At 57.1% G+C, this 121,896-nt stretch overlaps 8 protein-coding genes across 22 annotated transcripts; 3 read left to right on the forward strand and 5 right to left on the reverse strand.

Annotated features, from left to right (window-relative positions):
- The first annotated feature begins 23,606 nt into the window (after window positions 1-23,606).
- LOC138807283 (uncharacterized) lies at window positions 23,607-39,233 on the forward strand. Of its 2 annotated transcripts, XM_069992879.1 has the most exons (8): window positions 23,607-23,649; window positions 25,825-25,898; window positions 34,691-34,774; window positions 35,312-35,400; window positions 35,882-36,067; window positions 37,011-37,148; window positions 37,316-37,508; window positions 37,939-39,233. In XM_069992879.1, the coding sequence occupies exons 2-8, from the start codon at window positions 25,826-25,828 to the stop codon at window positions 38,220-38,222; spliced, it is 1,047 nt and encodes a 348-aa protein (XP_069848980.1). In that variant the 5' UTR covers window positions 23,607-23,649; window position 25,825; the 3' UTR covers window positions 38,223-39,233. The 2 variants fall into 2 exon arrangements, with proteins under 2 accessions (XP_069848980.1, XP_069848979.1); XM_069992878.1 differs by lacking the exons at window positions 23,607-23,649; window positions 25,825-25,898 and adding an exon at window positions 32,746-33,103.
- A 6,304-nt stretch (window positions 39,234-45,537) lies between these two features.
- On the reverse strand, window positions 45,538-50,173 carry Birc5 (baculoviral IAP repeat containing 5). Of its 2 annotated transcripts, none has more exons than XM_069993267.1 (4): window positions 50,008-50,173; window positions 49,668-49,777; window positions 47,638-47,755; window positions 45,538-46,048 (listed from the first exon to the last, which is right to left on the reverse strand). In XM_069993267.1, the coding sequence occupies exons 1-4, from the start codon at window positions 50,116-50,118 to the stop codon at window positions 45,959-45,961; spliced, it is 429 nt and encodes a 142-aa protein (XP_069849368.1). In that variant the 5' UTR covers window positions 50,119-50,173; the 3' UTR covers window positions 45,538-45,958. The 2 variants fall into 2 exon arrangements, with proteins under 2 accessions (XP_069849368.1, XP_069849367.1); XM_069993266.1 differs by having other exon boundaries at window positions 49,975-50,173.
- A 123-nt stretch (window positions 50,174-50,296) lies between these two features.
- On the forward strand, window positions 50,297-74,252 carry Tk1 (thymidine kinase 1). Of its 3 annotated transcripts, XM_069992883.1 has the most exons (8): window positions 50,297-50,558; window positions 51,845-51,973; window positions 66,279-66,310; window positions 66,823-66,933; window positions 70,397-70,490; window positions 72,395-72,484; window positions 73,352-73,471; window positions 73,560-74,252. In XM_069992883.1, exons 3-8 carry the CDS (start codon window positions 66,294-66,296, stop codon window positions 73,749-73,751), a joined length of 624 nt encoding a protein of 207 aa, XP_069848984.1. In that variant the 5' UTR covers window positions 50,297-50,558; window positions 51,845-51,973; window positions 66,279-66,293; the 3' UTR covers window positions 73,752-74,252. The 3 variants fall into 3 exon arrangements, with proteins under 3 accessions (XP_069848984.1, XP_069848983.1, XP_069848986.1); XM_069992882.1 differs by lacking the exons at window positions 50,297-50,558; window positions 51,845-51,973 and adding an exon at window positions 66,131-66,201; XM_069992885.1 differs by lacking the exons at window positions 50,297-50,558; window positions 51,845-51,973; window positions 73,352-73,471 and adding an exon at window positions 66,131-66,201.
- On the reverse strand, window positions 54,005-65,923 carry Afmid (arylformamidase). 2 transcript variants are annotated; one of them, XM_069992880.1, is made up of 11 exons: window positions 65,840-65,923; window positions 65,422-65,512; window positions 60,177-60,281; window positions 60,047-60,095; window positions 58,058-58,143; window positions 57,886-57,958; window positions 57,639-57,736; window positions 57,379-57,457; window positions 57,153-57,294; window positions 56,888-56,992; window positions 54,005-55,900 (listed from the first exon to the last, which is right to left on the reverse strand). In XM_069992880.1, exons 1-11 carry the CDS (start codon window positions 65,870-65,872, stop codon window positions 55,820-55,822), a joined length of 942 nt encoding a protein of 313 aa, XP_069848981.1. In that variant the 5' UTR covers window positions 65,873-65,923; the 3' UTR covers window positions 54,005-55,819. The 2 variants fall into 2 exon arrangements, with proteins under 2 accessions (XP_069848981.1, XP_069848982.1); XM_069992881.1 differs by lacking the exons at window positions 57,379-57,457; window positions 57,639-57,736.
- Window positions 74,253-75,746: 1,494 nt separating the features above from the next.
- Syngr2 (synaptogyrin 2) lies at window positions 75,747-80,471 on the reverse strand. 3 transcript variants are annotated; one of them, XM_069992887.1, is made up of 4 exons: window positions 80,336-80,469; window positions 77,327-77,564; window positions 76,862-77,042; window positions 75,747-76,781 (listed from the first exon to the last, which is right to left on the reverse strand). In XM_069992887.1, exons 1-4 carry the CDS (start codon window positions 80,432-80,434, stop codon window positions 76,364-76,366), a joined length of 936 nt encoding a protein of 311 aa, XP_069848988.1. In that variant the 5' UTR covers window positions 80,435-80,469; the 3' UTR covers window positions 75,747-76,363. The 3 variants fall into 3 exon arrangements, with proteins under 3 accessions (XP_069848988.1, XP_069848989.1, XP_069848987.1); XM_069992886.1 differs by having other exon boundaries at window positions 76,354-76,730; window positions 76,903-77,042; window positions 80,336-80,464; XM_069992888.1 differs by lacking the exon at window positions 76,862-77,042 and having other exon boundaries at window positions 75,747-76,730; window positions 80,336-80,471.
- A 575-nt stretch (window positions 80,472-81,046) lies between these two features.
- CUNH17orf99 (chromosome unknown C17orf99 homolog) lies at window positions 81,047-90,986 on the reverse strand. 3 transcript variants are annotated; one of them, XR_011366165.1, is made up of 6 exons: window positions 90,862-90,986; window positions 90,542-90,574; window positions 86,151-86,450; window positions 84,016-84,495; window positions 82,792-83,034; window positions 81,047-81,102 (listed from the first exon to the last, which is right to left on the reverse strand). XR_011366165.1 is itself a non-coding variant. In XM_069993269.1 (6 exons), the coding sequence occupies exons 1-6, from the start codon at window positions 90,896-90,898 to the stop codon at window positions 83,010-83,012; spliced, it is 753 nt and encodes a 250-aa protein (XP_069849370.1). In that variant the 5' UTR covers window positions 90,899-90,986; the 3' UTR covers window positions 82,518-83,009. The 3 variants fall into 3 exon arrangements, 2 of the variants coding, with proteins under 2 accessions (XP_069849370.1, XP_069849369.1); XM_069993269.1 differs by lacking the exon at window positions 81,047-81,102 and having other exon boundaries at window positions 82,518-83,034; window positions 84,016-84,103; window positions 84,226-84,495; XM_069993268.1 differs by lacking the exon at window positions 81,047-81,102 and having other exon boundaries at window positions 82,518-83,034.
- Window positions 90,987-94,488: 3,502 nt separating this feature from the next.
- Window positions 94,489-105,265, reverse strand: Tmc8 (transmembrane channel like 8). Of its 2 annotated transcripts, none has more exons than XM_069992894.1 (16): window positions 104,633-105,265; window positions 104,153-104,363; window positions 103,919-104,067; window positions 103,348-103,497; window positions 102,941-103,023; window positions 101,596-101,732; window positions 101,286-101,433; window positions 99,951-100,121; window positions 99,640-99,779; window positions 98,616-98,739; window positions 98,259-98,356; window positions 97,936-98,119; window positions 97,502-97,632; window positions 96,139-96,297; window positions 95,384-95,462; window positions 94,489-94,813 (listed from the first exon to the last, which is right to left on the reverse strand). In XM_069992894.1, exons 2-16 carry the CDS (start codon window positions 104,311-104,313, stop codon window positions 94,565-94,567), a joined length of 2,163 nt encoding a protein of 720 aa, XP_069848995.1. In that variant the 5' UTR covers window positions 104,314-104,363; window positions 104,633-105,265; the 3' UTR covers window positions 94,489-94,564. The 2 variants fall into 2 exon arrangements, with proteins under 2 accessions (XP_069848995.1, XP_069848994.1); XM_069992893.1 differs by having other exon boundaries at window positions 102,941-103,026.
- Window positions 105,266-105,399: 134 nt separating this feature from the next.
- Window positions 105,400-119,888, forward strand: Tmc6 (transmembrane channel like 6). Of its 5 annotated transcripts, none has more exons than XR_011366113.1 (20): window positions 105,400-105,513; window positions 106,507-106,645; window positions 106,801-106,931; window positions 107,059-107,154; window positions 107,511-107,669; window positions 109,042-109,147; window positions 109,264-109,354; window positions 109,478-109,744; window positions 109,921-110,111; window positions 111,568-111,712; window positions 112,376-112,531; window positions 113,472-113,623; window positions 113,730-113,909; window positions 115,159-115,254; window positions 115,378-115,453; window positions 116,035-116,168; window positions 116,295-116,364; window positions 116,555-116,633; window positions 118,888-118,955; window positions 119,643-119,665. XR_011366113.1 is itself a non-coding variant. In XM_069992889.1 (20 exons), exons 2-20 carry the CDS (start codon window positions 106,590-106,592, stop codon window positions 119,785-119,787), a joined length of 2,505 nt encoding a protein of 834 aa, XP_069848990.1. In that variant the 5' UTR covers window positions 105,411-105,513; window positions 106,507-106,589; the 3' UTR covers window positions 119,788-119,888. The 5 variants fall into 5 exon arrangements, 4 of the variants coding, with proteins under 4 accessions (XP_069848990.1, XP_069848993.1, XP_069848992.1 ...); XM_069992889.1 differs by having other exon boundaries at window positions 105,411-105,513; window positions 116,295-116,471; window positions 119,643-119,888; XM_069992891.1 differs by lacking the exon at window positions 105,400-105,513 and adding an exon at window positions 106,031-106,170 and having other exon boundaries at window positions 116,295-116,471; window positions 119,643-119,888.
- Window positions 119,889-121,896: the final 2,008 nt, after the last annotated feature.

Raw genomic sequence — 121,896 nt, forward strand, 5'->3', positions numbered from 1 at the left:
TGTGTGTGTATGTGTGCTGTGTGTATATATGGAATCTCTCTGTGTGTGTATGTGTGTGTGGTGTATGGTATGTGGTGTGTGTGCCGTATGTATATATGGAATCTCTGTGTGTGTGTGTGTGTGTGTGTGTGTGTGTGTATGGAATCTCTGTGTGTGTATGTGTGTGTATGGTATGTGGTGTGTGTGCCGTATGTATATATGGAATCTCTGTGTGTGTGTGTGTGTGTGTGTGTGTGTGGTGTATGGTATGTGCTGTGTGTGCTGTGTGTATATATGGAATCTGTGTGTGTGTGTGTGTGTGTGTGATGTATGGTATGTGCTGTGTGTATATATGGAATCTCTGTGTGTGTGTGTGTGGAGTATGGTATGTGCTGTGTGTATATATGGAATCTGTGTGTGTGTGTATGTGTGCTGTGTGTATAAATGGAATCTGTGTGTGTGTGTGTGTGGTGTATGGTATGTGCTGTGTGTATATATGGAATCTGTGTGTGTGTGTGTGTGTGTGTGTGTGTGTGATGTATGGTATGTGCTGTGTGTATATATGGAATCTCTGTGTGTGTGTGTGTGGTGTATGGTATGTGGTATGTGTGCTGTGTGTATATATGGAATCTGTGTGTGTGTGTGTGTGTGTGATGTATGGTATGTGCTGTGTGTGCTGTATGTACATATGGAATCTGTGTGTGTGTGTGTGTGTGTGTGTGATGTATGGTATGTGCTGTGTGTATTGTATATATGGAATCTCTGTGTGTGGGGAGGGTATTTGTATTGGGGCTTGAACTCAGGACCTAGGTGTTGTCCCTTAGCTTCTTTGCTCAAGGCTAGCACTCTACCACTTGAGTCACAGCTGTGTTTTCAGCTTTTTGCCGGTGACTTGGAGATGAGTCTCATGGACTTTCCCGCCCAGGCTGGCTTGAATCCAAGATCCTCAGATCTCAGCCTCCTGAGTAGGTAGGATGGCAGGCGTTAAAGGGCAGCTCCCGGCTTGGGTTGCTTTGCTAAGACAGGTCCGGGACCGTTCTCCTCCACCAGATTCAGAGGGGGAAATGATTGAGAATGTCATGCTTCTCACATCCGAAGCCTTCCAGTAAGGAAGGTGGGCAGGAAGGAGAATTAGCACCAGGGCGGAGTGGGGTGCAGGAAATGTCAGAGAGGGTGAGCACACTAACCCCAGTCAGGAGAAGCCTGGGGAAGCTTTGGGGGAGGCTCCCGAGGGGACACAGGGTGTCCACGGAGGACAGAGCAGTGACCAGAGCAGCATGAACTCAAGGCAGAGGAGAAGCCAAGGGCTGTGGCTCACACCTGTAATCCCAGCTACTCAAGAGACCAAGATCTGAGGATCAAGATCCCAAGCCAGCCCGGGGAAGAAAAGTCTATGTGATTCTTATCTCCAAGGAACCCCAAAAAGCCAGAAGTGGAGCTGTGACTCAAATGGTAATATGCAAGCTTAAGGGACAGCACTGGAGCCCGAGTTCGAGCCCCAGCCCCAGTATTGGCACCCAAAAGAGAAGAAGAAAGAAAGAAAAAGAAATGGGAGAAGGGGATGGATGGGAGGCGTGCAGATCCCTGCCTTGAGATGTCAGCGGTGACAAACACAACGGAGACTTTCATTGGAAAGACCAGGATGGTTGAAGAGCCCAAAAGATCCCAGAGGTTAGGGTGCTTTCAGACCACCGATTTCGGGTTGCAGGATGGCTTTTGCTGAGCTCCGTGGATGAACTGAAAGTCCCCCAACTTTGTACCTGTGCCCTTTGGCCCGAATTACTTTGTGCTGTAGTCCCTTTGCAAACAGTTTGGCTCCAGTGGGAGAAGAGAGGCGGTCAGATAACATCTTGTGTGGAAGGCGTAATTACCCCTCCAACCGGTGACAAGGCCTCCTTATCATCTTAAAGGAAACAGCTGAAAACTCAGGAGAGGATCCCACCAGGCCATATCTGGCTCTCAATCGGTTCCGGTAATGGAGTGATAACCTCTCTGAAATCCCTCCAGAGATAAAGCCAGACCTGTGACACAAAACCGGTTCACCTTTCCCACTCCCTGCCCCCAGTCCTCCTGAGTTAACCCAAAGCCCGCGCCTGTCCTGGTGGAGATCCACGGGAGAAGGGTCTTCCTGGGCAATACTGCTCCTTTCTCTGTCCCCCACCATGGCTGGACATCCAGCACGGGCGGCCGGAACGAACCCATGTTACACTCTTAGACTTTGGGCCTAGAATGGGGTGGGGAGGGGCTTCTGACAACTCAGTTTCAGGGTGACCAGCCATTCTGGTTTGTCCAGGATTTTCTTGCTTTGAGGACTGGAAGTCCTCAATCTGGGGAAATCAAATTCAGACTTCTGTTCTTCACGGGCGCAAAGCAGCTGCACTAACACAAGAGGCAATGACGCGGAAAACAACACTGAACAAGCGAAAACAACCCAGAATTCTTTTTTTTTTTTTTGAACTTCTAAGAAGTCCTCTGAAGACTGGGTTCTGTGATGATCTCAGAGAAGAGGGGTGGTTGGAGACCTGGCTCGGGTCCATTTCACCTCTTCCCCGGGCAGGGCTCTGTCTGGGCAGGCTGGGCTGCCAGGGCTCAGCTGGCTGCAGAGGCCGCAGGGCAGGGGTGAGCATACCTGCTCTGAGTCCCAGCTCTGCCCACTGAGTCCTCTGAAATGGGGAGAGAGCCTCCAGCCTCCCTTGCAGAAGGCCTGGGAAGAAAAGCAGAGGGCACAGCATTGGCAAAGACAAAACAGGACAAACAAGAAAGACAAACAAAATCCGTGCCATGCATACAGATTTCAGCTCGACTCCCAAGACACCAGCTTGCCTGGTGCCTCAGTTCCATCCAGGGCTAGGTGCCACAAGGTGAGACCACGTAGCCACACTGGTGGTTTACCATACGCTCCTGGCCAGGCGCCGATGGCGCCTAGCTTCCTTCAACCCCTGCTACTCAGGAGGCTGAGCTCTGAGGATCACAGTTTGAAACCAGCAAGGACAGGAAAGTATGTGAGACTCTTACCTCTATTAACTAGCAAAAAGCCAGAAGTAAAACAGCGGCTCAAGTGGTAGAGCACCAGCCTTGAGTGAAAAAGCTAAGGGACAGCATGCAGGCTGAGTTCAAGCCCCGGTACTGGTAAATGTACATACACACGCACGCACGCGCGCATGCACACATGCACGCTGCTCTTGGTTTAGCAGAGGTTCATGCCTGTAAACTGCAAAAACTGCAGTTTGTGGTCACCCTGGGTGTGCAAGTTTGAGAGACCCCCCCCTCAGGATCTGGGGGTAGTGGTGCAGGCTGGTCATCTCCAACAACAGGAGACGTAACATAGAGGGACCACAGCACAGGCTAAGCCAGGCATTAAGCGAGACCTGACCTCAAAAATAACCAGTGCGGATGGGGGCTGGCCAGTGTGACTAAGTGGCAGAGCCTCTGTCTCACCAGTGTGAGTCCCTGCACTCACTGTCCACTACGACCTTTGGGAACAGAAAGGGAACTAAGGCAGGGGCTCAGCATGCAGAGCAGAGGCTGCATGTGGGTCAGGTGGCGGGATGGGGCCTGGTAAAGGTGGGGCAGGATGGGGGTCAGGACAGAGGGGATCCAGCCAGCGGTTAGGATGGAATTGTCCCCTGGACAGGGACCTGGGTGGCAGGAGGAGAAGGCAGAGAGACGGGCTTTCACCAGCAGGCCGTGCTGGTTGAGCCACGGCTGACTCTGCTTTGGCAATGTTGCTCCATACCAAATGCAGCAAGGATTTTTTTTTTTAAGTCTTTCAATGGAAGCCCAACTTGCCTCTGGGGGGCGTGACCCAAGTCACCCCACTTGTACAGCATGCAGGAGGCGTGGCTCGCTCCCCAGGATCCGGGGCCCAGTGCTGAAATCCTACGTATGCAGCCCGGCCAGTTTCCAAACTTACTGTAAGGGTACAGCCCACACCCAGGTACAGACCAGCCTCCTGCACCCTGGGACCCCCCTAGTGACCTCCGAGAGGAGTCAGCAGCCCCGGCCCTGGCTCCCCACGCCGCCACGGACAGGCTTTCCGGCCTGTCTAGTACCCTCCCTCTTGTGCCTGGCCTCCTCTAGGAGGATTATGTGCTGCATGTAGGCAGCTGTGACTTGCTCTTACTTCCCAAGGCCTTTCTCATGAACATTGGGGTTTTCTTTCTTCCTTTCTTTCTTTCTTTCTTTCTTTTTTTTTTTTTTGCCGGTGGTAAGGCTTGAACTCTGGGCCTGGGCACTGTCCCTCAGCTCTTCAGCTCAAGGCTAGTGCTCTACCACTTGAGCCACAGCACCATTTCCAGTTTCCTGGTGGTTTATTGGAGATAAAGAGTCTCACAGACTTTCCTGCCTGGGCTGGCTTTGAACCTTTCTTGCCCCAGCTGACTTTGAATCATGATCCTCAGATCTCACCATCCTGAGTAGCTAGGATTACAGGCGTGAGCCACCAGTGTCCGGCTCACATTGGGGTTTTCATGTATGGGTAACACTGGGAATTGAACTCACAGCCTTGCACTTGCTTAGACAGGCCTTCTACCACGTGAGCTACATCAGAGTCTCTCTGCTTTTTAGTTTTTTCTTTCTTTGTTTCCCCCATGGGCTTGAACTCATGGCCAGGGCACTGTCTCTAAGGTTTCTGCTCAAGGCTAGCCTACCACTTGATCCACAGCGCCACTTCTGACTTTTTGGTGGTTAATTGGAGATAGGAGTCTCATGGATGAGCACAGGCTGGTTTCAAATCATGATCCTCGAATCTCAGCCTCCTGAGTAGCTAGGGTTACAGACGTGAGCCACCAGCACCCCTTTTACAAATAGGGTCTCTTACTAACTTCTCTTAGAGCATGATCCTTTAACCTCTGCCATCCCCCCCCCACCCCGAGTAGCTGGGATTATACACGCATACCGTCCAGCCAGCCATTTCCACGTAGGGCTGTTACTGATGGTGATGCAGTCACCACTTTAGCACAGATGTGTTGGTGATTATGTGCAGTTTCCACATGGTGCGAACCTAGGAATGGAATCTCGACACTGCGGACTGTGAATAGCATTCACTTTAGGAGTTACTCTGGCCCAGAGCGGGTGTTCGGTTCCTCCATCTCCTCACCAATGCTAGGTTTTTTTTGCTTGTGTTTTTCTGCCCTTTCAGTTTAGCTATCCTGGTGGCCGAAAGCTGTGCTCCCCTGTGGTTTTAATTGAACTGCACTCATGTGTTCCTCTGTGCTTCCCGGCCGTGGACCTCCTCTGCTGGGAAGGACTGAGGCAAGCCTTTGTACTTTTTTTGTTTTTGGTCAGTTGTGGGGCTTGAATCAGGGACTGGGCTGAACTCTTTCACTCAAGGCTAGCACCGTATCACTTTGAGTCACAGCTCCACATCCAGATTTCATGTGCTTACTTGGAGATAGGAGTCTCGTGGACTTTCCTGCCTGGGCTGGCTTTGAACCATGATCTCCATATCTCAGCCTCCTGAGTAGCTAGGATGACAGTCGTGAGCCACCAGTGCCCAGCTCATCTTTGGTACTTTTGTTTTTGAATCCTCTGCCTGACTCCCTGCTATTGATAGGTTTGGTGAATGTTCTAGTTCTGGATTCTTCCCCAACCATGCCGTCCACCCAGTGACTTTCCTCTCCTCTCTTACCAGCTGGGTGCAATGCCACAGCATGAATGGTCCCAAGGACCTCATCACCTCTCCCAAATGCCCACCAGGTGTTCCCAAGGGTCACTTGCTAAGTCTGCCACCTGTGTGCTGGGCCAGCGGTGGACGACAGGTCCCCAGCTGTGTCAGTGTGTCTCAAGGAGAAGCGGGGGGGGGGGTGGCGGCTCGGGCTCTGGGCCTCCCCAGTGAGGGGCAGCATCCTAAGGCTGGGGTGCCAGCGCCGTAGCCACTGAACTCAGCCACGTGTGCACGTTTTGAACTGAGTGCTCTCTGTGCATGCGCATGCGACCTACATACCCAGAGACCCTGCAGTTCTGCTTCTCTAGAGAACTCCCTCTAATGCAGACTTGCTTCCCTGTAAGCAATACAAAAAGCAATACCTAGCTATGGGACGATAATCTAGAAGACAGCAGGGCTGACACACAGCATCCTGAACAGTCTACTCTGGGAGGCTTGGGGCGGGCAAGGGGAGACGGGGTGGTGGAAGCACTGTAGGGAGGATGGAGAGAGAGGAAAAGACTGGGGAGGGGCTCACCTTCCACAGGATCACTTTCGGTAATGTTTCCATTACAACACAAAGGAAGAGGGCTGGGAAGGTGGCTCCGTGGTAGAGCGCTTACCTTGCATGCATGAGGCCTTGGGTTCAATTCCTCAGCACCACATAAGCAGAAAAAGCCGGAAGTGGTGCCGTGGCTCAAGTGTTAGAGCCCTAGCCTTGAGCTGAAGAGCTGAGGGACAGTGCCCAGGCCCAGAGTTCAGGGCCTATGCTGAAGGAAGGAAGGAAGGAAGGAAGGAAGGAAGGGAGGGAGGGAGAAGGAAGAGAGGGAGGGAGGGAGGGAGGGAGGATAGAAAGAAGGAAGGAAAGAAGGAATGAGGGTTGCTAGGCACTGGTGGCTCATGCCTATAATCCTAGCTACTCAGGAGGTTGAGATGAGGACCACAGTTCAAAGCCAGCCCCAGCAGACAAGTCCAAGAGACTTATCTCCAATTAACCACCAGAAAACCGGAACTGGACCTGTGGCTTAAAGTAATAGGATGCTTGTCTTGAGCAAAAGAGCTCAAGGACAGCACTCAGGCCTTGAGTTCAAGTCCCAGGATCAACAAAAAATAGAGAACACCGTTTCTTTTCAAAATGGAAAATGAACACAACAATGGCTTTCTGGCTGTCAGGAAGTCATAGATTCGACAGGAACACCCAACTTGTGGCCCTTTGCCGTAGGCCTCTGAGGGCTAGTGTCTGGGGACTGGCCACAGGTCCTGCAGCCAGCCAGGGTCCCCCGGACATCTCCTGAGGCAGGGGATGGGGACTGTGGTTGGGTGAGGCGGATGGCGTCAGGTGGGTCTCTGTGGGTGGCAGATGGAGAGGAGGCTGGGCCATCCCAGCTTCTGTGAGATTTACAGAGAACGAATGCGTTGCTCTTGGTTCTGAAGGCCAAGGCCAAGTCCAAGATACAGGCGTGGGCAGGCTCCTTGTTAGACGATGCCTTCTGTGGCCTTGCCCGGCTCAGGGGGAGCTCAGGCTCCTTCTTGGTGCGTCTCTTTCTCTTAAACTGTGGGCTTACCTCCAGACAGCGACAGCCTGGACAGCACCACAGCATGCTGTATGTGTGTGTGTGTGTGTGTGTGTGCGTGTGTGTGTGTGCGTGCGTGCGTGTGTGTGTGCGTGTGTGTGTGCGTGTATGTGTGTGTGTGTGCGTGTGTGTGTGAAGGGGACACCACATTCAGACCATAGCAGGTAAAAAGCCACAAAGGCAGGCACGGGACGCCACTCCCCCCAGCAGACATCTTGCCGTCTGAATTCCTAGCACCTGCTCCCAGGTGCTTTGTTTGCCGAGCAAATGGATTGGGGCTGTGTTGGAGGCATTTAGATCTGCCCCCACCCCTTCCCAACAAACCAGTGGGAAGCCGTGCTGATGGCTCACACCTGTAATCCCAGCTACTGAGGAGATCGGAGGACTGAAGTTTGGAGCCAGCCCAGGGAGAAAGGTCCATGAAACCTCTTATCTCCAATTTACCAGCAAAACATTGTAAGTAGAGGTGTGGCTCAAGTGATAGAGTGCCAACCTTGAGCAGAAAAAGCCAAGGGAGGCCAGGAGGCCCTGAGTTCAAACCTCAGTACCACCAAACACACACACACACACACACACACACACACACACACACACACACACACACACACACACACACACACACACACACACACACACACACACAGAGCCAGTGGGAGCTTTAGAGAGAATTCCCACCTCCGTGGGACCCGAGTGTGCCTTGAAGAGGCTCTGGCTCCAGCCCCCCTCTGGCCAGGACACAGGCTGTTCCCAGAACATTGCCTGCCCCAGAGGCCATTCACCCTGGCTGGGCACACTGGGTCTGACCAGGAGCCAGGAGCCAAGGATGAAAGATGCCAGCTGAAGGTCATGTGTCCCCCGCTCGGGCCGACTGCAGAGCAGATGCTGCAGGCACAACCCTCTGCTGGCCCAGCCAGCTGTCCCTGTGTGGCGCTGGGGACCGAGGCTTCTTCCCCATCGCGGGGGGCGCACGGGGAGTGCGGGCTGGCCAGCCTGGGTGAGGCCCCCATCTTGAGGGTCTGCTAGCCAGCAGATAGGGCTCAGACCCCACCCCAGGGGTCTTCTGCCTTCAGCGCCTGGGTGGGCATCTGTGGCGAGAAGACCCTGCTCATTTGCCTCCACCTCCCGCTGTTCCTCTGCTCCTTCCTCCCTGGGGGCCATGGCACTGGAGGGGATGAGATGGGGGGGCAGGGGCAGAAGTTGTACAGTACCCACTGTAGTGGGCGCCCAGGCAAAGTGGACGATAAAAATGCCAGGCTCCTTGGGCACAAGGACTGAGAATGTTGGGAGGCCGGGCCCAACGGCACACATGGATAATCCTAGCTACTTGGGAGACAGAGACTCAGGAGAATTAACAGTTCCAAGGCCAGCCCGTGCAAAACACTCCAGAGACCCCATCTTAGCCAATAAAAGCTGGGGCATGGTGGTATACATCTGTCACTGCAGCTATGCAGGAAAAGTAAGTAGAGGGATCTTGTTCCAGGTCAGCATGAGCAAAAAGTGAAACCGTTCAAAACAAAATACCCAGTGTGCACCAGTGGCTCACACCTGTAATCCTAACTACTCAAGAGGCTGAGACCTGAGGACCAACGTTTGAGACCAGTCTGCAAGTAAAAACCAGCCAAATGTTGGAAGTGGAGATGTGGTTCAAGTGGCAGAATGCCAGCCTTGAAAGTCCAAATGAGAGTCCCAGGTCCTGAGGTCTGTACACACACACACAAATAACGGAGTTACTCAGGAGGCTGAGATCTGAGGATCACAGTTGGAAGCCAGCCCAGGGAAGAGAAGTCCATTAAACTCTTATCTCCAACAAACTACTCAGAAAAAGCCAGAAGTGGTGTTGTGGCTCAAGGGGTAGAACATCAGCCTTGAGCAAAAGAAGCTCAGGGATAGCGCCCAGGCCTTGAGTTCAAGCCGCAGGACTAGCTAAAAACAAAACAAAGCAGAAACAAACAAGCAGAAACCCTAAAGGCAGAGGGCTGAGACGTGACTGGAGTAGTGGACCACCTGTTCAAGGAAGTGGAAGGCCCCGAGTTCTAATTCCATATTGTAAAAGCAAACAAAAAGCCTCAACACGGTGATAAGCAAGCAGTAGAGCCGGCAGAAAGTCCTGCTGAGCGTGGGATGCACGCACTGGGGCCACCGCACCTGCAGCTGGCCCTGCAGCAGGGGAAAAAGCAGAGAGAAGTGTGTGGGACAGGACCACCAACTCGGTGAAACCGAGCACAGGACGCGAGGAAGCCCCCCTCACTCCGACCTGAGGAGCCACTGGGCAGTATGTGTTGGGGCAGCGTGACTACCCATGAACACCCCTGCCCCGGTAGGACATGGGTGTGCTCCTGTGCGCGCACACACACACATACACACACACACACACACACACTCCCTCAGCTGTGGTGCCAGACTGTGTGCAAAGGCTTCAGCCCAGTGCGTGGCCGGGCTGCCAAGGTCTCCCTCTAGTGGCCCAGGGGCAGAGCAGCTCCTGGGCCGGGCTGGCTTACACGGGGGCGGGGAGCCAAGTTTGTCCTTCCCTGGGCTGCCCGGGAACCGACACCTGCCCCCTGCAGCCCAAGCCAGAGTCCCGCATTGTAGAAAAGATGCACAAGGCTCCAGGGCACCCCAGGCCGGGCACATGGAACACAGCCACCCTCACGTTCACAGCACTTCACCTTCTGCAGCCTGGATGTCTGGGCAGATAGGACAAGAAAGGCTGGGCGGGGGGGGGGGGGGGGGGAGTGGGGGGAGGTGGAAGGTGGTATTCTGGAAGGTGTTGGAGCTTTCAGAACCTGCAGGGGAGGGGTGGCTAGGCTGGGTGATTGCCATCTGCAAAGAGTGAGAGAATGAGTCAGTGGATACATGAATGAATGAATGAGTGAGCAAGTGAGTGAACGAGTAAATGAATGAGCCAGTCAGTGAATGAATGAGTGAACACGTGAATATCGGGGACAGCTGAGTGACTGCATGACTCAGTGAATGAATGAGTGACTGAATGACTGAATGGGTGAGTGATGACCGGCAGAGCAGACCAGCAAACGGATGGCAGGAGTACCCCGACATTTCTTCTCAGGCCCTGACTGAGTAGGGAGAAGCCGCAAGGCCGGGTGCCGGCCCCCGCTCCACAGTGTGGTACCCAGAGGAAGAGACTCAGGGGAACCTCAGGGACACCGACACAGGCCCTAGAGACCTCTGTCCACTCTGCACATCTGGGGGTGTCAGACGTCCACTCAGAGAGGACACGGCTGACCCCAGTTGGTTCTGAGCAGGTGACACTCTAGCCCTTCCCTACCATGTCCTCCCCTACCCCCCCCCCCGCAGCCCGCCCCTTCCCGGCCCACGTCACCACCAGACCTGTAAAGTCCACAGGCTCCCTGTGAGATGCTTTCCTTACAAAGAAAATGCATAAAATACACCTAACATTTCAGTCAGGTGCCGGTGGCTCACGCCTGTCATCCCAGCTACACGGGAGGCTGACATCTGAAGATCACAGTTCAAAGCCAGCCTGGGCAGAGAGGCCATGAGATTCTTATCTTCAATAAATCACCAGAAAACTGGAAGTGGCGCTGTGGCTCAAGTGGTAGAGCGCTCGCCTTGAGCTGAAGAGCTAAGGGACAGTGCTCAGGCCCAGAGTTCAAGCCCCATGAACAACCCCCCCCCCCCGCCAAAAAAAGCTAAAAGTGGCACTGTGGCTCAAGTAGTAGAGCGCTGACCTTGAGCAAAAGAAGCTTAGGGACAGTGCCCAGGCCCTGAGTTCAAGCTCTAGGACTGGCACAAACACAAAGCAAACCAAACGTGCCATTTTAACCACTAGTAAGGATCTCGAGAGAAGTCACTAAGTACAATCACACTTCTGCAGTCACCACCACCGTCTCCGGAGCTGACCCCTTCCCAAGCAGAAACTCCATCCCTGCACCCACTAACTCCCACCTCCTCCTCTCCCATCCCCTCGCATCCCGCATTCTGCTCTCTGTCCTCGAAATGGAAGCCTATAGTGCTCATCCTTCTTCACCGTGCACACTGTCCAGAGTGTTTTGTAGCAGAATTTCCTTCTCTTAGGTTTATTTATTTATTTTTTTTGGTCAGTCATGGGGCTTGAACTCTGGGCCTGGGCGCTGTCCCTCAGCTCTTCAGCTCAAGGCAAGTGCTCTACCGCTTGAGCCACAGTACCACTTCTGGTTCTCTGATGCTTTATTGGAGATAAGCATTTCACGGACTTTCCTGCCCAGGCTGGCTTTGAACCAGGATCCTCAGATCTCAGCCTCCTGAGTAGCTAGGATTCAGGTGGGAGCCACTGGTGCCCGCTATTTTTTTTCCTGTTCCTGGGGCTTGAACTCTGGGCCCAAGCACTGTCCCTGGGCTTTTGTGCTCAAGACTTATGCTCTACCACTTGAGCCACAGCTCTACTTCCAAATTTCCTTCTTTTTTACGGCTGCATAATATTCCATTGTATGGCTAGATCAACTCTATCCACACAAGCATTGATGAATATTTGGTTGTTGTTATTTTTTTTTGTAGTGCTGGGGATGGAACCCAGAGCTTTGTACATGCTAAGCAGCTATGCTACGCCACTGAGCTACATCTCCAGACCTTGCTTTTTTAAGACAGAGGTTTTGTGTGTGTGTGTGTGTGTGTGTGTGTGTGTGTGTGTGTGTGTGTGTGTGTGTGTGTGTGTGTGTGTTTGCCGGTCATGGGGCCTGAACTCTGGGCCTGGGCGCTGTCCTTCAGCTCTTCAGCTCAAGGCTAGTGCTCTACCACTTGAGGCACGGCACCACTTCTGGCTTTTTCTGCTTATGTAGTGCTAAGGAATCAGACACAGGGCCTTGTGCATGCAAGGTAAGCACTCTACCACTGAGCCACCTTCCCAGCCCAAGACAGAGTTTTTGCATGCAAATTAAGCTGAGCTTGAACTTGCTATGTAACCTGAGCTGGCCATAAACTCACAATCCTCCTGACTCTGCTCCCCATGTGTCTGGGATCTCAATCGTGAGCCATCACACCTGGCTTATTTGTGGAGATGGGGTGGTTTCAAACCTTAGTCCTCTGATCTGCCTCCCGAGTAGCTAGAATTACCATGCCCAAAACCAGTCCCTGCCAGAGACTTGCACCCGTATTTCCACCAACAGCCTGTCAGGCACTGAACAAAGGAGAGACAAAGCTCCTTGTGAGCACCTTCTAGGAGTGCATCTGGGGCTTCTCAACTCTTCCACTTCACTTCCCACCTGCTGCTGCTGCTGCTGCTAATGATGGTGATGATGATGGTGATGATGGTGATGGTATCACAGTGGCTGAACTGCCTGCCTTGAAAAGAGATACCATCCAGAACTTGTGAGAGAAAAAGGGCTGTTGGTGATGTAATTAAGCATTTTAAAATGAGAGCGTATGCTGGATTAAGATAAGCATAAATCCTTGGGGCTGGGAAGATGGCTCAGTGGTAGAGCGCTTGCCTTGCATGCCTCTGAGGCCCTGGGTTCAATTCCTCAGCACCACATAAGCAAAAAGAAAAAAGCCAGAAGAGGCACTGTGGCTCAAGTAGGGACAGCGCCCGGGGCCCAGAGTTCGGGCCCCACGACCGGACCCAAAAAAAAAAAAAAAAAAAAGATAAGCATAAATCCACTAAGTTAATACAATAAATTGGGCTAGGAAGGTGGCTTAGCAGTAGAGTGCTTGCCTAGCATGCATGAAGCCCTGGGTTTCACTCCTCCGTACCACATATACAGAAAAAGACAGAAGTGGTGCTGTGGCTCAAGTGGTAGAGCACTTGCCTTGAGCTGAAGAGCTGAGTGACAGCGCCCAGGTCCAGAGTTCAGGCTGGCCCTATGACCAAAAAAAAAAGAAAGAAGAAGAAGAAGAAGAAGCCCAAGTCCAGTGTTTAAGCCACAGGAACTAGCAAAACAAACAGACAAAAACAAACAAACAATAAATTCCCTTTAAGAGTCAGAAGTGTCGGGAGCCTGTGGTTCACGCCTGTCATCCTAGCTACTCAGGAGGCTGAGATCTGAGGATCCAGGTTCAAAGCCAGCCTGGGCAGGAAAGTCTGTGAGACTCTTATCTCCCATTAACCAGGCTTGAACTCTGGGCCTGAGCAATGTCCCTGCATTCTTCAGCTCAAGGCAAGTGCTCTACTGCTTGAGCCACAGTGCCACTTCTGGTTTTCTGGTGGGTTATTGGAGATAAGAGTCTCACGGACTTTCTAGCCCTGGCTGGCTTTGAACCGTGATCCTCCAATCTCAGCCTCCTGAGTAGCTAGGCTAACAGGCGTGAGCCACCGGCGCCCAGCTCAGTTCCATTGTTTTACACCCCAGCCCCGCTCTGCCCTACCCAGGTTTGTGGTCCTCTGTAACTACAATCAGGGAGCTGGACCCCAGGCTGTCCCCAAGGGCCCACCACCCGACACTTTTTTCTTTCTAGTACCCAGAACCAGCCTTCCACTCGGGGTCCCTGTGTTCCCCTTCCCAGACTGCAGACGCTCTGAAGTGTGAGTCCTGCGTTTTCTTTCCTTTGAAGCGTGGTGGGGCCGGGAGGGGGGGGGGGAGGGCGCGCTGGGAACCTCAAGGGTCAGGCCAGCCCCGTTCCCCCACCCATGACACCCATCAAGATGGAAACAGAGGGAGCTCACTTTTTCCAAGAAGGATGTTTCATGGTTTACAGGCATTGCGTTATGATGCGTATGATTTACCGTCAGAGTCCGGGACAGACATTCAGCTGCATTGTTGGAAGTAAATTTTATTTCCATGGCTTTACAAAAGACACACAAACAAAAAATAATAATCCCATTAGTAGCTGAACATTGTTATAATTCTGTAGAATACAAATATTATGGCAACAATAGCTGTGAAGTAGCAAGAACCCACGGCAGCAGATCTGCTGGCTGTGACTGCCAGGTCTCCGTCTGCCGTGGGACCCCTCCACACACACACTGGGGACAAAGCCCGGGAAGCCAGGTGCTGGTGGCTCACGCCTATAATCCTCGCTACTCAGGAGGCCGAGATCGGAGGATCACGGTTCAAAGTCAGCCCGGGCAGGAAAGTCCGTGAGACTCTTATCTCCAATGAACCACCAGAAAACCAGAAGTGGAGCTTTGGCTCAAGGGGTAGAGTGCTCACTTTGAGCTGAAGAGCTGAGGGACAGCAACAAGGCCCAGAGTTCAAGATCCACCACTGACAAAAATAAAAGTAAGCCCAAGCACTTTAAGAATAAGGGCTTGTTTTCTTGGGGGTGAAAAATCTCCAAATCTTGATCCTCCACGTATTCACTGGGACAAGTAGCAAATGACTTTCCACTGTTCCCCAAAAATCTACCTCCAGATCTGGGGCCCTTTCCTCCACCTGAAGCCAGATATGGACTAGAGAGTGTAGTCCTAGCTACATGAGGCTGTGATCTGAGGACTGAGATTCAAATCCGGCTCAGGCAGGAGAGTCATGAGATCTCTCTCCAATAAACTTCCAAAAAAAAAAAAGAGCCAAAGTGGTGCTGTGGCTGAAGTCATCGAGTGCTAGCCTTGAGCAAAAGTAGCTCAGGGATAGCACCAGGTCCTGAGTTCAAGCGCCAGGACTGATGCACACGCATGCACATGCATGCACGCACACACATGTGTGAATTCTAGGAAGCGGTTTGACCCCCAGGGGATCAAGGAGCCCAGGGAGATCAGAGACACAGCTTGGTCTGCATCCCAGCAGAGGGCTTCAGCCTGTGGAGCTTGGAAGGGCAAAGCCTGCACCCCAGCCGGGGGTCGGGGTGGGTGGGTGGGGGAGGGTCATGAATGACAGGCCTGCAGGCCTGTGCCCCAGCTGATAGCCTTTGGGGGGCCAGGTTGGGGGGGGCAGACTTTGGGGACAGGGGTGGGGGCCTCAGGCCGCCATCCCTCTTCCTAAGCAGGGAGAGCTCCCCTGCAGGCCCCAGGAACTTGCTCAGCCCAGCCCTGCTCCTGGGAGGGGGACAGGGCCCCGCCCTCAGCACCGCACCGAGTCCTCCACCCACCAGGCGGGGGAAGTCAGAGGAGGGGGCAGGAGGGGCGCCCTCCCCTCACAGTGCAGGGCAGAGGCCCAGAGCTGGGTCACAGGTGCGGGAGAAGGAAAATAAATGTGTCCCCCCTTTCCACCAGCAGGGCCCCGGCCTCACCCTGCTGCACCTTCCTGGCTTTGCTGGGGGGGGGAGCAGGTGGGAGCTGGCGGTGCGGGCTCCGTGTGCACTGGGGGTGCAGGGCTGGCTGCAGGCAGAGCTGGCACCTGGGGACACGCCCCTCCCCCCCCCCCCCCCCCCCCCCCCGTCATTACTGGAAGCCAGGAAACCTCCTGGGGTCTCACAGAGCTGTCTGCTGGTAAGTCCCATCCCCAGCGGGCCCTTCACAGCTCCCACAGCCCCAGCCGTGCCCCACCTCCAGCCTGGCCCCCCCCGGCAGTGGGCAGGGGGCCACCCGTGCCAGCTGGCTTCCTGGAGGAGGGTGGCTGCTGCCACCAGCTCCACACCAGCAGGCAGGAGGAAGGCCACGTCCCCCCATCCCTCTGCCAGGGGACAGGGGGCCATGTGCTGGTGCCACCGCCGCCCTTTCTCCACCCCTAACCAACTGGGCCCAGCCCCAGAGCCATTCAGGTCGTGGGGGACCCTCCTCACACCAGCCTCTCCCAGTCCTGGGCCGAGGGAAGGGAAGCCCTTCCAGGCAGTGCCCGGTGGCAGTCACGTGAGGGGCTCTGGAGCAGCCCCTCGTGCCCGGCCCTGCAGGGGGGCCGCAGGGGCAGGCAGTAAAGAGCTGGACGCGGCACAGGCCTCCAGCACGGCGCGGTTGGCTCAAGCCCAGCGGGGCCCTGGCATCCAGGGCTGGACGGCAGGGCGTCCCCCAGAGCCCTGTGTGACTCCGAGCACTGGGAGAGGGGAGCCGAGGACAAGCTGGGCGGCCCCAGGCGACGCGGCTGGGGATTGAGGTTTAGGAAGTGGGCAGCGTCTTCTGGAGCTGACAGCTCTGTGCCCGCGTGCGAGGAGGCACAGGGCCACCACGGGGACTTGGCGTTAGGGCCAGGCCCTGGGGGAGGAGGGGAGCGGATGGGGGAGCCACACGGTCCCCAGGAAAACAGCCTCACTTCCCACTTGACCCCATCAAGCCTCAAGTGGAGGCGCCAGGGCCCCGACTACAGCGGAGGACTTACTGACAGACAGACAGACACGCACACAGCAGATTATTTATTTATTTTTGGTGCCAGGACTAGGCCTTGAACTCAGGGCAAACTGCTCTTGCTCAGCTTTTTCACTCAAGGCTGGCTCTCTACCCTTTGAGCCACAGCTCCACCTCCAGCTTGTGTGTGTGTGTGTGTGTGTGTGTGTGTGTGTGTGTGTGTGTGTGTGTGTGTGTGTGTGTGTGTGTGTGTGTGTGTGTGTGTGTGTGTGTGTGCTGATTAATTGGAGATCCTATGGCTTTTTCTGTCTTGGCCGGCTTCAAATTGCCATCCTCCCATCTCAGCCTCCGGAGTAGCTAGGATTACAAGTGTTAAGTATGGCTGGGGAGATGGCCCAGGGCTCTCTGGGTGGGCATGGTGCGGTCCCGGGGGTCCTCAGAGAAGGATGCACAAAGGCAGGAGTCAGGCACAGGGGATGGGAGGAAGCTCCAGGGCTGGCCCAGAAGTCGCAGGAGGAGACCCCGAGCACTGCAGGCAGATCAGAGACTAGAAGAGGCCAGGGAGGACAGAATGGCCTCCCCTGGAGTCCTCGAGGGAGCTGGTCCTGCGGACGCCTTGATTCTCATTCAGGGAGAGACCCTGCTGGATTCTGGATCTCCGGAAGCCTAGGTAGTAAAGGTGTGTGGTGTCAATCCGTGCCTGCGACAGCGCGTTCCAGCAATACAGGACACAAAGGCTGAACCCATGCACTTTTGGCCAGTCCCCCTTCACCCATCCCTAGCGAGCAGACTTCCCAGGACACCCCCTTCCATGGATTCACTGCTATGTCCTGCACTCCCAGACTACACCCTGCGGAAACAATAGGAAGGAAGGGGCTGCTAACCTAGGGGCCCGGGCAGGGCCCTGTTCATCCAATCTGCCTAAGGAAGCCTGAACTCCAACAGAACTTCCAATCATCACCTCAGGGACACAGACCTCCTCAGGGAAAGCAGGGGTGCTTCTGTCTCAACTGAAGAGCTGCCAAAGGTCTAGGTTTCAGGGCAAGAAATATGGACTGGGAGACCAGAAATTTAGCAAGATAGAAAAGCCAGCTCTGATCAAATCTGAGTAGCTCCAGGACCAAGGTCAAAGGGCCTTTGTCCTCTAACTCTCCAGGGCCAGGATACCCACGATGTGGCCTGCAAGGGCTGTGACAGGGTCACTCGGCCACCGCTAACACAGGCACTGGAACTTCAAGCCCACCTCAGCTCATCTCGTACTTAGAGGACACCTTGTGATCATTAGGCAGAAACTCCTCTCCAGATGGACAAGTTCTGGGTTAGTCAGTGTTCTGTCACCATAATAAAATACCTGAAATGATCAATTTATAAAAACAATCAATTGGGCTGGGAAGGTGGCTCAGTGGTAGAATGCTTGCCTTGCAAGCATGAGGCCCTGGGTTCAATTCCTCAGCACCACATAAACAGAAAAAGCCGGAAGTGGCGCTGTGGCTCCAGTGGTAGAGCACTAGCCTTGAGCTGAAGAGCTGAGGGACAGCGCCCAGACCCAGAGTTCAGGCCCCATGACTGGCAAAAAACAAAAAACAAATAAAAACAATCAATTAGCCGGGCACCCGTGGCTCACACCTGGAATCCTAGCTACTCAGGAGGCTGAGATCTGAGGATTACAGTTCAAAGCCAGCCTGGGTAGGAAAGCCCATGAGACTCTTATCCCCAAAGAACCACCAGAAAACTGGAAGTGGCGCTGTGGCTCCAGTGGTAGAGCGCTCGCCTTGAGCTGAAGAGCTGAGGGACAGCACCCAGGCCCAGAGTTCAAGCCCCATAACAGAGAGAGAGGGAGAGGAAGAGGGCGAGAGAGAGAGAGAGAGAGAGAGAGAGAGGGGGGGGGGGGGAGGGAGAGGGAGAGGAAGAGGGGGAGAGAGAGAGAGGAGAGAGAGGGAGAGGGAGAGGGAGAGGGAGAGGAAGAGGAAGAGAGAGAGAGAGAGAGAGAGGGAGAGAGGGAGAGAGGGAGAGGAAGAGGGAGAGGGAAAGGGAGAGAGAGATCTAAGGTCCTCTCTCCACACACCAAGGGTCCGCTTGGGTCCCCTTAGCAGGCCAGGCACTCAGGACTCCCACAAGTCCCCTCCGCCTCTCTGGAACCTCCTGAGCTTGGGAGAAGGTGAAGCACGCCATGAAACCCATCGTCTCCTCAATGACAGAGCACAGAGGGGCAAGGCCATCCCCTAGGGACCCTGAGTGCCAGACCCTCTGCCACCAGGGTGACCCTAGATTAAACTCCCCCGATGCAGTGTGAGGGAAAGGCCCCTCCGGCCTCCCTGGGGTCCTCTCGCCTTCAGCAGGGCTGCGGTGGTGACCCGAGGAGCCGCCTGGGACCCTCCAGGGAGGGGACCGAGAGCCCCACTGGGCTGACCCCCCCCATGCTTCTCAGGAGCCACAGCTTCGACCGTGGGATCTGAAGCTAGGGCGGCTGAACCTGCCCTCAGCCATGCCAGTTCCAAGAAACAGAAACCCAGCTCAAAGACCAAAGTGGGAAGGCGACGCCATGCAAATCAAAACCACAGCCCAGGGCCTCGCCTGTGAGGACAGCCAGCAGCACAAAGCAAAACAACAAGCAGGGGTGAGGCTGTGGAGGGGCCCTGGGGAAACGGAGCCTGAGGGCTGGCCCCCGGTGGAGATGCGCCCTGTGGGCTGAGCACTGGGGTGCAGCCCCTATGGAAGGCAGGAGCGGAGCAGATCCTCAGAAAAACCATGACCACGTCACCCAGAAATGCCCCTGCAGGGGTAGCGGGACTGAGACAGAAGTGTAGATACATGCTCACAGCAGCCTTGTTCACGGGGCCCGGGGGTGGGGTGGGGGGACACACAAGTGTCCATCAAGGAGTCCATCCTTACATAGGAAGCCAGGCTCAGTAGCTCATGTCTATAATCCTAGCTACTCAAGAGGCAGAGATTAGGAAGAGGAGTTGGAAGCCCATCTGGGACAAAAACAAAGTTGAACAAGCCTTCATCTCAACCATGTCTACTGTCTCAGCTACACAGGAAGCATAAATAGGAAGCTGTCGATCCAAGCTAGCCCAGGCAAGAAGCAAGACCATATTTGAAAAATAAGCAAAAGTGGGTTGGGAAGGTGGCTCAGTGGTAGAGCGCTTGCCTTGCATGCATGAGGCCCTGGGTTCAATTCCTTAGCAGCACATAAGCAGAAAAAGCGGGAAGTGACGTTGTAGTTCAAGTGGTAGAGCGCTAGCCTTGAGCTTTTGAAGAGCTGAGGGATAGCACCCAGGCCCAGAGTTCAGGCCCCACGACCGACAAAAAAGAAAAAAGAAAATAAGCAAAAGCAAAGAGGGCCCAGGTAGTGGCTCAGGTGGAAGAGTATCTGTGTAGCAAGCACAAGGTCTTGAGTTCAAACCCCAGTACTACACAAAGAAAAGAGAGGAAAAAAAAAAAAAAAAAGGAAAGAAACACCAACACACCCAGCATAACATGGAAAACTTATTCTGCCAACATCAGCCAGCGGCTATAGGACGGATTCTGTGCGATGCCGCTTCTAAGGGTCAAAGAGATGGACAGCAGCAGGAGAGCCACTGGGAGTGGAGAATTCTAATAGGGACACGGCTACACTTGGGGAAGATGGAAAAAGTCGAGGAGACACAGGGTGGTTGTTGCACAATGCCAGTTACTCAACGCCCCTGGGTTGTCAACTTACGCTCGGTTAATATGGCAGATTTGTTATGCATGTTTTGCCACAATGGAAAGTTTTGAAAGTATGGGGATTAAAAAGGACAGACTAGACAAATACGGGAAGGCATTAATAATTGTGGGGTCCGGGCGATGTCCCGCAGGGATTCCTCACGCTCTTGCTCTGCCTGTTGAAAAGCGTTTTCCTAATGAAAATTAAAAACCAAAAAGAGAGGCTGGGATCCTATCCTGCCTCTTCACTCTCTTGTAGGATAATTACACATCCCAACTCTTGCCTTTTGAGCAGAGCTTTGACCAAGTGCTGGGCTTGGAATCTGCTTCGTGCAATGAGCTGGCTTCCTCACGCTCCTCAAACAGCTCCTGAAGGACGATTCACTTGTCAGAAAGCATAGCCGTCCAAGAAGGATGGGAGATTTGTGGCACAAACCCGTGCCCAGCTTCTAACCTAGAGCCAAGCCAGCATGGCAGACCCACAGGTATGGGAACAGAAAATAAATACCTCCTGTTGAATGTCACTGAGATGACTGAGCTGCTTGTTATGCAGCCTAAAGACAGGAACCACTGACTGATACAGAGAGTGGAACTGAAGGGAAGTCGCCCATCAGCACTTGCAAATGACAGAGGCTCTATCTAGTAAACTGAGGCAGAGGAAATACTTTCGTGGGTACTGACCAGCATGAACGTCACAGGTGGACTCTTGTCTGACCTCAGAACAGTCCCAAATGACTGAGCTAGTCTTTGTTTTGGTGCTAGAGACTGGACCCAGGGCCCTACATATGCTAAGTATGTGCTACTGAACTGCACCTCCAGTCCCTAAATTATTCTCCATCCTCCACAGTCTATGATTCAGAGTTAAGTAGAAGCATCTGATGAGTCTCTCTGGTCATGTGTTCCCACAAGCCCCGTCTCCCAGCTATCTGGGTCCCTTCTTCTGTGTGTCCCGGTGGGGTACGTGGGGACATACAATGTAAACCTGGGGCCCGAGTGCTGTCCCTGAGCTTTTTGGCTCAAGGATGGTGCTCTATCACTTGAGCCACAGCTCCACTTTCCACATATTGCCAGTGAATTGGAGATCAGAGACCCATGGGCTTTCCTACGTGGGATGGCTTCTAATGGCAGATCTCGGCCTCCAGAGTTGCTAGCTAAGATTCCAGGCGTGAGCCATGGGTGCCCAGCTCTGGGTCCCTTCCAAGTAGAGAGGCTATATGGACACGCTAAGCATCCTGAAGGACAAGTGACCACTGTGGATGAGAACAAAGAGATCTACAGGGCCAGAGGCCTCAGCTCTGTCCTGTGTGCAGGGCCAGATTCCTCCTTTCCTCCTGTCCAGTGCTTTTGGCACGGATGCCCGGGTACTACCGTCTGGAGGGAGATGACTTCCTCCACTCTACTCCTCATTTCTGAAGCCAGTCAGAAGACCAAGGAGGAAGTGCCAGTCTGTTCCCATCCCTGCGGCTGTCACCGGTCAGCTGGAGGAAGCAGTTCCCAGAAGTGAGAGAAAGCAGGGGGCAGACAAGCATCTTTCTGCTTCAATGTGGGTTCAAGTCTTTCCTTTGACATTGACCAACAATTGGTGGCTCAAGGCTGGTGCTCCACCACTTGAGCCACAGCTCCACTTTTGGCTTTTTCTCTGGCTCATTGGGAATGAGTCTCTTGGGCGTTTCCTGGCTTGGGACTGGATGGATCCTCAGCTCTCAGCCTCCTGAGGAGCTAACATTACAGGTGTGAGCCATTAGCGCCCGATACCCGGTGCCAACTCATGTCTGCTCCTTCATCCCCAGACCTGCCAGTCACTCGGTTCCACTGTCTCCGCCCTCCCTATATCTCCGAACAGTCCCACGCTCCACCGCCGGTTCATAGGTCTCAGCGCAGCCCCTGTCTGAGCTCATTCTATACCAATGGTCCCCAAGTAGCTTCCCTGCACCCACACCTGTTCCAGGTCTCTGTGTCAGTTGGTGCCTGTCCTGATTCATGGCTAGCACCACACACACACACACACACACACACACACAAACACACACACACACACACAGCTAGAGAGGTCCCCACCTCCCAGTACTCCTGCACTCCTGTGTGGCTGTCTGCACCCTACCCTGCCTCTTCCATAATTGCTGTTCTGGGGGTATCCCTGGACTCCCCACCTTCACTCCTTCATTCATGCCAGGTGCTGCCCCAGGCTCTGCAGCCTCGGGAACATTCCCGCACACCCCTGGTGGTGTGAAGAGGGTCTGTATGGGGTCAGTGGAAGTTTAGAACTGGGGGGGGACCTAGATAGGAGAGTTCCCAGCACCCATCCATCACGGCAGCGTTTCCAGCCACGCCCGCCAGCCCTGTCCACGCCCTGCTCAGCCCCAGATGCAGGGATGTTTACTCGGCTGACCTCCTCCTGGAGGGCAGACACAAAAGCTTGCTTCTTTTCCTGTCACTCCCAAGTTCCCGAAAGTGGCCAGGCTGTGACTAGGCTGGATTGATGGAGCCCAGGCCCCGCCCAGCAGCTCCCCCCACCCCCACCCCATTGTGAGGGTGCCTCTCCCCGGGGCCGAGGGCTCTGCACAGAGTTTGCCCTCTGCGCTCCAGCCTCACCTTGGCAGTGGAAGCTCCGTCCTGCCTTTGGGAAGATGGATGGCACTGAGAGGTGTTCTCTGTCCATTCCAGAAGTCAGGGTGTCAGGGTGGGGTTTAAGGGGGCCAGATCCCAGGCCAAGGCTGGGCCCCAGCGATTGGCGGAGTGGAGTGTGAATGAAATGCCCAGGTTGCCCCAGCTGGGTCCTGCGCAAGCGGCCGGCCTTCCTTCATCATTTGTAGCGAGCATTTACAGTCAATAAGCAGCCTAATTAATTCTCTTCAAAGACCTCTCAATTATTCATCCGGGCTACAGAGAGACAATTAGAGCTCATACCACCACCCCCTCCGGCTCAGCGCTCCCTGGAAGTGAGGCCTGCGGGGCTGTGCGGCTGAGCCACCACCCTGGAGCCCAGCGCCTGGCCTCTCCTGAGCCCCCCAGCTTCCCAGGAGGCCTGCTCCCTGGGGCCTGAACTCTTCCCTAGACTTGGAGAGTGGCTGGGACCACCACCCCCACTTCGCGTGAGGGACAGCAGTGGTTTCTGGGGCCCAGAAGCCACCAGGGCAGCTAGGTAGTTGCAAGGCGCCAGGCTCCTGGCCGGGGAGCCCTCTCCGCCTCCAGCCAAGGGTTAATGCCCAGCCAGGCAGGGGCTGTTCCTCAGGCCAAGCTGGCAGAGCCTCCTGCCCCACTAACTGCAGCTGGCCTTGCTCCTGGAGGCTGCAGCCGGGTCCCAGGGGCCCCAGCAAGGCCTCCTCAGAGGCCCAGGAGTGGGAGGCTAAATCAGAGCCAGCCTCGCTTCCAAACTCAACTTCCTGGAGTCGCTCAAGTCCGTCACTGGTCCGGGGCCTTGAGGGATGGGACAGGCAGCTCTCGCCCGGGGGTCCCCCATCTCCCTTGATCTGCCCAGAGTCCCCCGCTGCGGACTCCTGCTCCACCCGCCCCCCCCACGGTGTCCCCTGAACTGTAGCCCCCGGCATGCACAGGGTTAACCCGCAGCCGCTCCCAGGCGCGCAGATGGGGGTGGGGGCCGGGGGCGGGCCTGTCGGGAAGTATGGATTTCTGCAGTGGTTTTACTGGAAAAGCTGTAGCTGAAGGTAGGAGGGGGGGTCACCATGGCAACTTCTGGCTGTGGGAACAGGTTGGCCGGTGGGAACCGATTCTTCCAGGGGCCCCGGGCACCCGGGGGGGTGTCCCTGTGGTCCCGGGTCCTCCGCGACTGGGGGGCGACATCTGGGGCTCTCCCCCCTCCCCCCCCACCCCACCTGGCTCCCCGGCTCCCCGCCTCCCTGCGGTGAGCTCTCCCCGGCCGGGCCCCGCCGGGGCCGCCCCGCCCCCGGCCCCGCCCCGCCCCCGCCCCGAGCTGTGAGCCGCGGAGCCGGTTTCCAGGTGGCCGCGCGCGCGCGCGAGGGCCGCGGCGGAGATCAAGGCCTGGAGGAGTTGGGTTGAGCTTGGGGCCCGGGGCGAGGCGGAGGGGACCCCCTGCCAGGGCCCCGGGAGGAAGACTCCGGCCCCAGCGGGGCGGCCGAGTACTCGCCGCGCGCGCGCGCGCCCGGCCGGCGCGCGGGGCCCCCGGAGCGCCCGCGGGAGTCGTGCGGCGGGCGGGAGGGGGCGGAGCCTCAGGTGCGGCTCAGGTCCGCCGCCCCGGCCGACCCCTGCCCCCGGGGGCGCGACCCTGCGCAGCGCCCCCACCCCGGCCGCCCGCCGCGGCGCGCAGAGCCGAGCGCACTGGGGCGGGGAGGGGACGGGGCCCCCAGGGGGACCGTGGAGCCCCCCGCGGGCCCTGCCGGCGAGGCCAGGGGTTCCGGGGGGTGGGGAGGGCGCGTGTGGGGAGGGGACCCCAGGGCGCTTCCAGAACTCTGCCAAACTGGCACTGCCCAAACTGGGGGACCTGGGGGGAGGCCGGGAAGGGACGTCCCGCCCGGAACGCAGGGGCGGGAGGCGCCGATCCCCGCGCTGCTGGAGGTCCCTGGGCCTGTAACGCCCCCAGCCTCAGTTTCCCCATCTGTAACATGGGTGCGGGAAGGCCCCTCCCGACTCCACGGAGTGGTGAGCCCGGCCTGGGAACCCGGCCCCTCCCAAGGCCTCCCGGGTCCCCGCTGACCCGCGAGGCTCCCGGCCCCGGCCCGGCCCCGCCAGGCGCGGGCTGCGGCGCCCCCCGCGGGCCGGGCCCCCGCAGGCCCAGGAGGCGGCTCCAGGTGAACCTGCCGTCGGGTGGGTCGCCACCGGATGCCAGAACCGCTGCCCGCCGACGGGAGCCCTCCGGTCCCCGGCCGCCCGGGACCCCCGCGCCCGGCTCCCCGCCCTGGGATCCACCGAATCTCGATAAGACATTCGGGGCAGATAAGTGCTGCCTATAAATAATTAAGACCGCTTGCACAGTCGCCAACAATAAAAAAAAAGTTTAACCCCCATTCCGGGAACCGCCTGCTGCCGAGCCCACCCCACGGGGCGCCGCGGCCCGGGCGCTGCCCTCCGCAGCGGGCTGGTCCCCGTGAACAGTCATCCGATTCGTGGAGCAATGAGCGCCAGGTTGCAAAGGAGTGTTTGTCCTGAGCGCTGGCCTGGCCAGGGCGCACAGCCCCTGCCGCGGGGGAAGGCTGAAGCTTCTGGGGTGGTCCTCCCTCCCTGGAAGGGCCAGCCTGGGCCTGGCTCGGCAAAGCCAGACTGGGTCTGCCACACCCCTGCCCAAGGACCTGCCAGGGCTCTGTGCTGACAGTCTTTGCTAGAGCTGTCCCCTGAGTTCAAGTCCCAGCCAGTACTGGCACACACACACACACAGATCCAGCCCTCCACACACACACACACACCCCACAGGTAAACAGCAGGTGTAGACGTGGAAGGGCAGTTTATCTCAGGAGTGAGGTCATCATGGAGGCTCCCAGGAGAAAGAGATTGGAAGACAGACTGGACCAGTGCAGAAGAGGAGGAAGGCTGGACAGAGCCTCCTGTCACACACGGCGGGCAAGCACGACTGGTGGGGACAGGGAGGGGGACGCAGAGACCTTGAGGCAGGGGCTTCGACCTGGCGGTGCTACTGGCGAGTTATTGCACCTTCTTTCCTGTCCTACTTCCTCACCTGAGATACGAGGCCCCCCACGTGCAGCGCCTCTGGCTGTGGATGGAGTAGAGGCCCAATCTGCATGGGAGACAGAGCACCCAGGCACACTCCACGGCCAGTCTGAAGCACCCCCTCCCCACCCCAGCCGTTGGATCTGCATCCACATCCAGGAGCAAGCTGGATGCCTAACATGTCCCTTCCATCTCTCCAGGATGGCCATGGAAAGAGAATGCCGTCCTGGCTGTGGATGGAGAAGAGGACAGGAACAGGCCCTGGGGGTACAAGGTAACAGAAGAGTTGTGGGGAGAGGTCCTTCTAGAACAGAACTTCCTCCGCAGGGTGTGGAATGTGGATGCTGATCAGCCTTAGGTAAGCAAGGTTTGCATCTTGGCTTGGAAAATGATGGAGTGGAGAGCTGGCAGCTTAGGCCCCATGACCGACAAAAAAAAAAAAAATACATAGGAAGTATTCGGTGCATGGGAGGTACTTGACACATAGTAGGAATGCGGCACACACTTAAGTGTTAGCACATGGGCAGTGTCTAGTACACAGTAGGTATGACGCACGTTAGAGGTGTTCAAGGCACAATAGGTCTTCAACACCCAGTAGGAGAGTAGCATACAGTAGGTGTTCAGCACATAGAAAGTGTTCAGTGAATAACAAGTATGTAGCACACAGTAGGTGATCCGCACACAGTGGGTACTGGCTTATGATAGGTGATCGGTGCACAGCGGGTATCAGCATACAGCAGGTGTTTGGCACTGAGCAGCCATCACGAATGCTACTTGATGCCCAGTAGGTTACAGTAAGCACCATGAACTGAAAACAAAGTGAAGCATGCCCTTAATCCAGGACAGTGCATCTAGAGGGAGCTGGTTGGGAGCCACTTCCCTTCACGTCCCTTCAGGGCTGACCACAGCCCGCCATCTTGGGAGAACACTGGGTTACATGTCACCAGTCTAGGCAAAGATCAGCCACAGAGTGCTGTTTCTATTGTGTGCACGTCGCTTTCTCACCAGTATAAACCAGCCAGAGTGGAGCGGGCCATCATGTAAATCAGGATCATCTGATTGCAGGATATGCCTGTCCAGAGACGGCAGGCCTTCTGGGGGTGGCGGCCATTCCTGCCCACGACCCCCGTGCCTCTGAGATGCCAAGATTCTGCAGGAAGAGTTGGGGAGACCCACGTGGGGTGGCCAGGGTGGACAAGTCCTGGAACTCTGCTTCTCCAGGACCCAAAGCCATGGCTTCTGTCCCTGGCACCCCCAGACCTTCCTGTCCTTTCCTGAGGGTGGGTCTCCATCATCTCTCAGCACACAGGCGGGGTGAAGGCTAGACCCTGAGCTCCGGGGCAGGGGGTATAGAGTCTGCCTATGCTTGGGTCGCATCATCTGTACAGACAGACCCACCCCAGGTGGCCATGGTGACCCCTCCGTCCTCCTGCCTGGCCGGCCACGGAAGCAGGACAGGGGCCCCACAATGGCTGACCCTGGTGCCTCAGTCCAAGCCCAGTAACAGGAAGTGAGCGGCCTATTGCCGGTAAACGCGATCTGAGAGATTAGAGGTCTTGCTGCCTAATCAGAAGCCTCCTGAAGTTAGAGAAGTTACTGGAAGGAGGAGGAAGCTGCAGCGGTAAATTATGTCAGAGACTAACCCGTGCAGCTGTCGGCCTGGGCTGGAGCAGGTGAGGGGAAGGGTACAAAGGCCTAGCTGGGTCACTTGAGAAGCAGGGGGCGGGGGGGGGGGGGGAGCAGGCCTGAGGCACAGCTGGCAAGGGAAGGCAGGGAGGGGGGGTCTCGAGCTCTGCAGGGGACCCCTAGGACTCAAGTCCCCTGTACCCCAGCGCCCATGCATGGCTCCAGGTCTCCTAGGGAGGCCCTTGAAGTGGGGCGCCGGCCCTGTGTGTCCTCCTGTTCCCACTGGCAGTGCTGGGGTTCCTGGAAGGCTGGCTGCTTCCCGCTTGCCCACCTCCAGGAGCCCTGGGGCAGCTGTCCCCAGGGGTCCTGGGACTCCAGTGGCATGGCCAGCCCTACTCTGAAACACATGGACCCAGAAAGACTCCACAGTTAACCTCCCAAACCCCCAAGTTTCCTGGGAAGCCCTTAGCGCCTGTGTCCCCCACCACACTGAACCCCAAAATGTGGGTGTCCAGTGAAGCACCTCCAACACCCCTCCCCCACATGGAAGCTCGGCTTGCACAGCCCGGGGAGGGGCTTCCAGACAGTCCAACCCAGCCAGAGGGTGAGGGGGGCGAGGGGAGGGTCTGTTACATCCCAGGCTTCGTGAAACCCGGGGCACAAGGCTCACAGGCTGGCCCAAGGCTGCCTCTGATTCCCTTGGGCTGGCATGGCATCCTGGGGACCCTCAGCCCCCCCATCCACCCCCTTGAAGCCCCCCTCACCTGCTGTTTCTTCAAGATCTGCCACCTTCAAGTCCCAGCCTGACCCTGCAGGGGAATTGAGTGGAGGTTCCCTGGGGAGAGACCCCCCCCCGCTGTGCTGCCCAAGTCCTCTAAAGCCAGGCAGGCATAGGGAAATGGCAAACACACGCACACACTTAAACGCACAGGGCACAGTTCTCCCTCGGAGACAGGTGCCATTGGACTAAAGAAGTGGAGGACCTCCGTCCATCATAAGACTGGACAAGTGAAAAGACACATCACGGGCGGAGGGGGCTCTGATTCCAGCACATATAAACAAATTTCAGAGCCAGCTGGCCACCGGTGGCTCACGCCCATCATCCTAGCAACTCAGGAGGCTGAGATCTGAGGATCACAGTTTGAAGCCGGTCCAGGGAAGAAAAATCTCATGAGCCTCTTAGTTCCAGTGAATCAGCAAAAAGCCAGAAGTAGAGCTGTGGCTCAAGTGGTAGAGCATTAGCCTTGAGAAAAAAAAAAAGCTAAGGGACAGCACCCAGTCCCTGAGTTCAAGCCCCAGTACTGCACAAAAAATAAAATAAAAGCCTTCAGTCTGGTTGGTCAACAAGAAAAGACACAGACAGGCTCTTGATCAAAGAAAAATCCAAATGTAAGAAAGGCCTGGTGGTTGGAAACGATATTTCATGCCTGCTGGAGGCAGGAACTAAAATCTCAGGATGAAAGAGTGGAGGAGCCGGGTGCTGCTGGCTCACGCCTGTCATCCTAGCTACTCAGGAGGCTGAGATCCGAGGATCACAGTTCAAAGCCAGCCCGGGCAGGAAAGTCTGTGAGACTCTTATCTCCAATAAACCACTGTTTAGCACTGTGGCTCAAGGGGTAGAGCACTCTCCTTGAGCTGAAGAGCTGAGGGACAGTGCCCAGGCCTAGAGTTCAAGTCCCACAACCGACCAAAAAAAAAAGCCAGCAAGCCCAGGGCTGGGGACATAGCTCAGCTGTACAGAACTTGCTCAGCATCCCTAAAGCCTTGAGTTCCATTACCCAGCACTGAAACAAAAAGAAAATGGCTTGGGATCCAGCCATGCACAACTCTCCCCCTGTCCAGTCCCAGGACGTCCACCGTGAGCCACCACCATGTCGATGGGTGCTTTCAGCAGGGCAGCCCCTGCAGCCCCCAGAACTGGAAGCGCACTGTGGCCGGTCAGCCCAGCCCCCTGCTCCTCACCTGCCCGAGGGAGTGTGGCCCATTGGCCTTCACTCTCCCCTCCCCCATTCTCTCCCCTTCTCCCCTGGGACACCCACTCTGGGTTTCACGAGCTGTTTCAGAAGTGGCCTTGAGTTGGGGGGTGATTCCCACCTGGGCCCGTGCACGTCCACTGCCATGCCCAGCCCGGCCCCCAGGCCCTGCCCCTTCCCTTTTACTGCCAGGCTGGGAATGATCATGATGGTACACACAGCTGTCTCCTGATGCCCAGGGCTCAGGCCAGCGGATGGGATGGGAAAGACCCCCTCCCCCCCCCCCCCCCCGTGTTTACTGAGACCCACCGCTATCTGCAGCTGCGATCTGCTGAGTCCCTTTCTCTGGCAGGGCCAGCGCGGGTTTCCAGCAACTGCTTACCCGCTACTCACTTCCTGCCAGCAGCCCGGCCTTACAGGAATGTGCACACTGAACTCACCCAGCACGCGAGTGTGTGTGTGTGTGTGTGTGTACCCACCGCCCAGAACCCACGCCTGCCTGGGCAGGTGACAGGGAGCCAGCGAGAGTGAAACAACCCACTCATGCTCCTATCCTGAGACTCCAGCCTGCACAGTCCCTCCCCACTGCCCAGGGCTCGCCAAGTTAAAGAGGGGCAGCCTGAGGACCCCGGACCGTCCTCCGAGGCAGGGCCAACACCTGTTCTCCATCCGTGCTACTGAGGAGACTTGAGGTCATAGCATGGTGCACCATGGAGCCTTCTTGGAATGTGCTAGGCCATTCAGGAGGTATTTATGAGCCCCGGGCCAGGCGCTGCGAGCCGGGCAGAAGGACCGGACCCAAGGAATGAATGAGGCAGAAACTGTATGGAAAGACCTAGCCAGGGTGGCCAGAGCATCAAGGGCTGAGGCCAGTACAGTGGACTGTTGTGAGCAGGGCGGCACCAGAGGTCAGGAACCAGCCAAGCCAGGCAGGAGCCCAAAGAGCCGGGTCAGAACACCAGCTATGATGAAAAAACCAGAATGTGCTGGTGGCTCACGCCTGTCATCCTAGCTACTACTCAGAAGGCGGAGATCTGAGGCTCAAGGTTCAAAGCCAGCCCAGGCAGGAAAGTCCATGAGACTCTTGTCTCCAATAAACCAGCAGAAAACTGGAAGTGGTGCTGTGGCTCAAGTGGTAGAGTGCTAGCCCTGAACTGAAGAGCTGAGGGACAGCGCCCAGGCCCAGAGTTCAAGCCCCATGACTGACAAAAAAGAAAAACCCAAGAGGCAGGCAGGAGGTGTAGCACCTCACACTCCCTCAGTGGAGAACGCAGGGACAGATCAGCTCTGGGATCAGGGCGGGGCTGGCTCCATGGAAGGATTCTCACCCCAGCTCAGGAGCTCCGGCTTGTCCCCAGCATAGCTGGGAACATACACAACACATGGGTACCACCCTATACATGTGATCACACAGATGGTGTAATACACACATATATGAGCATCATACATGTGACATATCTCATATCTATATACATAGCCACCCACTCAAACACATCTGTGCAGTGGATGTAATCTATACTTCGTGCTTGTGTGTACACACAGCTTCAACCAGATACACATACGCACAGATGTGCATGTACATACACAGGGGGTCCAGACAACCTCCCAGAGGCTGGGTCTTGGTTGGCTTCCTCCAGACATACCTCACTACGCTCACAGGTACCACCTTCTTTCAACCAGCCCCCTTGCTCCTACCCCCTCCCTGCTGCCAGGCCATGCCACGCCATGCCAGGGCAGGGCTGGCACAAGTGCTGTAGGGACCGGGCAAGAGCATCCATCTGATGGACACTGTCTGTGCCCACTGCCCCCAGGGAGAGACTATCTCTCTGGGGAGACAGGTCTGCTTTGGAAGGACAAAGGCCCAGTGGATGATGGGTGGGCAGTGTGGCCTGGTTGGGGGTTCCTAGACTCTAACCTCTCCCATTGCCCTGGGTCCCTGCCAACTGGGAAGAGCCTGGAAACCTGGGAAGTGGGGGGGGGCGGCATTCTGTGGTTCTGCCATGACTGGGAGGTGCCCAGGATCTGCTCTTTTGTCCCCCCTGCCCTCTGCTCCCCTGTGAGTTCCTGGAGGCTCCCAGCCTATTCATCTCCCTTCCTTCCCAGAGCCTCCACTCCTCTCCCCCCCACTCCCGCCCCCCACTTCCCAGCAGCAGGGCTGGAGCCAGACAATGAGATAAGGGACTTGTTTTCTAAGGACTGGGGATTCAGGAATTTGGTGGCACTTAGGGGTCAGGGCCAGAGGCCCTGCTTTTGGGGAGGTCAATAAACCTTTCCATCAGAAGGGGAGTCCTTGGGGGCCACAGATCTATAGGGACTTGTGATCGTCCTTCTGTCTGGATGGGCCTGCCAGGTGCAAGGGGGGAAGGGGAAAGGCATGCGAGCTAGCCCTGACCCTGGGGTGGAGTTTGAGCTCCATCACTGTGCGAATCTCTTTCCCAGCCACACTGGAGTCCCTTCAAGGCCTCAGCCTCAACCACAGCTGCCTAGCTAAGCTGCCACCCACTCTGTCCCCTGCTCTAGACGCTCTCCCTCTGGGTTTGGCTGATCAGCACGGTGCCACAGCCTCTCCTGACTGGTACTCCTCCATCCTGGCAACCTGGACGGGTGGGTCGGCTGATACAGGGGAGGTACAGCCAGCATCTGATCTGAGGGTCTTGGAGCCCCCAGCGGTAACCCATAGCAACAATGACAGAAACACCTCACAGACATGCAAAGAGCTGACCAGCAAGCAGCAGGTACTAGAATCAGCACTAAACCCATACCGTGTCTCGTCCTCACCACAGCGCATTTTTTTCAGTGGAAGAAACAGAGGCATGACTTGTCTTAGGGCCACACAGGAGTAGGGCAGATACTTTTTAATGTCTTTTTTTTTTTAATGGAACTGGGAACCAAACCCAGGGTCACACATGCTAAGCAAGCGCTCTGAGCTGAGCTCCCCCGCCAGGCCAGGCCTAAGTGGAAGATTTGGACTTTGAGGGCATCAAGGCAGCAGCCGTGCCTCCACCAACGTCCCCACCCTGCCAAGGGCTCTCTAGGCACCTCTTTCTTTTTGTCCCCATTATGTCCTCTACGGCTGCATAGTTGGTCCCCGCTGCAGCTACCCTTGTGTCCTCCTGCTCCCTCCCAAGACTGGCACCTAACAGGACAGTGCCTGGTGACAATAGATGTTCCGTTAAAACTATATTAGGAAAAAGTAACCAATGAACGGATACGTTCATCATATGCCCCTTTAAGGGCAACATAGCACCATGGTTCGGAGCTGGACTCCCTGTTGAGGCAGCTGACTGCGGCCCAATTTCTACTCAAGTGACCTTAGCAACATTTATTAGCGCTGGACTCTTTGCTTAACTGGACTAAATTTGTCATATCTGTTTGCTCCATAAAAGCCTGGTGGGCCCCAGTTTCCCCTTCAGAATCCCATGCTGGGGCAGTGTGGACTACATCTCCCAGCATGCTGTGCTGCCCGCCGGGACTCTCAAGTGACAGATCTTGGACTACAACTCCTAGCATGCCATACTGACCCGCCCAAGCGACCCAGGGCGGACTACAGTTCCCAGTGTGCCACGGGCCCCGCCCTGCCCAGGTCCTGCTGGAGACCCCGAGTCGGGGAAGGGTGGCTGCCAGGGCCGCGCGCTCCGAGCCGCGCTCGCGGGAAGCAGGCTCCGCCGGCCCTCCGCCATGTTCCGCGGGCCGGGCCGGGCCGTGGGCCCGGTCCTCCAGGCGTGCTGGGCGCGGGGGTCCGGGAGCCGGGCGGGGGTCCCGGCCCGCGTGGTGGACCTGCGCAGCGACACGGTGACCAGGCCCGGGCCCGCCATGAGGCGCGCCATGGCCGAGGCGGCCGTGGGGGACGACGACTACGGCGAGGACCCCTCCGTCCGCGGTGAGCCCGGCGAGCGGGCCGCGCGGGCCCCGGCGCGGCGACCCCCGGGCGCTGTCCGTGGTGCTGGCGGGAGGGCGGCCGGGCGGGGGGGGGGGGGGTGTGTCCGGGCCGGGTCGGGCCCTGCGGCCGGGCGGGGGGGGGTGTCCGGGCCGGGTCGGGCCCTGCGGCCGGGCGGGGGGGGGTGTCCGGGCCGGGTCGGGCCCTGCGGCCGGGCGGGGGGGGGGGGGATGTCTGGGCCGGGCCAGGCCCTGCGGCCGGGCGGGGCGGTGTCCGGGCCGGGCCGGGGGCCCTGCGGCCGGGGCGGGCAGTGTTCGGGCCAGGCCCAGCGGCCGAGCCGGCTGTGCTGACCGCGCGTTTGCTGCCCCTCTCACCCGTTGTTAACGCGGAGTTTCGGGTCCCACCCTGGGCCGGCTGAGCCAGAGCCCGCGAGTTAACAGGATCACCCCGGGTCCCCGGGCAGCCTCGCCCAGCCGCCCCGAGGTCCGGGATGCTGGCCAGTCCCCTAGACCAGTAGATGGCAGAAAAACAGGGTTGGAACCCAGATCGTCTAACTCCAAAACCTGTAACTACCCTCTGCTTTCCACCAGGAAGATGAAAGTAATAAGAATTAGAACCATCTAGAAGCGGGGCTCCCCAGGAGTGGGTTGTGGTATTCTACAGACATTTAAAGAGACTGCGACCCACAGCTTACCACAGTTTGAGCCAGTGCTGTAGGGAACCACCGGTACCGCTGAGGCTGCGCGGCCCTCCTGTGAGGCAGAGATGAGCTGTGGGGCCACCAAAGTGCCCAGGGCCAGGGTAGATTAAGGCTGTGCATTGAGTGATGAACCTCAGAGACACAGTCTCTGCTCAGCAGGCATCTGATGGGTACCAGGCGGCATGTGGGACAGGGAATTGTACCTGTGTGGACTGGAGTCTGCAGAGGGTTTGTTGAGACCTAGGGACCTGGGGAGGGGGCCTCTCAGAGGAACTCCCCACCAAAGGATGAGTGTGGGGGGAGGAGGGGACAGGGAGAATGTGGAGTCACCTAGCAGGGCAGCTCCAGAAGCATAAGGCTTCAGGACAGCAGTGGGGAGCGTGGCTGGAGTGTTGGGTTCAGAAGGGCCCCTCTGTCGTGGGTGACAGAGGCCAGATCATGTCAGCCTTGAATGTTACGTCAGGACTTTCCATTCGGTGCCACACAGATGGAGACACTGTGGACCTAAAGCAGGAGTCCCACCCACCGTCCAGGGCCTCAGCACTGGGGCTGCTGGGAAAGGAAGTAAAACAGGTGTGAGGTCCAGGCAGGACAGGAGATTCCAACCACAAGAGAAGTTTGGTGGCCTGGGGATGGACATGGTCTGGGAGGTAGGCTCAGAGTTGACCAAGGTGCCTCCGGGCTTGGACCTGCCATCACCCTGACCACAGACAGGCTCCAGCCTCCCGTCCTCCCCCCCTCCCCCCGGACTTCTAGGCTTCTCAGCAGAGTCCCAGGGCAAGGGGCTGCCATTGAACAAATGAACTTTGTGCCCTGTGAAAGGCTGGCACGCAGAGGCTCTAAGTGCATTTGCTGATAAAGCCTTTCCTGCCCCACCTCCTCCTCCTCAGAGCTGCAGGAAAAGACTGCAGAGCTGCTTGGGGTGGAGCGGACTCTGTTTGTGCCCACGAACACCATGGCCAACCTCATCTCTGGTGAGTTTGCCCCCCTGCCCCCAGCACCTCAGTGGGCACTCCCCTCTCCTCTGTTGAGTGTGATCATAGGTGTCCTGCAAGATTGGGCCAAGGGAAGTGAGATCAGCAAGAATCTCTTCCTCCCAGGGCCTTGGCTCTGGGCTCCCTGTACATCTCACCACTGGAGCAGTCCTGAGACTTGCCCCTGCTTGCTCCTCCTCTACACTGTGCTTCATTAAACACCCTCACTGGGTTCCTCCCGCCAGGCCTGACAGTGGCTGGCACTGTGGGGACAGCCCTGTGGCCCTTCCATGGGGGACCCTGTGCTGGGGCCTGCAGGGTCCTAGGGTACAGGCTGTGTGGCCCGGCATTCCCAGCGTAGATGTCCCACCATTGTGGGTTTCACGCGACCGATTTCTGTCACATAGCAGGAAGGGGTACCATTTTCTAATTGGCGTAGATACTGGCAGGCTCTCTGGCTCAGCCTGGCAAGCTGAGCAGGGGCAGAGGCCCCCCTGAACTCAGTGCCAAGTCCTCCCCTCCTCCCATCTGTCTCAGTGATGGGTCACTGCCGGCGCCGGGGCTCCCAGCTCCTCCTTGGGCAGGAAAGCCACCTCCACGTCTATGAGCAGGGCCTAGTGGCTCAGGTAAGGCCGAGGCCTAGCTGTGCTGGGGCCCTGGGCATCTTCCAGCCAGCCAGCCTCAAGCGGAAGGGAGTATCCCCCACCCCCCCCAGCTGGAACCTACAGAGGGAGAGAGAGAGCCACAGAGACTCTGGCAGGGGAGGTGGCTTTGCCACAAGGGGGCAGTATTGGGCAGCCTCGGGGAGGGGGGCATCCCCCACCAACATCAGGTGGCCGACTTCTTGGTGTCTTGCTGCCCCCTAATGGGCACTTGCAACATTGGCACTCAGAAGGAAGCCAGGCCTCTCAGCCGAACACCAGCAAGGGCCTGCTCCTGCCCCATCCTAGAGGAGATGCGGCTGTGCACCGGCTCAGGGAAAGGCCCCAGGCCCAGAGCTGAGGAGGGGCTGGCTGGGGATCTGGGAATCTGGTTCCTCCCCCTGCCGCCAGGGCATGCTGCTGGACCCCCAGCACCTACCTGGCCCTGTGCCCTCCCCACCCACAGATTGCTGGGGTGCATTCCCACCCCCTCCCTGACCTGCCCCATGGCACCCTGGACCTGGACAAGCTGGAGTGGGCCATCACCCGTGGCCTGGGGAGCCCATACCACCCCGTCTGTGAGCTCGTGTGCCTGGAGAACACGCACAACAGCGCAGGGGGCCGGGTCCTCCCCATCGACCACCTCCGCCAGGTAGGCCCGCCCCCGCACCCCTTCCACCAGCCCCTGAACTACCCGCTTCCTGGACTCAGGCTTCTGATGTATGCCAGGGGCCCTCTGTGGCTACCCTGTCATGGCAGGCTATGAGGCCCTAACACGATGATGACAAGGGAGATGGCCACCCCAGAGCCGGGCTGCAGCCCCCACCAGCCCCGGAACTGGTGTCCTGTGCACACACCCTCCTTGCTCAGAGTCAGCACTGGGCACTGGCCTGGCCTCAGGCAAGGCTGGGGAAGAGTGTGTGCTGAGTGAGCGGCTCAGCTCCAGCTCCCCTGCTTCTCAACCCTCACATGCACGGTGAGAGGCCACTGTGCTGAGAGAGAGCTCAGCCTGAGCCTGGGCTCCAGACCTCGTTCCCCTCAGCTCTGCAGGAGCAGGGGCCCCTCACAGAGCCACCGTGCAGCTGAAAGGACATGAAGCATTTACCCTCAGCCCGCAGCCATGCTGCGCGGTGGTGCTCAATAAGGAAGTGAGGAGTCTGTCGCTCAGTGGAAGAGCGCCTGCTAGCATGACGGCACCGGCTACACACACACACACACACACACACACACGCACACACACGCATACACACACACGCACACGCGCGCACACACACGCACACGCACACACACGCACACACACACACGGTTGTGTGTTAGACACACACACGGTTGTGTGTTAGACACACACACATGCACACACACACACACACGGTTGTGTGTTAGACACACACACACACACACACACACACGGTTGTGTGTTAGTATGGTTGCCATCAGCCTCTTCGCCACAGCAGAGCCAAGGCTTACTTAGCACACTGTGCATATCCAGAACCAGCCAGGCTGCTGACACCAGACCTCTCATCCTTCGAGGAGCCACACCCAGGAGCCTCCCTCCAGCCTGGCCCCTGTGACCTCTGCCTGCCTCTTGTCCCCAGGTACACCGCCTGGCCCGGACGCATGGGGCCCGGGTCCACTTGGATGGCGCCCGGCTGATGAACGCAGCCGTGGCCCTGCGTGTGCCCCCTGCCTGCATCGTGGAGCACTGCGACTCTGTGTCCTTCTGCTTCTCCAAGGTAAGGAAGCTCCCGGCTGGCCTGGCACAGGCAGGGGTGGCAGCGCCACGGAAGGCCGAGCTGGGCCCAGAGCCGCTGGCCCTGCAGCCGGCCCCAGGCTGCGTCTGCCTCCCCCAGCCAGAGGACAGGCGTGCACAGATGGATGCCGGGAGCCTCTCTTTCCCCAGGGCCTGGGTGCACCGGTGGGGGCTGTGCTGGGGGGGCCCAAGGACTTCATTGAAGAAGCCTGGCGACTCCGGAAGACCTTGGGCGGGGGCATGCACCAGACTGGGGTGCTGGCTGCGGCCGCCCTGGCAGGCCTGGCCGGCGTGGAGGAGGTGCTGCGGAGGGACCACAGCAATGCCCAGAGATTCGCCCAAGGTGCCTGCCCTGCCCCTCCCCACCCCTTTGCTTCTTTCCACCTGGGCCCTGCATGGCTCTGGGATGCTGAGGGTTAGCTGCTGAACCTCGGGGCGGGGGGCGGGGGGGAGGTCTGCTCCCCTCCCCAGTACCTGGTGCACTCTGCAGAACACTCCAGAGAACCTCCAACATGGTTCTTTCACCCATTAATTGAATCCTCACCACCCAACGATGCCCCCACTTCACAGGTGAAACTGAGGCCAGAGAGGTCAGCTGATTTGTCCTACAGTTAAAGTAGCAGAGTCGAAGTCTGCGTGGCCCCGAAGGCCATGTGGGAATGCAGGCTCCTCTCCTCCCACGACAGCGGCCCCCTCCCTGCCGTCCTGGGCATGCTCCTTGGTGCTGGGGGGGGAGGGGCTGGGCTCTCTGCTCACCATCTTACCTGGCTCAGGACTCCAGGAACTGGCATCGCCCATTTGCTCTGTGGACCCTGCTGCTGTGGAGACGAACATCGTGCTGGTGAGAGTGGACGGGCTGCGGCCCGACGACCTGTGCCAGCGCCTGGAGAATGTGAGTGCTGAGGAGGTGGCCCAGACCGGCCAGGCCGTGCGCGTGCTGCTGTTTCCCTGGACGGAACGGGCCGTGCGCGCCGTGTGGCACCGCGACGTCTCCACACAGGACACTGATCTGGCGCTGCGGAAGTGGGAGTTTGTGCTGCGGCAGGTGGGGTCCTGAGGTCAGGACCAGGAAGCCGGTGCCCTGGCTGGGACGGAGTGGGGGTGGAGGCCCTGGCCTAGTGACCTGCCAGGGGTAAAGCTAAGCTGGTGCTTCCTAGGGAGAGTGTGTATGCAATGTCCCCCCCCCCATTCAGCCAGAAGGGGGATGGGACAAGAGGTTACCAGGTTGGATGCTGGTGGCTCACACCCGTAATCCTAGCTACTCAGGAGTTTGAGATCTAAGGATCATGGTTCAAAGCCAGGCCAGCCCAGGCAGGAAAGTCCGTAAGACTCTTATCTCCAATTAACCATCAAAAAACCTGAAGTGGAGCTGTGACTCAATGTTAGAGTGCTAGCCTTCCTTAAGGGAAAACTTAGCAACAGTGCCTAGGCACTGAGTATAAGCCCAGGACCGACACACAAAAAAAGAACAAAAAAGGAACAGTTCCAAAGATGGTCATGATTGTGGATTTATTAGACACGGACTTTAAAGTATTTAAGGAATTACAAGGTAATATCAAAATTTGACCAAGACCCTGAAATTATAAGGATCACATGTTTTTTTTTTTGGGGTCCAGTCATGGAGCCTGAACTCTGAGTCTGGGCACTGTCCCTCAGCTCTTCAGCTCAAGGCTAGCGCTCTACCTCTTGAGCCACAGCGCCACTTCCGGCTTTTTTCTTTTTGCTTATGTGGTGCTGAGGAATCGAACCCAGGGCCTCAGGCATGCAAGGCAAGCGCTCTACCACTGAGCCACCTTCCCAGCCCTCACATGGAGATTCTGAAACTGAAAATGAACTAAGAACTTAGTGATCTGATTGATGAGACACTGCTTAAGAGAGAATTGGTGAAGAAGAAGGTGAGTCAGGAAAATGTCTGTCTAGAGACCCAAAGGTGATTCCATAAAGAGTAAGAAATAAACTCCTGGTGGACTGATTAAGAAACTACAGTTAGTTTCTGGTAATACCAAGAGAATAAAATTAAAAGTGCCTCCTCTGTATATATCACCCAATAATCACCAGTTTGTGTATATTCCTTTCTGGATGTGTCCATGTATGCGTCTGATTCCATATGTGTGTCAGCTCTCCATCACTGTAACAGTTCCCTGAGTAATGAAGACCAGGGTGCCTTTAGTCTGCTTTGGGCCTGTGTTGAGGCAGTGCGTTGTGGTGGGAGCGTAACCACAGGGGTCTTCAGGGCACATGATAGCCAGACAGTAGCAATGTGAAGTACGTGACAGTGGCCCAGGGAAGCTGGGGAAAGCGACGTCTGCAGCCTGGCGCTCGGATGCCTAAGGCCCTGGTGAGGGAGTTGGGAAGGGAGCAAGTCTGCAGTGCGAGAACTGTGGCCTGGCTGAGGTGCGCCCTGGGGACACTGGTGGCATCTGAGGGTGTGACCAGAGGCAGCATCGGGAGGGCGGGAGCTGGCATTACCAGCAGGGCTTTGCTGTTGCTGCTGCTGCTGCTGCTGCTGCTGCTGCTGCTGCTGCGAGCTGTGTGGGGGTGGGGCCTCCTCCACAGCACCCGCAGGAACAAGGGGTGGGCTGAGGTGCTCCCCCAGATTTGCTGTCAGTCTGGCACTGGGTGAGCCTAATGTCTGTCCTCAAGCCTGAACTGCACTGTCTCCTTCTGGCAGCATGTCTCCCTTTAACCTTTAAGATGAAACTTGAGCTGTACAGAGGGTGAGGTGTCACTGTGTGGCTAATCTCTCTCACACGCACGCACGCACGCACGCACGTGCACCAGCCACCAAAGTGCTGGCCCAGAGCCCAAGGCCATCTGCAGTCAGATCTGGGATTAAACCCACCGCTCAACTTCCCAGCAACCCCAGAACCTGGCAGACACTAGGCTGAGGACAGAGAAAGACCTGAATCCTTCCTCCCGGGAGACAACCCAGACCTGGCTGGAAGCCCAGGACCACTCGGCCCCTGTCCAGTGAAGGGGCAGGCTTGTGTCTGCAGAGGACATCAGTGGACGCCACACACAGGACGTGTGTGAAGCACATGAGTGTGTGAGTGGGCACACGCACATGATGGATAGTCACATGCACGCAGGGTACCTGTGACAGGTACACACATTTGGTAACACACACTTGGCTACTTTGGACATGGGTATGTGCTGCCTGTTTTGGAAAATTCTACATCAGGTGTGGGGCATGGGTTTGTCATCCCGACCGTCATGAGTTCCAGGCCAGCCTGGGCTGTATACAGCCAGACCCTGTACTGCTACTCCTCAAAAACAAAATGAGGGCTGGGATGTAGCTCAGTGGCAAAGCGCTTGCCTAGCAAGTGCAACGTCCTGGGTTCGATCCCCAGTACCAAAAAAGAAAAGAAAAAATATACAGTTAAAAAAAAAATGAAAATGGAAAAAGGCTAACGGGACTCACAAGTCGATTTACATGAAAAAGCAGAGGTGAAAACTGCAGTAGGCCGAAGTCCCCAAGTGCCCTGCCCACACCCTGCCAAGCCCCTGGGTCCCCGGAACCTCCTACAACTGCAGCAAGGGCACCTGGGAGGCGGGAGACTCGCCATCTAAGATCCCTGCATGGAGAAGAGCAGCTTCATAGCTCCAGCTACACAGCTGCCCCAGTCTGTGTGGCTCAACACCACTCTGGTGCGGGCCGCCACCCGGTTCTTACGTGAGCCTTGGGCCAGCAGCCTGTCTGAACTAAGCGAACCTGAACCCGGCTGGGCTCCTGCCCTGTTCTGCAGATAGAACTCCCCCTGGCCCCCTGCCCCTCTGGCTTCCATGTCCCTCCATCCAGGCCACCGTGGAGAAAGCCAGGTGTGACCCTGACCGGCCTCCCATGTCATGGGACCCACCCCCTCCAGCCCTTCTGGGGCATCCACACCTACCACCCAGGCTGTCCCCAGGACTCTGGGAGTCTCAGGCTCCCCCAGGTTGCTACAGAGGTGAAGGTCAAAGCGTGCAGAGGACTGGACAGGACAAAGGCCCAGGGGCATACACACCACCTTGCTCAAAAACCTTCCCCCCAAGCCAGGCACCAGTGGGTCACACCTATAATCCAAGCTACCCAGGAGGCTGAGATCTGAAGACTGCAGTTTAAAGCCAGCCTGGGCAGGAAAGTGAGACTTATCTCCAGTTAACCACTCAAAACCCAGAAGTGGAACTGTGCAGCTCAAGTGGGAGAGTGCTAGCCATGAGCACAGAAAGTTCAGAAACAGCGCCCAGGCCCAGCCTGCGTTCAAGACCCAGGGCCCTCTGCAAAAATCCTCCAATACTCCCTCCTCTCCAGGACTCAGAGGTGGTGTTGCACAGAGGTGGGCAATCCTCTCTGGAGAAGGGGTTGATCAGGGGTGAGGGTGGGTGCAGCTATGCTCCCTGGAGAGCTAAGTGCAAAGTAAGCACCGAGCACTCTGGGTGCCCAGTGGGCAGACTGGCCAGACACACCACGGCCTCAGCCTTGGGGCTTTTCTCTGCCAGACCCCCCTCTGAATCGGGGCCGGAGCTCCAAATGAGTCTCAGGCGGAGACCTTTCACTTGGCTTGTTCTCATGGACATTTCATAAGGTGATTTACGTCTCACTCTCTAGGCACCAGTGGCTCACATCTGTAATCAGGAGGCTGAGATCTGAAGATCACAGTTCAAAACCAGCCCAGGCCGTCAAGTCCCTGAGACTCTCACCTCCAATTAACCTAACCACAAAAAAACTGGAAGTGACGCTATGGCTCATGTAGTAGAGCACCAGCCTTGAGCAAAATAGCTAAAGGCATAGCTCAAGTGGTAGAGCACTTAAGGAAAATAATCAAAGCAATAACACCCCCCACCCCCACCCCCACAAAAAACCAACTAATATTGGCCATTAAAAAAAGAATGAACATTGCTCCATTTGGGTGCAAGCCTCCTTGGGCGTAAGATGTGCGTTGACTTTTTTTGGCGGGGGGGGGGGGGGGGGGAGGGGGAGGGTCTGGTCGTAAGGCCTGAACTCTGGGCGCTGTCCCTCAGCTCTTCAGCTCAAGGCTAGCACTCTACCACTTGAGCCACAGTGCCCCTTCCGGCTTTTTTCTTATGTGTTGCTGAGGAATCAAACCCAGGGTCTCGAGCATGCAAGGCAAGTGCTCTACCACTGAGCCACCTTCCCAGCCCGTGCGTTGACTTTTTGAGGAGCTAGAAGCTGCTTCTTCTCAGTGCGACATCTTTAGCTCTCACTACACCTAAAGCAGCTATCAGGGTCAGTGACAGGCCCATCCCAGGCCAGTGCTACCTGAGGGAGGCTTAGCAAAGAACACCTGTTCTCTTCGCGCTGCAGGGCTGGGAGATGGCGGTGCGGCTCTGCCTTCAAGCCTGGGCTGTGTTCAAAGACCAGATAGTCACAGAGGGATTTGGGCTGAATTCTGATGCATTCTGGCAGTGTACTTCCCTTGAGATGGACCCAAATTACTCTGTAGCCCATCTGAAGAGGTACTGCTTTAGAATGACCCATTACTCTTCATTATTCATCCTCTTTTCATCAGCTTGTAGCCCGGCCTGGGCAGATACAAAGCCTATCTCCCGGCTGTCAGGAGCTCTTCAAAGCCGGCCTCAGAAGACCACTGGTGAAATCAAAGCCTGGAGTGGTCTCTCTAAGGGACATTGCAATCTGCAGTGACAAAAAACAAGGCTGCATCTAAGCCTGTCCTCTTACGAGCCCCTGTGTAAGTAGCCTCTGTCAGCGGCTGGAGGACAGCATGGCTGGCCCCGGCTCGGGCACACGAGCCTCCTGCTTCAGGCTGATGACATGAGACTCCACTGTCAACCAAAACTGGGGAAGCAGCTCAAACTGTTGGCTTAATTACCCTCCGAGCAGCTTGGCAGCCGCTAGCCAACAGCTAATTTCCCTGTACTTGGCCAGCATCCTCCGACAACAGAAAATAAACCACACATCTGCTCAGTACATTGTGAAGCTGGCTTGAGGCGCCGTTCTAGTCAAACCCAACATTCTAAAGCTTTCTGAAATGGTGGCCGTCCTAGTTTGGGAACTTTTTTATCCTGAGATGCGGCTGGGACCAGGAAGCAATCAAGTCTCATTCCCACGTGAACTCACAGGCCTGCCCAGCAAAGCTGCTACCTGCCAGGGTTCACAGGGAAGCCGGTGGAAGCCCTTGGCCCCGTGCCCCCCCCCCCCAGCTGGAGTGCAGCAGTAATGCCTGGCACACACGCCGCTCCTGCCATGCATCCGTCCCACCCCATCCTTCTGGCCATCTTGCTGGGGCTTGGACAGGGCTCTGAGATTCTGTCGGCTGCCACTGAGGCAGTGAACTGTCCTTTCCTCTGTGCTCCTGCCCGTACCACCTAGCTGGGCACTGCTGCTGCTCATTCAGACAAGGAGAGACCCTGTGGGCTGCGTTGCAGGAGGCAGTGCTCTGAGTTCCAGTTCCTGTGGACAGCAGCGGGGCTTCAGTGGGTGCTCCGATAAATAGGCAGCACCACTTTGGGGGTCAGAGAAAAACAACCCTGAGGCCCCGGCCATTTGGTCCCATCTGGCTGAAATCACCAAGTCCTGTTATGCGGAGCCCAGAGGCAGAAAACCTGTGTCACAGCTGGCGCTCAGCTTTGTCCAGTTGGGACAGGAAGTCCTTTGTGGGGGCTGCCCAGCTGCTCGTCCTCTTCTCATTTGGACTTTAGATCTGATGATTTCTCTAAGTAGGAACAACCTGCAGGACAGCCAGCAGCCAGGATGCCACATGCAGGCGACAGGAGCTCCCGCACCATACTTCCCGTGTCAGCCCACCCCAGCCAGGCCAGGGCTGCACTCCTCACCACACCCTATGGCCTCCAGTCACTGGAGATGGCAGAGGGCTGAATCCTAGGCTAGCCCGTGGGGCTGTGACCAGCTGTTAGAATCTACCACCAGTCCACATCAGCCTTCCCGGCCACAGCCCACTGACACCCCTTTCCCCTTTGAAATTAAAACAAGACATCCTGAGGTTAGGGTCTTCCTTTCTTCCCTTCCTTCCCTAGACAAGGTCTCAACACGTAGGCCAAGCTGGCTTCAAACTCATGATCCTCTTGCCTGACCTTCCTGCTGCTAAGATTACACATGTGCACCACCATCCTTGGCTCGAGGCTTGATTAACTGCTGTCAATTAAGCCCTCAGATATTGTGGCCTAACAGAGGGAGTGTGGTGGTCAGATGGCCAGCTGCAACTCACCGGGATGGATGGAAGCAGAGACTGACATTGCTGACCACGAGCAAAGGAACGGGTTCCACAAAGCATTCCTCAGGACCAGTTATTAGATCATCCTTATGGAAAACAAGCAGCTCGGGGGAGGGCTGAGCTAGGAGTGCTTTTTTCTTGCGAACAAAAATCCCTGTATTACCGGGCACAGGTGGCTTACGCCTGTAACCCTAGCTATTTAGGAGGCTGAGATCTGAGGATCGTGGTTCAAAGCCAGCTCGGGCAGGCAGGAAAGTCCATGAGACTCTTATCTCCAATAAAAACCACCAGAAAACTGGAAGTGGGGCTATGGCTCAAGTAGTAGAGTGCTGGCCTTGAGCTAAAGAGCTGAGGGAGAGCGCCCAGGCCCAGTGCCCCAGGACCAACAACAACAACAAAAAATCCCTGTATTGTTCAGCACACATCCCTGCGTCCCTGACTGAGACAGCACTGGGCGTGGAGGGCTGGGCTGGGCTCAAGTAACTATTAGGGAAGGTAGGGCTGCCTGGGCCTGGAGAAGCAGCTGAACAAGCTTTACTGCCAGGGCAGCCAGCTAGGCCTGAGCTCTAAACTGGGCCTCTACCCTTTGTCTCTGGCAGGAACCACAGGGATCACCCTAGGGCTTGCTCAGCCAGGAAGGAATGCAGCTGTTTGGGAACAAGCTCCTCTGGATATCTCCTGTTGCCTGACCTCTCTGGAGCCACATGAAGAAACCCCACTAGCTTACTACTCCCGGTAGCTTAGGATGAAATTACACTTATTTCCCACAGCACCTGGTACCGTACTGAAAAACAGCACGCAAACAAGAAAACCACACTGAAAGCCATTCGGAAAAAAATGAAGGCTTTGTCTAGATGCCCTACCTTGGCAGACAAATCCACGTACCTATCAAAAGAAGAAAAAAAATACACAAGGATGTGGGGGTAGACAAGGAGACAGTGGTTCTGGATGCCCGGCCACGCCATAGGCAAGCATCCTGATGAGGGGGAGGGGGCTCCAAGCCAAGAGCGGGGGTCCCAAGCAGCCTTTTTATGACTGTCTAAGCCCCACTTACTCTGTGCTGGGGCTGAAGCGAAAACTCACTGGATTCATGACCTTGTAAAACGGCAGAAAATAGAAACAAGTTATTTAAAAAAACAAACGAAACCAATTTCCTCAAAAGAGAAAGGGTTTCCAGGCCACTTTTTAAAGATTAATTTATTCCGTTGCCCTCCTTAGGAAAATTCACATTAGAAAGTCAAGTGAGTGAGCGGCTAACCCCACCACCCAGGCTCACAGAAGAACAGGTGTATTGGAAACAAATGCTAAGACCTTCTATGGGCACCCCTCCCCCTGCCTCCAGCCACAGAACACTGCCCTCTTCCTCACCTGCTAACCCAGCACCCAGCAAAGCCACAGGGCACAAGGGAAGTGGACAGGGCAGCCAAGAGCCTGGCTTCCGGGCAGAGGCGCTGGCACCACTTCCCAGCAAAAGCAAAACTAAAGAGATAATGTCCAGTTTCATAATGCTGCCATTCTCCTGGCCTTCGGTGTCACGGAAAAGGAATAGGCCTGGACATGGCGTGTCGCTCTGTGTGGGGTCAGGTGGCGTGGCAGGCACTCACTCCAAGGCATTCATCTGCTCAATGGCGTTGCGGACTTTCTCCGCAGCTTCTCCAAATTCTTTTAGCTTGCTATTAGCTTCCTTGGCCTGAAAATAATGAGGAGTCTTTCAGGCCCAGAGTGGGGCTCTCAGAAGGAGGGCTCTTGTTTAGCAGTGGGACCCCTTGGGTCTGCCCAAGAATTGGCAATCAAAATATTCACATGAAAGAAGCAAGCACCCTGAGCGTACGAGCAGAAAACGGGTTCCTTGAGTACCTAAGAGCTAGTGCACTGTGCCGGAGGAATGCACGGCCACAGGGAGCGAGTCCTGTCATTAAACTGCTTGCTAAGAATGGAAGGATGGAAAAAGCACAGAAGGCTTCCCTCTCCCCTCCCCTGAGCTGCTGCTGCTGCTCTCACCCTGCCTCACTGCAGGAGACTTGGCTTTAATGATATGTACAGATGATCGTGGCCACACAGGTGTAGGCCCACACCTATTAACCCAGCACTCAGGAGGCCGAGGCAGGAGGACCATGAATTTGAGGCCAGCCTGGGTTTCCTTGAGAGACACTGTCTCCAAAACAGAAGGCAAGCCAGGCGCTGGTGGCTCACACCTGTAATCCTAGCTACTCAGGAGGCTGAGATCTGAGGATCGAGGTTCAAAGCCAGCCCGGGCAGGAGAGACAGTGAGACTCCTATCTCCAATAAACCACCAGAAAACCGGAAGTGGCGCTGTAGCTCAAGTGGTAGAGCGCTCGCCTTGAGCTGAAGAGCTGAGGGACAGCGCCCAGGCCCAGAGTTCAAGCCCCACGACCGACCAAAAAAAAAAAAAAATGAAAAAAAAACAAAAACAGAAGGCAATACTTCACTGCTGGTAACACTCAGGCCTGCCGGTCTCTGGCACTTTACGCAATCTTCCTCACAAGTTTCACAAACCGTTCAGGAAAAAGGTTCTGTGTATCTTCACATTAAGCTCATTCCCTAAGCTCATCTGCATTCCAATTGACTCTCGTTCTATTTTGTTGCTTCAAAAACATGGAAGCAGGACCTGAATCAGAGCTAGGGCATGCTCTGTCTCCAGCCTCCCCAAGAGCCATGGGGCTATCTTAGCATTTACAAATACAGAGTCTGCCCCATTAGATGTGAACTTCAGACAAATAATTAATTTTTTGGTAATGCTCACACAAAATGTAAACTATGCTTCCACTCACAAATTACTCCTCTTCTTCTCACACATGCTTCTTGGGGCCACCTCTCTGTGACTCAGAGTTACTTCCTTCTCCCAACCCACAGTGGATAAGGGGCAAAGCAGAGCTGCAGAAGTCCTCCGGGTCTGGCTGGACCTCTGCTTCTCCTTCCCTTCTCAACATGGTGCTTCTTCTATATGGCCCCAAACACTCTGTCTGTTCCAATACCCCCACATAAGCACAGTCACATCAAGTCACTGAGGAAGAGGAGGGTGACCAAATGACAGCCGTTTCTCCACCAGCCCAGGAGCACATACTGAACACCTTTCCCAAGAGCTTGGGTCTTTCTACAGCCAAACCCAAGACCATGCCAGGACAGCTGTGTCTCTGTCCTTTGGTCCCATGCACCCGCCCTCGCCCTCGCCCTCCCCCTCCTCCCCCTGGGGCTTTGAGAACAAGTCCTCTGCACAGTCCTTCTAGTGGATAGGGTTTGTATCCCAAGGATACGTACAATTTTGTTCTTGGCTCTTTCTCTGTCCAGCTTCAAAAATTCACCCAGGGTTAATTCTTCAAACTGCTTCTTGACAGAAAGGAATGCACACCCAGATGAATGCTTCTTATGCTCTTCTCTAGAAAAACCAATACACACATATGTCAGCAAAACAGCAAGGGCAGCCGGGCACTGGTGGCTCATGCCTGTCATCCTAACGACTCAGGAGGCTGAGATCTGAGGATCGAGGTTCAAAGCTAGCCCGGGTAGGAAAATCTGTGAGACTCTTATTGCCAATAAACCACTCGAAAACCAGAAGTGGCACTGTGGCTCAAGCAGCAGAGCACTTGCTTTGAGCTGAAGAGTGCAGGGACAGCACACATGCCCAGAGTTCAAGCCCTGCGACCGACCAAAAACAAAAAAACAAAAAAAACAGCAAGGGCTCATGACCAGATCCATTCCCATCACCCTCAGCCATCTCAGGGGCCCATCCAGCCTGCTTGAAGACTAAGGTGTCAGGCACAGCCCCCACACTCTGTTCTGTATGTGCTTCCTCAAACCCGGCAGCTAGACTATTCTATCTAGAGTCTCTTAGCAAGTCAGAAAAGTATCGTATGGTTCAAAACACAGAAGAATTATGACTTGAAACCTTCTAAAGTTCTCAAGGAACCATTGGAAATAACTTCACAGGGATGCTCCCATTGTGCACTGGCTCAGAGCAACGCTGAATTTAGCAGGTCCCCCGAGGGTTTCCTCTCCTTCTTACCCCCTTCTCTGCAAAAGGAACAGCCCTTGATAGCAGACATCACTGTAACCAGCTCAGAACTAGAAAGTAAAGGCAGCCACACAAGGTACAAAAGAACAGGCAACGTAACTACAGTGGAAAAATGTCATGATGCTTGGAAACAATACTGATGTTTCCCACTGATTTCTGGTGTAACCACCTGGCCATCTCATTCAATACCTGGTCACAATAGGGGAGAAACAACATTTCTGACAAGAGAAACAACTGGGGAATTCCTCTGGTGTGTGTAGGGGGGAATTAATGCTGTGGAAGCAATCAATTTTGACAGAAAAAAGTTGAGAAAAGAATATAGAAAGAGAAACCAGTGCCAGGCACCAGTGGCTCATGCCTGTAATCCTAGCTACTCAGGAGGCCGAGATATGAGGATCACAGTCCAAGGCCAGCCTGGGCAGGAAAGTCTGTGAGACACCTTACCTGCAATTAACCACCAGAAAACTGGAAGCGGCGCTGTGGTTCAAAGTGCTTAGGGACAGCACAGAGAGTTCAAGCCCCACAACCAAAAAGGGGGGAGGACGGGGGTGGGGGGAAGGAGCCAGCCCATGCAGAAAACTCTGAGAGGCTCCAGTTAACTAGAAAAATGCCAGCTTGGAGATGTGGCTCAAGTGGCAGAGTGCTAGCCCTGAGCAGAAATTGCTGAAAGTCCAAGAACTTGAGTTCAAGCCCTCGTACCAGCACAAAAAATAAGTCAATGAGAAAGTAAATTAATAAAAGTTCCAGAGCTGGGTGCTGGTAATCCTACTACTGTAATCCTACTACTCAGAAAGCTGAGATCTGAGGATTAAGGTTTGACACCACCCAGGCTAGAAAGTCCATGAGACTCTTATCTCCAATTAAGCACCAAAAAAGCTGGAAGTGAAGCTGTGGCTCAAGTGGAATGCTACTCTTGAGCAAAACAGCCCAGTGACTGTGCCTAGGCCCTGAGTTCAACCCGCAGGACCAGCACACACACACACACAGTAATAAGTAAAAATCCAAGTTGCAAAAGGCACCAGCAGATTCCTGGGAACCCACAGGCTGGAGTTTCAAATGGCGCCAAACACTCTATAGGGATGGGCCTTTAACATTGAAATCAGATCTGGCTAGGTGCATGAAGATGAAGCTATCCCCAACAGCTGGCTAAGGTGTAGGTAAGGTTAGGCAGAATCACCCGAGAAACTCAAACCCCACGCCCAGTTCACACGAAAGGCTTCCGGTGGGAGCCAGGGTCCCCAGGCGGCCCCACCGAGGCTGGTCCGGGAGGACTCACATGGGGTTGTCATCGGGCTCCCAGCCTTCCAGCTCCTTTAAACAAAAGAAACACTGAGCCAAGTCAGGCTCGTTCTCGGTGGGGCAGTGGATGAAGCCGGCCTCGGCCATCTGCAAGAAACAGCAGTTAGAACGGGAGTGGCGGCCACCGCGGGGCGGGCAGCCCCCGACGAGGGGCCCCGGGAAGGCCGGCCGGGGTCGGGGTGGGGCCGGGGTGCGGCCGGGGCCGGGGCCGGGAGGGGTCCCGGGAAGGCCGGGGCCGGGCCGGGAGGGGCGTGGCGCCTCGGCCGGGCCGCGGCGGGGCGGACCTGGGGGGAGAACGGGAGGCCGGGCCGGCTCACCCGCTCCGGGGTACAGGAGCAGCCCTCCAGGAAGGGCCAGTTCTTGAACGTGGAGAGGCGGTGGTCCTTGAGGTACAGCTGCCAGGCCGGAGGCAACGACGGAGCTCCCATGGCGCCGCCGCCGACCAGCCGCGACGTTCAAATCCGGCGGGCGGCGGCGCGGCGCGGGGCCTGCCGGGAGCGCCCCGCCCCGAGGGCCCGCCCGCGGCCTGCTGGGAGTGCCCGGCGCGGGGCCTGCCGGGAGCGCCCCGCCCCCGTCCCCGGCCTCCGCGCTTGGGCTTGTGGGAATAGCCGTGCGGTTCGGGCGGCGGCTCTCGGTCTCCCTCCGTCCTCAGGACCGGCGCGCCGGGCTCGGGAGCCGCCCGCGGTGCCGCCGTCCCCCCGGCGCCTCGCGGGGGCTGGCGGGCGCGCGCCGGCCGGGGGATCCCCCGCTTCCCCACACCGGAAGTGCTCGGCCGAGGTGCCGGGCCCGGCGGAGGCCCAGCCCGCTCCCGCGCGCCGGAGGGCCTGTGCGGACGCCCGCGCCCTGGTGAGGGCCGCACCTCCCGCAGGTTGGTCCCCCGCCAGCGGGCCTGTGGGAGGTGGTCAGGCCGCCCTGGGAGCGGCCGGGGCCTGCGTGCTGCTGGCCCGGAGCCCTTCTGCTCAAGGCCGTAGCGCTCTGCCCCAGCCACAGCCCCACCTCAGCCTCTTGATGGGTAGTTGTAGGTAAGCCTCCTGGTCAAGCCGGGCGCTGCTGGCTACTCAGGAGGCCGAGCATCGTGGGTCAAAGCCAGACCGGGCTTTGAACCACCCCAAGCCGGAAGTGGAGCAGTGGCTCAACGTGGTAGAATGTCCACAAAAGCTCAGGGACAGCAACCAGGCCCTGAGTCCAAGCCCCAGGACCGGTTAAAAACCACACAAGAAAAGGCCTCGTGATCTTTCCTGCTCGGGCTGGCTTACCTGAGCTTCGATCCTAAGATCTCAGCCTCCTAAGTAGCTAGGATTAGAAGCATGAGCCATCTTTGCCCACCTTGACACAGGGAGCTTTTTCTTTTAACGGGTTCAGGGCAGTGCTAGTTTACCAAAGGGTATGAAATCATCCTGATAGGGAAACAGTTGTGTGTAGTGGTGTCCTGACCCAAGTCGTCGGGCCAGTGTCACAAGTGGTGAGCAGTGTCTTGCTTTTCCTACACCATGATTGACAGCAGCTGGAAAACAGCACATTAGATTCATGCTTATTCTAAACATTGCCCCCTCCCCTGTAACTTTTTTGTGTATGTACTTATATAAGCTAGAGAGTTAAACAGCAAAAGATCTTTGTTTTGGGCCTGTTTGATATATATGTGAAACCATGTTGTCCAAAAATAAACGGAATTTTATTTTGCTGAGTTCTAACAGCAACAAAAATGTCCTGTTTTATAAGAGTAAAGCACATAAACAGTGAAGAAGAAGAAAAAAGTTCTAATGAAAAGCCAAGCATGGTGATACACAGCTATAATCCAAACTCTGAGAGGTGGAGACAGGACGATGAAGAATTCAGACCCAGCTGGGTACTGGTGACTCACACTGACCAGGACAGGAAAGTTTGTAAGACTCTTGCATCTCCAGTTAACTACCAAAAAGCCAAAAGTGGAGCTGTGGCTCCAGTGGTAAAGCTCCAGCCTTAAGTGAAAAAGCTGAGTTCAAGCCCAGTACTGGCACAAAAAGAAAAAAAAGGAATCTGAGGCTAGCCTGAGCATCATAATGAGTTCCTGGCTAGTCTGGGTTGCATAGGAAAGGCAGAAATGTGTTACTCAGAACCTCTAGCTCATCTTCAAAGGCTTTTCAGCAACTTTTTTTTTTTTTTTTTTTTTTGTAGCGACATTGGGGCTTGAACAAGGAACTTGGGACAGTTCTCATTTGTCTTTTTGGATCGTGGCTGGTACTAAACCACTTGAGACATATCTGTAGTCCTGTAGTCCAGCTTCTTTTTCCCTGGCGATTGAAGGTAAGTCTCACACTTTTCTGCCCTGGCAGGTTTCTACCTTGGTCCTTATCTCAGCTTCCTAAGTAGCTAGAATTACAGGAATGAGTCCCTGGCATCTGACTTCAGCAACTTATATGTCCTTACAGATACTTGTACATGAGTAGGGATATACTCTATGCTCTTATTTGGTACCTTGCCTACTCAGGTAGCAGGAAATCACAGAGAACTCAAACTCTGACATGCCTACTGACCTTAACCCATTTTCCTCCAGCTCCCTTTACTATGGGACTTGAACAGCAGGAGATAAGCATATGCAAATGTGCAACTCTGAGTAGGATACACTTTGTTGGAGAGATGGCTAGAAAATGCATGTACTCCTTTTCAAAGTGTTTGTGCACAGTTAATCTGTCCACCAAAGAGATTGTGTAAACTACACCCATCTCAGCCATAATCAGGGAACATGGCTTGCTCTGCCTTGTCCCTACGGGTGCTGACCCTGCCTCTTTCCTCCCTAGCACCCACCAATACTGACATTTATTGCAAAAAAGTTACCATCCAGAATCAACTCCCATCAAGCAAATGGATTCTTGTCATCATTTCCTGTTTGACACAAGTAAATTCCAGTTTTTTCATCTTTCACTGAAAACTTGAGTTGCTTAGATCTTTTACTTTAAATTAAAAAGTTTTATTGTTACTTCTATACAACAGTAATATTTAACATTGGTAAAATGTTTACCAAAATGTCTTGCTAGGTGCTGTTAGCTTACTCCTGTAATCCTAGCCACTCAGGAGGCCACGATCTAAGGATTGTGGTTCAAAGTCAGCCTAGGCAGGAAATGCCATGAAACGTAGTCACTTAACCATCAGAAAAGACAGAAGTGGAGCTGTAGCTCCAGTGTTGGAGTACTAGCCTTGAGCAAAAGATGCTCAGGGACAGCACCCAGGCCCTGAGTCCAGGCCTCAGGACCAGCAAAAAATAAAAACTTAGAAACACCTGAGGCTTGTATCAAGTTTAGCAGACATTACTATGCAGCTTTAGCTGTTACCAAATTTTGTTTTTGTTCATCTGCCAACAGCATGAATTTGATAAGCTGGTAGCTTGGGTTTATTTTTCAGATTAACAAGAACATTGTCAATTTTGTGAACCTCTCACTGGATTTAGGTCCGTGGATCCCAGCCAGAAAGTTCTTGGTCTTGTTCAAGAATTTAAGGACACAGAGGAGGACTCTGCTCTCTCTGGAGAGGACAGTGAACAGGCTTAGGAAGGAGCTCAGCTGGAGGTCCCAAGACCTCAGGCTTCTGTTGGAGTCTGAGGACATGGAGGTAGTCAGCACTGGGGAACCAGCTATGTATCACTCACTTCCAGAGTGACATATATGTCATCAACTCCTCCCACTTACTGGTGGGGGAAAATCTGAGCCTTACATGCTCAGAGACTATCAAAGACCACGGGGTGGAGTGGGGGGCTAGCATAAGGTTGTGCTACTTTGATTGCCTATTGTCGTGCAGAAAGGTCAAGACTATTTGATGTTCCCAGAGGTCTTGTTTACCCACAGCACTGAATAACAGCATCCATTTTGATCTTTGCCCACCAGAGTACACAATAGCTTGTTTTCATTGGTCTGTCTGATGGAAGTAGAGCACCTCTTGGGGTCAGTGATTTCTTGCCTGGGATTTGTCCAAGCCTGCTAGTCCTGTGCTGTCCTTCCTGGTGGCTTCCTTTTGGTTGGGAAGGGTCTTAGATTTGAGGCACCCAGCTTCACAGGCACACACACTCATTGTTGTCTTTTGACTTCTGGCATGTTTTTTTGTCCAGAAAAAGATTGAGGGTTGTTTTTTGGTGCCAGTCCTCGGGCTTTAATTCAGGGTCTGGATGCTATCTGGAGGCTTGTTTTTGCTCAAGACTAGCACTCTATCACAGTGCCATTTTTGGTTTTTTGGTAGTGAATTGGGGATCAAGAATTCATGGACTTTCCTGCCTGGGTTAGCTTAGAACCATAATCCTCAGATCTCAGCTAAGATTACAGGCATAAGCCACCAACACATGGCAAGTTTGAGATTTTTACAGTCATATTTATTTCCTTTCTGACCTCAAGTTTTTGTGTACTCTGAAAAGCTTTTTACACTCTAAGGTGATTTACAAAGATATTCCTAAAAGATTTGGGTTTTTTCCATGGTCTGGGTTTTTATACTGAAGTCTTGGCCCCCTGGGGAAGAAAGTCAACGAGGAAGAGCTGTGGAAAGGGTTCAGATTTATGTTTTCCAAGGTCTAGCCAGTTACTCCCATGTTGTTTATTTAATAAATTTCTTTACGTGGTTGGACCTATGTCGACATGCTGGATTCTGTCTGTTGAGATACCTGCCAGGGGATTTGATAGCTGAACAGATGAAGGCCCAAAGCCTTAGGAGGAAACCTGGAAGGCACAGAAGTCAGGGTGCCGTCCAGTGTTAGGAACAATCCAGGGGTGGGGTGGGTTCAGGATGCTGGGCAGCCAAAGAATTTCCAGCAGGCCATAGGATGTCCTGCTACAGCTAGAAAGCAGTTTGATTTGCATAAAAGCAAAAATGAAAATATAAATACAATTTGTAATTATGGAAGGAGAGCGGAGACGCAGCTGACACCACTGCATGCTGAGGCCTGGGTCTCCAGGAGAGCCCCTTCTGCACCCAGAAGACGGGGGCCAGGCCACCGCCATGGCAAGCTCACAGGAGAGTGAGGGGAAGACCTGCCAGTTGTGACAGGAAAGCCTTGAATAGAAAAAAAAAAAGAAGAAAAGGGGGGCTGGGAAGGTGGCTCAGTGGTAGAACACATGCCTTGCATGCATGAGGCCCTGGGTTCGATTCCTTAGCACCACATAAGGAGAAAAAAAGCTGGAAGTGGTGCTGTGACTCAAGTGGTAGGGTTCTAGCCTTTAGCTGAAGAGCTGGAGGACAGTGCTCAGGCCCCACGACTGGAAAAAAAGGAAGAATCCACACCAGCTATTGCTGGCACAGATTTGAACTCAGGGCCTTACAATCACTTGTCTGTCACTCTACCACTTAAGCCTCATTTCTAGCCCAGCTTATTGCTGGTTATTTTAGGAGTTCCTCAGATTTTCCTGTCGGGCTGGACTTGAGCCATCATCCACTAAATATCAGTCTGCTGAGTAGCTAGGATTAGGTATGAACCACTAGTACTTGACTCACACCAGCTGTTGGGAAACAACGACTGTTTGCAGAGCTCATCACAGAGGTTGGCTGGGTCTGGTGGAGAAAACATGTCACACAAGTGCTGGTGCATGCTACTTGTCTGGAATGCTTTTGACTCAAGGACTTCATGGCAGTAGTTTAGAGGCACACAGGCGTGAAGGCTCCTTTTTTTCCTGGGGCTTGGGCAGAAGTTCACAGCTAGTGCTCTGCCACTTGAGCCACAGTTCTACTTCTGCCTTTCTGGTGCTTAATTGGAGATAATCATCTCATAGGCTTTCCTACCTAGGCTGGTTTCAAACCATGATCCTCAAATCTCAGACTCCTCAGTAGCTAGGATCAAGGTATCAGCAACCAGTTCCTAGTTTAAAACTCCTTATTCACTCCCCCCCCCACACACACACACATATGCTGAGCAAACACTCATCCTCTTCCTGGCCTGGCCCCAGCAGCTCCGTTTTTGGTATTCATAGCTTCCACAAGTCACTCCAGAGAGAAGTCATTTTGTCACACCCTGTCAACAGGCAGAAGGGCCAGACATGGCCAAGTGGTGGCTTCAGGCATCTCAGCTTGAACTGTGGATATCGCCTGAAGCTTCTTCAAGGCTGGGGCCAGGGGAACGTGGAAGAACATTAGCCAGATTCACAGCAGGGAGCAGAACCTCAGAGCCAGGTGGGCAGGTCAGTGCTGTCCCTTTACCTCCAAAGGCTTTCTGGGGAGCAGAGGGCTTGCAGTCCTACTGAAGATGGTTTTCAGAATAATCTACAGTATAAGAAAAGACGAGAGCCCTGGAACTGGAGTAACAGCTTAAACAAAGGGGTATTGTTTCTTAGGGTTTTAAGTTTTTATGGGTGTTTATCCTGTGAAAGAAAGACAAAGAAAAGAAAGCTGGGCACTGCTGTCTTACACCTGCAGTCACAGCTTAGGAGACTTGAGATGTGAGGATCACAGTTTGAAGTTACCCTGGGCAGGAAAGTTCATGGGACTCTTCTCTCCAATTAGCCAACAACAAAGCCAGAATTGGAGTTGTGGCTCAGGTGGTAGAGTGCCCAGGTCCTGAGTTCAAGCTCCAGGACAGGGCTCCCCCAAAATAAAGTAGTTGGCTGGGAGTGTAGCTCAATATAGAGCACTAGCCTGGCATGGCCCTGGCATCTAGCCTCAGTATCACACTACAAAAAAAACAACAACAAAGCAACAAAAAACCCAGTGGTGCTGTGGCTCAAGGGGCAGGTAGAGTGCTAGCCTTGAGCAAAAGAACCCCAGGTAGCCAGGTGCTGGTGGCTCATGCCTGTAATCCTAGCTACTCAGGAGGCTGAGATCTGAGGATAGCGGTTCAAAGCCAGCCCGGGCAGGAGAGACCGTGAGACTCCTATCTCCAATAAATCACCAGAAAACCGGAAGTGGCGCTGTAGCTCAAGTGGTAGAGCGCTCGCCTTGAGCTGAAGAGCTGAGGGACAGCGCCCAGGCCCAGAGTTCAAGCCCCACGACCGACAAAAAAAAAAAAAAAAAAAACCCAGGGACAGCGTGCAGGCCCTGAGTTCAAGTCCTAGGACTGGCAAAACAAACAAAAAAAACCACGCTGAAAAACCAAGACAAAAACAAGCTAACGAATGCCCCTTCCCCAGAAAAAAGCAAAAAGGCAAAAGATTAACTCTACATTTGCCACCTTCATGGCAAGTGTTGCTCTCATTTACCTTTAACTTTGGAGATGGAGCCCCTTGCTGTCACTGTGGGAGGGCCTGGCCATACCTGGTTGAGTCTGTCCTCCTCCCGGGTCAGATTCCAAATGATTTCGAAGTGATCCACGCTGGGCAGTTCTTCAAATGAGGCTTCCCACCCTGTTTGGCACAGTGTCTGGGTAGGAGAGACAAGGGAGATGAGGGCCTTCTGAGGCTGGGGTGGGGGAAGGTAGGAGTGGGGAGATGGTTCCCACAGTGCCTGGCAGGTCAGGACACAGGAAGTATTTAACAGGGAAAGTAATGAGGTCACATGAGCTTGACCACCAGCCAGATACCTCATAGAACTCCCAGGACTGTCGGTGGAATTCTGGGGAGTCGTGCTGACCCACAATCACCAGCATGGGGCAGGCAGAATTCCCAGGCTTCACCGGGGCCGCCTCCAGGTGCCGCTGTGGGCTGTTCCTCCGAGCATCCTCCCTGGTGGGTTGGGAGGGGGACCAGGGTCAGGACAGAGGCACAGCCAGCCCCTGGTCAGCAGGGAAGGGAGGGCAGGCGACTCACGGTGTCATGTGGAGAGGGGCATTCTGGGAGGTGGACAGGAGAGGTTCCAGATCATAGATTCCACTCACCAGGAAAAACCCTACAGAGGTAAAGGAAGGCTTGGGGACAGGGACCAGGTAGAGCAAGATGGGACCAGGTGAGCCTTCAGGTCAGAGAGGCAAGCTTGGGGGCGGGGTGGGGAGGGGACAGAGAGAAGGCAAAGACACTCCTGCAGCACTTGGAGCTGATGGCCCAAGGGCGCCTGCAGTCCCCACAGAAACCTTTGAGATTGGGTGTGACTCCATGCGTGGACCAGTTAACCAAGAGCATCATGGCAGCCAGCTGAGCCCCGGCTGAGTGTCCACACAGGAAAATGCCTCTAGATAGGTCAGACAGAGAGTTGGGTTTGTATTTCTTTCCCCAAGGCATCAGCGGCCCGGATTTTCCCGTGGACCGCAGGCCACAGGGGCAGCATGGCTGTTTCCACCCGCCTGGCACAGCCCAGCAGAGTGCTGTGGTGACACCCACTTGTTCTCTGGAAACCTCTTCTGCACGAAAGCGATGCTGCGGGCTACCTGGTCCACCATCTTGTCTATGGTGCCTGAACAAAGAGCAGGGACTGAGTCAGGATCCACTGGGAAGTTGTCTCCCTGCAAAGGAGCCCCCTGGCCCTTGAACTGGCAAAGCCCACCCTTGGTACCTTTGGGGGCAATGTCATAAGCCACGATGACCACGGCCACCCCATGTGCCGTCAGTGGGTTGACCATGAAGGCAGACTGGTCTTTACTGCAGAGACAAGAGGTAACAGTGGAGGCCACTTGGCCTTGGTCCTGTCCCCCCTAAGTCCAGGACACACTGTGTGTCATGGTAGGATAGGGGGAAAGCTGCGTCCTCATCATGTTGTATGTTAGCCAAGGGAACGCTGGGACTTTAACTTCTAAGCCTGGTTCCCTTGCCAGTAAAATCCCAACAGTTACGTCCCCTGTGTGCATATGCACGCACGCGCCGGTACTGAGGCTTGAACTCAGGGCTTGGACACTGTTCCTGAGCTTTTTGGCTCAAGGCTAGTGCTCTATCACTTGAGCCATAGCTCCACTTCCAGTCTTTTTATGGTTAATTGGAGATAAGAGTCTCAGGGACTTTTTTGCCTAGACTGGCTTTGAATCTGAACTGTGATTTTCAGATCTCAGCCTCCTGAGTAGCTAGGATTACAGGCATAAGCCTCTGGTGCCCAACTATGTGCCTTCTTATAATATTCCCTGCTTTTGAGAGCTTCAGATGAGGGGTTCAAAGATCTCTGCAGTAAGGTGAATATGTTGGCCAGAAGCAGTGGCTCACATCTGTAATCCCAGCTACAATCAGGAGGCAGGACTCCCTCAGAAAGTGCTAGAACAACAGAGGCAAACACTGCCTTTTTATCTAAGGGCTACCTTTTTAGCTATGTGCCAGTCCTGGGGCTTGAACTCAGGACTAGGCATTGTCCCTGAGCTTTTTTGCTTAAGGCTAGTGCTCTACCACAGATCCACAGCTCCATTTCCAGCTTTTTTTGGTGAGTAACTGGAGATAAGAGCCTCTCAGGCTTTCTGTGCCTGGGCTGGCTTTGAACCAAGCTAGGACCATAGGCATAAGCTACCAGCACCTGGCTGTGCCGTTCCTCTTTGAGCACTGAAAGCCCCATGTACTCTTGCTTCTGAGCACACTACTGAGACAGCTGGCCACTCTGGTTTTCTTGATCAGCAGTGGGCCAAATCCATCTCCCTCTGGGTGTGGTGTGAGTAGTGTTTCCCCAAAAAAGTATGTCCAAGCCAGGTGCCGGTGGCTCACGCCTGTCATCCTAGCTACTCAGGAGGCTGAGAGCTGAGGATCGCAGTGTAGAGCCAGCCCTGGCAGGAAAGTCTGTGAGACTCTGATCTCCAGTGAACCACTCAGAAAACCGGAAGTGGTACTGTGGCTCGAGTAGTAGAGTGCTAGCACTGAGCAAAAACAAGCACCTAGGCCAAGAAGCTAAATACTGAATATTTTCCATTCATTTACATAGTTATATATTCACGTGTGTGTGTGTGTGTGTGTGTGTGTGTGTGGAGGGAGAAGAAGAGAACATAAGCATAACAGGACTACTTGGGGGGGGACAAGAGGGAGGAGGAGGGGGTAAGAATGGTGGAGGACACATAATATGGAAACCCATGGTGTCTATGAAGATGAACTCACTGAAGGCAAGGGAACAATAGAGGTACAGGGGTGGGGGAACCCCAGGAAAGAGAGTGCGAAATTGGTGACTATATTATATACAAGTGTGAATGACGCCCACAATGCAGAAAAAGAAAAAAGAGAGGGAGACTTGAGACCCAGACACTGGGCTGTGGGCAGAGGACCCAAGAGACCACCAGAAGCGATGGGGGCTGGAAAGACCCCACCCTGACAGCCTGACCCCCGCAGCGCCCCATGCCTGACTCCTAGCCTCTGAGGTGTGAGTGTGTATACTGGTGTGGTTGGAACCAGGCTTGCTGAGTTACAGCCTGTACATGTGCAGTGAGGGGTAAGGAACACAAGTTTATAAAAGCCCAAACACTGAAGAAAGTTTTGAGAAAGCATTGAGCCCAGAGACCTCGCTTCTGATGGCGCACTGGCCACGTGCTAAACCTTGCTCCTGCGAGACCCAATCTGCATTCATCAGAACCCGCCAGCTCACCTTCCACTCTGCCAGTATCCTCCATGAAAAAATACGAAGAAAGGCAAAGCTGCAAGAAAAAACAGAGGGTCCTGGGTGGGGCTGGGCCCTGGGCCAGGCTGGGCCCTGGCCAGCAGCCCACTTTGCTTACCTTCAGATGCTGCATCAGGAAAGTAAATGTCTACTTTCTCCCCTTCCCCATCTCCATAGGGGACATCCAGCTGGCTCTTCCTGGTGGCCCGGGCTTTGCTGGTGGCTGCCTCAGGAAATGGACAAGGGATTGTTAGAAGCTCGATGAACCCAGGGCCTCCTTACACTTGCTGGACCACTTGAGCCACGCCTCCAGACCCTTTTGCTTTACTCCCTTTCCTTTTTGACCAGACTGACCTTGATTCTCCTTCCTCGGCTCCCTGTGTAGCTAGGATTACAGTCCTGAGCCACCACTTCTGGCCAGAAGGCTTCTTAAAGACCATTAGGTACCTGCCTACCTTAAAGAATTTGGGTAGACTTTTTTATGTGTGCCAGTACTGAGGCTTGAACTCAAGGACTGGGCACTGTCCCCTGGCTTTTTCACTCAAGGTCAGTACTCTACCAGTTGAGCCTTAGCTCCACTTCTGGCTTTTGGTGGTTAGCCATAAGTTTCATGGACTCTCGGCTTTGAACCTCAGTTCTCATATCTTAGCCTCCTGAGTAGGTAGGATTACAGGTACGAGCCTTAACCACCTATCTGTCATTCTTTTAGGTTAGAATGTTTAATGCTGTTTATGCTATTTCTGTTACACAGAAAGCTTTTTCCTACGAGAAGAAAAGAAAATAGGAGAATCTTTTAAAAACCGTGAATGATAAGTGCAGAATTTTGAATCTTGTTTTTAAGAATATTTTTCAGAAAATTGGGGCTGGGAAGGTGGCTCAGTGGTAGAGCGCTTGCCTTGCATGCATGAGGCCCTGGGTTTGATTCCTCAGCACCACATAAGCAGAAAAAGCTGGAAGTGATGCTATTGCTCAAATGGTAGAGTGCTAGCCTTGAGCTGAAGAGCTCAGGGACAGGGCCCAGGCCCAGAGTTCAGGCCCCAGGACTGACAAAAAGAAAAAGAAAAAAATACTCCTGGGCTGGGATGTAGCTCAGTGGCAAGCACTTGCCTAGCAAGTACAACGTTCTGGGTTCGAGCCCCAGTACCAAAAAAGAAAAGACAAAAAAGAAAAAAAATACTCCTTTCTTTCTTTATGGTACTGGGGATCAAATATGCCCTTTTGTGGGGGGAGGGGGCTACTGCGGATTGAACCCAGGGCTGCTATCCTGCTAGGCAAACACTTAACCTCTTCAGCTTAGCCTTTAGTCTTTTCTTTTGTTGTTGGAGGTGGGGCTTGAACTCAAGCCAGGGCACTGTCCTTGAGCTCTTTTGCTCAAGGCTAGTACTCTATCATTTTGATCCACAACTCTACTTGGAGATAAGAGTATTGTGGACTTTCCTGCTAGGGCTGGCTTTGAACCATGATCCTCAGATCTCAGCCTCCTAAGTAGCTAGGATTATAGGTATGAGCCACTGGTGCCTGGCTATTTTCAATTATTACCTAATAGACTCAAAGTATGGTAAAAACTGGGTGCTAGTGGCTCACACCTATAGTCCTAGCTACTCAGGAGGCTGAGATCTGAGCATCACAGAAGCCAGCCCAGGGCAGGAAAGTCTGTGAGCCGCTTTTATTTATTTATTTATTTTTGGTCGGTCATGGGGCTTGAACTCTGGGCTTGAGCACTGCCCCTTAGCTCAAGGTGAGCGCTCTACCACTTGAGCCACAGCACCACTTCCGGTTTTCTAGTGGATTATTGGAGACAAGAGTCTCACAAACTTTCCTGCCTGGGCTGACTTTGAACCGAGATCCTCAGATCTCAGCCTCCTGAGTAGCCAGGATTACAGGCTTGAACCACTGGCGCCCGGCTCTGTGAGACTCTTATCTCCAATAAAAGACTCAGAAACTAAGCCAGAAGTGGTGCTGTGACTCAAGTGGTAGAGCACTAGCCTTGGGCACAGAGAGACTCAGAGACAGTGCCTAGGTCCTAAATTCAAGCTCCAGGACTGGCAAAAAAAATAGTGTAGTAAAGGACCAGGCTGGCTAGGTTCTTTGCTGGACCATGAGGAGCTCTGGACAACAGGCGAGACATTAGCACACATCTGGCCAAGTGGTTTTGCTTAGAATATTCATGGGTCAAAATAGCCAATGCATGAAAGGATCAACAAATTATTATTCAACAGAATATTATTGGGGCATAAAAAAGGAATCTAGCTGGGTGCTGGTGGCTTATGCCTGTAATCCTACTCAGGAGGCTGAGATTTGAGGATCTATGAGGCTCTCAGTCCAAAGCCAGGGAGGCAGGAAGTCCACGATTCTTTTTATCTCCAATTAGCCACCAGAAAACCGGAAGTGGAACTGTGGATCAAAGTAATAGAGAGCAAAATTTGAGTAAAAATGCTTCAGGGACTGTGCCCAGGACCTGAGTTCAAGCCCCATGACCGACAAAAAAAAAAAAAGGAATCTAGTTGTAATACCTGCAACAGCACAAATGAATCTAGAAGACAACTAAGTAAAAGAGCCAGACACCAAAGGACACCTATGGTATGACTGTCTACAGAGAACCTCCTCAAAGGAAAGGCAGTAGGGATTAGCAGGAGGAGGAATAGAAGTCACTGCTAAAGGGATAGGGTTCCTTGTCTTGTCTTTTCTTTTTTTGGTACTGGGGATCGAACCCAGGACGTTGCACTTGCTAGGCAAGCGCCTTGCCACTGAGCTACATCCCAGCCCCGATAGGGGTTCCTTTTGGAATGACAATAAGGTTTAGGAAGATGGCAGCGTTGGTCTGGCAACATTTGAGTATTCAAAATACTACAGACAGCTGTGAGCAAAAAAGAGAAAGCCAAACAAGAGCTCAAGTCCCCGACTTCAAACCTCAGTATTGGCACGTACATACACAAAAGCTACCAAACTGAACACATTAAAATGACAAGGTAAGCCGGGCACTGGTTGCTCATGCCGGTAATCCCAACTACTCAGAGGGCTGAGATCTGAGGTTCATAGTTTGAAGCTAGCCCAGACAGGAAAGTTCACAAAACTCTCATCTCCAACCACCAAAAATGCCTAAGTGGAGCTGAGGCTCAAGTGGTACAGTGCCAGCTGAGAGCATAAAAAGCTTAGGGACAGTGCCCAGGCCCAGTTCAAGCCCCAGGGCTGGCAAAAAAAAAAAAAAAAAAAAGATTGGGTTTGTATTTTGTGTGCCCATTATCTTTTCTCCTTCCTCCCCCCACTTTCTCCTCCCTCTCCTGCAGTGAATAGGGGAAAATCCTAATTACAGAGTCAACTAGCTTATATAGGCCAGCTGGGAAGGGACAGGCAGTGGCTGCCAGTCACAAGGTCCCACCAACCAATCTACACTGGTGATTGGTCAGGCAAGGCAAGATAGGAGTCATTGGGACAGGAACTGCATTTGGGCTGGGATTTAGGGTGTTTGCTAGGAGCTCTCCATGCTTCAAGAGTTGACATACTCCAGAGTATGGCTGCCAGGCATGGGGCAAGCTTGGAGCCCAGCACCGCCAAGGCCAAAACTTGTAAGAACTGGAGCTCCCAGGGGCTAGATGGAGTAGCACCGAAGCTCCGGTGGACATACAGTATTTTCAATTGTGGGAAAATACACATAACACGCTTCCATTTTAACCTGCTTTAAGTTCAATCAGATAATATCCACTTAATTTACATAGTCTGTAATCCACATAGCTTCCACCTCCAGAACTTCCTCTTCCCATTAAACATTAACTCCCCATTCCTCCTGCCCCGCCCCTGCCAGCGCTCCTACACCAGGTAAACATGATTACTTTAAGAACCTAGAAATACAGAAGAACCATAGTACTTACCCATTTGCATCTAGAATCTATATGTCTATATCCATATTTATATATCCCTGCTTTGATTATAGTTATAGATGTATATTTTTCTTTACTGTAAAATGAATTTTGACTAGCCAGGTGTGGGTGGCTTATACCTGTAATCCTAGCTAATGAGAAGGCTGATTTCTGAGGATTCATGGTTTGAAGTCAGCCCATGCAGAAGTTGGTAAGGCTCTTTATCCCCATTTAAACAGCAAAAAGCCAAAAGTGGAGCTGTGGCTTAAGTGGTAGAGCAGTAGCTCAAGAAATCTAGGTGACAATATCTAGGCCCTGAGTTTAAGCCCCAGCACTGGCTCTGGAGAACACACACACAAAATCTTGAAGAGAATGGAAGGAGGCACTGAAAGACCTAACCATTAATTTACCCGGGACCTCATTTTATTCTGGAATGTAACCTCTGAACTACTGCAGTCCTAAAGCCAGAAAATTCCACAAAAAGCTACGTGCAAACAGTCCTTGGAAAACTGCAGGTGATGTTTACCTAAGATAAGCCGGAGGTGGAATTGTCTGCGATTCCAGATATAGGAGCAGTGACCAAAATCTAACCAAAAAGTCCTGCAGTTCTGCACGTACTCCCTTGCACCACCCTTGTGACTTAACCAATAATTTTAAAGTACATCAACCCCTTGATCTGACCAATAATCCTTTCTAGATTCCTTCCAGCCATTGGACATGCAAATCATGTTTTAGAGATGTTTTATGATTCTCCTGAAGTGTGTGTTGATTTGTCAAGGAATGATATGATGATGATGATGAGTGCAAAGTCCCAGCCTTCCCCAAAGAGTGTATAAAACTGCTGCAAACCCTAGGTTGGGGCCTCTCAGCGTCACCGTCACCGGTTGTCTACTGTGTGTGCAGAGGACCGGCTAGCTCACAATAAACACCTCGCTGCTGATTACATCGATCTTGGTCTCTTGTGGTCTCTTTAGGGTCCCAAACTCGAACATTATAGCACACATCTGTAATGTCGGCTATGCAGGAGGCTGAGGCTTGGGAGGACTGAGCTGAGACTGTTCAGACTTTATCTCACAAACTAAAGGAATAAGGGCTGGAAGTGGGGCCTGTAAGCAAATGGCCCGGTCTGACCAAAACAGCAACAAGAAGGGAGAGGTGGAAGGATTGAAAAAAAAAGTGAATGCTACCACAGAACCTTTTTTGTGGTAGTAGGCACAGAATAGATGAAGCTCCGCTGTACAATTAATGTGCTAATAAAGCCTGAAGAGTTGTCTGAAAACAGCAATAACATCCCATCTCCAGGGAACAGTTATAACATCCCAAGTGGACGTGAGCTGGCTGAGCCCTCACCCGCCTCTTTGGCCTCCACTCAGCCCCGCAGCCTGGGCTCCTGAGCCTGAGCACGGGAGGCTGGCCCTCCCGGGGCTGCTCTCCCCTGCCCCCAGATACCGACGGCTCCCGCAGGGCTAAAGGTCACCCAGGCAGCCGCGCGGGGCCGCACCGTACCTTCGCTTCCCATCTGTAAGAAGGTCTGCAGGGCTTCCTGGGCTCCCCGGCGGACCACCCACTCGCTGGGCGAGTACTGCTTCTCCAGCTCCTGGGGGACAGGGACACAGCCAGGCCGCGGGAGGCGCGTCCCAGGCCGGGGCCGCTCAGCCTGGGACCCCAGACCCAGAGCTCGCAGCGCCCCACCGCCCGGGGCCAGGCCGGGGCCCGGGGTGTCCGGTGGCGCCATCGTGGGCGCGGCCCCCCGCGGGGTGGGGTCGGTCCGGGGGGGGGGGGGTCCCTCGGACCCGGACACGGGGCGGCGCGGGACCAACATCACGGGAAACTCAGCCCCCAGTGCCGTAAGCACCGACCCCGACGCTTCCGGAGGCCTGGTCGGCTCCGAGCCCCCTCCCCGAGCCCCACGCCCGCGGCCTACCTCGGCGGACAGGACCCTCCAGGACGCGTCCATGCTGCCTCCGGCGGCCGACTCACGAGCGCCCCGTTCTTACCCGGGGCGAGGGGCGGGCCACGCCCGTCCGGCTGGTGAGCCAATCAGCGGGGGAGTGTATTCCCGCCGGCTCCTGATTGGCCAGCGCTTCGCAGTCCGAGCGGGCTTCGGGTTTAAAGTGTGGGACTGCCGGCCTGGCGGGTAGCTTCAGGCGGCCGGCCCGGGGGTCTCGGCTCCCGTGACGTCTCCTCTCCCCTTTCTCGCTTTCTATCCTGGCAGCCAGCATGAGCTGCGTCACCCTGCCCACGGTGCTGCCCGGCTCCCCCAGCAAGATCCGGGGGCAGATCCAGGTGCGGGGGGTCCGTCCTGCGGGGTCGGGGGGCGGCCGGCGCCGGGGCGTCCCCGCTGACCTCTCCCTCTGTCCTAGGTGATTCTCGGGCCCATGTTCTCGGGGAAAAGGTAAGGGCCTTCCTGGGCGGGTGGGCTGCCGGTCGCGGGGACGCGTCCTTCCCGGCCGCGCGTCCCGGGCCAGGCCCGCGCCTTCCCGCCAGCCTTCCTCCCCCTCCCCCCGACCACCGCCTCCCCCTCCTCCTCCCCCCTCCCTCTCTTCCTCCCTCCTCCTCCCCCTCTTCCTCCCCCCCTCCCCTCCGCGCTGCCCTGGCCCTCGAAGCCCCCCGGGCCGCCCCCCACCCCCACCCCACCCCGAGGCCCTCCCGGTGTGGCGGGAAGGCTGCAGTTACTTCCCGCGCCCGCCCCGGGCCAGGCCTCGTCCCCACCCCCGCCCCGTCCTCGGAGGGTCGGACCCGGGGGAAGCGCGTTCCGCGGCGTGCTCGGCTTCCCCACGGCGGACCCCGGCGGCGCAGGCGCGGCCCTGGCCCCGGCCCAGCCCGCCTTTTGCTCCTCCCGGGTGGAGTGCCCGCCAGGAGCGCGGCGCGGGCCGCGCGGGCCTCACCTGGCCTGCGATCTTGCAGCACCGAGCTGATGAGACGCGTCCGGCGCTTCCAGATCGCCCAGCACAAGTGCCTGGTCGTCAAGTATGCCAAGGACACCCGCTACAGCAGCCACTTCTCCACCCACGACAGGTCAGCCCCGCCGCCGCCTGCCCGCGCGCAGGACATACCGCAGAGCACTGTACTCCGTCCTCCCACCCCTGGCCTCGAACACTAAGCGTTTGCAAACTTCTGGTGGCCTAGACTTGGCCATGCTGGGGGCTCGAGTCCAGACCCTCCCCCACAGGCCATCTGAGAGTCATCTCTGGTAGTCAGAGCTGGAGGGGGATTGGACGCTGCTGGCCTCTAATGGGAGTGTGGAGGTACTTGCCACGGCCTACATAGCCCCACATAGTCCCCACCACTCAGATCGCTCTGGTCCCAAGCCTGACACATGACACCCGTGGCTCCTTCCTATTGTCCTAGCTACTCAGGAGGCTGAGATCTGAGGATCACAGTTGGATGTCAGCTGATGTAAGGAAGTCCATGTGACTGTTATCTCCAATTAACAACCAAAAAGCTGCAAGTAGAGTTGTGATTCAAGTAGCAGAGCACCAGCTTCAAGTGACAAAGATAAGGAACAGTGAATGCTAAGCCCTGAGTTCAAGCCATAGAACCAGGATTACACAAGTGCAACACAAAGAATGATCTGGCCCCAAAAAGTCTGTCTTGCCTGCTATTGATGAGAAACCCTCTTTAGAATTTTCACCTGTGCAGAGGCTGCAACAGATTTGCTTGGCTTGAACTCAGGGCCTGGGCGCTGTCCCTGAATTCTTTTACTCAAGTCTAGTGCTCTATCACTTTGAGCCACAGCTCTACTTCTGGTTTCCTGGAGGTTAAATGGAGATACAAGTCCCACAGACTTTCCTGCCTAGGCTGGCTTTGAACCTTGATCCTCAAATCTCAGCCTCCTGAGTAACTAGGATTATAGGCATGAACCACCAGCACGGGCACCTTCACTGATTTTTAATTTCATAGTCATTTGTCTTTAGCAGGCCCCCTGTCTGTTTGTGGCCTTCTTGGTTGTGTGTTTATCTGCCTGAGCTCTGGGCATTTCTGCCTGTAACCTCTGGGCTGGAGTCAGCTTTAATTCCTTGGCAGTGGGTTTGGGACTGGTGTTGTGAGCCAGGGGCACACTTGTCTCATGCTCAGGAGCAAAGCTGTGCTGCGCCAGAGTGCAGTAGTGCATCCTGGGCTACTGAGAACAGCGTCCAGCATGGGTCCTGGTGGGAGCTCTGGGCTTGGTGAAGCTGGTCAGAGCGTAGAGCGGAGACTGCTCAGGGCTCGGAGTCAGTAAGGGCCTGCCTGGGTTTGAGCACTGCTTCCCGTGGGCTCAGAGATAGAAGTCTTTTTACTTTTCCACATTACTTAACCAAGGTCCCACCACACAAGTCAGGTGCCCATCTCATGGAAGCAGAAGACAACTCCAGATGCAGATTGTGGGTTGGGGCAGGTCTGAGGTTTCTGGGGGAGTCACAAGTCACCAGTGTAGACGCCTGACATCCACAAAGCGTCAGGGATGAGCCCTTGCCAAAGCCAGGGCCCGTGCGCTGCCTGACTTCCTCTTCTCGTGCCCTCCACCAGGGGAGGCTAGAGGGAGTTGAATATGCACAAAAAATCGTTCTGTGGGTATTTTTTCCCCAGAGTTTGGAGGTTATATTATCAAGAGAAGAAAACTGAGCAGTAGTTATGAAGTATTTAATTTTGTATAAATGCAGCTAGCTACACACCATAGCGCCTCCCTGGAGTCTAGTTCTGCAGATCAGGCAAAATGGGGACAAAAGAAAACAACATTGTAGGAAAACACAGAAACTACTTAGACAAGCCGAGGACAGCACACAGCATTCCTTCCCAGAAAAGGCTCTGGCTGTGGGGGCGGGGTGAGGGCCACAGCATGATTTATGATGCTGGAATGGCCTCAAAGGAGCAGACTTGGCTGGGTGGAGTCTGGGTGAGACAGCAGAGCTGCACCCAAGACCTCGAGTCCCTGGCTCTGCTGGCTGACAGTCACGTGATCTCGGAGAAACCCTTCAATCTGCTGGGTGTCAGCTGGAGGGGTTCTAGCTCTCTGGGGCTGGTTGTGTTGGCAGCTTCTCTCTGCGGAGGCCCGTGGGCTCCTCACCACACGTGGTCTTCTTGGATGAGCCTTTTCTTCAATTTAAAAAACAAAAAGTACTGCTTTGTTTTTATTTTGAGTTGGGGATTCATTTAGCACTAAACTACACTCCCAGCATTCATTCTCCCATATGTGAACTTATCATTTATGACAGCATTGATATTAAGATAAAAACCCAGGCTAAGTTAGGCTTGCAAAGAGTCTCATGGACTTTCCTGCCTAGACTGGCTTTGAGCTGTGATCCTCAGACCTCAGCCTCCTGAGTAGCTAGGATTACAGGAGTGAGCCACCAGTGCCTGGCTTTATTCTAAATTTAAAAGAAATGGAAATGTTTTGCCAGCACTGGCCTTGGGCTGGGGGTGTAGCTAAGGGTGGGGAGCTTGCCTGCCTGGCTTAGGACTCCAGGTGTCATCCTTAACACCACCGAAACAAGTCAGCCTTGTCTGCCCCTGTCCTGAAGGGCAGAGGAGTTTTGGAGCCTTCATTGACCTTTCCATTGAACATTTATTTATTTTTAGTTCACTGTGTGAAGTGAAGAGAGGTCAATGGTATTAAATAACTGCTTTTCTTTTGAGCTAAGGAAAACCTTTTGGTGTTAGTACTGGGACTTGAACTCAGGACCTCTTGATACTGGCTTTTTCACTGGTAGCTGGCACTGAGCCACACCTCCAGTTCCAGCTCATTGCTGGTTAATTGGAGATAAGAATCGCTTGGGTCTGAGGTGTCTCCAAACCTCAGTCCTCAGATCTTGGCCTTGTGAGTAGCTACAGGTGTGAGCCACACAGACCTGGCTAATCACTAATTTCTATCGGAACAATCCAACTGATAATAACTCTGAATCCATTCTAGTTTCACTGAAGTCTGGTTAAGATGAACTTGAGCGTCTCTGATGTTACTCCCTGTTGCAGCATTGTCTGTGACAGTAAAGAATATATAAATAAGCCATGTACTGGTGGCTCACACCTGACCTGTAATTCTAGCTACTCAGGAGGCTGAGTTCTGAGGGTCACAGTTCAAAGCCAGCTCAGGCAAGAAAGTCAGTGAGACTCTGATCTCCAGGAAACCACTCAGAAAACCCAAAGTGGTGCTGTGGCTCAAGTGGTAAAGTGCTAACCTTGAGCTGAAGAGCTGAGGGACAGCGCCCAGACCCAGAGTTCAAGCCCCACAACCAACAAAAAAACCCAAAAAACCATAAATACCTACATACCAATAGAGAATGGCTATAACAGCCTCTACAAACCTTATGGAGCAATGCATAGAAGAGGCCAAACACTCTGAGCATTTGGAGAGAAATGCTGAGATTCCTTTGTCGAATTGTCAAAGAGATGGTTACAGAGTAATAGTCTAGCAGTTTCTATCGGGGTCCTCGGGGTCTTGATGGACAGCACTGCAGTCTAGTGACAGGCTCACTCTCATGACTTGTTTGCCTTCTCTTCCCAGGAACACTATGGAGGCGCTGCCAGCCTGCCAACTCCGTGATGTGGTCCAGGAGGCCATGACTGTGGCTGTCGTGGGCATCGACGAAGGGCAGTTTGTAAGTCCTCTGTCCCCTTCTCCCCGTTGGTTTGGAAGTTATTAGTTCTGTGTCTGATCTTCAGTCAAGTAACAAGGTTGACATAGTTCAATTAGCATCTGAAAACCCTTCAAATCCCCCTGGCTAGTTTTTTCCTTATTGTCATAAGGGTTTATTTTACCTTTCTTCTACCTCAGCCTCCTGAGTGCTGGGATCACAGGCATCTGTACCACACCTGGCTCACTGTACTCATTGTTGTTTAACAGTTTAGTGTTGTGTCAGCACTGGGGCTTGAATTCAGAAACTCTGCTCTTTTTCTATTCAAGACTCTCGCTCTACCACAGAAATCACATCTCCATTTCTAGACTTGTCTCTCTGGGCTGGTTTTGAGTCTCCATCCTCAGCCTCCTAAGATTAAAGATTACAAGTGAGAGCCACAGCACCATTTCCGGTTTTCTGGTGGTTAACTGGAGATGAGAATCTCACGGACTTTCCTGCCTGGGCTGGCTTTGAACCTCCATCCTCCGAGCTGAGCCTCCTGAGTAACTAGGATTACAGGCATAAGCCACTGGCACCCGGCTTCATCTCCATTATTATCTGTAATAGAAATTTAGCTACTTCCTCCCTCCCCTAAAGAAGAACTTTAGTTCATTCAGTAAATGATGTATTATTTTCTTGTTGACTGCACAGCCTCAAAACTCACAATCTTCATGCTTTAGCCTCCCAAGGGCTGGATTATAGGCATGTGCCACCACAGCCAGCTTCAACAAATATTTACCACAACTATTATAAAAACCACCCATCTGCCCCAGGCACTGGGCCTTTGTTCTTCAAGAAGTTCAAAGTCAGCCTTGCCTACATGACTCACAACTATAATCCTAAATTCTTGGGAGGGGCTGGGAAGGTGGCTCAGTGGTAGAGCGCTTGCCTTGTGTGCCTGAGGCCCTGGGTTCGATTCCTTAGTACCACATAAGCAAAAAGAAAAAAGCCAGAAGTGGCGCTGTGGCTCAAGTGGTAGAGTGATAGCCTTGAGCTGAAGAGCTGAGGGACAGCGCCCAGGCCCAGAGTTCAGGCCCCACGACTGGACCCAAAAAAAGAAAAAGCTAAATTCTTGGGAGTCTGAGATCTGAGAAGCTAGCTCTTACAGGAATGAGTGACTCTTATCTCCAAATGACCACCAAAAGTGGTCAGAAGTGGAGCTGTGGCACAGTGCCAACTGTAAGTAGAAAAGCCAAGCAAGTTTGAGACTGTGGTTACCAGCTCAGCTCCTAGCTGCAGGGTCTTGCTCCATGTGAGCCTAGATCCTTCCAATTCTTCATACATGTAGGTTTTTGGATTTGGGCTTTTTTTATGCCAATACTAGAGCTTGAACACTCTGAGCCTGGCCTGGGTGCTGTCTCTTAGCATTTTGCTCCAGGTTGGCACTCTACCAGCCTTAAGACACAGCTCCACTTTTAACTTGTTGGTGATTAATTGGAGATGAAAATCTCACAGATTTTCCTGACCTCACAGGCTTCAGATGTAGATCCTCAGACCTCAGCCTCCTCAGTAGCTCAGATTTCAGGCTATCTGTGTCCAGCTACAGATAAGGCTTCAAAAAATTACAAAAACAATACTTCATTGTAGAGACCAGAAGTTGGCAGGGCGGATTCCTTCTGAGGACAGAGGGAGGATCCAGGCCTCTCCTGATTTGCAGCAGCCCCCAGCCTTGCCTGCCAGGCTTGGAGCAGGACATGGCTAGGGTGGGGGAAGGGGCTGGGCAGCAGAGACTTCTCCTCAGCTGGAGGGGTGTAGATGAGGAATCTGTGGGAGGGAGCGTCACTTTGTTCGTAAGCTCTGGGCTGTTTTGCGTTGTTGAATCTGGCTCTAAAAGCCAGTGCTCAGGGTGACCGCTCCCCCCTCTCCCCCTTCACTGGTCTTTCCAGTTCCCTGACATCGTGGAGTTCTGCGAGACCATGGCCAACAACGGCAAGACGGTGATTGTGGCGGCCCTGGACGGGACCTTTCAGAGGAAGGTGGGGAGCCTGAACCAGGTCTCGCTGAGGGCCAGGGGAGAGGGGGCGCCTCAGCAGACACAACACCTCAGTCCACTTGCATCCTTCTGGCCTGACCCAACCGACCAGGCCAGGGCTTGCCTGAGCCCAGGGCCTCCTTGGTCCGCCCGAGAGTGGGTGTGTCCAGACCAGATGCCAGATGCCAGCTGCCGCCGCCAGCTACTCCAAGTTGGCATAGGGACAGATCAGGCCGTGACGCTTTAGAAAGGCAAACTCAGAGCATTTTCCCAGGCTTGGCTGCTTCTGAATTAAAGGGTTTTTAAAAAGAGGTGTAGGGCTGGGAAGGTGGCTTAGTGGTAGAGCGCTTGCCTTGCATGAATGAGGCCCTGGGTTTGATTCCTCAGCACCATATAAGCAGAAAAGGCTGGAAGTGGCGTTAAGGCTGTAGTGGTAGAGCGCTAGCCTTGAGCTGAAGAGCTGAGGGACAGCGCCCAGACCCAGAGTTCAGGTCCCACAACCGGACCACCCCCCCCAAAAAAATAAAAGAGGTGTAATCCACACACCAGTGGCTCACACCTGTAATCCTAGCTACTCCGGAGGCAGAGATCTGAGGATCAAGGATTGAAGCCAGCCCAGGCATGAAAATGCATGACTTTTATTTTCAACTAACTATCAAAAGGTTGGCGGTGGTACAGTGGCTCAATTCGTAGGGTGCTAGCCTGGAACAAAAATGCTCAGGGACAGTGCCTAGACCCTAAGTTCAAGACCCAAGACAGAAAGAGAGACAGACAGATGGAGAGAGGGAGGGGGAGGGAGGGAGGGAAGGAGGGGGGGAGGGAGGTCTGTGCCTGGCTGGGTAACAGCACACGTGCTCTTCTATGGATGCAGGCTTTCGGTGCCATCTTGAACCTGGTGCCCCTGGCGGAGAGTGTGGTAAAGCTGACAGCTGTGTGTATGGAGTGCTTCCGGGAAGCCTCCTACACCAAGAGGCTGGGCCTGGAGAAAGAGGTAGCTCCAGGGGCCTGTGGCTTGAGTGGGCAGGGGCTCCGCCTGGGTCTAGCCTCTCTCCACTCATTCTTTGCATCTCTGCCACCAGGTGGAGGTGATTGGCGGAGCAGACAAGTACCACTCTGTGTGTCGTCTCTGCTACTTCAAGAAGTCCCCATCCCGCCCTGCAGGGCTGAACAACAAGGAGAACTGCCCCGTGCTGGGGAAGCCCGGCGAGGCCACGGCTGTCAGGAAGCTCTTCGCCCCTCAGCAGGTCCTGCAGTGCAGCTCTGTCCACTGAGGGCCTGAGGCCGCCTGCCGCCCCGCCCATCCACCCACCCCTCGGCCTCCGATGGGGCTGCTGCATCTGAGGAACACTGTTACAGGACAGGCCCTCCAGGTTGCCTGTTACCTCCTCCTGGCCTGCAGCTTCCCCTCCTGGCCACTGACATGACCAGCCGCGGGTTGGAGCGGGCATGCGCGGTGGTTCAGCCTGACTGCTGCAAGCATCCCCCCGGGCCAGGGCCGAGCCATGCGTGTGGTGACACCGGCAATGCCGGCCTCTTCCTCTTCGTGGCTTTCACTGCCCAGTTTCTCTTCTCCCTGGAAGTCTGTGCGCCTGTGCATTTGGGGGGATCTGTCCCCCCCCCCCCCACGGAGGATGGCCTGGACTCCAGCCCTCTCACTGCCCTTCGCGCTTGAACGTCCTTCCTACGCTTGGTGGTTTCCAGAAGGGCGGTGCATAGTTGGTGCTTCTTGTTTTACAGTATATGAAATTAATTAATAACGAAGACTAAAATTCTCAAGTTGTTGAGAGCTTGCGGCTTGCTGGCCTGGGCTTCCCCGGGTCCTCGGGACAGCTTCTGCGCGGTGTGGGTGGGGATTTCTTCCCAGATCTTTTTGTAGCTCTACTGCTTTCTCCAACCACAACCTTTTCCACAGAAATGCTCACGAAGCATGTCCTAAAGAGGAACTGTCGCCAGCGTTTCTGTCCGTCTGGCTTTAGGATGGAAATGGATAAATAGAGCCTGGGTTTCAGGTTGTTACCAGGTACAGGTACTTGGTTTTTTGTTTTTGTTTTTGTTTTTGTTTTTTGGGTCCAGTTGTGGGGCCTGAACTCTGGGCCTGGGCGCTGTCCCTCAGCTCTTCAGCTCAAGGCTATCACTCTACCACTTGAGCCACAGCGCCACTTCCAGCTTTTTCTGCTTCTGTGGTGCTGAGGAATCGAACCCAGGGCCTCATGCATGCAAAGCAAGCGCTCTACCACTGAGCCACCTTCCCAGCCCCATGGTACTGGGTTTTTTGTTGTGAGTGTGTGTTATCAGGGTTTGCACTCTGGGCCTTTTAGCTCAAGGCTAGTGCTCTAATGTGAGTTACAGCTTCATTTCCAGTTTCTGGTAGTTCGCTGGAGATGAGTCTCAGGGGCTTTCCTGCCTGGGCTGGCTTTGAAATATAATCTTCAGATCTCAGCCCCCTGAGTAGCTAGGATGACAAGAGTGAGGCTCCCCTGTCCAGCTCAGGTTATGTGAGAGACACTCGATGGTTTGGGAGCTAAGACCATTCAGCTGTGCCTTGGGAAGGAGACTGGAGCAGTTCCTTGGGGCTGGGGTGCTCAGGCTCAATGTTCCCTGATCTGGGCCACACGCACCCAGTGCAGCCGATCGGTTCCCAGAGGACCTCTGTTCTGCCTGTGCCCAGCAGTGCACCCATCCTCTGCCCCGTGCCACAGCTAGGAGTGGCTGGTGGTGCAGCTGAGACTCAGCTTGGGAAGAAAGCCCTGTTCCTTTGCACTTGAGGTTTTGAAATCACCTGAGTCCGCAGTTGGTGGCTGTCACTGCTCAAAAGAGGAAACTAGGAGTTACTTCAGGGGCCTGGCTTTCTGCTAGACTCAGGCCCACTCTCCCAGGGTTATTGAATAGGGTGTCCCGATTCCCAGTCACCCCTCCCATGGTACCCTTCTCTCTGCTGACAGCTGAGAAGGAAAGGGTTATGAAGAAAGGCACTCAGGGGGGCCAGCCCCTCTAATTCTAGAAAGGCAGTCACAGGTCCCTGGCAAGGCAGTCCAGAAAAATCTGTCTTGTTTACAAGCTGAGCACAGTGGCTATTTTGGGATGCCAGTGGAAGGCAGTAAGGGCCGAGACCCCAGGCTGAAGGGTGCTCTAGGTCTACAGAAGGGGTTCTTCAGAAGGCAAGTTCCAGGCTGGGGTCAGAACTCCACGACAGAGCACCTAGCACCTACAAGCCCCCCCTAAATCCAGTCCTACCCCAGACAGGCCCAACCAAGGACCTTGGCAGCTGAATGAGAACAACATTTATTCACCTCTGAACCAGTATAACAATGAAGGGCTGTCTCTCCCAAAGCTTCGTACATTCGAGCAGTGCGGGACTCCTGCCCTTCCCACACTTGCGGAATATTTACATAAAGCTGGGTGTTATCAGGCAAAGCCCCTGCCTGCCACCAGGGGTGGAGCAGGAAGGAAGCGCCGTCTGGTGCCCCCTGGGGTGGGCACCATGCCACCGTGCCTGTCAAGGTGGCCTGGGGACAATTGGCACAGTGGTGACGCCAGAGGATAAATGAGTGGGCACAAGGCCCAGCCACAGGGTGGAGATGGCCACGGGGGCCTGGGGTGGCAAACCTGAGTGAGGAGGGGGTTCCTGAGCCCAGCACCCCAGAGAGGCAGGTGTGAGGACCCCGCCCCCTTCTTTGGTAGAAAATCCAAAAGATTCCCCAGCCCCAGGGCTGGAGGCTGCAAGTTGCGCTGGGCGCTGTCGGCCTCAGGCTGCTGGGGGGGCGGGCACTGACAGTAAGGGGGCTGGGACATAGCTCAGTAACCGTACTTACATAGCGGACGCAAGGCTCTGGGCCAACCCCAGCACCACAAATAAAATAAAAAGCAGTGAGGAAATGTCTAACTAAAAAACCCTTTCTTTCCTAACCAGCGCCTCGCGCAGATGGCGCTGGGGCCCTGGGACACAGGCACTTGGGGTGGGCTGCGGGGAGATGTGCTGTCCAGCCAGTCGGCCTTGACAGGTGGGGGGGCAGAGGGGAGCCTGGCCCCAGCCGCCCCCTCCCCCAGGCCGCTCAGTACACAGGGGGCGGCTGGTAGCCCTCGGTGGTCTCCGCATTCTGGGTGAAGGGCGGCTGCTGGTAGTTGTCCACAGACGCGCCAGGGTAGGAGGTGTAGGCCGTGTTGGGGTCTGGAGTGGGGTCCACATAGTTCTGGATGAAGTCCTCCACTCCGGCCTTGTAGCGCTGGTAGGCCAGGGAGGCCAGCACACCCTGCATGGAGACCCCAGGTGTGGGCAGGCTGAGGGGGCAGCAGCGCACTCCCTCAGTCTTGTCTTTTCTACTTTTATCTATTGGCAGTGCTAGGGATGGGGGGAGGATCTCTGCACTTGCTAGGCAGCTACCACGCCAGAGACCACAAGCCCGCCTGCCCAAGTCCACTCACCCAGGAGAAGATGGAGAAAAAGCTGAAGGTGATGGCAGCCCGGGCTGAGTCAGCTCCCACCAGCACATGTTCAAGTTTGGTGGCTGACCATTGGTTCGTAAGGAAGCAAAAACCCACAAACCACAGGAAGGTCCAGAGAGCTGGGGAGAAGACAGAGAGGTCGGCTCCACAGAGGCACAGGAGTCTCCCAGAGCCCCCGGATGTGGGAGCAGCTGAAGCAGAGGTGGGGCTAAGGGGAAGGATTCTGGGGGGCACCCCATCAGGAGGCCAGAGCCCCACATTGGTGCCCCAAGACCATTGGGTTTCTGCGCCATCATGGTATATCATGGCCTCTGTTCTCTAACCCTCCCGAGAGCTCCAGCGCCCTCCACCGCCAGCCTGGCACTAACTGCTCTCCCAGGAGCCAAGAGGCGGGGCCAGGTACCTGAGAAGAGGAGGTCACCAATGACCAGGTACTTGCGGTCAGTGGCATTGCTGATCTGGGGGAAGTAGATATCGACCACAAAGAAGAAGGCTGACGCCAGGAAGGCCAGCACCCCGATGGCACAGCCGTAGCGACAGGCATCCTCGTTTTGATTGAACACACAGTACAACTGGGAAGACTCAGAGGTGTTGCTGTATCCTTCACCGAAGATGCAGGAGAACACAATCAGGGCGAATATCTGAGGGGAGAGCAGGGTGCAGGGGGTGGGCAGCCTGACCCCCACGGGCACAGCCCACACAAACCCATCCCAGGATTGTCACCAGGGACCCTGGCAGCGTGTAGGAACACTGGCCTGTTCCCTTCCCTTATTTTGTTGCTGGTACTGTGGTTTGAACTTAGGGCCTGGGCAATGTCTCTGAGCTTCATTACTCAAAGCTGGGACTCTTACCGCTTAGCCAAAGCTCTTCTTGTGGCTTTTGGGTAGTTAACCAGAGATAAGAGTCTCACAGACTTTGCTGCATGGACTGGCTTTGAACCAGAGCCTGAGATCTCAGCCCCCTGAATAGCTAGGTTTTACAGGCATGAGCCATAGGCACCTGGCTCTTAATTTTTTTTTGGGGGGGGGGGATAGGGTGTTGGTAACCCAAACTGTCCTGGAACTGAGATCTTCCTAAGATCTGGGATTACACATGTGTGCCACCATGCCTGGCTGCTGTTCCCTTCTGAGACCGGCACTCTTACCCCTTTGGGGCTTACTGGAGTTGGTGATGAGCAGACTGTTTCCTGGGCACTGCCTGACCACAGTCTCTCACTCCCGGGGACCCTGGGGATTCCCGGGCTGGGGAGAATTGGAATGAGCCCACCAGGGGATCTCCGGGAGGGGCCTGCTGCTTCCATCCGGGTGGCCTGCCCAGAGCTGATGTCACTGCACCAGGGAGAGGAAGGGTCATGGGCCGACCCCCCTCCTCACCTTCCACCCTCCAGTGCGCTCAACACCTCTGGCAAGCCACGCCAGGACCCAGGGCTCTGCCTCTAGGCCCCGCCAATCCTCTGGCAGCCTGCTTCTACAACCATTCTGCTTTCTTCTGTTTTTTTTTTTTTTTTTTTTTTTTTTGTCGGTCGTGGGACTTGAACTCTGGGCCTGGGCGCTGTCCCTCAGCTCTTCAACTCAAGGCGAGCGCTCTACCACTTGAGCTACAGTGCCACTTCCGGTTTTCTGGTGGTTTATTAGAGATAGGAGTCTCACGGTCTCTCCTGCCCGGGCTGGCTGTGAACTGCGATCCTCAGATCTCAGCCTCCTGAGTAGCTAGGATTACAGGGGTGAGCCACCAGCGCCCGGCTCCTGCTTTCTTCTGTTATCCTGTTCCCTCCCAGGGATTTCCAGTGTGTCTCTGGCCCACATGCAGGTCCTGTCTGAGCCAGACACTTCAGAGAGCCCTGCACTCAAGAGACCATTGAGGAAGGAGGAGGAGGGTGGGGAGTTCACCGGCTCAACTCCCTAGAGGAACTCCATGACAGGTCACCTTGCTTGCTCCTGGGTCTACAAGGCCACTCACCCCTCCCCCCAAATAAAAGGCATGGGTGAGGCTGGGGGCACCTGTTACCCGGGGGCCAGGCCCTGCCCTGCCCGCTCTCACTCAGGCTCTGGAACTGGCAGTCACAGGCCCCACCCCCAGCTGCGCGGAAGCCGGAACTCCAGGCGGACAGCAGCCTGACTGCTGGGCAGAGCCCCTGGCACTACCACCCTGTCCCACAGGGCATCTGTATCATCTGCTCCTTGGGCCGGCCAGGGCCAGGGGGCAGCGGGTACCCGCTGGAGCGAAGGCCCACCGCCTGGCTGGGCACCAACACTTGTCCAGCTTTCAGCTGCTTATCCAATGACATGGACCACTCCCCACCCCCCCCAGGCCTGGCACCAGAGCCAACGGAGAGGGCCCACCAGGGTCGCCTGGCCCGGGGTCACCTGGCCTCGGGTGAGGTGGACCGCAGCTGCGGCCTGCTCCTGGAAAGGAAGGAGGCCTATGCCCCTCGTGGGTGACCCCTCTGTGCCCCCTGTGGGTGACCCCCCCACGTGGCCTCAGGAGGCTCCCTCCAGGTGAGTGGGGGGGGGGTCAGCCACCTGCTCAGAAACTTCCCCAGCCCCTCCCCTGGGTGGCAGGCCAGGGAAGGAGGACCAAATGGCCTGGGGGAGGAGGACCAAAGGACCCGGGGGAGGTGGACCGCGGGGTCGGGCGCGGGGGAGGTGGACCGCGGGGCCGGGTCGGGGGAGGAGGACCCCGGGGTCGGGAGCAGGAGGACCGCGGGCCCGGGGGCCGGGAGCAGGAGGACCGCGGGGCCGGGTCGGGGGAGGAGGACCGCGGGGCCGGGGGAGGAGGACCGGGAGCAGGAGGACCGCGGGGCCGGGGGAGGAGGACCAGGAGCAGGAGGACCGCGGGGCCGGGGGAGGAGGACCGCGGGGCCGGGGGAGGAGGACCGGGAGCAGGAGGACCGCGAGGCCGGGTCGGGGGAGGACCGAGAGCAGGAGGACCACGGGTCGGGGGAGGAGGACCGCGGGGCCGGGGGAGGAGGACCGCGGGGCCGGGAGCAGGAGGACCGCGGGGCCGGGTCGGGGGGGAGGACCGCGGGGCCGGGAGCAGGAGGACCGCGGGGCCGGGAGCAGGAGGACCGCGGGGCCGGGTCGGGGGGGAGGACCGCGGGGCCGGGAGCAGGAGGACCGCGGGGCCGGGAGCAGGAGGATCGCGGGGCCGGGAGCAGGAGGACCGCGGGGTCGGGGGAGGAGGACCGCGGGGCCGGGAGCAGGAGGACCGCGAGGCCGGGTCGGGGGGGAGGACCGGGGACCGGGAGCAGGAGGATCGCGGGCCCGGCCGCGGGGTCGGGGCCTGGCCCCGGGACGCCGGCCCCACGCGCGCCGCAGGCCCCGGACGCGCGGCCGCCGCCACCTGTCGCGGCCGGCGGGCCGGCGGGCGGGCGGCGGGGCTGGCGCGGCGGGCGGCGGCGGGCCCGGCTTACCATGCACAGCGCGCGCGCCACCACCTGCGGCTTGGTCAGGAAGCTGCGCAGGTCGAAGGAGCCGCCGGCCTTGGCCGCGCCGTAGGCCCCGCTCTCCATGTCGCCGCCGCCGCCGCCGCCGCCGCCGAGCCGCCGAGCGCCGGGAACCCGCCGGGCGGCCCCGCCCTCCCGGCCCGAGCCCCGCCCACGGGGCGTGGCCTGCGGCCGCCAGGGACCGGGGGCAAAGTGCCGCCCTCGGCGGCGGCGGCGACGGCGGCCGGAGGCGGGCCCAGGGGCCTGCGCGGGGCGCGGCGGGGAAGGGGTGCGGCCGCCCGGGGCTCCCGGCCGCCCGCCGCACACTTCCTCCCCCCCGCTTCGCTGGCCCGCCGCCGCGCCGCCGGAAAGGGTCAGAGTCCTCCGGGGAGCAGCTGGGGCCCTGCCTGAGCTCCCCTCCTCCCGGAAGCCTGCTGCAGGCCCGCGTCGGCCCCCACCTGCCCAGGACCCAGGCTTAGGAGCACCCCATCCCCCACCCCACTCAGTTCTCCAGCCTAAGGCCAGGGGTGTCTAGGGGTGGCTGAAGGGGTGCCTGGCATGTGCAAGACTCGGGGTTCCAACACCACAAATAATAATAACAACAACCCAGGAAGCCCCTTCCAGGCTCCTCACCCCTTCCCATTCTTACTTCCCTGGGCCAAGGCCCAAGGCTGTGAAGGACTCACACTGCCACGTACCAAGATCCTGGGCAAACAGAATCCAGGCTCCTAATCCCAAAGTGACAGTCAGTTCACCTAAAAAAAAAAAAAAAAAAGGCTCATGCCTGTAGTCCTAACTACTCAGGAGGCTGAGATCTGAGGATCGAGGTTCAGAGCCAGCCCTGGCAGGTTTAAGAGACTTTTATTTTTGTTGGTCATAGGGCTTGAACTTTGGGCCTGGGTACTGCCCCTCAGCTCTTCAGCTCAAGGAGAGCGCTCTACCACTTGAGCCACAGCACCACTTCCGGTTTTCTGGTGGTTTATTGGAGATAAGAGTTTCCTGGACTTTGCTGCCCAGGCTGGCTTTGAACCGAAATCCTCAGATGATCTCAGCCTCCTGAATAGCTAGGATTACAGGCATGAGCCATCAGCATCCAGCTGAGAGACTGTCTCCAATCAACCACCAGAAAAACAGAAGTGGAGCTATGGCTCAAAGTGCTAGCCTTGAGCTAAAAGAGCTCAGGGACAGTGCCCAGGCCATGAGAGTTCAAGCTTTATGACCTACAAAAAAATAAAAAATAAAAGCCAGTGCCAGTGGCTCACACCTATAATCCTAGCTACTCAGGAGGCTGAGATCTGAGGATCGCAGTTCAAAGCAAGCCTGGGCAGGAAAGTCTGTGAGACTTATCTCCAAGGAACCACCAGAACACCGGAAGTGATGCTGTGGCTCAAGTGGTAGAGCACTAGCTTTGAGCTGAAGAGCTGAGGGACAGCGCACAGGCCCAGAATTCATGACCCAGGCCAACAGCAACAACAAAAAGGTATACCTGGAAAGGGACACTGGTGCTAGGCTGTGTGAGACAGGCAGGGGGAGGGGAACTGGAGGGACCATGTACAGGCTCCAGGAAGGATGTGCTAAGGGAGGTAAGGGATAAGGAGCGCAGTACACAGTACACGAGGGGAGCTGGTGGTGTGAGTACAGCCAGAGAACAGAGCCACCACAGGGGGAAGGAGGGGGGCTGGTCCTTCTGACAGTCCATCCCCTGACTCCCTTCCCCCCCCCAACATTCATGGGTGATGAGGAGCCACTGGAGGTGAGCACAGGCCCCCTTCCTTTCTATCCATCCCCTAAAATTCTTACGGCAACATTTAAGTGTGCTGAACTCCCCCAGGGTCTAAGGAAACTGGCAGGCCTTTCCCTTCCCCCTTCCCTCCTTTCTTCAACCTTCACATTCTCCTTCTCCCTTCCCCTCCTCTTCCCTTCCCTCCCTTTTTTGCCAGTCCTAGGGCTTAAACTCAGGGCTTGCTTGGGCGCTGTCCCTGAGCTTCTTTTGCTCAAGGCTAGCGCTCTACCACTTGAGCCACAGCGCCACTTCGGGCTCTTTCTGTGTATGTGGTGCTGAGGAATGGAACCCAGGGCTTCATGCATGTGAGGCAAGCACTCTACCACTTCCCAGCTCCTCTTCCTTTCTTTTTATTTGTTTTTAGCCAGGGTCTTGCTCTGTAGCCCAAGCTGGCTTCCTATTCTCAGTCTTCCTGCCATAGCTCCTGAGTAGTGAAATTACAGGTGTAAACCGACAAGCCTGCTTTTATTTGGATTGTATTTCATTTTTATGCTTATTTTCGGTGCTGGGATTCTTCTTCTCAATGCTTTTATTATGTATAGTAAAGATATACAACATGATGTGATAGATGCACAAAGACAGCGAAAGTCTGGAATGGAGCAAATGAATCTGTCATCACAGGGGCCACGTGTGGACCCCACATGCAGTCCAATTTTATTACCTCTGGTGCGCGTGTGCTTTAGGTCTCTGAGCTGCACACAGCACTTGTTTGCTGTTCTGTGTCTTCAGACCTACCAAGCCCCCACCACCCCCAAGGCCGGCTTCTTCCTAAGGGACTCTGGCCTCGTCTTCTGGTCCCCATCTTGATGACAAAGTAGCAGATGCTCTGGGTCCGGCAGCACACCTCTCTTTCACCTTCTGCCGAGGCCTCCTGGGGTTTTATGGCGTCAAGAGCCTCTGTATCCTGGGCAGGAAGACAGGAGGCTTACTCACCCCACTTAAACGAAGTGGGGTGCTGAATCACTGAGGGGCCAAACACTGGTCCCTGGTCACAGGGTCGGTGGCAGCCAGGTCTCTGAACCCCACTTTACAGGAGAGAAGAGTGAGGTGCCTCACATGGGAAGTTCCAGGAGGCAGAAGCATGGCCCTGGGGCAGCAGGCAGCAGGCAGAGGCTGGCCCTGCCACTTCACCCAGCCAGGAAGTGCTGGCCATGGGAAAGAGACTTCACAGGAAGTCCCGCCCCTGCTTCCTGTGCCACCTGGGAAAGTCTGACCAATGAGGCCTCTCCTGGCCCGCCCAGGTCTCAGAGGACCCACAGGAAACATGGAAAAAGCTGGGCCTTGTTAGCGCATGTCTGTAAGAGTAGCTACACCGCAGGCTGAGATGTAAGGCTAGAGGTGAAGAACCCCTGGGTGGGAAAGTTTATGAGACTCTTATCTCCAATTAGTCACCAAAAAGCTAGAAGTAGAGCTGGGACACAAGTGATAGACTACCAGCCTGAAAACAAGCAAACATAGGCACAGGCAGCTCACGCCTGTCATCCTAGCTACTCTGGAGGCTGAGATCTGAGGATCGCGGTTCAAAGCCAGCCAGAAAGTCCAAAAAAGTAGAAGTGGACATGTGGCTTAAATGGCAAAGATCAGGGATAGCATCCAACCTCTGAGTTCAAGCCGAGGACCAGCAGAGAGAGAGAGAGAGCGCCCCATCAGAGGCTAGATGACCACTAAAGAGCAGCTGGGGACCTGGGGACGGGGGACAGGAAACAGTGCATCTCAATGAATATCTTTGGGGTGGGCCTGTTGGTATGTCCCCCTTTCTCACGGCCTTGGTGGCTGCCTGACTTGTAAGCGCCGCCCACCCCTCCTCTCCGTCCCCTCCCCCCAGGTTCTTGGTGGTAGACAGCCACTCTCCCATTCCATCCCTGCGCAGAGCCACAGGGCTTACCTAGTCCAGCCAAGCATCCCAGAAGCAATGCCTGTGACGGAGACCAGGCTGCCGACAAGCACGCACGTGGGTCCCAGGGGCAGCTGCCCTGTGAGGGCGGCAAGGAGGCTGGGTTGGGCTGGCTGCCTCCAGGCAGGAGGCCTAGTAGGCATGGCTGCCGCCTGGGCCCTTTAGGCCGGGTCCCCTTCCAGCCCCGAAGAGCGCGCTCACCCGGGGGCACCAACGTGAAGGCACTGCTCAGGGCACTGATGCTGTTCTCAGCCTGGCACTGGTACCAGCCGGATGTCTGGGACAGCTGAAAGGAGAAGTTGGCAGGCTGCCCGTGGAGAGGCCTCTGCTGCATGCAGACTCGCCCGTCCTTCCTGACCAGACGGTAGGTGATGGGTGGACTGCCAGAGGACACCTGGCAGGACACCTCCATCCTGGGGCCGGACCCTCTGTCCCACAGGGAGAAGTTAGCTTGCAGCTGGGACACTGGCTCTGGTAGTTGGGGGGGGGGGGCAGCAGGGGATGGGAGGGAATGGCACAGACATGGTTAGAAGGCCTTATGTCCTGATCTGAAATGCCAGACGAGCCCAGGGCTTTGTGTTGCTGCCGCCTTCCCTAGGCAGCCCTCAGGATTACCCTGTGTGTCTGAGCTTCTAGCCTGCTGGCAGTGTGACCACACAATTACACTTTCGGTATGGTATATTTCAGGTTTCCAGACTTAGAAAATAAAAATACAGGGCACCTGGTTAAATTTGAATTGTAGACAAGCAGCAAGTACTTTTTCAGAAGCAGTATGTCCTATATGAAACATATCTGGCAGCTTCCATTACATCCAATTAAGTAAAAAATATTAGCAGGGTGCTGGTAGCTCATACCTGTAATCCCAGCTACTTAGGAGGCTGAGATCTGAAGATCATGGTTCAAAGCCAGCCTGGGCAGGAAAGTCTATGAGACTCTTATCTCCAGTGAACCACCAGAAAACCAGAAGTGGCACTGTGGCTCAAACTGGCATAGTGTTTGTCTTGAACAAAAGAGCTCAGGGACAGTGCCCAGGCCCTGAGTGCAAGCCCATGACCAGTGGGGGGCGGGGTGGAATTCTAGACTCTGAACCCTTATGTATTAGCAGCGATCCCACGCCTCCTAAATGCCACCCTACCCAATGCCCTCTGTGCCCTGGGGTGCTCCACTCATTATCTCGTTTTCAGGCCTAGCACTGGAGGCTAAGAGAGACCCACCTGTCCCCACAGCCAGTGTGGGTGGGATCTGAGCTCCACCTGTAGGGTTCCCACCTGACTCCCCCTTGGCGACCTCTCCTAGCATCCTTAGGCTGAGGGGCAGAGAATGGAGGGGAGCCCCCACCTAATCTTTGTCTAGCCATACAGGCCAGCAACACTTCCTGGTCCCCATTGCCCAGGGCTCTCAAGGAGAAACTCAGGGTGGAATGGGATGGAGCTAGGAAGAAGGCAGGACTTGGGGCTGATACAGGGCAGGGGAGGGGTCCTGAAACCGGCTTTGGCCAGTCTCCCAGAGCCTCCAGACAGGAAGCCGGAGCCCCATGAGTGGCTGAGAAATTGAACTGAGATGAATGACAGCAAGGGCCTGGGTTCGCCGGGTGCTGGTGGCTCCCATCCATAATCCCAGCTGCTCAGGAGGCTGAGATCTGAGGATCGCGGTTCCAAGCCAGCCGAGGCAGGAAAGTCTTTTTTATTTGTTTTTTAAATTTTTATAGGAGTCTTACCTCCAATTAACCAGCGAAAAGTGGAAGGGGAGCTGTGTGGCTCAAAGGGTAGAATGCCAGCCTTGAGCAAGAAAGCTAAAGGACAGTAGGACAGTGTCCAGGCCCTGAGTTCAAGCCCCAGTGCTGGTAGAGAGGGGGGAGAAGGGAGGGAGAGAAGGAGGGAGGGAAGGAGGGAGGGAAGGGATGAAGGAAGGAAGGAAAGGAAAAGAGAAAGAAGGGCCTGGTTTATTAGCCTCAGTTATGAGCCCACAGGCAGGATGGAATCTCGTGGGCACCAGTCTGGGCACAGCTTTGGGGCTGGCAGCCTGCCCTCCATTCCCACTATCCTGCCCTGGACCCCTCTAAATCCCCCAGGAGCTCCCCACTTGTCTGCCTCCCCTGCTCCCCTCTGGCTGGCCCCAGCACTCACTGGCCCACAGCTCCCAGTACATCTGCAGCCTGGCGCTGGGCCCGTGGGTGCCCGAGGCGGAGACGGCCTGGCAGGCGTAGGTGAGCAGGTCCGGGCTGGACTTGAGCGTGACGTTGATGTTGAAGAAGGCGGGCTGGTAGGTGTTTATCACCCTCCTGGCCACCACGGTGTTCTGTCTAGCCAGGAGGGAGTAGGTGATGGGCGGGGGTGCCTGCGGCACATGGCATGTTATAAGCACCCAGCGGCTTTGGGGGTAGACCTGCAGGACTTTGTAGGTGATGGAGATGTCTGGGGTGGAACCTAGGAGGTGGAGAGTCCAGGAAGGGAGGGAGGGAGGGAGGGAGGGAGGGAGGGAGGGAGGCAGGAAGGAAGGAAGATAGGAAGAAAGAAAGAAAGAAAGAAAGAGGAGAATGAGAAAGAAAGAAAGGTTGACTTATCACACCCCTTAAGAAAATGCTGGTTTTGGCTGGGAAGGCGGCTCATGGCTATAATCCTAGCTACTCAGGGGCTGAGATCTAAGGGTCACGGTTCAAAGCCAGCCCAGGGATAGAAAGTCCATGAGTCTCTGATCTCCAGTTATCCACCAAAAAAACTGGAAGGTGTAGCTGTGGCTCCAAGTGGTAGAGTGCTAGCCTTGAGCAAAGAGGAGCTCAGAGACAGAGCCCAGGCCCTGAGTTCAAGTGCCAATACTAGCACATTAAAAAAAAAGACAAAATAGGGCTGGGAAGGTGGCTCAGTGGTAGAGCGCTTGCCTTGCATGCCTGAGGCCCTGGGTTTGATTCCTCAGCACCACATAAGCAAAAAGAAAAAAGCCGGAAATGCGCTGTGGCTCAAGTAGTAGAGCGCTAGCCTTGAGCTGAAGAGCTGAGGGACAGCGCCCAGGCCCAGAGTTCAGGCCCCACGACCGGATCCCCCCCCCAAAAAAAGATAAAATATAAATGTCCTTGGGGTCCCTGGCCTCCCCTGTGCTGCTGGGCGACCTGTGTAAGTACACTGCAGTACGCAAGCGCTCCCGGCACGTGGCGCGCTGACAGGTGACATGCTCTGGGAATCTGACAGCTCCCTTGTAGCTGGTTGCTACATCACCTGACAGACAGTGGATTTCAGTGTGGGCTGCGCTGGCTCCTGAGGACTGCTGTGTCTGCTGGCATTTGTGGTTATCACCCTGGGGCTGCTCCTGGCATCGGCTGAATGGAAGCCAGCGACTCCCTAAACACCCACAATGCAGTGGGCAGTCTACAACGGAGAACCATCCAGCCCCAAGGCCAGCGGTGTGGGCTGAGAGCCACACAGAGTGGCTGGGCCATCTAGAATCAGGACCGCTCACTGGGCCTGCACAGATGTCACCAGCTCTGTCTCATCAGAGTGTCCACCACAGCTTCACCAGCACCCCCCTGATAGGGTGGGGGTCAGGGGAGTACTTTTCTTCTTTTTTGGTTTGAGAGCAGGACTCAAACTTGGTACCTGACTCTTTTGCTCATTGGCTAGTGCTCTACCAACTCAGCCATGCCTACAATCCATACTTTTTTTGTTGTTTTTTGGTCAGTCTTGGGGCTTGAACTCTGGGCCTGGGTGCTGTTCCTGAGCTCTTCTGCTCAAGGTAAGCACTTTACCACTTGAGCCACAGCTCCACTTCTGGTTTTCTGGTGGTTTATTGGAGATAAGAGTCTCACGGACTTTCCTGCCTGGGCTGGCTTTGAACCATGATCCTCAGATTTCAGCCTCCTGAGTAGCTAGGATTACAGGCATGAGCCACCAGTGCCCAGCTTTTTTTTTTTTTTTTTAATATTAAAAAGATATTGTTAGGGTTAGGAAGGTGGCTCAGTGGTAGAGTGCTTGCCTTGCATGCATGAGGCCCTGGGTTCTATTCCTCAGCACCACATAAATAGAAAAAGTCAGAAGTGGTGCTGTGGCTCAAGTGGTAGAGTGCTAGCCTTGAGCTGAAGAGCTGAGGGAGAGCGTCCAGGCCCAGAGTCTAAGCCCTACAACAGACAAAAAAACCCCAAAAAACAAAAAGTATTGTTATTATAAAAGTGATGGGCAGAGGTGTTACAATTACCTTTTTCTTTTTTTCTTTTTCTTTTTTCTTTTTTCTTTTTTTTTTTTTATTTTGGTCAGTCATAGGGCTTGAACTCTGGGCCTGGGCGCTGTCCCTCAGCTCTTCAGCTCAAGGCTAGTGCTCTACCACTTGAGCCACAGCGCCACTTCCAGCTTTTTCTATTTATAGGGGGCTGAGAAATCGAACTCAGGGCCTCATGCATGTGAGGCAAGCACTCTACATTGAGCCACCTTCCCAGCCCCCCATTACCTTTATCTTTTTGGGAAAAAAAAAAAGGCTTTTCATGCAAAATCATTGGTTTGAGAAAGCAGAGCTACAGCTAGACTTAGAGCTGCCTGAGCTACTGCACTTCCATCCGTCATTAAGTTTGACTCTTGGGACAGAGGCCTTCTTAGGGCTGAAAGGCACCTCAGGGGCAGGGGCTGGAAACTCATGCTGGGGAAGTGGGGATCTCCTGGACCCCCTTGCAGTTCTTCTGCTCCCTTCAAAAAGGGAAATGATCTAGACGTACAAAAGTAGAAAGGAAAAAATGCCCCATTTTCATTTCAATGGCCGAGAATAGAAGCTTGATTTGCCTAAGTCTGCATCAGGGCCTTTACTCTCTATTCAAACAAGGTGTGTGTGTGTGTATGTGTGTGTGTCTGTGTTTGTGTGTGTGTGTGCGCACATGCACATGTGTGCATACACATTTGTTTTCATTATTTGGTTTATGGATTTAGTGGATCAATAAAGGGCAGTCTTTCCCTAATTTAGCATGCAGCTACTAAGTCAGAACTTTTGGATGATGTGATGTCACATGTAAAACGAGATAAAGTGATACCGAGGCCCCTCTGGGGCCAGAAGCTAAGCCACGTAGAGGCTGGGTTGCAGGGTGAGCCTCATTCTGTGAGAGTCTGTTTCTAAAGAAAGGACATTGCCAGGCCCTTGTAATCCTAGCTACTCAGGAGACAGAGATCTGAGGATCACAGTTGAAGGCCAGCCTGGGAAGATACATTCAAGAAATTCTTTTTTTTTTTTTTTTTTGGGGGGGGGTCCGGTCATGGGGCTTGAACTCTGGGCCTGGGTGCTGTTCCTCAGCTCTTCAGCTCAAGGCTAGTGCTCTACCACTTGAGCCACAGCACCACTTGCGGCTTTTTTCTTTTTGCTTATGTGGTGCTGAGGAACCAAACCCAGGGCCTCATGCATGCAAGGCAAGCGCTCTACCACTGAGCCACCTTCCCAGCCCTCAAGAGGTTCTTATCTCTAACCATCAAAAAGCTAGAAGTGGAGGTGTAGCTCAAGGGGTAGAGCACTAGCCTTAAACAGAAAAAGCTAAGATCTTGTGTTTAAGCCCCCAAATTCACACACACACTCACACACACTCACACACACACCGTGTTCAGTTAGCAGGACTTGATTGGCTGAGCAGAAGTCATGGGCTGATTTGACAGAAGAGGCAGGTACTTTCCAGAGAACCAGCTACGGCTTTTTTAAGGGCAACACCAAAAATATGTGTGAATCTCCCTCCGCCTCCCCCTCTCCCCTCCCTCTTTCCTCCACCTCTCTCCTCCCCCTCTCCCTTTCCCTCTTTCTCTCTCCAGCAAATGAGGAAATAAATGGTCATTGAATCTGTGCCTCCTCTGAGTGAGACCTACATCAATAGTCCCATGGGAAGTAGAATAGAGGCATGTCCAGCTCTGGCCTGCGTAGCTGGCCGCACAGGTTAGGGACAGGGAAGGAAGGTCTCCTGTCTCCACCCTGACTGACACGGGGGCTGGAGATGGGGGGGGCTGGGCAGGGAGGAGAGGGGACTGTGCAGAACAAGCAGAAGATGCAGTTGGTCCTGAAAGTGGGCCAGGCCAGGGGTTCCCCTCCCTGGGGAACTCTCAGAGACCCACGCCCTCCAGCTGCTTCTGCACTGGCTGGGATTCTAGCTTTTCCCAGCAATCTTTCTGACCAAGGGGCCCCCATCCTGGGTCAAGGGGCTCCCCAAGAGTTCCCCACCTGTCTGGGGCCACACCCACCCAGCAGACCTACAGGGCTCACAGGTGTGTGGGAGATTCTGCTCCCCCCTGCCCCCCTCCACCCCTGCCCAAGGACACCCCCTCATGCTCCAAACAGCTCTGCTGGAAGCAGAGCCCTTCCGCTGGCCCCTGTCCCCAGAAATCCCGCTTCCACCTGCTCAGCCTGCCTTCTTCACTCTCCAGATCCCTGCAGGGTGGAGGCTGGGTTCCAGAATGGTTGAGCCGGCTGCCTTCCCCCCCCCCCCATCCCATCCACAGCCTCTCTCCCACCAAGGATCACAGATGGAGGCCGAGGACCCTTCTCCCCCCAGTATCTTGGGGCTACTCACCTTCTGCCTCCTCTTTGGGAAAGCTGCTGGGAGCTGCAAGAGAGGGGAAGGGGGAGGAGCCCCGTGAGGGAGCCGCAGCTGAGCCCAGGAGATGGGGTCCTAAGCCCATCTTTCAGATGAGTAAATCGGTGCGGTGATGAAGCAGCAATGAGGCCAGTGAGGGGCTGGTCTGGTCTGTAGTGTTACCCTCCCTGTCTGTCCCTGCCTTCCCCTGTACCCTGCCTTCAGGACCTCTCCTGTGCTCCCCAGCGCTCCCACACCCTAAGCCCACCCCCTGAGGCTGGGGCAGCCCTTCCCAGGGTGTCCCCGAGCACGCTCACCCAGCATGGCCAAGCACAGCAGCGGGAGCAGCCTCATGCCTCGTCCTCAGTGGGGCTGCGTGGAGCCTCCGCTCAGACTCAACAGAGCTTCCTGCGTGTGGGCCTCCTTCCACCGTGGGGGGCCCCCTGGCACGCTCCAGGGGTGCCGCCTGCAGGGCCAAGATAATCTGGAGGCTGCAACTCCCAAGGTGCCCCCTCCCACCAGGGTGGGGCCCAGAAGAGTCCCACGGGTTGGAGCCCCTGGACTTTGGTGGGTGAGGGACACCCACATCCTGGCTTAGCGAGGCAGGGGCGGGAAGTGAGGTGGGGTGTGTGTGCCCAGTGGGAGGTGAGCGATTCCCAGGCAGGGCCTTACAAGGCAGACTGGAGACGTGGCGGCCGGCTGCACGGCGACTTCTGCCCACATGCCAGAGGATCCCCTCCGACCACCAGCCGGGCACCTGGGAGGGGGCTGATGCCGCACCTGGCCCCAGGCTCCACCACAGCCCGGACGAGGCCCCCTGGCCAGCCCAGGACTGGTCTCGAGCTCTGCCCTTCTTCATGCCAGTGGATGGCCGAGCGAGAGCAAATGGAGGGTCATCGTCCAGGGGCCTGGGCCCGAGGCTCACGCAGGCAAAATAAAGACTAAGCCATGTCACCATCTGTGGTATGGCCTTGCCAGTGCCCCGAAGCAGAGGGGCGGTGGGCCTCCCAGCCCGAGGGGCCACTGCCACATGCCTGCCCCTCTAGCAGGTTCTGGCTCAAGCCCAATCTTGGCTGCCAGGCCAGCTGGTGGCTTTCTTGCCAGGGTGAGTGACTTTGTACAGAAACGGAATCATTCAATTGCTTTTTATTATTCTTCTGGTTGTGGGTCTTGAACTCAGGGCCTAGGCGCCGTCCACGAGCTTTTCCCCTCCAGGCAAGCGCTCTAGGATTAATTAATCTGGTGACTAATTAGAGATAAGAAGAGTCTTGTGGACTCTTATCTCCTGCCCCGGCTGGCTTTGAACCAAGATCCTCAGATCTCAGCCTCCTGAGTAGCTAGGATGACAGGCGTGAGCTGCTTTTACACAGCAGTGTCAACTGCCTGCTACCAGGTGACTGTCAGTCTCTAATGTCACTGCTGCCCAGTGCCTAACCCGAAAGCCAGTGGGCCCTTCTTTCCATTCTTGGGGTGCCACTGAAGCCTGAGATTGGTGTATGTCAGGGAGCAGCATCTAGATGATGAGGAAAACCATGCAGATATCAAGTCACTTAGAGACCTGTTATGTGCCACCTGCCGTCCACAGTCCCTGGGGCAGCTCCTGCCCTTGCTTCTCTTCTTGTAACTTCTCCCACAATCCCCTCCTAAAAGGTTTTTTTTTGGTTGTGGAGTTTGAACTCTGGGCCTGGGCGCTGTCTGTGAACTTTTCAGCTCAAGGTGAGCACTCTACCATTTGAGCCACAGCGCCACTTCTGGTTTTCTGGTGGTTCACTGGCGATAAGAGTCTCACAGACTTTCCTGCCTGGGCTGGCTTTGAACTGTGATCCTCAGATCTCAGCCTCCTGAGTAGCAGTGAGGATTACAGGCCTGAGCCCCTGGCATCCAGTTCCCAAAAGCTTATTCTTGCTTCTGTTGGGTGGGGGGAGGGAGCGAGGACTGAGGGACACCAGGAACAAGGATCAGAGGGAGGCTGACCCTCAATCGGATCTCAGGCTGCGGGCTGTCTGGAACCTAAAGACCCAGAAACTCTGGCTCTCCATGGTGTGGCGAACACAAAAGCGGCCTGGGTCCAGGCATCTTGGAAAAGTCCTCTCTTCTCTGAAAATCTGCTGACTCCGGGGGCATCCTTGCCAGGCCTTGATGGGAGCCTTTCCCGTGGGCCCTGGGGTCCCTCTCCAGGGACCACAAGTGTATTCATCTCACTCCCTGTGGGCTAGTCCTCTGTCCCCACAGGCAGCAAGGGCTAGTCAGGGCCATTCTTGGCATCCCTTGAGTGGAGTTTTTAGTGGTCCTAAAAGTTCCTTAGGGGGCTGGGAAGGTGGCTCAGTGGTAGAGTGCTTGCCTTGCATGCATGAGGCCCTGGGTTCGATTCCTCAGTACCACATAAAGAGAAAAAGCCGGTTGAGTGGGCAGAGCCTAATTTACTGAAGAGCACATGGCCAGCCAAGATGGCTCTGGGAGAGAGTAGAGTGGGCAGACCCCAATTGATCTTCTGATCAGTACCTAACCAGCCCGTGAAGGCTCAGGTGAATGATAGGGTGTGACCTTGACAGTGATTGGTTCCTCTTCCTCCCTTACCATACCACCCACCCTTTTTGTCTTTAAAAGGGGCTGCTCTCTGTTAATAAACGAGTTTTTCTACAGCGCCCAGGCCGAGTTCAGGCCCCACGACCAAAAAAAAAAAAAAAAAAGTTCCCTAGTTTCCCCATACACCGCGGTTTTGTAATGTCTGCCTCACAGGGCTGGTCTCCACAGCAGAAGGCCTTGCCACAGTCTCTGTATTTCCTGAATGCCTGGATTCTGGAAGGGTCCCAAAGGTGTGGGAGACATAGTCCTGGACCACCGAGGCCAGAAGAGCTGAGGTGAGGCTTCCCAGGCCTGGGAGGGTCCAGAGACCCCTGCAGTTGGGTTGCTGGGCTGCCTGCTCACCCCCCCTTACCTTGTATGTGTGAGATGTTTACTTGGCTTGTGCTTGTGCAATAACACCAGCAGGCCTCTCACTGCCCCCAGTGTGGCTTCTGGGCAGAGAAGGGTTGTCATGCCGCCACCCACCGTCCCCCAGTTCCCCTATCATCCACAGTGAGGGGTTATAGGTGTATACCACAATGCCCAGATCAAAAACAAACACCCCTGCTGGACTCCAATCTTGCATTTTCTGACCCAGGAGGTCAGAGCAAGGCCTGAGAATTTGCGTCTAACCAGTTCCCACCCAAGTGCACACCAGGCTGCTGTGGGTCTAGCAGCTGATCCATCCATCCTGTGTCACTTGCCCCAGGGCCAGATTAACCAGCTCCCAGGGGAGCCTGTGTCCCTGGTGGCCTCGTTGGCGGGCTCTGGATCAGGACCTGGCCTTTAGCAGCATTTGATCTGCCTTTGCTGAAGGTGTTGGGTCCTGTGCCATGGGACCAGATAAGGTCAGCCAGGGAGGAGATGGACTGGCCATGTCCAACTGTCACCCGAGAAGCCTCTGGCTCCAAGGGCTTCAGGCCAAAGCTACCTGCTTGCTTTCTTTCTTTTTTTCTTTCTTTCCTTGTTGTCTGTGGGCCTGAACTCTGGGCCTGGGTGCTGTCCCTCAGTTCTTCAGCTCAAGGTGAGCACTCTACCATTTGAGCCACAGCGCCACTTCCGGTTTTCTGGTGGTTTATGGAGATACCAGTGTCAGGGAGAGCCGGCACCTGTGGCTCACGCCTGCCATCCTAGCTACTCAGGAGGCTGAGATCTGACGACCATGGTTCAAAGCCAGCCCAGATAGGAAAGTCCATGAGACTCTTACCTCCAATAAACTACTCAAAAAAAAGCCAGAAATGGCTTTGTGGTAGAGCGCTATCCTTGAGCACAAAGAGGCTCAGGGTCAGCGCCACCCAGGCCTGAGCTCAAGCCCCGGGAGGAGCAAAGCAAATAAATAAAATAAACCGCATCCCTGGCTTACTCTGCTAAGACCTAGGTACACGGCAAGACCTTTAATTAAAAAAATAGAACATCTGAAGGCTAAAAACACACAGGTGGGGATTCCCACACTCTTCACCAGGGGCCTGGGGCGGAGGGCGGGGAGGCCGCAGGTCCCGCCGGGGAGCCGGGGTCGGTGGGGAAGCGGAACCGGGAAGGTCCGGGCGGGGGGCTCCGGGGGCCCGGGGAGCCCGGGCACGGGAATCCGGGGCACAAGGACCGCGGACGCGAAGCTCGGGAGGGAGGGGACTCCGGCCCCGGGGAGGCCCCGGGGTCCAGCAGCCGCGACAGGTCCTCCACGAGGTGCCACTTCTCCCGGACTTGCTGTGAGGGGAGGGAGTGGCGAGCGGGCGGTTGCAAGCAGAACTTCCTCTTACAGCCGCAGCCACTGCAGAGGACTTGCCCAACAGATACGGGCACCGCCCGAGGCCACGCCCCGGCAGACGAGGCCACGCCCCAAACACATCATACAACTCCCGCCCCAGCTGCCGAGGCCACGCCCCCCGTGCAGGCCCACCCACCACCTGATGCCACGCCCCCACAAGACCTGGACCCTCCCTCCTCCCCTCCTCCCCGCACAGTCTCCCGGCCACGCCCCGATCCTTGTCTGGCCTGGCTCCAGTAGGAGTCACTGTTCCCAGCTCCAGCAACGGGCCAGGCCTTCGGCAGTGAGGGCCCAGAACCTGAGGAGTGGGAGGGTCCAGGGCCCACCCCAAACCTAAAGCCAAATTCATACCAGGTCTTGTTCCTGGAGTCACCAGCCTTTCCTCCAGTCCTAAGCCTGTGCTCTAAGGACCAAACCTAACCAACCACCTCCCACCTCTCCCTGCCTGGGCCCACACACCCGGAAAACATCTCTGGAGGTGGCTTCCTCCAAACCCAGTGGCCACTCACCCAAACCAGCTGCTTCCGGAGCCCATGGATGGCCCTGGTATTGGCCTGGGACTGCGATATGCACACGGTCAGGACCAGGCTTTGGGACAGACAGGACTCAAGGTCAGCCATACTCCAGTTCACAAATGCCTGCTCTAACTTTTCTTTTGCTGGTACTGGGGCTTCAGGGCCTCCAGCTCTCACTTGGCTTTTTCATTCAAGGCTAGCACACTACCACTTAACACCTCCACTTCCAGCTTTTGCTGGTTAAATGGGGATAAGAAGCTCATTACTGGGGCTTGAACCTCCATCCTCAGATCTTAGTCTCCTGAGTAGCTAGGTGTGATTACAGTTCCCTTCTGTTTTTGTTTGTTTTTTTTTTGTTGTTGTTGGTCGTGGGGCTTGAACTCTGGGCCTGGGCGCTGTCCCTCAGCTCTTCAGCTCAAGGCTAGCGCTCTACCGCTTGAGCCACAGTGCCACTCCTGGCTTTTTGCTTATGTGGTGCTGAGGAATTGAACCTAGGGCCTCATGCATGCAAGGTAAGTACTCTTACCACTGAGCCACCTTCCCAGCCCCTCTTCTGTTTCTTAAGAACAGATCACCGAATCTTCCCCAGGCACAGCCTTATCTGAAGCCTTATCACTGCTTCTACCCACAGCCCCTCCCAGCTGGACCTGCAGCACTGGGAGCAACTGAGGTCTTGGCTATTGGCTTTACTGGGCCAGCTCCCAGGTCCTCCTGAGGGTCCTTCTCCTGGGGCCCTGTCCTGAGCACACCTGAGCAGGATGAGGAGGGGGAAGCCGAAGGTGTGGGAGCTGAGGTAGTGGAGGACTTGCTGGGCGGGGAGCGGAAGCTGAAGGGCCACCAGCTCTGGGACCACCTGCCAGGGGGCGGAGTAGTTGGTGAAGAGGCCACAGTCCCAGGAAGAGTGGGTGCTGGGGGGTGGAATAGAATGGTCAGCATCCAGCTAGGAGCTGCTCTGAACCCCCCTTCCCCCCACCCATGAGAGCTGCCCTGACTGCCCCCCCGCTGACCTCCCAGGAGAGACCTGCCCTGACCCCCCCCCCGCTGACCACCCAGGGGAGACCTGCCCTGACCCCCCCGCTGACCTCCCAGGAGAGACCTGCCCTGACCCCCCCCCCGCTGACCACCCAGGGGAGAGCTGCCCTGACCCCCCTGCTGACCTCCCAGGGGAGACCTGCCCTGACCCCCCCGCTGACCTCCCAGGAGAGACCTGCCCTGACCCCCCCCGCTGACCACCCAGGGGAGACCTGCCCTGACCCCCCCGCTGACCTCCCAGGAGAGACCTGCCCTGACCCCCCCCCCGCTGACCACCCAGGGGAGAGCTGCCCTGACCCCCCTGCTGACCTCCCAGGGGAGACCTGCCCTGACCCCCCCGCTGACCTCCCAGGAGAGACCTGCCCTGACCCCCCCCGCTGACCACCCAGGGGAGACCTGCCCTGACCCCCCCGCTGACCACCCAGGGGAGAGCTGCCCTGACCCCCCCACTGACCACCCAGGGGAGAGCTGCCCTGACCCCCCCCCACTGACCACCCAGGGGAGAGCTGCCCTGACCCCCCTTGCTGACCACCTAGGGGAGAGTTGTCCTGACCCCCCCCCACTGACCACCCAGGGGAGAGCTGCCCTGACCCCCCCGCTGACCACCTAGGGGAGAGCTGCCCTGACCCCCCCGCTGACCACCCAGGGGAGAGCTGCCCTGACCCCCCTTGCTGACCACCTAGGGGAGAGCTGCCCTGACCCCCCCTGCTGACCACCCAGGGGAGACCTGCCCTGACCCCCCTTGCTGACCACCCAGGGGAGAGCTGCCCTGATTCCCCCCCCCGCTGACCACCCAGGGGAGAACTGCCCTGACCCCCCTTGCTGACCACCTAGGGGAGAGTTGTCCTGACCCCCCTGCTGACCACCCAGGGGAGAGCTGCCCTGACCCCCCCGCTGACCACCCAGGGGAGAGCTGCCCTGACCCCCCTTGCTGACCACCTAGGGGAGAGCTGCCCTGACCCCCCTTGCTGACCACCTAGGGGAGAGTTGTCCTGACCCCCCTGCTGACCACCCAGGGGAGAGCTACCCTGACCCCCCCACTGACCACCCAGGGGAGAGCTGCCCCCAGTCCCCCCCCACCTGCTGACCACGTAGACCAGGGGCACTGCGGCCAAAAGCAGGCCCAGAAGCAGCATGAGCTGGAAGAAGAAGGTGGAGCTGGAGGCACGGAAGAGCCGTGGGGATGCCCTGGAGTTCCTCAGGAGCGTGTACTGCGGGGGGCAAGGACAGACGGGAGGGTTCATGGGGGGGTGCACCCCAGGACTGGGACTTGAACTCAGGGCATGGGCGCTGTCCCACAGCTTTTCCATTCATGGCTAGTGCTCTACCACGTGAGCCACAGCTCCATTGCCAGCTTTTTGCTAGTTAAGTGGAGAGGCTCACAGACGTTTCTGCGCAAGGAGGCTTTGAGCCACGATGATCCTCAGGTCTCAGCCTCCTGGGCGGCTGGGAGGACAGGCTGGGCCACTGTGCTCAGTGTGACACACAGGACTCCAGCAGCGCTGTCACCTCACCTTCTTGATGTAGAAGGTGACGAACAGGAAGACGCTGTTGAAGAGCGGCAGCGGGGGGCAGTAGAAGAGGCCCATCCACGTGACTGTCTGGCCAGCCACGATGTCCAGCACGTTCTTGGGCACCAGGAACTCCTCCCGGTCCAGCCAGGTCCAGAAGTGGCCTGAGAACCTCTCCACCAGCAGCCTGGGCAGGGGACAGAGTCCAGGTACTCACGACCACGGACCGGCCTCTCACCAGGCTTGGCTCACCCTTGGTTGTGGCCTCAAAGGCACACCTGCCGTTTCACAGCCCTGCGCTGCCGCCCGCCCGCCCGCCGGCTCACCTCCGAGGCAGGGTGACCAGGAAGGCGGAGGCCACCATGAGGAGGAAGTTGAAGGTAATCAGCTTATACAGCTCCTCGCCCACCGAGTTTTCCCAGCACTGGGGTACATACAGAGGGAGGGCTGGGTCACCGGCCCAGCCCGGGCTCTGTTCCCTCCACCCACTTGTTGGGGACTCAAGCGTGTCCGGGAGACGGGCGCGCCCTTAGGGATGACCTCAGGGCCATGCTTAGAACAGAACTCCTGGCCAGGCTACACTAAATCCCCTCCTCCTTCCAGAGGGGGCAAGGTGACTGGGGGCAAGGGGGGGATTCTCCCGGAAGGACATGGGGGACGGGCCCCCCGGGAATGGCAGCCACCTGGTAGTCACAGGCGTTGTAGCCGTAGGCCTCACAGCTGCTCCTGTTTCTGCCAATGCACAGCACGGTCTGGCCCAGGGAGAAGGAGAACATGCCCAGGCTGGCCAGCTTCAGCGCCACGCACCTAGGGGTGGGAGTGTGTCAGGGGCAGGGGGAGCAGGAGTGTGTCAGAGGACACGGGGGGACAGGAGTGTGTCAGGACACAGGGGGGCAGGAGTGTGTCAGAGGACACGGGGGGGCAGGAGTGTGTCAGGACACGGGGGGGGCAGGAGTGTGTCAGAGGACACGGGGGGGACAGGAGTGTGTCAGAGGACACGGGGGGGCAGGAGTGTGTCAGAGGACACGGGGGGGACAGGAGTGTGTCAGGACACGGGGGGGCAGGAGTGTGTCAGAGGACACGGGGGGACAGGAGTGTGTCAGAGGACACGGGGGGACAGGAGTGTGTCAGAGGACACGGGGGGGACAGGAGTGTGTCAGAGGACACGGGGGGGACAGGAGTGTGTCAGGACACGGGGGGGGGACAGGAGTGTGTCAGAGGACACGGGGGGACAGGAGTGTGTCAGAGGACACGGGGGGACAGGAGTGTGTCAGAGGACACGGGGGGACAGGAGTGTGTCAGAGGACACGGGGGGGACAGGAGTGTGTCAGAGGACACGGGGGGGACAGGAGTGTGTCAGAGGACACGGGGGGGCAGGAGTGTGTCAGAGGACACGGGGGGGGACAGGAGTGTGTCAGAGGACACGGGGGGACAGGAGTGTGTCAGGACACGGGGGGACAGGAGTGTGTCAGGACACGGGGGGGGACAGGAGTGTGTCAGAGGACACGGGGGGGACAGGAGTGTGTCAGAGGACACGGGGGGGACAGGAGTGTGTCAGGACACGGGGGGGCAGGAGTGTGTCAGGACACGGGGGGGACAGGAGTGTGTCAGAGGACACGGGGGGGGGGACAGGAGTGTGTCAGAGGGCCCTTCCCCGGCTGGAGGGCACCGGGCCTCCAGGGACAGCTCCGTGTGCCTGGTGCTCACCAGAACAGGGTGAGGTTGACCTCGGTGCTTGGAGCATAGTTCTCCAGCTGGACCAGGATCACAAACAGCTGGGAACTCAGGAAGTTGACCAAGGCGATGACCCCGGAGGGCAGGTACTGCAGCACCACGAACAGGGGCTCCTGTGGGGGCAGACAGTCAGGGGACACAGGCCCGGCCTTTCCTGGTGTCCATCTCGACAGGGCTGGAAGCTCCCTGGGACATCTCCCGTGGTCTCGCTGACCCTCGGTGTCCTCATCTGCCGGGTGTCTCCTCCCAAAGCCCCCCGGGACCGAAGCAGAGGCTGCCCGTACCTCCCTGTGGTCCTGTGAGTACTTGGTGGCGTAGAAGATGGCGCTGATGGCCCCAGCCACCAGGAGGCCGATGAGGACGTTGACCCGCAGGTAGGAGAGCAGATGGCAGGCCCTCTGCGTGCGGGACCGCTGCTGGCTCAGCAGGAAGCGGTGGTCTTCATCCAGCTCCACCTGAAGGCAGGGCAGGGCAGGGCAGGGCAGGGGTGAGCAGGGCAGAGCCGGGGGGAGGGGGCAGAGTGCGGAGGGGTGGGGAGCAGGGAGGGCCCTCAGTCACGTAGTCACTCATTAGCCCCTAGCACTCAGCCTTGCACACTCAGGCATCGTCACGGATCACACACTCACATTGTCACACTTGTGATTGTGTTCAGCGTAGCACGTCACACGCGGTCTCACGCTGCCACACGCCCTCACACGCAGTCTCACTGTCACACACCCTCACACGCGGTCTCACGCTGCCACACCCTCACACATGGTCTCATGCTGTCACATGCCCTCACATGCGGTCTCACTGTCACACGCCCTCACACGTGGTCTCACACTGCCACACGCCCTCACACGTGGTCTCACTGTCACACGCCCTCACACGCAGTCTCACTGTTACACACCCTCACACACAGTCTCACTGTCACACACCCTCACACGCGGTCTCACGCTGCCACACGCCCTCACACATGGTCTCATACTGTCACACGCCCTTACACACGGTCTCACACTGTCACACGCCCTCACACGTGGTCTCACGCTGTCACACGCCCTCACATGCGGTCTCATGCTGTCACACGCGGTCTCACACTGCCACACGCCCTCACACAGGTCTCATGTCACACGCCCTCACACGCAGTCTCATGCTGTCACATGCCCTCACACAGGTCTCATGTCACACGCCCTCACACGCAGTCTCATGCTGTCACACGCCCTTCACACAGGTCTCATGTCACACGCCCTCACACGCAGTCTCATGCTGTCACACGCCCTCACACAGGTCTCATGTCACACGCCCTCACACGCAGTCTCATGCTGTCACACACGGTCTCACGCTGCCACACGCCCTCACACAGGTCTCATGTCACACGCCCTCACACGCAGTCTCATGCTGTCACACACGGTCTCATACTGTCACATGCCCTCACACGCGGTCTCACGCTGCCACACGCCCTCACACACAGTCTCACTGTCACACACCCTCACACGCGGTCTCACACTGTCACACGCCCTCACATGCAGTCTCACGCTGTCACACGTCCTCACACGTGGTCTCACACTGCCACACGCCCTCACACGCTGTTTCACATTGTCACACACCATCTCACGCCGTCACCGCCACCCTGGCCCTACCTTGAGCTCATTGCTGATCTCGTGCGTCTTGATGATGGCAGCCTCTCGCACCCGGATGCAGAAGTCCCAGGAGGAGAAGAGCTTGGCGCTCAGCGGCGCCTTGTAGTCCTGCCCCAGGAGCAGCCTCTGGGGCAGCCCCTTCACCATCCTGGGACAAGGCAACAGAGACTGCTGTGGGGCCCCTCCAGCCTTGGCTCTGTGAGTGGGGCTGGGGGCTGGGGCAGCCCTGCTGAGCAGGGGCAGCGGGGGTCCTCTGCCTGGAAGGGGTGACTGGGGACAGGGCCCAGGGAGGCCACCCGCCTGGGCTTACCGATGCAGAGTCGTGCAGAAGCACAGGAGCAGGCAGGCCAGGGGGCTGAGCAGGTAGGCCAGGCGGAGGCTGTACCCAGAGCTGCTCTCAGGCCCCGCCCGGTAGGCACCATAGAAGAGATAGGTGTTGTTGAAGGCCTGGGGACAGCGATCAAGACTACTGAGCACGAGTGTGTGTCGGGCCTAGTCAGGTAAGAAGCATGCCCTCCATGTGTGTGTGTGTGTGGGGGGGGGGGGGGATGAACTCAAGGCTTTACACTGGGCTTCTTTGTTCAAGGTTCTACCACTTGAGCCACAGCTCTCTTCCTCTGTTTTTTTTTTTTTGGGGGGGGGTTCCGGTTGTGGGGCCTGAACTCTGGGCCTGGGCGCTGTCCCTCAGCTCTTCAGCTCAAGGCTAGCGCTCTACCACTTGAGCCACAGCGCCACTTCCGACTTTTTTCTTTTTGCTTATGTGGTGCTGAGGAATCGAACCCAGGGCCTCAGGCATGCAAGGCAAGCACTCTACCACTGAGCCACCTTCCCAGCCCTCTTCCTGACTGGTGGTTAACTGGAGATAATAACTTATGGCATTTTTTCTCTGACTGGCTTCAAGCCTTGACTTTCAGAGCTCAGCCTCCTGAGTCGCTGGGGTTGCAGGCTTCCGCTCCCAGCAGCAGGAGCCTTGACTGGTTGCTGAGGTTTCTCTAGGTAGCCGAGGCTGGCCTGGAACTCTGGATTTCCCCACCTCAGGGTCTCAAACGGTGTGAGAACTACTGGCCTGAGAATGTCTTACAGAGGCTCAGAGAGGCCAGACAACTTGCTCAAGGTCACATAGCTTTTTTTTTTTTTCTCTTGTTGGTCATGGGGCTTGAACTATGGGCCTGGGCATTGTCCCTGCACTCCTCAGCTCAAGGCGAGTGCTCTACCGATTGAGCCACAGCGCCACTTCTGGTTTTCTAGTGGTTTATTGGAGATAAGAGTCTCATGGACTTTCCTGCCTGGGCTGGCTTTGAACCGCGATCCTCAGATCTCAGCCTCCTGAGTAGCTAGGATGACAGGCGTGAGCCACTGGTGCCTAGCTAAGGTCACACAGCTTTGAATCCATAAACTCTCTCCATGGCTTTCAGGAATTAGGGGGTACTTAGTACTGGGGTCTGGACTCTTCTCCCTTTGTTCTTTGTACCCCCAGCCCTGCTGGGCTCTGAAGGCCCAAGCCTGTGTCTGCAGTGCAGGGGCCTTGCCTCTCTCCGATCCCATTGGCTGGCTGAATAAGACCACCCACTAGAAGCCAAAATGCCCTGGGGGGAGGGTCTCTCCTTAGACTGGAGTCCCCAGGCCTCATGAACCCTCAGGACAGCCTCACTTACCCTGCCAGTTAAAATATTCCAAAGCTGATTGTGGAACTTCGGAATGCCACTCTGGGGCTGCTGGCTGTCCGGGCACTGGCCGGCTGCTGAGGAGAGAGGGGACCAACAGGCCTGGGTCCCGGGACACTTGGCTCTCCCCCCCCCCTTTTTTTTCTTTTTCCCAGTCCTGGGGCTTGAACTCAGGGCTTGAGCACTGTCCCTGAGCTTCTTTTGCTCAAAGCTAGCGCTCTACCTCTTGAGCCACAGCGCCACTTCTGGATTTTCCTGTGTCTGTGGTGCTGAGGAATGGAACTCAGGGCTTCAAGCGTGCTAGGCGAGCACTCTGCCACTGAGGCACCTTCCCAGCCCCTCCCACCCTCCATCCCCCAGGATGTCAGGAAGGTTGTGTGCAGAAGTCCCCGACTTACTCAAGTTCAGGGCCGGGCCCGGGCCCGGGGGGTGGAGCCAGGCCAGGGGCAGCAGCACGAAGCTGGCGGTGAGCAGCAGGGGCAGCAGGTTGAGCAGCAGGAGGAAGCGAAGGAAAGTGAAGTAGGACTGGATGCCGGTGCCAAAGAGACCTGCGGGGGAGAAGAGCCGGGCGGTGGGGAGAGGGGCGGGGTGCTGAGGGGAGGGGCGGGGCCGAGAAGGGCGGGGCGCTGAGGAGGAGGGCGGGGCGGAGGCGGGAGCAGTGGGGAGGGGCGTGGCGGAGGGGAGGAGGGCGGGGCGTTGAGGAGAGGGCGGGGCCGAGGGGCAGGGAGAAGGGCGGGGCGCTGAGGAGGAGGGCGGGGCGGAGGCGGGAGCAGTGGGGAGGGGCGTGGCGGAGGGGAGGAGGGCGGGGCGCCGGGCGCTGAGAACTCCAGGGCCGCGCCGGCTGGAAGGGCTCCTCGTGGTACCGCACACCGACACCAGGGGGTGCTGTCGCCACTCGGGCTCGCACCCGACGGGGCGGGAGAGACGGCGCCCTGCCCGCCCCTCCAGGTCTGCACACCGGGCTCCTACCCCCGATCTCGTAGAGCGCCCCGTCCCAGAGCCCGAAGCCCCGGGACAGCCGCCGCCCCGCCTCCGCCAGGCGCCGTCCAGCCGCCCGCCGCCGGCGCTGCCACCTCCACCAGCGCGAGGTCCTCGCGCCCTCGGGCTCCCGCAGCTTCCTGGGGCCGGTGGAGACGAGGACGCCCGTCAGTCCCCCGCCCTGCCCACCCGGGCCAGGCCCAGGGCTCCCCCGCGGGCACCCACCGCACCAGGCGCCGGTCCTCCATGGCGTAGGGCAGGGTCCTCAGGGGCGCCCGGGACGCGCACAGCCGCTCCAGCTCCTGCGCCCACAGCTCCTCGGCCGGCCGCCCGGGAGCCGGGCCCCCGGGGGTCCCCTCGGAGCGCTCGGACCCCGGCCGCCACATCCGGGCCTCCGGCCGGGCTGGCGGTGCGCGTGGCGCCGGCTCGCAGGAGGCTGTGGACACCAGCGGGCACTCAAGGTCCTGGCCCGGCATGCGCAGAGCCGAGGGACCCCGCGCGCTCAGCCCCCCGCCCATCCGCCAAGCGGGGTGCCAGACCTTGGCGGAGCCAGGGCCCACGGGTCCCCCCAGGGACGCCCTGCCTCGAGATGCGGGGACCCCTTCCGCGTTCCTCCCTGCGGTCTGGCTCGCCGTGGGAAGAGGAGGGGACCCCGGGCGCCCCCAGGCCTGTCACCCCTCCTCCCTCCACAGGCGTGCAGCTCACCTGGAGACCCGGGGGCGAGCGAGGCCCCCGCCTCGCCAAGGGGGCCGCGAGCGCGTCACGTGGCGGGGCCCCGGGCCCGCGTCTCGGGGCGCCGCCCGCTCCCTCCGTCCCCGCGGTTTCCTGCCCCCCGCCGAGGCCCGGCAGCCACTTCCTGCGGAGGCCGGCGGGGCGCAGGGGCGCAGGTGCCGCGGCGTCGGTGCCGGTGGCCGGGACCCTCGACGGCAGCCTCGGGGCGCGCGGGGCCGTGGCTCCGCCCCGCGCCACACCCCCACCCCGCCTCGGGCCCGCGCCCCGACCCTGACCCGGCGGGAGGCCCCTTATCTGTCCTCCGCACCGCGGGGCGGGCCGCACCTCCCGCCGGGCACCCCGCCCGGGCTGGCGGGTGTCAGGGGAGGGAAGGCCTCGCGCCCCGGCCCGCCCCCAAGCCCGGTCCCCGGAGGAGGGCGCGCCCAGCCCGGCTCCTTATCGGGGATGAGGAGAGGCGAGCGGGGGAGCAGCGCCCCGACATGGGGGCCGCCCCGCCGCCGGCCGCGATAAGCCGAGCCCGGGCCCCGGGGGCGGCGGGGGCGCGGGTCGGCGACGTCGTCGTGCTGGTACCCCCGCCAGCCCTGGGGAGGGGGCGCAGGGCCCCTCGGAGCCGTGGGGACACGGGGCCCCGCGGAGAGGGTGGCGGAGCGCGGGGCGCAGCCGCCCGCGCCGGGCGCGGGGAGGGGCGGGAGGGGGCGGGCGGGGCCGCGCCGCGGCGGGAGCCGTCACGTGACCCGCCAGGCCCGCCGCCGCGTGAGCGCGGGGCCGCCGGTCGCCGGTCCCGGCCACTCCGCTCCCGACGGCCCTTGCGCGGCCAGGTGAGGCGCAGCAGCCCCGCCCCGCGGCGCCGCCAGGTGAGTGGCGGGGTCGGGGCCCGGCGTCCCGGCCGGGGTCGTGCTGCGGGGGTGGGGGCGCCTCCGCCCTCGGTTCGAGGCTGGCGGCGGCTCTTCCGGGAGAGTTCCTGGAAGTCCCGCCGGCCGCTCCCACCGCGCCGGGCTCAGGAGCGGGCGCCCGGGCTGCGCGGGCCGGGCGGGCGGCGCGCGGACGACCCGCAGCCCCGAGCGCGGCCCACCCCGTGCAGACGCGACGTGGGGGCCGCCCGTGGGCCTCCGCGGGAGGCTCTGGGCGGGGGGCGGGACTGCGGCGCCCGGCACCGGATGGGGCCCAGCCCCTGCAGCCCAGGCATCGGTTGCTCCGGACGAGGGCGGGCGCGGCGTGGGCTTCGTGTCTGCGGCCTGGAGCCGCTGCCCTGCCCTGCTGGAAGCCTCCGCCCTGGGCCCCGAGGTGCCCGGCGAGGGCCGCGGCCTGCCCGGCACAGCCCCGCGGAGCCCCCGCGCCCGAGCCGCCGCGCCCCGCGCCCCCAGGGCGGAGGCTGGGCTGCGGAGCCCGGACAAAGCGGGCCTGTGGGGCCGGCCCCTCCCCCGCAGCGGCCCTGGACCTCGGCCCGCAGCCCGGACCGCTCTCGGCGCGGCTCCCACTGCTCAGGGCTGCCCCGCCAGGGTGGTGGCCTGGTAGGATTTCCTGCGGGAGGAAGCACTTTGGGGGTCACCGAAGGGCCACAGGGAAGGCCTTGGGGTTGACCTGACCCCCGCCCCCGGGAGGCGTCGGGGGCTGCACCCTGGAACTGGGGCCTGAAAGGGGCTGACATCCAGGAAGCACATGGGGAACTGAGGCCCCACACCCTTCCTCCTCCTCCTCCTCCTCCTCCTCCTCCTCCTCTTCCTCCCCTCCCCGCTGGCCTGGTCTGGCGGAAGGTTATTTTGGACCACTCCTGACCGGGTGGGGCCGGGTGGGTGGCCCTGCAGTCCCCAGGGAGCCCGGGGTTGGATGGCTGCCTGTTTTGTCAGATGGGCGGCAGGAGGCCCCAGAGGCCGCGTCCAGGCCCTGAGCTGCTCTAGCACTGCAGACCCGCAGGGAGTGGGCCGAAGACATGGCCCAGCCGCTGCCTTTAGTCCTCAACGCTCCCGAGAGGGAAGGGGAGCAAGAGTAAGTGCCCTGGGGCTGGGGGGCTGGGAGATGCCCGCGGCCGTGCCCCGCGCCCGTGCCCCGCGCCCCACCCCCCCAGGCCTAGCCTTCTAGAAAGGCCTGCGCTGCCCCAGTGAGCGCAGGAGCCTGGGTTCCCACGCTGGCTCCTCCTGCAGCCAGGAGCCCAGCCCCAATGAGGAGAGCGAAGTGCACGACTCCTTCCACCAGCTCATCCAAGAGCAGAGCCTGCGGGCAGCCGAGGAGGGGCTGGAGCTGCGGCCGCTCACCAGGACCCCGCGGGACCCAGGTGAGCCGGGCCTGGGATGCTGGCGGGGTGCGGGCAGCCCCAAGGCTTCCAGCCCTGCACTGTGTAGGCCTGGGGCAGTGTGGGGTGGGTGAGCGAGATGTCGGGTAATTGAGCCTTCCTTATTTAGGCCATGCCCACCAGACCCTCCCGGGGCCCAAGGGGGGCCCCGTCTACAGCGCGGCCACGCTCCGAGTCCTGGCCAGCATGCCCAGCCGCACCATTGGTAAGTGGGAGCTTTGCCCTTGTGCTCTCCTTGACCCCGGCACTGGGGTTTCAGCAGGACGCCTGCGTGTGGTAGAGCCCGGCCTGTCCAGCTCTTGGCCCACTCAGTCTGCCCAGAGGCCCCGCACCACCCCAGGCCAGCCTCCCTGGTGGCTAAAAATGACCTTGCAAGGCCTCGCAGAGGCCAGAATAGGCGCTTAGAGCGTGGTGGATTTAAGGCCTCCGGTAGAGGGCTTTCTTGGGCTTTGGTAAGGGCTGAGGTCTGGGAAAGCGTGGAGCAGAGAAGCATCATGAGAGGGAGGCCAGTGGGGCTTGGCCCCGCCCCCGCCCTGGCCCCATGGCCACCTGCCTTCCTAGGCCGCAGCAGAGGAGCCATCATCTCCCAGTACTACAACCGCACGGTGAGACTGCGGCACCGGAGCAGCCGGCCGGTGCTGGGGAACGTGACGCGCGCTGCCCGCCCCAGCCTCCGCCTCTATGACCTAGAGCTGGACCCTGCGTCCCTGGAGGAGGATGGTGAGCACACAGGGAGGCGCTGGGTCGTACCCTCCACAGGGAGGGTGCAGGGACCAGGAGGTGGCAGACAGGTACTTGGAAGTCTGGTGCACCCCTACCCCATCCTCCAGTACTGGGCAGCGGACCTGGGGGAGGCCCAAGCGTGGACTGGCGGTTGATAGGCTCGTTGTAGCTCTTAAGAAGCCCATGAAATTCATGGAGCCAAAGAAATGGATAAGCAGGCCAGGAAAGCTGATGAGGACAGCAGGGAAGGGCCCCTGCAAGGATGTATACTAAGCTTGGGAGTCTGAGAAAGAGAGGATCAAGGTTTAGGTCAGCTGCAAAAAAGTAAGGGGCTGGGAAGGTGGCTCAGTGGTAGAGCGCTCACCTAGCATGCATGAGGCCCTGGGTTCGATTTCGCAGTACCACATACACAGAAAAAGCTAGAAGTGGTTTTGTGGCTTTGGTGGTAGAGCGCTAGCCTTGAGCAAAAGAAGCTCAGGGACAGTGCACAGGCCCTGAGGTCAAGCCTCAGGACTGGGAAAAAAAAGCAAGACCTTCCTCCCCCTTCTCAACCAATAACCGGGTGTAGTAGTATGCTCCTGTCATGGCAGCTACAGTAGGAAGCCTCAAGTAGGTAGATTATAGTCTAAGCACATGCCTGTACCAAGAACTGTGATCAGCACTCTACCACTAGGTAAACAGCACTGTCAGAGAGAGCGAGTGAGAGGGAGGGGACATTCGAGAGTGAGAAGAACGTGGGAGGGAGCCTGGGAGCCTGCCTAGCCTGGAGGATTCTGGGAGGCCTCATGGAGGAAGTGCCTGGAGCAGAGGGGACATGTCCTGAGTCCACTCCTGGCTTGTCAGAGCCACTCAGCCAGTGTGGGGGCCTCCCGTTGCTGGGCGCAGGGCAGGGCAGCGCAGCGCAGCGCAGCACAGCGTGACCCGGCGCTGGGACCAGGAGAATGTCTCAAGCGAATGCTTTCCATCTACTGGTCAGTCTGAGAAAGTGGATTAGAGTAAATGTTGGGGTCCTGGAGCTCTTTGTGATGAGTTCTGGGGTACCCTGCTGGTGAGAGGCAGCCCCTGGTTCAGATAATGGGCCGGGCCGGGCCCTGCCTTCCTCTGCATGCTTGCGAGCTGGGTACAGCTGGGCCATGGTGGGGAGCTGGAGTTTTGGTGTTCCAGGAAGAGGCTGGGGACCTGATGGAGGGGGGATGGCTGTGGGTCGGGTGAGGGAGGGCAGGCAGGGGAGGACGGCGTGGACTGTCACTAGTCCAGACCTGGCAGCCACTGTACGGGCAGAGGCGCACACAGGCCTCGCCAGGCCTGCTGCAGGGTAGACAGTGGCCGTAGCTAGCCTGGACCCAACCAGCCTCCTTCCTGTTGGCAGAGAAGCGGAGCCTCCTGGTGAAGGAGCTCCAGGGCCTCTCGGTGGCCCAGCGGGACCACACACTCCGGGAGATGCCCCTGAGCCTGGCTGAGAAGCGCTGGCTGCGGTAGGTGTCCACCGCTCTGTGCCCACCCAGCCCACTTCCTCGGACGGCCCGAGCCTGCTGGTGGGTGATGGAGCCGTGTCCCGACGGCCCAGGCATTGATCTGTCTCTGCCCCCAGAGAGGAGAGCTGGGCCTCTCGGGGGAAGCCGAGGGGCCGGCAGGGCCGTGGGGTGTCGTGCTGCAGCCGGCTCAGATACGCCTGTATCCTGGTAGGAGCCTGGGGGCGGGGGTGGGCAGCCCTCCTCCCTGCTGCCGTTCTGTGTGAGGGGCCCTCCGCCGGGCCCTGTGCTCCAGCCCCGGCCGACTGCGCCTGTCACTCTCACTGCCCACAGGGGCTGCACAGCCTGGGGCTGCTGCTGCTCTCAGGCCTGCACTACGGGCGCCCGTGGCACTACGCCTTGAAACAGATCGGCGGCCAGTTCGGCTCCAGCGTGCTCTCCTACTTCCTCTTCCTCAAGACGCTCCTGGCCTTCAATGCCCTGCTGCTGCTGCCGCTGCTGGCCTTCATCGTGGGCGTGCAGGCCGCCTTCCCACCAGCCCCGCCGGACCCACCCCGCCCCGCCGCTTCCTTCACTGGGCTGGAGCTCCTCACTGGCGGGGTGCGGGCCCCAGCCCCACCCTCCTTCCTTCTCCTTCTCCCAGCAACCCCAGGTGGCCCTGGGCAGTTCCTCCCAAATGTCTGCTGACCCTTTGCTTCTAATGGTCCCATGCTCAGGAGCCCTGGGGTGGGCCTGGGTGGGGAAGGGGTGCCCTGACTGGCCTGGCTTCCTTGTAGGGCTGCTTCACCCACACTGTCATGTACTACGGGTACTACAGTAACACCACGCTGAACCAGCCGTGTGCCCCACCCCAGGATGGCAGCCAGTGCAGTGCCGGGGCAGGCAGCCTTCCCTACAGCATGCCCTTGGCCTACCTCTTCACTATCGGAGCAGCCTTCTTTATCACCTGCATCACGCTGGTGTACAGGTAGCTGACCTCTGACATGTGAGCACCATCCTGCCATCCATTACCTGTCCGTCAGTCTGTCAGTCCATCCACATACCCATCCACTCATCTATCCATCCATCCATCCATCCACCCATCCACCCACCCATCCATCCATCCATCCACACATCCATCCATCCATCCACATACCCATCCATCCATTACCCTGTCCATCCATCCATCCACACACCCATCCATCTATCCATCCGTCCATCCACACACCCATTCATCCATTACCCTGTCCATCCATCCATTACCCTGTCCATCCATCCACACACCCATCCATCCATTACCCTGTCCATCCATCCATCCACACATCCATCCATCCATCCGTCCATCCATCCATCCACACACCCATCCATTCATCCATCCACATACCCATCCATCCATCTATTCATCCACACACCCATCCATCCATCTGTCCATCCATTCATCTATCCATATACCTATCTACTCATCCATCTGTCATCCATCCACACAACCATCCATTCCTCCATCCATCCATCCATCAGTGCCTCTCTTATCCATTTACCCATTTATATACTCTATCCATCCACTGTTCTACCTACTGATTCATCCGTTTGTCCATTCAATTACCTATCCATCTGTCCATAAATCCATCAATTCACCTACCTGTTCATACCTCTCATATACTTCCACCCACCACCTATCTATGTACGCATCCACCTGTTCATCCATCCATTTTTTTCATTGACTGGTCTATTCATTCATCTACCACTGTCTACCTGTACACCCATTTGTCCATTTTTCCCCCCGTCTATTTCCACCTCTCTACCCCTCATTTGTATTCATCCACCCCCCCACACACTCATTTACTCTTTTTTTTTTTTTGTCTGTGTCCTGAACTCTGAGCCTGGTCTCTGAGCTCTTCAGCTCAAGGCTAGCACTCTACCACTTGAGCTATAGCACCACTTTTGGCTTTTTCTGCTTATGTGGTGCTGAAGAATCAAACCCAGGGCCTCATGCATGCAAGGCAAGCACTCTACCACTGAGCCACCTTCCCAGCCCCCATTTGCCCTTTTAACAGTCTACCCTATGGGTGTTCTGTGACCAGTCCTGGACAGAAAGGTACTGGAGCTTCGTGCCTGTCTCAGAGGAGCTTGCTTCCCCTGGGAGAGGGCAGAGCAGAGAACAGGGTGTCTGGTCGGAAAGTGGTGAGATGGAGCAGGCAGAAGCAGGGAGGGCTCTGTGGTCATTGGGTAGGCCGCGCGGAGGCCCCGAGGGAGCGCCCCGTCTTCTGTTGTCTTCGTGGGGACCGAGGTTGGCGCAGTGGTGAGTGAGGCAGTGTCTGATTGTTCGGGGCTGATGGAGAGTGGCCCGTGTCCGCAGCAGGAGGGCCCCGGGCTGCAGGGCGCGGGGCTCTGCAGGGGTGTCCTTGCGTACTTGTTCACCTCCTGCCCACCTCTGCCCCCTCCAGCATGTCCCGTTCGTTTGGGGAGAGCTACCGAGTGGGCAGTACCAAGGGCATCCATGCCCTTACCGTCTTCTGTTCTTGGGACTACAAAGTGACCCAGAAGTGGGCCTCCCGTGTCCAGCAGGACGGCATTAGGACCCAGCTGAAGGTGAGCAGCGGCGTCCAGCTTCACAGGACCCGCCCCGCCCCTCCTAGGCCCCGGGGACTCCTCCTGGGACCTGCTCTGAGTATGTTCTGGCCGAGAGCTCTGGCCGGGGCCAGCTGAGCACGCTGCTTCTGTTCGCTGGGGGTGTGCCGTGCTCTCTAGTCATGGCATGGCCACCGTGGGCTTGGAGTGAGGCTACCAGAGAAACACGCACAGAGGTCAAGTTCTTTTTTTTTTGCTGGTCCTGGGGCTTGAACTCAGGGCCTGGACTCTGTCCCTCAGCCTCTTTGTGCTCAAGACTAGCACTCAACCATTTGAACCAAGTACCACTTCTGGCTGGCTTATTGGAGATAAGAGTCTCATGAACTTTTCTGGCTTTGAACCAGGATCCTCTGATCTCAGCCTCCTGAGTAGCTGGGATCACAGGTGTGAGCCACTGGTGCTCAGCTTCAGGTTCTTTGCCTACGGTCGTGGGAGTTCTCGGTTCTTCCGGGGCTTTCCCACTGCGGTGGCCTGGCTCGTGGTGGCTCCTGTGGGTGCCCAGGGCAAGCTGGGCGCCCAGGGCCCTGCGCGGGATACCTGTGCTTCCCACGGCTGGCAGCGGCCCGGTCCCTTGTCCGTGCCCATGTGTCAGCTGTGGGTGACAGGGCCCTTCTGCCCTTACAGGAGCTGCTGGCGGAGTGGCAGCTGCGGAGCAGCCCGCGGGGCGCGTGCGGCAGCGTGCGGCGGGGGCTGGCGCGGGGGCTGGCGTGGCTGCTGTGTCTGGGGACCTCGCTGGGCTGCGCCGTGGCTGTGCTCACCTTCTCAGAGGTCACCATCCAGGTGTGGCAGGGCGTGGAGAGGGGGCCTGGCCCTTGAGCCCTGACCTGCCACCCCACTCGCCCAAGTTCCCACGCCCGCAGTCTGTCTGGGACCTGCCTGGGTTTGTCCTTTTGTTTTGGTCCCCTGCGTACTTCCTGTGTGGTTTCAACTGAGCCCTGGGAGAGCTGAGTGTTTCCGGCCAGGTGCTGAGCAGCTCCCCGCCCACGGGCTCCCTGTCACCTGTTTTGGTTGAGGGTGCTTCCTCTTCTGTGCGTGTGTGTGCAAGGTCTGGGCCTACCCCTGAGCTTCCTTTTGTGTGTGTGTGTGTGTGTGTGTGTGCGCGTGTGTGCCTGTGTGTGCATGCAGGGTCTGGACCCTGCTTCCTTTTCTTTTTTCTCTGTGCACATGTGTGTGCGCGCATGTGTGTGTATGCACACACATGCGCAAGGTCTGGCCCTACCTGAGCTTCTTGCTCGAGGCTGGCGCTCTGGTGGTAGGGCGCCTCCCAGTGAGCAGCAAGCATTAGCCAGTTCAAGTCCCAGTGTTGGATGAAAAAAAGCTAGTGCTCTACCACTTGAGCCACCGGTCCACTTAGGGCTTTTTGATGGTTAATTGGTGATAACATTTATCTTCCCGACTTTCCTGCCTGGGCTGGCTTTGAACCACGATCTTCAGCCTCCTGAGTGGCTAGGATTCCAGGCGTGAGCCACCAGCACACCCAGTTTTTTTTTGTGTGCATGTGTCTGCTAGTCTTGGGGTTTGAACTCAGGGTCTGGGCACTGCCCCTTAGCTTTTTTGCCCAAAGGTGGTGCTGTACCACTTGAGCCACAGCCCTACCTCCAGCTTTTTACTGGCTAATCAGAGATAAGAGTCTCACAGACTTTGCTCTTGAGTAGCTAGGATGACAGATAAGAGTCCCTGGCGCCCTTCGCGACCCAGCCCTCCCCTGCCACCCCTGCAGAGCCCTGGGACCGGCAGCCAGGAGGCACGATTGCTCGCCCTGCCCCTGGTGGTCAGCCTCCTCAATCTGGGGGCCCCCTACCTGTTCCGCGGTCTCGCCAGCTTGGAGCAGCACGAGAGCCCCGTACTGGAGGTGTATGTGGCCATCTGCAGGTGGGTGATGGGGCACAGGGGTGGCGTGGGGCTCCCTCCCCGGCCACCCCTGCGTCTGCTGCCCTGGCAACCCTCCCTCAGCCTCAGCACCGCTGGCCCCGCGCAGGAACCTCATCCTCAAGCTGGCCGTCCTGGCTGTGCTTTGCTACCACTGGCTGGGCCGCAGGGTGGCCTCGCTGCAGGGCCGCTGCTGGGAGGACTTTGTGGGCCAGGAGCTGTACCGCTTCACAGTGATGGATTTCTTCTTCACGCTGCTCGACACGCTGTTCGGGGAGCTGGTGTGGAGGTGAGGGCTCCTCCCACCTTGTGACCTCTCCAGTCCTCTGGGCCCCTGGCTGCGCTGGGCCTCCCCCAACAGCACCTGACAAGAGCTGCTAGATGGAGGCCGTAGGAGGCAGGAAGTGCCCTAATTCTGGATCAGAAAGAAAATGAAGTTCCAGCGGCGTGTGTTTAGTCAAGGTCTTATCTGTAGGAAACCAGCTGGGGCAGGCGCGCTGTGTGTGTGTGTGTGTGTGTGTGTGTGTGTGTGTGTGTGTGTGTGTGTGTGTGTGTGTGTGTGTGTGTGTGTGTGTGTGTGTGTGTGTGTGTGTGTGTGTGTGTGTGTGTGTGTCCGTCCAGCTGGGGCAGGCGCTGTGTGTGTGTGTGTGTGTACACCTCGTGATGCTGGGGATGGAACCTACGGCCTCAGACATACTGGGCAAGTTCACTGCCACTGAGCTAAACCCCCAGCCTTCGGTGCTCTGATGCCGGGCTGGCCTTGAACGTGAAGGCCCAGGAGTGCTAGGGAAGATGGAGGCCAGGCTTGGTTTACACACGGGCTGGAGTTCTCCACCACCTCAGCTGCATGGGGGTCAGGGCGGTATTATGGGGCTGTGGAGGTGACCTGGGACTTGTTATGTAGCCCAGGCTGGCTTTGATTTTTAAAATTGGTTAGTACTGAGGCTTGAACCCAAAGTCTGCTCTCATGCTCATCTTTTTTTTTTTTTTATTTGTTGTTATTTTGTCAGTCCTGGGGCTTGAACTCAGGGCCTGGGCGCTGTCTGAGCTGCTTTTGCTCAAGGCTAGCGTTCTACCACTTGAGCCACAGCGCCACTTCCAGCTTTTTCTGTGTATGTGCTGAGGAATGGAACCCAGGGCTTCATGCGTGCGAGGCAAGCACTTTACCGCTAAGCCACCTTCCAACCTTTGCTCGTGTTTCTCACTCATGGCTGGTGCTCTACCACTCAAATCAGACTTCCAGTCTGACTTTTTAAAAAGCTGGTTATTTTGGAGGCGGAGTCTCGCAGCCCTTGCTGGGTGGGCTCTCTGCACTCTGGTCCTCCGGATCTTGGCCTCCTGAGATCCAGCATTTGCTGCAGCCTCTTTGAGTTTAGGGCAGAGCCCGTGCTCATCCTAGACAAAGTGGGAGACCAGTGCCGTGTGGCTCCTAGAGGCCTAGGTGGCCCTCGGCTCTCCTGCAGGGCTCCGGGAGGGCTGGCATCCCCTGCAGGGGTGTGATTGGGCTCTCTGCCTGCCTTGACTCCCCCTTGGCCCAGGCTCTTCTCAGAGAAGCAGCTCAAGAGGAGGCGGAAGCCCGAGTTTGACATTGCGAAGAACGTTCTGGATCTGATTTACGGGCAAACTCTGGTCTGGTGAGGATCCCCCGCCTACTTCTCTCCCTCCTCCTGGTGGCCCGGCACCCGGCCCTTCCTGGGTCCCAGCTGGAGGGAGGGCTGGGGCAGCGGGGAGGAGGCACTGACCAGCTGTGCCCCCAGGCTGGGCGTCCTCTTCTCCCCGCTCCTGCCAGCCGTGCAGATCCTCAGACTGCTGCTGCTCTTCTACATCAAGAAGGTGACTGCCCTGCCAGCACGGGAGGGGCGGGGCGGGGCTGGGCTGGGCTGGGCTGGGGCCCCCCCGCAGCCTTTGGTTGGCTCCGGTAGCCCCTTCTCTAGGCTCGGGACCCATCCATGCAGCCGTTCCCAGGTGTCACTTGGCTCTGGGAAGGGACAGTGGGCATCCGTCTGTCCTCAGCTGTGTTGGCTTGGGCTGAGAACCGGGGCCTTTGGTTCCCGGCTGCACGGTGGGGATGTGATCTGCGGCTGGTGGAGGAGGCATGTGGGGCGTCAGTAGTGGGCAACGTGGTACAGACCTCGTCACTGGGAGTGGCCTTTTGCATGGGGCGCACGCGTGCCTCAGTCTCCCTTTTGGGGATAAAACTGTTGGCACAGCGACTCCAATCTTGGAGTCAGATTCTTGGAGAGCCTCCTGCGCATGCTCCCACTGCCCTGTGGAGGAAGGGGGTGGGGTCGCAGGTCCTTTCCCGGGCTCCAGGGTTCCAGGGCTCCAGTCCGGTGCCTGTCCCTTCCCTGCCCTCCCGAGGCTCTGAGGTGGGGGGGCCGTGGCCAAGCACAGAGCGCAGCCTTTGTCCACAGGCAAGCCTGATGGCCAACTGCCAGGCGCCGCGCCGGGCCTGGCTGGCCTCGCACATGAGCACTGTCTTCCTCACGCTGCTCTGCTTCCCCGCCTTCCTGGGCGCCACCGTCTTCCTCTGCTACGTCATCTGGCAGTGAGTGGCCGTGTTCACCACGCCCAGGCTCCAGTGGTGCTGGGGCACTTGGAGGAGGGGTGATGCGGAGGGGAGACGCTGCGGGAGGGGGGGGTCGCTAGGGTTCCCGCTCCCTTCCTCCCCTAGGGTGAAGCCCTCCGCCACCTGCGGCCCCTTCCGGACCCTGGACAGCATGTACGAGGCGGGCACGGTGTGGGTGCGTCGCCTGGAGCGGGCGGGCCCCGGCGCCTCCTGGCTGCCCTGGCTGCACTACCACCTGGTGGAGAACACCCTCTTTGTCTTCCTGGTGTCGGCCTTGCTGCTGTGGGTGCAGCTTCTGGGGGGTCCCGGAGGACAGCCTGGCACCAGGCCCGGGCCCTTCCAGCCTGACCACCCGTCTCCTGCAGGGCAGTCATCTACCTCAACATCCAGGTGGTGAAGGGCCAGCGGGAGGTCATCTGCCTGCTCAAGGAGCAGATCCGAAATGTGAGTCCCACCCCCATCTCCCCGTCCTCACCCCCCCCCTTTGGGACCTGGTCACCTGCTTGTGGGTGCCACGCCCCTCATCAGTGCCATCAGGCTGGCCTGGCTTCAGACAGCCACCCCCACTCCCCACTCCAGCTGGCCAGCTAGAAACACAGTCTTAGGGTTCAGCTCCATTGTGGGCTCCAGGACTTGTGAGGATCCTGAGGAATCAGCCTGGCTGGACAGCGTGCAGCGTGGTGCGAGGTTGAAGAGGAGCCAGGGGTTTTTTAAGTACTGGAGTTTGAACTCAGCCTTGTGTTTGTTAGGCAGTTGTTCTACCAACTGAGCCAAACTCCCAGCCCTTTATTTTTATTTTTTGTTGGTCAAGGGGCTTGAACTAGTTCTTTTACTCAAGGTTAACGTGCAATTACTTTAGCTACTTCCGGTTTTCTGATGGTTTATTGGAGATAAGAGTGTCACGGAAGCCGGGCGCTGGTGGCTCACGCCTGTAATCCTAGCTACTCAGGAGGCTGAGATCTGAGGATCTCGGTTCAAAGCCAACCCGGGCAGGAAAGACCGCGAGACTCCTATCTCCAATAAACCACCAGAAAACCGGAAGTGGCGCTGTAGCTCAAGTGGTAGAGCGCTCGCTTTGAGCTGAAGAGCACAGGGACAGTGCCCAGGCCCAGAGTTCAAGCCCCACGACCGACCAAAAAAAAAAAAAAAAGAGTGTCACGGACTTTCCTGCCCAGGCTGCCTTTGAGCTGGGATCCTCAGATCTCAGCCTCCTCAGTAGCTGGGATGCAGGTGTGGGCACAGTGATGGCTGGTTTGGATGGAGTGAGTGTCAGGAATGGGCCTGAAGCTTCTGTGTGCCGAGGACGCCTGAGGCGGCGTCCATCAAGCTGGCTGCGGGCGCCAGTGCCTGGCTTGTGCCTGTCCTTACTGTGTCCTGCCGGCATGGCTTCCGGCTGGCTCAAGGAATGGGCGCCTGGGGGCCAGCAGACCTGGGGACTCACCGGGACAGGCCGCCCTCAGCCTCCCCCTGGCCAGGGGCCCTTCCTCCTGCAGGAGCTGGGTGCCCATCCCAGTGCGTGCTGGGCCACTCGTGCCCTGCCAAGATGGCGTACAGATCTTCCCCGGGGACAGCAGTGCGGGCCTGCTGAAGGCTCCGGGCGCTGGGAGCTAGGACGAGCCGCTGGGCTGAGCAAGAAGGTCTGCCGCTGCGCCCCGTGTCCAGGGCAGGCCCTCCCCTGCCACTTCTGAGGGCCACTGTGGCATCTTGGTTCCGGGAGCGGCGGGGGAGGGGGGGGGCGGGGAGAAGGGGGTCCCATGGCTCTGCTGTCAGAAGCAGGCTTTGGGTGCAGTGGCTCCTGCCCAGGGTGGGCTTCAGGGCTTGGGGTCTGGCAGGGGGCATTGAGGGGCCTGGTAGGTCCCCAGCTCTGCCCTTGGTTTGTCTGGGCCTGAGATGGTGCCTTGGGGTGCAGTGGCCTCTCCTGCCTGTGTCAGGAGGGGACGGCGTTGGGGGGGCACAGTCAGGTTGCCTGGCTGCCAGGAACGGCTTCCAGTGGGGCCCTGGCTGCTCCTGAGCCTGAGGCCGCCGGTGTGCGGCCCCTGGTATTGGTCGGTGTTTGTGTGCCCTTGGTTTTGTGCCAAATACTTGGCAGGCGTATGTTTCACACGGTCCAAAGAGTGCCGGGCCCCGGAAGCCATGTCGGGAGCTGGAGCCTGGGCTGTGTGGCTCTGCTGGGGAGAAGTGGGGAGGGAGGGGGAGGAGGAGGAGCTGAATGCTGAGCCTTGGCAGCAGGACGGATGGGGGAGGGGTGGTTTGCTGGGCACTGCCCCCTTGCTCTCAGCCCTCTGATCTCCAGAGCTGAAGGGTGAGGTTTTGTATCATGTTAATTTAAACTCCTCAGCCCAAGACCCTCACACAAGCTCCACGACTTGTGCCGTCCAGTCCCTTGTGCAGATGGTGGCGCTGAGGTCAGAAGACAGGTCGTCTGCCTAGGGCAGAGTTACTAGTGACAGGACCAGCTTGAACGTCAGTCTGCTGGCTCTGGGTTCCTTACTATTAGGCCAGACATGGTTTCCTTTTTACCTTGGGCACCAGGAAGCTGAGATCACAAGTATGCCCATTTCTTGGCCTTTTTTTTTTCCTGCTTGTGAAGTCACCTCTCTGTTTAAGCCCCCCTCATGCAGTCTGGGACAGGCTAGCTCTGGGGGACCGTGTGACGGCACCCCTCAGTTCACGCACCCCTGTATTTTGTGTTTTCTAGGAGGGGGAGGACAAAATCTTCTTGATCAACAAGCTTCACTCTGTGTATGAGAAGAGGGAGAGGAGCAGGTGAGGCGGGGGGGGGGGGGGGGCAGGGCCAGCACCCTCCCCAGGAGGGCTGGGCAAGGACCGGTTTAGGGAGGAGAAAGTGGAAAGAAAGGCAAGCCTCTGACCCCCAGCCTCCACCACAGATCTGGTGGTGCCAGCCCTCCTGGGCACCTGAGGGGACCCCCAGTGTCTGGGCCCCGGGGCAGCCTGTCGCAAGGCCCTGTGGCTCAGCCGAGATGCAGGCGCTGGGTCCCTCCAGCACCTTCCCTGTACTGAGCTGGGCCTCCAGGGACACGGGGCAGGGCTGGCAGCGAGGCCTGGCTGTCATCCTGGCAGACGCTGCACACACAGCAGTGCACAGGGCCAGGCTCTGCTGGGCAGCCGGCTGGGCTGCCCCTCCGCCTCCGCAGTTCTGCCCAAAGCCCCGCCTCGCCCTCAGGACCAGTGATTCAGGCCTTCCCTGGACTTGGGCCCTGAGGCGGCCTGGACCCCGGGCAGGCCTCGTGTGCGCCCTTCAGGAGGCTCTGCAAGGCCAGAGCCTCAGTTCCTCTGTGTAGGTGAGGGCTTGGTACTCCCAGCCCCATGGCTGGCGTCTGTGAGGCTGTCCTTGCGTCCTGCTCTTTGCCGGCACACAGCTCTGCTGCCCACGGGGGTGGGGTGGGGGCTGTGGGGTTGCCAGTACGCTGGCCTGACTTCCCTTTCCTGCAGGGCCAGCAGGAACCAGGGGGCTGGCGTGTCCCCTGCCGCGCTGGCAGATGAGGGAGATGCTTGCCGGGATGGCGAAGGGCACTGCCGGCATGCCTGGCACCCCCGCTCAGCCCCACACGTCACAGCCCTGCAAGCAGAAACGTAGACTTGACCCCAGGCCGGTGCCCTGCAGATCCCATGGGCACCAGGCAGGAGGAGAAGCCTGCCTGCCTTCTGTGAATGGCGGCCTAGCGGAAGACTGGGGGCAGCGGGGGGGGGGGTGGGAGGGTTGGGGGGGAAGGAGGGGAGTGGGGAGAGTGGGCTCTATTTATTCCTGATTAAACCAGTTTGCAAACAGCGTCTTTTGGGAGAATGGACTCAGCACCTGGGCCTAGCCCGAGGTGGCTGCTGCATGTCCCACTCAGGCTACGGTGGTCTGTGCCCAGGGAGGATGTGGGAGGGGCACAGTGCTGGGGGGGGCTACAGTGAGTGGCACAGGGAGGAGGGGACAGCCTGTGTTCACAGTCCGCAGGCCCAAGTCCATGTCTGCAGCCACAAGCCACTGAGTTGGTAAGTGGCGCGGGCGGGCGGCAGGGGCGCCCCAGTCTCCCTGTAAGAGGCGCGGGCGGGCGGCAGGGGTGCCCCAGTCTCCCTGTAAGAGGCGCGGGCGGGCGGCAGGGGTGCCCCAGTCTCCCTGTAAGAGGCGCGGGCGGGCGGCAGGGGCGCCCCAGTCTCCCTGTAAGAGGCGCGGGCGGGCGGCAGGGGCGCCCCAGTCTCCCTGTAAGAGGCGCGGGCGGGCGGCAGGGGCGCCCCAGTCTCCCTTAGGTGGAGCCAGAGCCACTGCTTTCCCCCCCCCCCCCCGTGCTCACCTGGCGCTGCCTGCTCACGGGGTGCTGTGTTGTCCACGTCCAGTGGCACTGGCTGACACGAGCCGGTGTTTAACCGCTTGAGCCACATCTCTAGCCCAGCATTTTATTAATTGGAGAAGAGTCTTGTAGACTTTCCTCCCTAGGTTGGCTTTGAACTGTGCCTTTTCAAGCCTTAGTGCCTTGAATAGTGAAGATTACAGATATGAGCCACCAACACTGTCTTTAGTACCGTCCCCCCCTTTTTTTTTTTGCCTGTCCTAGGGCTTGAACTCAGGGCTGGGTGCTGTTCATGAGCTTTGCTTAAGGTTAGTGCGCTACCATTTGAAATAGCTCCACATCCAGCTTTCTACTGGTTAATTGGAAATGAGGCTTCCAGGCTGGCTTTGAACCATGACCCTCAGATCTGGCCTCCGATGCTAGTATGGGTGTGAGCCACTGATAGCCGGCTAGCACCACTTTTGATTGGCAAGTGATTCTACCGAGAGAGAGCGAGAGAGAGAGCGAGAGAGAGAGCGAGAGCGAGAGCGAGAGCGTGCGGGGCGCGCAGGAGCAGTTATTTGCAATCATTTGCAGTCAGCTTTGCAAAGCTGACACTGGATTGTGTGGGTGGCGCCATCCAATCAGCCCTGGGCTGTGAGGGTGAGGTTTCTGCCCCCACCTAGCCAGCACCGCCCCTGCCTGGGGCTCCGGCCTGGGCCGCTGTGCCATCCAGACTTCCTGTGTTGTCTTTTAAGTTCTGTTCTCGGCATCTCCGCGGGCTCATCCCGGGGGGAGGGGGGGCTGGGCGGGCTTGATCGGTTGGTGGCCTTGTATGTGGACTGTGACCTCCTGTCCCTGGACGAGGCGTCCCTCTGTGCCCACTCTTGACTTTGGCTGCACACGTGGGCCCTGTGCCTTCTTGGGGTTCTTCATAAGCTGGGGCAGATGCCCCTGGCCCAGGGGCTCCTGGCTTTCACTTCGTGCCAGCTATGAGGCTGGGCACACTTCCCTCACCAAGTCCTCGGAGAAGCACTAGTGCCCATGGCTTTTATGGTCCACGCCAGGGCCTGACGCGGTCTGCATCCCACCGGCATGCGCAGCTCAGTGTCACCAGCTCATCGTTTTCATCCTGAGCCAGGGCTTGCCAGCCACTTCCGCTTCCTCCTCAAGCCGTTCAGGCCCGTCTGCTTCCACCATCCACAAAAAGGCCGCTCTGGGCCTGCTGTTTCCTTCCTTCCAGGCACCGGGCCTCATGGCTCTCCTGCCTGCCCTGTCTTTGAACCGCGATGCTCACATCTTGGCCCGAGTGGTCAGGATTACAGGCTTGAGCCACTGGGGCCTAGCCTTGTGACTAACACCCACAGCAGGGCCTTGGTGGGAAGTGGTGGTCCTCAGTGCACCATGTGCCCCTGCCCTGCTGCCCCGGC

Source organism: Dipodomys merriami, unplaced genomic scaffold, assembly GCF_024711535.1.
Source record: "Dipodomys merriami isolate MVZ:Mamm:240054 unplaced genomic scaffold, mDipMer1.0.p SCAF_42, whole genome shotgun sequence".
In the NCBI taxonomy this organism is placed as follows: domain Eukaryota; kingdom Metazoa; phylum Chordata; class Mammalia; order Rodentia; family Heteromyidae; genus Dipodomys; species Dipodomys merriami.

Excerpts from the sequence above, each read along its gene's own strand:
- LOC138807283 (XM_069992878.1), top strand. The coding sequence starts at position 32,902 with ATGTTCCGCGGGCCGGGCCGGGCCGTGGGCCCGGTCCTCCAGGCGTGC. Across the intron at positions 34,775-35,311 it reads CATGGCCAACCTCATCTCTG|TGATGGGTCACTGCCGGCGC; the intron begins GTGAGTTTGCCC and ends CATCTGTCTCAG. Across the intron at positions 36,068-37,010 it reads CCATCGACCACCTCCGCCAG|GTACACCGCCTGGCCCGGAC; the intron begins GTAGGCCCGCCC and ends TCTTGTCCCCAG.
- Birc5 (XM_069993266.1), bottom strand. The coding sequence starts at position 50,118 with ATGGGAGCTCCGTCGTTGCCTCCGGCCTGGCAGCTGTACCTCAAGGAC. Across the intron at positions 49,778-49,974 it reads GCCTCCCGTTCTCCCCCCAG|ATGGCCGAGGCCGGCTTCAT; the intron begins GTCCGCCCCGCC and ends TGTTTCTTGCAG. Across the intron at positions 47,756-49,667 it reads GAGCCCGATGACAACCCCAT|AGAAGAGCATAAGAAGCATT; the intron begins GTGAGTCCTCCC and ends TGGTTTTTCTAG.
- Afmid (XM_069992880.1), bottom strand. The coding sequence starts at position 65,872 with ATGGACGCGTCCTGGAGGGTCCTGTCCGCCGAG. Across the intron at positions 60,282-65,421 it reads CTTACAGATGGGAAGCGAAG|CCACCAGCAAAGCCCGGGCC; the intron begins GTACGGTGCGGC and ends TTCCTGAGGCAG. Across the intron at positions 57,737-57,885 it reads AAGAGGTTTCCAGAGAACAA|AGGCATTTTCCTGTGTGGAC; the intron begins GTGGGTGTCACC and ends TGACCTATCTAG.
- Tk1 (XM_069992882.1), top strand. The coding sequence starts at position 66,136 with ATGAGCTGCGTCACCCTGCCCACGGTGCTGCCCGGCTCCCCCAGCAAG. Across the intron at positions 66,934-70,396 it reads CACTTCTCCACCCACGACAG|GAACACTATGGAGGCGCTGC; the intron begins GTCAGCCCCGCC and ends TTCTCTTCCCAG. Across the intron at positions 73,472-73,559 it reads GGCTGGGCCTGGAGAAAGAG|GTGGAGGTGATTGGCGGAGC; the intron begins GTAGCTCCAGGG and ends CTCTGCCACCAG.
- Syngr2 (XM_069992887.1), bottom strand. The coding sequence starts at position 80,434 with ATGGAGAGCGGGGCCTACGGCGCGGCCAAGGCCGGCGGCTCCTTCGAC. Across the intron at positions 77,565-80,335 it reads TGGCGCGCGCGCTGTGCATG|ATATTCGCCCTGATTGTGTT; the intron begins GTAAGCCGGGCC and ends CTCTCCCCTCAG. Across the intron at positions 76,782-76,861 it reads GGCTTGTGGTCTCTGGCGTG|GGAGTGCGCTGCTGCCCCCT; the intron begins GTAGCTGCCTAG and ends GACAAGACTGAG.
- CUNH17orf99 (XM_069993268.1), bottom strand. The coding sequence starts at position 90,898 with ATGAGGCTGCTCCCGCTGCTGTGCTTGGCCATGCTGG. Across the intron at positions 90,575-90,861 it reads GCTGTGCTTGGCCATGCTGG|CTCCCAGCAGCTTTCCCAAA; the intron begins GTGAGCGTGCTC and ends CCTCTCTTGCAG. Across the intron at positions 84,496-86,150 it reads GTACTGGGAGCTGTGGGCCA|AGCCAGTGTCCCAGCTGCAA; the intron begins GTGAGTGCTGGG and ends CCCAACTACCAG.
- Tmc8 (XM_069992893.1), bottom strand. The coding sequence starts at position 104,313 with ATGTGGCGGCCGGGGTCCGAGCGCTCCGAGGGGACCCCCGGGGGCCCG. Across the intron at positions 98,357-98,615 it reads ACAACGCCTGTGACTACCAG|TGCTGGGAAAACTCGGTGGG; the intron begins GTGGCTGCCATT and ends TATGTACCCCAG. Across the intron at positions 94,814-95,383 it reads TCCGGAAGCAGCTGGTTTGG|CAAGTCCGGGAGAAGTGGCA; the intron begins GTGAGTGGCCAC and ends CTCCCCTCACAG.
- Tmc6 (XM_069992889.1), top strand. The coding sequence starts at position 106,590 with ATGGCCCAGCCGCTGCCTTTAGTCCTCAACGCTCCCGAGAGGGAAGGG. Across the intron at positions 111,713-112,375 it reads GCATTAGGACCCAGCTGAAG|GAGCTGCTGGCGGAGTGGCA; the intron begins GTGAGCAGCGGC and ends CTGCCCTTACAG. Across the intron at positions 113,624-113,729 it reads GTGTATGTGGCCATCTGCAG|GAACCTCATCCTCAAGCTGG; the intron begins GTGGGTGATGGG and ends GGCCCCGCGCAG.